The 102,221-nt window shown below is 43.6% G+C and overlaps 7 protein-coding genes and 1 non-coding gene across 8 annotated transcripts; 3 read left to right on the forward strand and 5 right to left on the reverse strand.

Moving 5' to 3' along the window:
- Positions 1-2,421: 2,421 nt before the first annotated feature.
- LOC149299291 (asc-type amino acid transporter 1-like) lies at positions 2,422-18,019 on the forward strand. The gene is made up of 11 exons (XM_089486321.1): positions 2,422-2,575; positions 10,013-10,217; positions 11,085-11,236; positions 12,051-12,176; positions 12,814-12,967; positions 13,623-13,746; positions 13,868-13,971; positions 14,830-14,926; positions 16,111-16,260; positions 17,313-17,490; positions 17,892-18,019. Exons 1-11 carry the CDS (start codon positions 2,422-2,424, stop codon positions 18,017-18,019), a joined length of 1,572 nt encoding a protein of 523 aa, XP_089342447.1.
- A 1,710-nt stretch (positions 18,020-19,729) lies between these two features.
- LOC149299292 (low-density lipoprotein receptor-related protein 3-like) lies at positions 19,730-25,859 on the reverse strand. The gene is made up of 7 exons (XM_089486322.1): positions 25,835-25,859; positions 24,621-24,668; positions 23,645-23,783; positions 23,120-23,328; positions 21,350-22,436; positions 20,734-20,866; positions 19,730-20,521 (listed from the first exon to the last, which is right to left on the reverse strand). The coding sequence occupies exons 1-7, from the start codon at positions 25,857-25,859 to the stop codon at positions 19,730-19,732; spliced, it is 2,433 nt and encodes an 810-aa protein (XP_089342448.1).
- Positions 25,860-31,792: 5,933 nt separating this feature from the next.
- TRNAT-AGU (transfer RNA threonine (anticodon AGU)) lies at positions 31,793-31,866 on the reverse strand. Its single transcript has one exon. It is a non-coding gene; the product is annotated as a tRNA-Thr (tRNA).
- A 405-nt stretch (positions 31,867-32,271) lies between these two features.
- LOC149299294 (WD repeat-containing protein 88-like) lies at positions 32,272-37,018 on the reverse strand. Its single transcript, XM_089486323.1, has 11 exons — positions 36,857-37,018; positions 35,871-35,981; positions 35,601-35,686; positions 35,203-35,266; positions 34,612-34,750; positions 33,988-34,117; positions 33,512-33,696; positions 33,333-33,415; positions 33,015-33,083; positions 32,651-32,743; positions 32,272-32,397 (listed from the first exon to the last, which is right to left on the reverse strand). Exons 1-11 carry the CDS (start codon positions 37,016-37,018, stop codon positions 32,272-32,274), a joined length of 1,248 nt encoding a protein of 415 aa, XP_089342449.1.
- A 948-nt stretch (positions 37,019-37,966) lies between these two features.
- LOC149299295 (G patch domain-containing protein 1-like) lies at positions 37,967-48,068 on the reverse strand. Its single transcript, XM_089486324.1, has 20 exons — positions 47,996-48,068; positions 47,459-47,593; positions 46,179-46,264; positions 45,313-45,473; positions 44,988-45,085; positions 44,684-44,739; positions 44,252-44,488; positions 43,573-43,717; positions 42,607-42,686; positions 42,052-42,262; positions 41,492-41,782; positions 41,211-41,389; positions 40,739-40,866; positions 40,196-40,329; positions 39,799-39,956; positions 39,474-39,660; positions 38,805-38,924; positions 38,595-38,719; positions 38,265-38,410; positions 37,967-37,994 (listed from the first exon to the last, which is right to left on the reverse strand). The coding sequence occupies exons 1-20, from the start codon at positions 48,066-48,068 to the stop codon at positions 37,967-37,969; spliced, it is 2,778 nt and encodes a 925-aa protein (XP_089342450.1).
- Positions 48,069-52,888: 4,820 nt separating this feature from the next.
- On the forward strand, positions 52,889-69,716 carry LOC149299296 (rhophilin-2-B-like). Its single transcript, XM_089486424.1, has 15 exons — positions 52,889-52,957; positions 60,234-60,346; positions 61,999-62,127; positions 63,147-63,222; positions 64,230-64,307; positions 64,667-64,791; positions 65,305-65,471; positions 66,820-67,007; positions 67,282-67,438; positions 67,591-67,710; positions 67,886-68,080; positions 68,450-68,526; positions 68,680-68,826; positions 69,089-69,244; positions 69,462-69,716. Exons 1-15 carry the CDS (start codon positions 52,889-52,891, stop codon positions 69,714-69,716), a joined length of 2,052 nt encoding a protein of 683 aa, XP_089342550.1.
- A 5,215-nt stretch (positions 69,717-74,931) lies between these two features.
- LOC149299297 (centrosomal protein of 89 kDa-like) lies at positions 74,932-97,492 on the forward strand. The gene is made up of 15 exons (XM_089486326.1): positions 74,932-75,065; positions 75,863-76,043; positions 76,724-76,826; positions 78,129-78,347; positions 79,029-79,171; positions 80,332-80,382; positions 81,311-81,394; positions 82,513-82,616; positions 83,185-83,300; positions 83,752-83,932; positions 85,744-85,911; positions 86,435-86,576; positions 88,387-88,476; positions 94,979-95,148; positions 97,285-97,492. The coding sequence occupies exons 1-15, from the start codon at positions 74,932-74,934 to the stop codon at positions 97,490-97,492; spliced, it is 2,094 nt and encodes a 697-aa protein (XP_089342452.1).
- Positions 89,710-90,411, reverse strand: LOC149299298 (E3 ubiquitin-protein ligase RNF182-like). The gene has a single exon (XM_089486563.1). The coding sequence runs from the start codon at positions 90,409-90,411 to the stop codon at positions 89,710-89,712; it is 702 nt and encodes a 233-aa protein (XP_089342689.1).
- Positions 97,493-102,221: the final 4,729 nt, after the last annotated feature.

Below are 102,221 nucleotides of genomic sequence, written 5' to 3' on the forward strand. Positions count from 1 at the left end.
GAAAGAAAGGACAAGAAATAAAACCCGGACACAGCCTCGTAATTCATGTCCATAAACAAGCTCGAAGAAAGCAGAAACAGACAATTCCTCTCCTCTTCCTTCTTCTGCTGCCTCACCCAATGAACGCAAAGTTAAAAGAGACAGAAAACTTCCGCTAACTTCCAGCAAAGTTTGGATCGATACTTTTTTTATTTTTGTGGGTTCTTTTAAGCAAACCTTTTGACTATATCCCCGCCGAACACATTTTTGGGGGATTGCGAATGTTCTTTGAAGCTGGAGACAGCTTAAAAATATGCCTCTTTGGTGGAATGTTTCAACTCATTGAGGAAAGTTTAGTAAAACAGACTTCAGAAGCTAACGGCACAAGCTTCACTTCATCCTGTGTTCAGTTGCTATGCAGCGCTTGCTCATCCGTAAGGAACGTTGCCTTTTTTTCTGCCCTCCGCCCCGTTACACCATTCAAGTTGCTCCAATATTTTTCAGAACCTCCGTCCCGGAATGACGCCCTCATTTTTGTTCGGGGGATTCTGTCCTCATTGCAGGCACACAGGGTTGCCTTATCACACACACAAAGCAATTACGGTGGCAAATGAAGAAGACTGAGGTTTTCTTCTGGCCTTACGTATTTTTGGTTAAAGCTCGTGTGCTTATCATCAAAATCTACGCTAAATTCTTACATTTTAAATAAAATTCTGACATTCCAAGGTGTGATCCTGGATGTTATTACATTTTTTTTCAAATCTGTTACAGAGTTTCTCTTTCTTCATTAAACTGTAACCATAGCTTATAAACGTGGCTTACAATAACACTTTCAGATCTACCTAATAGTAGTAGATGAGCTATGAGAAAGGTGAAAATATATGAAATGCCGAAAACATGAAGTGATTCTAGTGTCAGAACAGTAACACTTTACTTAACACTCTGGCTCATCAAGAGTTAAATGATAATGAGCTATCTCCGTAAAGAGACTGGGGGCCTCTAAGTGGATATCTGATGAGTACAATGGGGGATTCAATAAGCCAGGGTTGACCCAATAGTTTATTTCCAGGGCTTTTTCCCCAACGCAGGGGATAAGAATGCATCACCTGGTGGCGAGCTCTATCATATAACTTTAATGCAAACATTTTGTTGAGCTGATTCACAGGACATGAAAGTTATGAACAAAGCCAGATATGACATCATTACATGATCGCCATTTAGATCTTTTAAACCGTGATTTAATTGTGAAAAGCCAGAAAAAAAAAGAGAATCTATTAAGCTTTTTTTACGCTCGGCCGCCTTCCCTGGGTAAATAGTATTAGTTGGGTTAACACAGATTTCTCTACACAGAGGTGCCCAAGAAAGAACGTTAGGATACACCGTTTCCTTTAAATTAGGTTTGAAGGATATCCCTAAAATGATTTGCGCATTCAGACCCAGCGCATCCTCCACCAGGAGCACATATACGTGTTACTTACGCTATAATGAGGTCACAGCTAGAGTTCTATTTACTTACCTTTGCCCATCTCTCGCCAGAAATGCCAATATTGCCCTTTGGCCACCTGCCTGCCACCTGTTGAAATTGTTTGTAACGGAACAGGAATATACCTGCAGCTAAAATTACTACACGGCATCCAACAAATCATTTCCGTAAGAGCCCATTTCTCCTCGCAACTATACGTTTCAAGCAATTTCCAACATTTAGCAATTTGCAGTTTTACATCAAATTACCAGCCAAAAAAAGTGTCACAACTTGAAATGTATGTTTTATGGAATAAATATACAATCAGAGTGCCGCAGAATCCCTGAAATACTTAAATAAAACCTAAAACCATCGCCGTGTAGTATACTGATCAAATAAAAGATAAATATGAACTATCTGTAATGCACTCACAAACGCCATGTGATAAGGAAGCCTTTCAAAGAGCAGGTAGGGTCAGACATTCTTAGAAAAAAGTCTAATAAAACATATCAAACAAAAGTGCACACATAGTGTAGGATCATTTATATCTATGAAATAACCAACAGTTATCCGTGTGCGCTCTTTATAGCATACACAAGTCCTATTTAGACTTGTAGGCAACAGGAACTTAAAGGGTTAATGGGACTGCTGAGCTCGCCAGAGGTTACCGTGCTCTGCGGAGGGCTTTAATGATACGGAGTGGTACAGCAGAGTGTGCTGTGCCTTTAAGAGTCCGTGTAAAGGAACACTCCTCCCGCATCTTATTATGGAACGTGAGCGGTGATTGTGAAAAGCAGCGTGTAAAGTGTGCTGTGTGCGTGCGCGTGTGTGTCAGTCCGGGCTGCCCGTGCTCCAGCAGGTGCTCTAAGAACAAATTAGCCCTCCGTCCCACATACCTGGTACACAGACGGTCAAGGAAGCCAAACTGAAGCATTCAACAGGCTGGCAGGAGACTAACGTGGCCACAAGGATTCAGGGAAATGGCAGGAGAAATTCAGCTCCCGAAGTCCAGCACGAACAGTCCGGCACCCACGCATCACCAGCCCAATGCCACAGGCAGCCCCGACGGCACCACGGAGAAGGTGACTCTAAAAAAGGAAATAGGACTCGTCAGTGCATGCGCCATCATTATAGGTAAGGAGGAATGAACACGTATGATGGAAAACTACATGACAATATGACAACCAGCCAGTGGTTACAGAACGTAGTGGTTATTAGCGAGGATTTGAAGATTGGCAAAGTCAGCTGACAGGGATTCCGGAGCAAGGTGTATAGATCAAACGCGCTCCATGACCTCTCACACTGTTCCGTCAGACAGGAATTACTGTAACAATTATTGTGTATCGGCTACGTAACAAAAACATTAATGTAACATTGCATTAAAGGTAACATTTAGCTAGAGGAAAGAAAGAAAGCAGATTCACCCAGCTCAGCACAACCGATTTCTACAACACAATAGTCTGTTTAGAAAGAAGACACAATCGCTGAGTTCGAACAAAACGAATGTAGCAACAGAGAACTTAATATAGCAGAAGACCTTGACCAATGACAGAAGATGTTTTATACTTTAATTATTAGCAGATAATTAAATGGCTGTTTGATAGTTGAAGGGTTGTTTAGATCATTTGCAAAATTGTAAGGAGTCGTGAGAGTCTGGACATTGTCTGTGCTTTGACTGTTACATTATGTCGATTAATAAATGGAATAGAAGCCATAACAGCTGCTGTAAAGAGTTAATAGAACTTGTTCCTAAAGTACCAGTTTTGGCAAGTATCTTTCCATGACTCCTGCGCTCATTTAGGCAAAGATATTCAGTCTAAAAACGGAAAAAGTGATGGGATTATTGAAAAGGACGTGGCGTTTCATGGCAGATGAGGCCAATCAGGGTCACGTTAGGCTGAAAACGCTTTGCTTTGAGGGACAGGCTGGCAAAAGAAGCAAGATGTCATATGTATGGCTTCTCCAACCTTTCTAGAGATCCACGTATGTTAAAAGTACAAATCTGCTAAGCACATGGGTTGCCAACGGTGACCCGCACACATCATTACAGTATTCAGAAAGTGGCTAACTTTTATTGCTTTTATTTTTGGAAAATCATCCCTGAAAGTTTGTTGATATCACCCAGTTCCAGAACCAGGGGAGTGTGCGAGCAACTTAATGCTAGGGATCCATCTAATATTCGGATCAGGCAGCTTCATCTATGTGAAACTTTCAATCTTTGGATATGGATTAGCGTAGGGGCGTGCAACATTCTGCCTGCCGGCCCACCGGACGTCTAGGTGCAGCCTGCATGAGATCTGCAGCGGTAACCGCACTTCCAACTAGAGCCGTGCCTAGGCGGGCACACCCCGTGGCCCTCACCCAGACTCTATGACTAGGAGAGGCGCATTGGGCAGGGAGTGCAGCGCAAGGGGTGAAGTCTGTGCTGGCTGAGTCTCCCTACCTTCTATGTTGACCGCTTTCGCGTTCTTGTCTTTTTTACGCCTCTTCTTGTTCTTCTGTCTACTTTATTGGTCCGTTTCTCCCCTCGTCCTCTTTTTCCGCCCGCATCTCCGTGAACTAGGCCTCCCAGAGCTCCCCATTAGAGGAACAGCTGCTCCGGGAGGCCTGGTACACTGAGAAGAGAGACGAAGACAAACAGGAGTTGCGGGAAAGGAGACAGGTACATGGTAGCGGTTGGTGGAGAAGTTAGGGAGACATTGAGGGAGAGATTTAAAGTGTGTGAAAGGGTGTGAGAGTAAGAATGAGAGAGAGTGTCTGAGAGTGTGCATGAGAAAATGTGAGTGTGAGAGAGTGTAAGAGTGAGAGTGTAAGAGAGAGTATAAGAGAGAGTGAGTCAGTGACAAATCAAAAATGATGATAATGGGAGATGGGAGTTATACTGTAGCACAATCAATGTGTGGCTGCGTATATAGTGATGGGAGTCATGCTGTCCCACTGTCTGTGTCCTGCTCGCTATAGAATGATAGGAGTCAATCTGTATATTTTCTCTCAATGATAAATGAGTGCAGCCCACATGTACATACATTTCTGAAGAAGTGAACTTGTACACCCCTGGATTAGCGCATGTCATAATATTGCCCAATCTCTTAAAAACTCCCAAACTAAAGCTTTTTAAGAAAATCGAAGCCTAACAATATGTATAGCCCAATGTGAAAAAACACATCCATAGCCATTGTTATTTACTTTAAAAGTATTTTATGGGGGTGCTGGGGTGGGGGGGGGGCTTGCCCTATTAAGAGATCTCCTGAAATTTTTGTTTTATGGATAAAGTCAAGGCATGGAAACTTTAACATCTATATTCATTAATGTAACAAAATGGTTCCTTTGTGTTGGCAGTCATTTTCTTGGAATAAAAGGAGGAAACAGGACAAAGAGAATGAAAAAAACAGGAATAATGCCCTGTTTGAAAAAGTCTGAAGCCTTGCTCTCCCAGGTCAGGTTAATTACCTGTAAATGAATGGGAGATGACTGAATACTGAATGGGCTCTTGGTGTGAGATCTTGTTGTTTTATCAGGCTCGTTAGAAAGTCTCTGAGCCCACCGCTGGTAGTGATCAGGTACCTGCCCCTTTATTCTTCACCGGAATACTAATGCCTGCAGAATAATTGGCGGATGTACGTTTGGACACCACGTCCCGAAACGCATTCTTTTAAAGCATCCCATAAATCTGAGGCTTGTAGCTTGGCTGGGAGTCAGGGAGCCTCCTTACTCTGCTAGGATCCTAGCTATTCTGGGCTACAATGCCTTAAGATTTCTTTAGGTTCGACACAGCAGGTTGGAGGGGTGGCAGAAGATCCAGGAACAAGCCATATCACAAAGACTGGTCATGGAACATGATATTAAAACAGAAGGTTGGATATAATTGACCTAAAGATCTTGACAGCAGGGATTCTGAGGGCTGAAGCTGAGAGTCTCCTGGTGCAGACTGACGCCCTGGCTCCTTTCAGGGACAGCCTGACGAACATCAATGTCCTTCCTGTGTGCTCCTAAGCTTATGTCTGACTTTAATGACCCTTAAAATCGGGTAGCCTTCTATCTATTCTTTTAGACAATGAGTGCTGGATATAAAAAAGGAAGCCTGGTAGCATTAATAACCCCACCAGTCTTAATATAAAAAAACACTGAAACTCGTGGTTGTCTGCATATTCCAGTAAAGAATTCAAGGGTTTCTGTCCCAGAGAGATTCAGGTCATAGCCTATGGGCATATAATACTTAACAACTAAAAAGTGGGGGTCACCTCCGGCGCCCAAACTGTGTACCACATTATATAACTATACATACTCCTTCAGACTCTGCTCATTCATACATATATCATACAGCAGAAGTATCAGAGGTAAAAAGATGAACAAAAAGATCAAAATGTTGCTCCATTCCCAATTGAAAGACCGGGAGTTGAGTAAAAAAAAGTGTTATTCCTGTATTTAACGAGAAAAAAAAATTCCACAACACTGAATTATTAATACCCCTGCACTGAGTCACCAGCATGAAGATTACAAGCACAGCACATACTTCTACATTACTAATAAGGCTATACTAAACAGAAAGCATGGCTGAAAAGCAAGCAGATCTGTATGAATAACCTTGTGCAGAAGGCACATGTTGCCCCAAAAATTGTGCGTTTTTAATTATCCCACGCATGTTATTAATAATTATGCACATAAAATGCAGTAAAATCACATTTAGCACATAACCCGATTGTGTGGGCCATTCCAAGACATCACAAAGGCCACCAACATGATGCATGAGCTATGCCTCTACCTACCCCCCCAAAAAGAGATACTGCTCTGAAAGACAATATAATAACCCAATTTAAATTGTGAATTAATAATAATAATTAAGTCATGCTGTGATATTGACCCCCCCCCCCCATTGCAGTTGACAGCCACTTGGTTTCTTTTCAACAAGTGTATAATATTCCTTATAAACATGCGCCGGGACCAAGGAAAAGTTCAATGGAATAATTGGATCTTCACTGCACCCATTTAGCATCATTAAAGATCAACTTACAGTTTGTAATAAAAATTCCAATTACTGAATACAGGGGGGGGGGGGTTAAATGTCCTTAGCCGGCTTCAATCCTAACGACTGCCAATAAAAAAATTTGTGATCATGCTGTGTGACAAAAAAAGATGCATGGGGTACAGCTTTACAAAGTCAAACGGAACTCATTTTTCATTACAGATGGGTAATTATTTTAATTTACTTTGAGCAATCTTGATACAGAACACCGGATACAGGTATAGTGCTCTGCAGTTAATTAGAATGTTAATTATACACTAAGGTGGCAATTGCCCTTATTGATACCTTGGACAACCTGCTATGATTGCTTATAATATAGTTATGGATTTTCCACGTTACATGGAGTGAAATGTATGTTTATGTTTATACATAAACATCAATAAATATTATGTTTTCAATGTAAATTATGACTATGATCTTGCCAGCGCTGTCTGCCGATGCCCAAGAACCGCTAATCCGATTCACCCTGGAGTGGTCCTGTATTTGACTCTTGAACGTTTGTCTGGCCATCTTCTGCCTAGAGATTATGTACCTTGTTTTCCTGATCTGTGTGCTGTACCTGGCCTTTCTGACTACCTGTTCGGTGTACCAACCTTGGCTTAACTGACTACCTGCTTTGTGTACTGAACACTGCTTGGCTGACTATCCATTCTGTGTTCTACCTGGCATCCGGCATTACCTGCCCCAGGCTTCCACCTGCAGCATTACCGATACAGGTATCCGGCTATTCATACAGCTACCTACTGCCTACTATAGCTGCCACTACCTGAGCCTCAACGCTGTTGGGATCATCTATGTCCCTGTCTTCGTATTTTCAGGCCCAATCCCTTTCTAGGTGTTTCACTGCAAAGAACATCTGCGGTGTGCGCTCCCGGGTGACGGCAGTCGCGACACCTATTTACTGCAAGAAGAATGCGAATGAATGAGGTTTACTGACGCTGAACAATTGTCTTTATGCACAGTTATAATCTAATGTAGGACAAAGGTCATGCTGAAATTAAGCTAATCTGTCAAAGCAATTCTGAATACCTTCTGTAGCTAAATACCCCCAATTTATTGTTAATGCTAGCGAAAGTTGAAAAGAGCTGAGATGTATTCATATGAGGGGAATTGTGCGTGTTCAGTGGCGTTCTTTTGGAACAGTTAATTCTTAGAGGGAACACAAAGGGCTAAAATTAATTAATGCTCATAGGAAGGCAATTTTAAGTAATGTGGATGCCAGGCGGATCATTCGGTTTGCTGTTAGACAAGAGCTGCCCAGTATGTCTAATAGAGCTAAAATAACCAAATTCAGCTGCAGTATTCTAAAACCCAATTGGGTCATTATTGATAAGATTCACCGACAAGCTCAACAAGTTCCCTGGCACCTAAACTCGGGTCTAATGACAGGGTCCAATCGTTATGGAGCTGAGCTTGAGACCCACATCTCAGTTCTAAGTCTGTATCCCCATAAGGATTCAGATTAGAACAACCACGAAGTGCTGTGTCACGGGGCACTCGACAGATAAAACTGTTGAATAAACTCTACTGCACAATACAAGGATTTGGACAGATTCTAGTTAAAATTACAGCTGATACTAAAAGCGGATAATATACATAATAGGCATTAGACACAGTATAACGTCCTGATGCGACATTATGGAACATTGCTCTGGATCTGTGGAAAATGGGTGATGGGAACACCTATTCAGTAAACTTGCAAAGTTCTGCATTATATAATCCTCTTATTAGTTCTTAGCTCGGGAAAAGCTGCTCGGAATGCTGGATTTATGACCCACAATGATTGTTCATGTTGTTACTTGCTAAGAATTTTAATGTACGTTTCCATTTTAAAAAAAAAAAAAGAAAAAAAAACTTCCAAGGAGAGGTCAGACTTTACTGATGAAGCCCTTTCTGCGGTAATTTGTAGCACCTACCAAGTCATTTGAGGAATCACAGCGCACGCTTGGCTTAATCTTAAGGAAGTGCTGATCTCAAATATATTTCCAGCATTGTTAAAGGTTTACAGCGTAAGACTAGTAAGATTTAAACAATGAAAGGCTTTCAAAAGAAAAAAAAGATAGATATGTCAGCACAATTTTCATCCGAGTAAGAGTTGGGCTTAAAATGACTTGTTCTGGAATTACAATAAGTTTAATTTGTTGCACTCGTGACCTCGTCTTTGCTTGTTAGGTTAACGCTCTATTTTTTGTGCTCAAGGAAAAAAAAACATATGCCGAGAAGGGATACGACGAGGGATGTTTTCCTGTAGGAACACCGTCTGCTAATTAGTGGAATAAATTAAGGAATGTTTTAGAAATTTGTGGAATTCAGAAGTAATGATTTTGTGTATCAATGAATGGAGTTCCAACACCCCTGACATTGGCCCATATATATATATATATATATATATATATATATATATATATATATATATATATATATATATATATATATATATATATATATATATATATATATATATATATATATGCACAGTATATATATATATATATTTAGTTGTCGCCGTTGATGAATCCGCCTCTGATAAAAGGTCCCATCATGTCTCTCTGTTCTACTAAGTACTATTCCGGCACATTTTGTTAGACCCAAACTGCTTACCCTCCCACTCTTGCATTGTGCCTCAGTAGGAGTCACTAATTCCCTTAATTTACCCATACACTCTGCTGATTGCAAACTATGCACCCTTTCTGCCCCCCCCCACCTAAATAGTATCATACCCCTGGGGGCTCATGCAAATCACAATAGATATGTTACTTAGCAAAAAAAAAGTACACGAGCAGAGAAAGTGAATCTTTCGTCTTGGTTTGCGTTATTATTGTTATCGCTTTAAGGTTGTGTCCTTGCCCTGAAAGAGCTGCACTTCCGGGCATTAGAGGGTTAAACGTTGGTGACCGCACTCCGTGTTTTGGCTGCCTTAGTGGGAATGTCTGCCGGCAAATCTGAATGCCAAGCAGGGATAAAAGGACATCATTTCTCAGGGGTGGTTGCCTGGGGGAGAGGAAAGGATCTGAACGTGGCAGGAGTGTTTGACCTCATGCCACCGAGCTAAAAGACTTTTGCACGGGATGAGAAAGAGTTTCTGCTGAGTGAGAATAAGGTTTCCTTCAAGCAAGGGAGCTTGGAAAAGACACAACCCCGCTGCAAAAGAGAAATACCCTGACTCTGTTTAAAATCCGGCCCTTACGCTTTCAGCGGAATACATGTTGAGCCCACGTTTAAAGCTTCCTTCTAAATCTTTGCATGCAGCAAAGCAGAGCGTCTGCACCCATGCACTGTGTATTCTATTCTATTAGAAAACGTTGTTTTCCCAACAAAACAAAAAGAAAATAAATAAAAAAATGAAAGGCCCTGTCTACTCATCCAGTAATGGCAGATGCCTCGTTCTTGATCTGTTAGTTCTATATCGTGTATTTACCAGAAAGGGCAAATTTAGGTAGAATTTAGGTGTCGGACAACAATTTACATAGAAAATAACCCTCCAATAATTTGACTCGCAGTAAATATTCCTAAGTGTTTGTTTTTTTGTTCCCTTTGCTTTATTTCAGGTAATATTATAGGATCTGGTATTTTTATCTCCCCTAAAGGGGTCTTAGAACACAGTGGCTCGGTGGGACTGGCATTAATTATCTGGGTCCTCGGAGGAGGGATTTCGGCTCTAGGGTCCTTGTGTTACGCAGAGCTTGGAGTCACAATCCCAAAATCAGGAGGTGATTATTCATATGTCACTGAGATTTTTGGTGGGTTAACAGGGTAAGTATGAGAGCTCCGTGCCGTATAACTATGTTACACTCTAACAGATTTGTGAGCTTTTTTTGTTTCCTTTAGACCAATTTTTTATTTGACACACAAAAAAAGGAAGTCGTTGTCACTGTTCTAGTCCCTGTGATATTTCAAAACTGTGGTTTATTTAAGAGTGAAAACACAGCTCAATCATTTCAGTTGTTGCTGCTGGCAGATGACCTATTGAGATAATGCTTCAGAATTGTCACATATACATTTTATACATTAGAAGGCAGACTACCAGGAATGTAGGAAAACAGCGTGAATTCCGCACATAGCAGACATTCAAGGATTCACTGAAATTGGACATTTCACACTGTAAGGGCAGCCTACTGGCAACTGAGATATCTTCCTCGGAATATAGTATACAGCAGCTGCTTCCTTATCGTGTTAAGATCTGCCCTCCCCATTCCCCAGGTTTGCCCCTGCCTGTCATGCCTGTATGTGTTTAGATGGTTATGATAATCCTTAAAAAAAGAAACGGTACGCAGAGACGGGAGTCGCTATCCTTGGTCCTGGAGAGGAGGTACAACCACTGCTTAAAAACTAGTTGTGTAGCAGAACTGAGATATAAGGCATGGGCAATATTTTACTAAAACAACCAGTCCTGACCGCTAACTCTGCTGGGACTCCCAGCCCTGACCTTAAGCTTCTGTACTCCTTATATGACACCGAGTGATCCACCAGCGTTTGATTACGTGGCTGGTTAACAGAGTATATTCTTCAGATTGTATATCAATGTTAAATCAGATTTGGTTTGATAGATTACCTGTCGTAGTCATAACACTTATTATTCTTTAAGGTCTGATTAACTAGTCATGTTTCCTTTGGTTACAGGTTTTTGCTGCTCTGGAGTGCAGTTCTTATTATGTACCCGACGAGTCTGGCAGTCATCGCATTAACCTTCTCCAACTACGTCCTGCAGCCCGTGTTCCCGGAGTGCATCCCTCCTTACGACGCCACCAGAGCCCTGTCTATAGTCTGCTTGTGTAAGTCCTTCTAACCAAGAAGAGTCCCCGACACAAAGCATTTCTTAAAGTTTGGGAAGATTGCTATTACTGCTGGGTATTTAGGAAGGAGTAGCATATATTTCGCCTTCTACAAGGAAATGTTTAACTGTGTTTTGCTATCATCAGGTCTAGGACTGAGCCCAGCCATGTAAGGCCTGAATTGGGGTTCACGGCTTCCATTATCTCCCACCACACTGGGGCAGTAGAGAGCGCGTGTCTTTTTACACCTTTTCAGCGCAAGAGGAGTTGCTAAGACCTTCAGCCGAAATCATAAATCAAAAATAAAATAAAAAAGCCAAAAGGCATCTTAACATACACTACCATTCAAAAGTTTGGGGTCACTCAGAAATGTCTTTGCTTTCCACCGAAACGCTCATTAAAATAACATGAAATTGATCAGAAATCCAGCACAGACGGTGTTAATGATGTAACGTCTGATTCTTAATGGAATATCTCCATAGGCGTACAACACTCTTTATCGCTCCTGTGTTTCAATGGCATGTTGTGTACACTGATTCTAGCCTATGTTTAAAAGGCTTGTTAGAAAACCCTTTTGCAATTAGCGGTATATATTACAGCCAGAAATGTCCTTGTTTTCCATGTACACAGCTGAGTGACCCCAAACCTTTGAACAATAGAGTATGTGAACTACATTGTCTATTAGCGTCCGCTAGCTATAAATGGGTTATTTCGCTTTCCCTTCGCAAGGTGCTGAAATAACTTTTTCGTTGTATTTGTTTGAAATGATAGCCTTTTGCACTGTCTGGTCTCATGTGGTCTTTACTCCGTACAGTGTTACTGACGTGGGTGAACAGCACCAGCGTGCGGTGGGCCACGCGGATCCAGGATATTTTCACTGCCGGCAAGCTGCTAGCATTGGGACTTATTATAGTCTTGGGGTTCATGCAGATATTTAAAGGTACAGCATTACTGATTGAACCGATACTTTGACAATTGGTTTTGAGGTCTTTGTGACCTACAGACTCATCATCATGGCCTTTGAGAGGGAAAGACCGTCAGAGATGCCGTGGAATAATCTATACGTGTCAATCCATAGCTCTGCTGAGACCCTGTTTTGCGACAGTCTGAACAACGGCCAACCCCTGCCATAGGCTTTCAGAAAACACTTTTTAATTTGGCATTTGTTACTAGGAAATATAGATCGCGAGGAATAAATTACATTACATTTTTACGCACATACCATTTATCGGAACACAGTGGTATTGACTCACCTGTGTTCAAAGGAGTAGAAACATTAGATTATAGGAAACGTTACAAAGAGGGAACTGTATCGGTTAACAAACCCCAATGCTACAGTACACTTACAGCCAAAATGACAGAGTCTCATGATCACATGTGATTATATTATAATGCACCCCAGGCTACCATCAGCAAAGAGTTAAATAACCCTGGGCTGCATGCGCTAAGCACCCATAACGGCTGTAATAAAAGGTGCAGAAGCAAAGGTGGCGCACAGCATTCGTGATGCATTTATGCCTTATAGTGAATGAAAATGAACCACCGCAAGACTTAACAGACATGTTTTCCGTCCACAGGAAATTATGAAGCGCTCGTGCCTAGTAACGCATTTACATTCTGGATGACTCCTTCGGTGGGGCAGCTGGCATTGGCCTTTCTACAAGGTTCCTTTGCATTCAGCGGATGGAACTTTCTAAATTACGTCACAGAAGAACTGGTGGAACCCAGAAGGTAAGGGCTTTGCTACTACTTTTATTATTTGTATTATTAATATTATTACAACGAGCTCAGCATCCCCCACTTAGCAAAAATGCAGATTTAAAGGATTTTAATGTTTCTACCTTTGGCCTTTAAAACTCAGGTCAAAAAGAAAAGGTCCACATTCATAACAACGGTCTTTTAAGATATATATATATATATATATAACATTACGTAGTCACATGTTAACATCACAGGCAAGGAACGCCATAGATAAAAAGGGAAGGGGGGAAAAAACTTACCTGCGTGAAGCAAAACGCAAAAGCGTGATGTAGATATGCTGGATAATTCAGGTGAAATTTCCTCAATACCTTAATCTGTTAAACAAAAAAAGATTAACAAATTAGTTTAACTAATGACTCGATTACAATACAAGATTCCTACAGCTTTCTGTCTACTACTCCTCATAAACCTCTACCAAAAAAGTGGTGTCCAAATATCCATTAAAAAATAAAAAAAAACATTACATTCCGCCAAAAATTCCAAAACATAAATAGCATTCAGAATAAATTGAGTGATTTTCTGCCAATATATAAATAGAATAAATTGGGTCACGTCCGGCTCCGAGGCTTCATGTTTCACAGGACTGATATGGCTTATTTAACATCCAGTGCTTTCCCCCCCCCAGGAACCTACCTCGCGCCATATTCATCTCCATCCCCTTGGTGACATTTGTCTATACGTTTACCAACATAGCTTACTTCACCGCCATGACACCTCAGGAGCTGATGTCGTCCAACGCTGTGGCAGTTGTAAGTATAGTAGGGTCTTGCCGCTGGCGTCAGCACATGTGTGCGCTGTTTGGTTTTGCTTGTTTTTTTTACTTTATATGCGACTCCGTACATTCAGTCACTTTACCTTTTATCGCTTTAGACTTTTGGTGAAAAGCTACTGGGTTATTTTTCTTGGATCATGCCTGCATCAGTAGCGCTCTCCACATTCGGAGGGATAAACGGATACCTCTTTACCTCATCCAGGTTCGAGGAAGTATGGCTTAACACTCTAGTTTTAGCATCTAATCCTTAACACCTCTTCAACCTTTTCTAAAATCCTCTGCTAAAACTGAAGACTTATAATCTTGATGAAAAACTACTAATATACTAATATATACATTTCCAGTCAATAGACTTAGAATGCTAGGAAAAGCTTATCCGAATAGGTGTCTCGAAATACATTGCAAATATCCTGCCACGTCCAGACATCCCCTCTTAAGAAAGACGTTCCAGACGTTCAATGAATAGGAAGCAGACGATTCCTCCGGGAAGCCAGCTTTCTATAAGAAGCACCTTATACAGAGCTCTATGTAATGCGGCAGCACGCATATAACTTCGTTATATTCCTGCTTCGTCCATGAGTTTATCTTTTAATAAAGGAATTTGTCCTTTTTAGACCCATTGCTGGTTTAGTAATTACAAAAAATGGTATTAAATGAGGAGCCACCCCATCTAGGCACAGCGACCTCTTCTTTAATAAATATTACACCAGATCAACGCTTTTAAAGATGACTTATAGAAATACTTCATTTAAACCAGACCATTGCTACAGGTGTTCTATACATTTCATTTACAATACACCATATATGTATGTATGTGTACATATATATATATATATATATATATATATATATAATATGTGGTGCGGGTCTATGAAATAGTATGCAATAGTTACCAGTTCTTTCAGTGACTTGTCATCCGGATAGATATAGATATACATCCAGATAGATATTTAATATTCCTAACCCTTCATGCCTATAGGTTACACATGATTTATATATAAGAGCACCGATGCTTGCGATCACTGTCATATACTGTAATATAATATGGTTTCTATATCAGGTTATGCTTTTCTGGGGCCAGAGAAGGTCACCTGCCCAGCTTACTCGCCATGATCCACTTCAAATACTGCACACCTGTTCCAGCTCTGCTTGTCTGCGTGAGTTTATTTAATAAATCATAATAAAAACTGCACTTTTTCTAAACCCCTTGAATGACAGAGGGGTGGATAGCCGAGGGGCCTGCCACTTAAACGATAATCAGTTTTTTTTCCCATAGCTGAATTAAAATAAATAAATATATAATACCAAAAAAAAAGGGTTAAAAGTGAGCTTAACGCTTCAAAATACCTTTAAGGCATTTTATAGGAGAAATAATCAAAACAAAGGAAAAATAAATGATGGGCTAGATTTACAAAGCTCAAACCTAGCGCAAGGGTAGAAATGTGCAGCAGTTGCCATGGAAACAGATGGAACACTGCTGCTGATTGCACCACATGGAGCATTTCACCTCAGAATGACTCTTTAGAATGCATGCAACAAAATATAGGCTGAAAAATCACGTTTCCTGACGGAATTCAGGAGCTTTATATGTATATTAAGTACAGCTATGTATAAATAGGTTACATATTGTATATATTATTGTATATATCACACACAGAGACACTTATGTATAAACATATATATATGTTTATATGAAAATTCAACATGCATTATATATACATAGACCATATATATATATATATATATATATATATACATATATACAACATGCATTAGTAAACAGACATATATATATATATATATATATATATATATATATATATATATAGATGTTTGTACACATAACCTACATTAGTAAATATTTATGTGTAAATACAAATATAATACCCCCCGTGCAGTGTGTTTATAAACTGCCTTGTACTTTATTATTCTGAATGTAAACATTATTTATTGCATAATAATGACAAATCCGGGTAAACAGATACATTGAAAGCCTCACCTCCTCTGAGGTGTTTGCCGCCAGCTCAGGGGTGCAGTGAAGTCGTATTTTTTTTTTCAATAAACTTTATTGAACACATGTCTGCTGACACTCTTACCTGGCTGTTTTGCATATGAACACACACACACGCACACATAGCTGTGCTTGAACACAGGTGACTGATTCTAATTTTTTTTACCTGTGTTCAAGGTTACAATACAGGATATGCGATTTTTGCATAGACTAGATGGGCAGAATGCGTCTCACATTTCTATATATAGGGCAGTGTATTGTGTTGTTGTGTAGATGTGTAAATAAATATAACATTGTTATAACGCATTTCCCCCGGTTTGCTTATTCCAGTGTGGAGCTACTATAATCATCATGCTTGTCGGGGATACCTACACCCTGATCAATTACGTATCGTTCATTAACTACCTCTGCTACGGAGTAACAATTATGGGACTTATTGTTCTACGGTTCAAGAAGCCCAAAATGTTCCGGCCAATCAAGGTATAGTTTATGCATGTTGTTAGCTATATATATATATATATATACATGAATAACATGGAGAGCCAGTCCTCTATAGAACTAAATGTAAATAATGTCCCCGTTTTAATGGCTGCTTGCAGGGTTGGACCTCCTCTCCCACTTAATGAGAAAATGCATCAGTCAACTTCTAGAAAATCACCCCAAAATATGCCTCAGGATAGCCTAAAATTCCCCCATAAATTCCCTTCTGCACCTCTGTAGAGTCCAGGTTTGGAAATGCTGGTTCCGGGCCTTTCTCTATGGGGTTACCCGGCGCATTTCACAAACACAGGAAGGACGATAACAATTTGGACGAACACAATGGATGTAGGGAGCCCAGACCTTTACTTAGCCTCCTCTAGCCTCTGTCTATGGGTTAGGACCTGAATATAACAGCCTCCAATACCTCCCTATCTACATGGGTGCAACTCTGCAACACATATAATGGAATTTGCCCCATTGGTTATCATTACGACCCCTGGCAAGCCCCGTAGACTGCAGTGGCCTCTCAATTTGATTCTGGCCCAATGGCAAGTATAAAGCAAGGGCCACGTAAATTTCACAGTTACCCTGTGGGCAGGAGGTATGGAAACAGAATCTCTGAATGAGGTACATTGGGCTCTGAGTTTGGGGAAGACCCTTCTCTATACCAGCGTGACTGCGACCCCAGCGCACAAAGCAAGGTCCATAAAGACCTGGTTGGGTGAGTTTGGGGTGGAAGAACTTGACCGGCCGCACAGAGCCCCGACCCTAACCCCATCAAACACCTTTGGGATGAACCGGCGAGCCGGGCGTCTCGTCCAACATCGGCGCCTCACCTCACAAACGCTCTACTGGATGAATGGGTGAATATCGCACAGAATCACCCCAAAATCTTGTGGAAATCCTTCCCAGAAGAGTGGAAGCCGTTATAGCCGCAAAGGGGGGGAACGACTTCATATTAATGTCTGTGTATTTAGAATGTGATGTCATCAAAGTCGGTCGGATGTCCCAATACTTTTGTCCACGTGGATCACTTTCTGCTCTCGTTTCAGGTGAATCTGATCGTTCCGATCACCTATCTGGTATTCTGGGCATTTCTCCTGATCTTCAGTTTTTACTCCGAGCCGATGGTCTGTGGGATCGGACTAATTATTATTTTAACCGGCGTGCCCGTCTTTTTCCTGGGAGTTTACTGGAGGAAAAAACCACAGTGTATAGACAGATTTATTGGTAAGCTCCAATACCAAACACACATGCCGATACAACGTATCTATTAATTAAATGTTAAATGAAATGATGCTGCCGGATTATTTCTAGCTTAGGTATGACTTAAAAGTACTGCGTCTTAGTCTTATCCCACGCGTGTTTAAATTCCCCCATTGTATTAACCTCTACCACTTCTGCTGGGAGGCCGTTACACTTATCTACCACCCTCTTAGTAAAGTGAATGCTTCTGGGTGTTGTCAGAGTTAAAAGGACCAACAGACAGGGGTAACTCCTGACAATGATCAATAAAACCCATGAACCCAATTTATAACCAGGGCAAAGATATAGCGAAGCCATGTGACTTGTCGTTCGTCCACTTTTTTGGTATCGGTTAAAAATAACTTTTTTTCCCTTTTTTCCCCCAGAATCTGTGACTTACTGCGGACAGAAAGTGTGTTACGTTGTTTACCCTCAGCCGGCCACTCCGGACGAAGACTTGATTCCTTACGACGAGGAGTTTTGTGAAAATGAAAAGTCTCTTAAAGCCCAATGACCGATGCTGAAAGTCACGCGCAGCATTCTGTTTACATGCTGATTTTTTCGGAGAAAAATGTAAAATAATAAAAAAAAAAAACACAAAAGAACGTACTTGAACAGCTAGCTTTATAGAGAAACGTTGAAAATAATGGCTCACGGGGAGCCAATTGGAGAATTACGACAACAATATGGATACGCGTACCTGCTCATAATATATTAATTAACCCCCTCCCTGCCAGGCACACGTGCGGAATGGGATCGCCTGGCGAAGGTGATTGTCCTGCAGTATATTCCGAGGACGCCGCTGGGTTCCTGTTGGATACATTACGGTCTTTTGTTAATTAAAGCCTTGTTTTCAACCTGCCGGCGTATAGTGTGAGTGTCGTGTTTTATGTAAAAGGACCTTTTCTATTGATGTCATTGTTCGCTGCTCTTAAGGGACTTAACTGCTCAATCCAGAGCTTTGGCTAGATAGGACTGGTACATATAGCTTTAGCTATATAGGAATAACACCCATAGATTTAGCTATATGGTAATAGCACCCATAGTGGCCGGCTGAGGGTAAAGTACAGCTGGCAGTATGGAAGCTTCTTATACTGAAATGAATACAATTATGCTGAAATTAATACAATTATGCCACTCAATAAACTCCAGCGAGCAGACGTTCCAACCATCTGCCCAGCTGGAGAGCCTCCACATAGACTCTTCTTCAAGGATCATTACAGGCTTCTTATTGTTAGGAATCCCGAGCTCATTAGTAGCCAGTCCTTTAAAAACTCGTTTCTGGCAACAAACATATACACGCGTAGCAGTAAAGAAGCTCGGATCTTATTGTATCTCGCTAGATCTTATTTTAGTAGAACCCAGTTGAAATTCCACCTAACAGAATATTCATAGTTGCTGATTCTTTATCAAGAACATCCTAACTATTTAAATGCCCCAAATATACATGTGCTCTGCCCGATCCGGTTTTCTTTACAAATATCAGTCCTATGTTAAAAAAAATACATAATGATAATAATAATGACAATTAATTTAAATCTCATTGTACTTTTAACATCAAGAAAGACCATTATTTATATAAATCTAGAGGAACGTAGGAGGCCAATTTGGCCAAAACTCATAGTCGCGGACACAGAAGATACGATGGTCGGACGTTTAATGGCTTTCGCAAAGACAAAAAGAAACGTATTGCACCGGATTCATGGCAGCAGCCAAAGCTCGCCTTATTGGTTCTTTTTTCCTTAAAGTGCCATGTATTTAAATAAAGCAGCATATGTTTTTTTTCTATAAGTTCTCCATATTTGAGTTTTCTTAGCTCTTTCGAATTCGGGTTCATCATAACCATCACTATTTCCTTGGTGTGCATACGTTATATAATGATATTCGTATAGGTGATTGAGTCTCTAAAGAAAAGCTGTAGGTAAAACGTGAAACCCCCTATGTGGATCGCACACATAAATATATATTATTATTTCCGAGGTTTTTGGGGGTTTTTCTCGGCATTGTTCCGTTCTCACTAGCACAAAGAGAAATTGTTTCCCGAAGCCAGCAGAAAACCAATAATTTCTGTTTTAAATATCTACGTGCGATCTGTCTTACTGGGTCGTCTTGGGGCTGAGATTTTTAAATGGAGAAAGGTTATTGTATAAAAATAAATGCCGCGTCCCATATTACGGTCGGTTTCCAAAATTACAAAAATCTAGGGTAAGAACCACAGGTTTCATTAGCAAACCAGTAAGTATTCGTCATCACTAGTGTCCGACAAGGGGTGGGATGGCTGTAGGGTCGGCGCTTCCGTTGAATGGTGACAGGTGACATGGACACCAAGGGGTTCTTCTTGGCAGGCAGCTACACAATGGCATGTCTGCTGGTTCAACCGACTTGGGACATTCGTTGAGCTGTCTACGCGATCAGAGTTCCGCTTCCTGAATGGTAATCGAGGGGGTTCTTTTACCCGTTGATGGCTATGAGTCATATTGCTGGCCCCTAAAGTAGTTCTTTGCGATAGAGGCACCAAACATAACGTTCCCGGAGGTTCTGCATCAGAAGATGCTCCACACGTTGCACCCCTGCCCTCCAATATGGCTGGATGAAAACAGCTATCGCAACGCTCTGCCGAGTCGACCTCTTCTGTCAGCGTCTGTGTATTTGTGCAAGTAGTCTGTAAAACCTGCAAAGGCAGCTGATCGACAGCACTGGGTCCAAGGTGCAAATCGTCGGTGGCCAAGTCGGGGCTTCCTGTATCCAGGCCGTTGGTTTGCGTTTGCGTGTCGTATCTTTCTGGGGGCGTTGATGGGCTCTGCCAGTTTCCCTCATTGGCGCTGAGGTCGGTCTCGCTAAATCGTGCTTGGGAGACAAGTGATGGGGTCAGCAGCGGGATGTGTCCTCTCGCACGTGGTCGATGAAACAGTCGGTTCCAAAGGCGACCCAAGCGTCTCCTGGAAGAGGTTCTCCTCGAAGAGTGGCGTCTCATTTGTCTTCTCATAGCTGTACGAATATTCTGGAGCATGGAAACCTATCGATCAATCATAGATGTGTTAATAGCCAATATTAGTTTTTATAAGTGTTACCCCAGACCACCCCCATTGACTCTAACTACAAATTCCGTAATCCCCGAGGATCATGAGTATTGTAGTCCATGTCCTACACAGTGTGACACTGACAATGCGACCCCTGCTGAGTTTGGTGGCCCGTCAAATATGGCGTAAGGGTGTAATTTTGAATTACTTGAGAATCATTGAACGCCGGAAAGTCTTCAACAGGGGGAATCAGGCCCTGCGCGATCAGCTGCCCGTAGGACGGCGGCGCTTCGCGTCTCACAAACTCTGCCTCCAGCCGCGTCATCTGTGTTTCGAACGCCCTGAAGTAGACAAAACATTGGTGAGATAACACGAGCCACGGGCGCTTATAAGCTGGAGTCTTCCAAAGGCGGGAAAAAAAACCTACAAAGCTCATGTCTTTGCCAAATGGCTTTTCCGTTGCATGCCGGAAACCAAAAAATTCAATTTCCATTCCTTCAAGCCTTGGAGGGGTAACTTTAATTAAAGTAAGAGTTCCACTGTCCTAAGAAATTATACAGAACAGTGGTACCGTGCGCATAAATAAAATAAGTATGTAAAATGGGTTAATACAATCCGGTTTCCCCCAGAATTCTGTCGATCAATATATTTTTACACCTCGTTTCAGTGTTGATGCCTGAGGGACGGAAGTGTAAAAAAAAAAAATGTATAAATAGGCATTTTCACATATTTACATGCAGGGTAATAAGTAAAGGTATCCTTGGTGATGGAGCCACCGGTTGAGTAGGCAGGTATGCAATCTATACGATACACAACATGCTCACCTGTACTCTCTGCTCCGCAGCGAGTAGAGTTTGAAGGCGCAGCCCAGGGCTATAACTAAGAGCAGCCCGCAAACCAGGCTTCCGATCAGGGCCGCCGTGATAACTTTTCTAGGGACGATCACCAGGCAGTCCTGCTCGTCGCTCCCGTCTTGGCAGTCCTCTTGGCCGTCGCACCGCCAGGTCTCAAAGATGCACAGGTTGGTGGCGCAGTGAAAGTTCCCCGGCTGGCACGAATAACAGTTCTTCTCGTCGGAACCATCCGGACAGTTTTTTTGGTTGTTGCACCGATCCAGCGACGAGTAGCAGAGGCCGCTACCTCCCTCGCACGGATACTCGTTAGCCTGGCACAGCGGGCAGTTCTCCTCGTCCCTGCCATTGGGGCAGTGCCACCAGCCATCGCAGCGCTGGTTGTCCGAAAAACAAGCCTCTTCGTTCCCACAGGCGTGTTCCCAGGGGAGGCAAAAGCCCTTGACCTGGTAGGTGGCGTTGAAGCCATGGCCGGCGCTCTTTGACCGCGCGCGGTAAGACAAGGTGAGCTGGCCGTTCACCGACTCAACGCCGACCGTGTGTCTGTTGTTACGAACCGTTAGCGTCTGCAGGAGCCTGTCGCTCCGCTCTCCGATGCCCTCGTAGACTCTCACAAAGTCGCTGTACCCCAGCTGCAAGTCCATTTGCAGGATGACATGCCGATTATCCTGAGTGTCAACGTACCAAGTGCACTGGAGCTCCGACCGGCCGCGCTCCGAACGGAAGAAATCGGGTGACGCGAAGGAGCCGTAAAAATTGCCAAGTTTGCCACCGCATGACAGATCGGGGCAGTTTTCTTCGTCGGACCCGTCAAGGCAGTCTTTGACGGTGTTACAGCGCAGCTCATTGGACAAACATTGAGTAGAGTGATCGCCATTACATGGGAAAGTACCGGCGGGACATAAACTTGCGCGCGTCTCTGGGAAGGGGGAAGAGCAGTTCCTCTCGTCTGAATTGTCTCCGCATTCATCTAGATAATTGCACTTCCAGTTCCCGGGGATGCACTTGCCGTTTCGACAAAGGAATTCATCTGCTGGGCAGGACGTCTGGCCCATTTTTCCTAAAAATAAAAGTAGGAAAGCTACCAATCACTTATGTCATAGGTTCTTAAATTTGCTTCATCCTTAATAATTTATACACTTCTTATTCAAAAGTTTGGGGTCACTTAGACAGTTCCTTGTTTTAAATTTCGCCCATTAAATTTACATGAAATGGATCAGCGGAGGCGGGGTTAATGTTGGAAATGACTATTGTAGCTGGAAACGGCTGTTTTTTTAATGGAATATCTTCATAGGCGTGCATCGCACTTTATCACTCTCATCACTCCTGTGCGCCAATGGCCCTTTTATCACTCTCATCACTCCTGTGCTCCAATGGCCCTTTATCACTCCCATCACTCCTGTGCTCCAATGGCCCTTTATCACTCCCATCACTCCTGTGCTCCAATGGCCCTTTATCACTCCCATCACTCCTGTGCTCCAATGGCCCTTTATCACTCCCATCACTCCTGTGCTCCAATGGCCCTTTATCACTCCCATCACTCCTGTGCTCCAATGGCCCTTTATCACTCCCATCACTCCTGTGCTCCAATGGCACGTTGTGTTCGCTGATCCAAGTTTAAGTTTAAAAGGCTAATTGATGGTTAGAAACCCTTAGAAATGTCCTTGTTTTCCATGAAAACAGCTGAGTGACCCCAAACCTTTGTCCCAAAATCCAGATCATGGAATCTCTTCTGGGCCGTACCTCTGATATAGGACAGACGAAATCCCTGAGACTGCCCCGAACTAGATGCATCAGAATGGAAGAAGATCCAGACGTGGTCCCGCGCGGAGATGAAAGCCGGAGGGGTGTTAGAGCCGCAAACTTTGTACTCTTCTCTTTTGGAAGACGGACCGATCAGCAGCCAGTCAACCGAACACTTAGGGGAATCTTCCAGGTCAAAGTTCTTAAAACTACACAAAAATCAGACAAAAAACACATTTTACACAGAATGTCAGTTCTAAAAGTTTGTGGCTTATGTTTGAATGGGGCTCTAGATTCCCGAGCCTTGGCCGTGAGCCCCCCGCGTGGTCTGATCACAATAAAGCCCACCGTGGGAGTAAAAGGGGTGCCACTTTACTTATCACACCCGTTAATGAATTTCTATGACCTTCAAAGACTTGCCATCCTACGTGATCACTTGTAGAGGCGTTGAGAAGAGAATGGCGGACGGCGCGTGTTTTTGGGACGGAAAGTAAATCCGATATCTCTATTATCTTCTGGATTTACCTAATGGTGATGATGTCCCCGTGATCCCCTTGTATATACCAGCTGCAGTTCATGGTGGATGGGTAGTTTAGGGGCCACGCAGGGCTGTAAATGACCCCTCTCCTCTCTGTGTGCTGCTCCAGTTTGCCCCCACAGGCGGCTGTCACATAAAAAACACAGCGAGTATTAGAGAAGGGACTCGATACGCAAAGAATGGATTACGCGAAGATTAATCGCTTCCCTTCCACTCAATGGGCTGTTCGATGAGACGCAATTAGAGCTGAAGGCGAGAACGATACATCTGGGAATTCTCCTCTTTTTAATACGTCGTTGAACAAAAACAAAAGGATCTTAAACCCAACATCACAACGGGATCGAAACATTCGAACAACTTGCTCCATCTACTCCCTGCTTGCAAAACGTGTGGATCCTATACTTTAGGCATGATGGTGGCTAGAATGCAGATGCGACATTGAAACGTATAGCTGGGCCATGTAACTCCTTCTTGGGGGGACATCGTGGGCTCGCTGTCACATCTTCCCCATGTCTATGCATTAAGGGCATTTGTTGGGTAGTTACAGAAGAACGGACATTGAGCGGCGGTCCTGGCGCTGGTTGGAATATTATGCCGCAGACGCACCCCCTGTCCCCCGCTAAGTAACGACGTTTCTGTGACCTGCTCCATACGTTAATAAACGTCATCCCTAAACCAATGAGACGCGTCGGATCACCCGTGGCTGCGTCAACGCCAGACGAAAAGTGTCAATTTACTTCGCTTAGCAAAGAAACATCTGCTGCCCGGACGGAAAATATCCCAGAATTAGCATGCGTTGTCAGAGATAACATCTACACGGCGCTGTACGGAATGCATGCGCGGCAGCGGCCTTCAATCCTACCTCCTCGTGCTTGGATTGGGGTGGAAAAAGGGTAAACGGTTAATTAATAGCCATCTGGTCAACAAGAGGCAGAATCTAAAGCACTATACACAGTGCCTTACCTGCAAAGGGGTATGCGGGGTCCATCCACCCGAGGGACAAGACGTTTACTGATGGAGACAAAGAACAGAGCGTGTTATTTTACACAGCATCTACGGCTGCCAGAATTATTCCAAATCAGCGCATGATGACTTCAGCTCAGCGGCAAAGTTAATAATACTAAGAATGGCTTTAACGGCGTTCTTCAATATACTCAATGATCCAGACTAAAAATCAACCTGAAACGTAACAATAATAACAATAACAATAATAATAATAATAATAATAATAATAACGATAATAATAATTGTAAGCTTGCGAGCCGGGCTCTGTCTACCTAATGGATCGGTTTGTCTTCGTCTGTCAGTTCTAGTCTCGTCATTCTCCTTGATTATATGTATTGAATATAAAGACAAGATAATAATAATAATAATAAATAACAACTCTTAATAATAATAATGAATGATCTATTATTATGAATAATAATATTATATTATAATGTATTATTATTAATAATAATTATATTATATTATTATAATTTATTATTATTACTGTTATCATTTTCATAATGATTAATCATTAGTAATATTATTATTACCACAATGCTTCATGATTATCGCAATGATTTATTATTATTTTTGTTATTAGTTTGTTATTTCCGAGAATACATCACAAACAGGATAAGTGCCGCTCTTGCGTTGGATGAAGGTTGGAGATAAAAGGTTAAAGCGCACAAAAAACATTTTAACCTTAACCTCCTTGCTGCTTTGTGGTAACAGGGTAAGGGGGGGCTTTATAACTGAATGGGGTAATTATTATCAAGTGGAGCAGCTGAGCGAGATTAAGGAGACATGGAGTGAAACGTTGTCTCAATATTGACTCAAAATCGTTGCCAAATTTTTTTTAAAAGAAAACCCCAAGAAAAATGATTTTGCCCGGGGAGGGGGCTGGTTCGTTGCCCACCTGCGAGGTAGGAAGCAGCTGCACTTGGCTGTCAGGAGAAACCTTGACATATATATAAGAGACGAGACCCCCAAGGCATGAAAGAACAAGACAAGTGTGTGCAGGTGTGAACGCAGAACATCAAAACCATTCCGAAAGTGGGACTGGAGACAAAAGCCCCGCTTTTCGGTTATTCCAGGACAGGGGACAGAAAATTAACCCTTTCTGATAATGCTACCCAGAAATAAGGATCTACCGGTGCCGCTGTTATAACGGCGTTAGAGCGCACACTCACCCGCACATAAAGGCTCGGTGTCCATCGCTAAGGGTTAATTACAAGCTTTGGGAAGACTTGGAGTGAGCATTAACTTGTGATTCCAATAGATATCCGGGAAGCGGTGGATCTCCCGTCTCCAGTCTGCGTTACATTACATTCTGCTAAGTACATTTGCCTTGAGAAAAGACCCTTGGGGACGGTCTGAGAGGCAGCTGGGGATGCTCCATAATTGTCCTGCCTCCAAAGTTGTGTAAAGGGAGCCACCGCAGCTATAAGCCCCCATCTTCAAGGTGTGAAATCTGAGGGTCCACCTCACCTGCCCCCTGGGAGGTATCATTGTGTAAGCAGAGTGCGACAATACTGCGTTCTCTAATAGGAGAAACATGGCTTTCTTTAAACGTTGTATCGATATATTACAAATGCATTTAATAGAGAAGTCCAGACATCACACACACAGATGAGGTCATATCCAAATTGCATGGGGAGGACTAAGCATTAAGGGAAATGCAGATCTGCTTTCCTGGGCATTCTAGGTCAACAGCGGCAGTAAATGAGGGCAATAAGAACTGGAGTCCCAGGTAACCACAAAATGTGGGAAATCCTCTTTATATGGCACCCAAGTAACCCTGCGGAATATCGCTGTGTGTATATATCATGTACATATTATTGTTCCCATATCGGAGGACTGAGACTTGACGCCATCAGGAGGAGTTCTGTTTACTCCAATGCTTGCTGTCAGGAGAGAAGCCGCTGGTGCGTGGTGATAGTTGCAGGTTGTTGCAGAAGTGGAGATGATGTAATGAGTTCTTGCAGAGGCCATTGATAAATAAATCTTGTATATTATTGTTTTTTGTCCATACATTACCCCCAGCCTTAGGACACTGCCATCAATGGGAAAAGGCGCAGCGAGAAGCCAGCCACAAAATCCATGCAGGTCCACAAGAATTCCCTGCTTCCTGCCATCATGCATGAACACAGGTTAAACACCGCCTGACATAAATCCTCAGCAGCAATACACACACTCGGTATACTGTGTGGCCAGGAAGCCAGGGGGCAGCTAGCCCAGGCGGTTAGTGGGGGTGGTAAAAGGTCCTGGCTCTGAGTGCTAGGAGTGTGTGCACAGCTTTAACGGCATTCACGTGGTTAATTTCAAGCAATAAATGTGTATTTGTAAATTATTCGCACATATTTACTACTCACATTGCAACAATGTTACCATAATAACACAATAAAGATGGGGATATTGCCACTTCTGTCTGCACAAGCAAGGATACAGGGGTCGAGGCAGCTCTGTGCTCCCCCATCACATATAATTACCCCTGTCTGTGCTTCTGTTTTGCCCCCAAAATAGATAAAAAAAGGGCCATGAACAATAAGAGAGGCATTGCAGGGAGCATCTAGCAGATGAGGTCATAGAATTAACCCCTTTCACTGCTGGCTCTGATCTGATAGCTATTTAAAGGGCTGTGTGGCAGCAGCACAATGTGTGGGGTCCTGGGCAGGGGGGTCCTGCTCCCTTTACCATCTTCTTAACCCTGTAGGTGCTGCATCTGCCCCAGTTCACATTGCTGTATTGTCTGTGATAGATCCCGGAGTGAGCACTGAGAAGGAGAGAGGCTACTCACCGAAGCACAGGACACAGATGTGATGCAGGGGGTCCAAGCTGGCAGGGCTGAGCATGATGAGAGTGGGCCCGAGGTCCTTTGGGGAGGGCTGGAGGAGAGGCGATCCACATGAGCCGAGGCTTTGTCAGCTCCCTGCACACTCTGCACAGACATCAGCCGCGTCGGGGCAGCCTTCCTCCGAGTGCTGGGTGGGGGAGGAGAAGCATCCCTGGCTCCAGCTCATAGGCACTTCCCCACTTACACACATGGGCTACCCTGCCACCTGCTCTGCCACCTCCCCTGTCACCACCTGCTCTGCCACCCCCTGCCAGCTGTTCTGCCACCCTCTGCCACCAGATCTCCCACCCTCTGCCACTTGCTCTGCCTCCAGATCTGTCCCTCCCCTGTCACCTGCTCTGTCACCCTCTGCCACCAGATCTGGTATCCTCCTCTGCCACCAGATCTGGTATCCTCCTCTGCCACCAGATCATGTATCCTCCTCTGCCACCTCCCCTGTCACCCTCTGCCACCCCCTGTCACCTGCCCTGTCACTCTCTGCCACCTCCCCTGTCACCCTCGGCCACCAGCTCTGCCACCTCATCAGCTCAGAAGTAGAAGGGAGAGGAAGCACACTGTCTCCTATCTGCCCGTATCTCTCCTGGTCCAAAAAGAAGCCCTCCCTCTTCCAGGTAGCCTCCCCAGCCCCCACTACTACTGTGCTGTTATACACACTCTGTCACCATACCCATGCGGGATCTGATTCATTTACTACACAGTCTGAGTATTCAGCAGGAATATCATCATTCATATTATACACACATAGACTGATATTTCAGCCCTAACAGTCACCTTATACCTACATCAGATTTTATAGTGATTCCACATAAGGCCCTAGGGGTGCAGGACTGGTCTCCTGCCCTAATTTGGGGGGCTTCCTACACTGTCCCATTGGGTTGCCAGTCCTGCCCTGTGCATGATGGTCACTATAGGTTACAATGGCGGAGATGATTATGCCTCTATAGCTACACAGGAAAATGTTTATCATAGAGCATAGTCTATACAGTGCATGGAGGTTATAGTATTTTAAGTATTAGGATACTGAGATCAAACGAGTCAGGAGAGGGATGAAAGCGAAGTGAGAAGAACAGAGATGATGGAAATCTGTTTTCCATTGAATAATCTCAAACCGTGTCGATCAATACTTCTAAGTATTGCAAACGTAACGTTAGGAAGGACAGCCTGATATATAAAACACCGGGCAGAAGGACTCCCGCTGGATATAACGAGTAAATTATCTTGTGCCCTGGCCGATGCCCTCAATTACCCCCCTCCCCATAGCCGGCTGTCACCCCCTATTATTCTGCAGATGGGAAGAGAATGTAAAAAAATGGGGAGATGTTGAAAATACAGAGTTTAGTAAATGAATGGGGGATCCAAGCAATAGGATCCGACTGGATGAAAGCGGACGGGGGGTGATTTATTGCTTTAATCTTGAGTTTAGATCCACTTTTGGTCCCACCGCAAACTGCCATGCTTACTCTCCTATATTTAATGTATTGCAGGTCGAATTCCCATGGCGGGGTAAGCATTGTTGTGTGGCTGTCAGTGTTGGGCAGATGGTTTGGTTGGCACCACGGGATGATGGGACTCGTGACCCATAGTGGGATGACCTGCAGGTTGACTACTAGTAGCCAGGATCCGCTATATAAGATTAAGCGGCTGCCTAGGGTCCTCGTGGTTGAGCCAAAGTATATTTTTGATGCTTTTTTCCCATCTTTTTAATTTCCTGCAGCTTTCCGAATCAGCCTGCAGCTTTCCGAACCCTTCATTCATTCACTCCAATCAATTATTTATTTTTCCGTAAACACAGACGCCTTCTCTTGCGGACCCCACATCGGCTCTAATGGACAGACACCTTTCATTATGCCTTTGGTGTCAGCTCTTTTCCGGTTGCTTAGCAACACTTGTTCATTAAAAGAACACGTATCCACGGAGGTATACGGCATAATTATTCCTTCACCAAGCCCTCGTTGTTAAGCCATTTATTTTAAAAATATTCATCAATTTGCATCCGTATCAAGACAGACGGTCGGGCAATTATTATGACGGCCGACAGATGCGCCTCCGATAATTATGTGTTACCTGCCGACCGAATATTAATCATTATATAAATATTATATAATTTATTATTAAAATAATGATAATATATTATTATATGAATAATATTATATTATTATAACATATTATTATTATATTGTTCTTAATAATAATAAAAATATATTATTATATTGTTATTATTAATAATTAATAATAAAAATATATGATAAAGTAGCCATTGCTGTCGAGGCATTTATTCCCCTGGAGTTAGGCGGAAAAAACAGATTAGAAACTCCTAGTATTCTTCCATTGTACAACGCTATGGAATATGGTGGTGCTATATAAATCAATAAATCACCATAATGTTGATTCCAGCTATTTACTATGTGAGTCTACTCTTTAGAGCAAAAAGTCCAAGATAAATATACCGCTCCGTCTCTACGGCTAGATGATATAGATGGAAGGACTGTCCATCTGTGTTGCTAAAGCAAGGACAAGCGCACTTACACCTTTTCACCACAAGATGGCACTACAGCCATTCAAGTTGTGTAAGTTTCCCAAACTTTATATAAATAAACTAGCGGTATATACATCCCTTTAGATTGTAAGCTCACAAGCAGGGCCCTCAAAGCCAGGAACTTTGACACCCGATGTGTTTGTATGTGTTAATGTATATTAGTTATGTATGTGTTAACCACCCTATTTAAATTGTACTTATGTGGTTAATTAAAATAAAGGGTGAAAATAATAATCCCTAAAATTTTAATGGCTGAAAATGACAAAATAGTTAAAAACAAAAACCCCCCTCGCCCAAATAACGCCCCACATTTGTCACAATTAGTATCTTTATGGAAAACAGTCGGTGCAGAATTGAGATATTAAATCAGGGATCGCATTCTGTTGAAACTCTTACGACATTGTTGTAGGATTCGGACCCCCTCGGGTCCATACAAACCTTATAAACATTTCAAAAATAGGTTACAGGAATTAGCAGCTGGTCTGATTCCCAATGGCAAGCAGCATGCGCAGATTCATACTTAACCCTTCGCAGTTCACGCATTTGAATTTTTTTTTTCATCCTCTGATCGCTCAATGAAATAAAAACGTAGAAATCTAGAACGTTGGGAATGTTATGCAATTCTGAAATCTACTCTTTTTTTCCCCACTTATCGAGGTTGGCCAGTAACGGCCCCCGCACCTATACGTGCAAAATGTACATAGTTGGTGTGTGAATGTTAGATAAGGAAGCTTATAAATGGCGAAGTGTTATTGGCGGGTTATAGATATATAAAAGCATGAGGTTTTTTTGGGGAAAGTCCTAAGTCTGGCGGGACTGAAAAGCGTAATGTATGTGCACTGAATGTTTTGTGTTTGCGAGAGACGTGTTGAAAAGGTGTGTCGGCGATGTGTGTGCGAGCAGGGCTCTCTCCACTTGTATCCGTTTGTCTTAGTCTGTCAATTCTTGTCTTGTCAGACCCCTTGAATATATGGATTGTATTAAGCGCTGCGTGAATTGATGGCACTATATAAATAAAAGATAATAATAATAATAATACTAGCTATGCCTCTGCTTTTTGGGCACAGCTGGTATAACTGTGTGCTACACATCACCTCACCACTAGGTGGCTCCCTTCATTACAAAATCCATTTTATTATTATTATTGTTGCTGTTATTATTATTATAATTAATGTTGCATTTTTCAATTTTATAAAAAATGCAAATACATAAAGTAAGCCTTCCTTCGCATTTTCTACAGCAGTTTCGGTGTAATTAAATACAAAATAAAATACAAAATGATCCATAACATTTTAGGCTTTGCATATAGTACCATCCATGTTAATAATTGCTAAAATTAGGATTATAAAATAAAGATAGTATTTTCTGTGCTTTAAAAATGTATGTATTGTATTTTTAAAGTGTGTTTCCAGCCCCCCAGTATAATAATGTATACACTACATAATGAAGATGATAAAAATGTATCAATTTATCTAATTTATACTAACACATCGGTGCTCAGTAAATTCAGGAAAATGGGTGATCTATGTCTCTCATGAACTCTGTGATGACGTCATTTTCCCAGCCGAGCCCAAATCACATGATGCAAGGCAATGTACACAGTGGGTTTGGTTTTGCAGCACGATTATATGAGCAGTATAGGAGTCTGGGTGTGGATTTTTACATAGTAAGTTGATTGAAATGTTTAGAATATAAAATAAAAATGTATCAAATATAATAAAAAATAATGTAAAAATGTACATACAGGAGAAGAAGAAAAGGCACCGCTGGGATTCGAACCCAGGATCTCCTGTTTACTAGACAGGCGCTTTAACCATCTAAGCCACGGCGCCGCACGGTGTTTCTGCCTGAAAAGTGGAATCCTCATCTTACACAGCAGATGGCGAAATTTCCTCTATAACATACAGTTCGACAGTTTTCAGGCCTAACATGTAAATGTTTATTTTTATAATAAAAAACATTTTAACAAGATACATAGTTATGTATTAACAAGACTTTATACATAAATGTATACATTTATCACATAAAATTATAAAGCAGTTTGAAGCATGGAATTGCACCACGGGTCACGGTGCGACTTTACTAAATGGATTTTAAAAGTATGGAGTCATTTAAAATGTGACGTTACTAAATGATGTCATGCTGGTCCATCAGAAGTGTAGTACTGCCGAGACCGTAGAACAGATTGTATCCATGTGACTATAAAAAGACATGGCATTTTGGGCACCAGGAAAGGGTTAAAGCGCAGGGCTAGGTAGTGGAAACACGTTCTGTGCAGGCAAAGCGAGGCGGCAAAATAGGCAGGAGGTCGCTGCGGCGTCATCCCAGTGCATGATGGGAAACGGCTTGTCACACTTTTCACACTGGCATACACAGAAACAGACATTAATTACAGATGCAAAAATATACTGTCATTAACGGCAGTAAATAAATATTAGCTCAAGCGTGAATAATTTCAATAATATTTTATTATCATGATAATAAACACACTGGATCACATATTGTCTGCTGCTGTATATCCAAGCCAGTCATGTGACCAACTAACGTGCCGTTTGCCCTAATTAGCCAATAATAAATAATTATAATGATTTCAAGACCACCCAATAAACCGCTAACCTGGGCCATCCGGGAACCAATCGCTTTTCTGTTTTCCATAACAGCGGGGATCTGTTCACAATGCCGAAGATCCCACAGTCTTAGGGTGCTATCCTGTTCAGCAAACCAAATATGATTGAATTAGTATATGTATAGAATCAACAGAACGTATAGCAAAGCAGCGTTACAAGTATTGGTTAGAGTGATGTAACATTTTGTACACACATCAGAGGTTATATTTAGATCCCTGACGCATTTCACGCAGAGTGGGTGGAGCCAGTCAGTGTTGACATTAAGCCACACCCCCAGGGCGTCGTAAAGCAAAGTGCTTTAAGGAAATGAGTCACTGTTTGCAGAGTAGATGAGTACGATGTCAGAAGGAAACCTTTGAAGAGGAGAGGATCCATTGCTTGTTGGCGCTCACGGTTGCATCCAGCACCCAGTCATCGTGACCCTATAACCAGAACAATGTGTCATTATAGACAGGACTAGTCCCCGAAAAGCTAACATGAATTATATCAATTTGAAGGAAAAAAACTAGTGATACCAGTGATACGTTCATACCCGGCTAACAAAGAGGGGTATCAGTGAAAGAAAGAGGGGCAAAGAGGGACTGGGCAAAGGTGAGACGGCAACCAAAAAAAAGAAACAATCCATGTGATCGCTGGGGAAATGATAAAATCCACGTATTTTAAGAAATTACCTTTAAGACAAGTTTCTTGCGCGCTGAAGCCACATCCCAGAAAGCTATAGTCTTATCGTAGCCGGCAGACACAAGCACGGACGCTGCGGGTCAGATGCACGGCATGTTATCAGCTCGGACGTTTGGTACCATTACGATGATAGGGTTTGCTGTCTGCCGTAATGAACGTAATAACTCACCGTCTTTGGAGAATTCACAGGAACTGATGGACCCCCGGTGCACACCCTTTAGTACACTGGGCCCTCCATGACGGAATTCCCCAGTATTAACATCCCAAAGTTTCAAAGTTTTGTCCCACGATGCTGTACATAAAAGGCGTCCGTTTGCGCTGAAGCCGCAGTCGGAGATAACGTTGCCGTGTGCCCTGCCATAAAAACACACATTGCCTTCACAGTCAAAGCCAAACAAAAATTGGAGTCTACCTGTCCTTAAACACATTATTGACAGGCATCATAGACCAGTAACAAAGTTATTTATTGCACGGGGCAGAACTATTTAGCTATCCCAAACCAATGATCTATTAACCCTATAAGTGATGTTACACGACTAACAGAGGGGCAGACGTTCTTCTCTTCATTCTGGGGGATAATATAGAAACATAAAGACCCCTTAAGATAGATCACGTTTAGAATGCATGTGTCTGGTGGTTCCTTACTGGTTAATTGCGATGGTTGTACGTCGTGCTGTGATATCCCACAGCTTTATTCCTCCATCTGATGACACTGAGCACACTCTCTCTCCTACTGGGTCGAAGCAGCACCTTGTTACTGAGCTCGCATGGTGATCTAAAAGAGAGAGTGCCATAGTTTGTGGAGTGAGAAGTCTATTATTAACTACAGTACTACAGTGGGTTTAAACAGCCATTAAAACTACATGTGATCCACGAAGTAGGTGGTCTATCTGGAGACATATGGTACCAATCTTCTTCATGCTCTTCCTTCATGCTCCTATCTAATGAACGATGCCAACGGGGGCACAGATGCGCCCTCTCCCTCCTGCTAGACCCTTGATCACAGCTTGAGAACCTCACGAAGTTAAGAAGATCTGCCTTTTCAAAGCCGACGTATGTTATCTTTATGGAATAAAGCGTCTAGAAACATCAAATTGTATGTAACAGCGCCAAGGTAAATGGCTATTACTATAAATAAGTAATATTTGCCAGCATTGTTAATTTCATTTAGGTCTACATTCTCCAGGGCCATTGTGATCAGGGATTTAATTAATGGGGCTAGAATGATGTCCTCACTTAGGATGATGATGCTGATGAAGATGGACTAACCATTCAGGTGGGTAACTTCTGACGCTGTCGTGGCATCAATGATACACACAGCATTTTCCACATCCAAGCTGCACACGACACGCTTGCCATCCGCAGAGACGTTACATGAAGTCACCAGCCCGTTCAGGGCCACGGACCACTGGAAACAGAACACAGAGACAAGTCACAAGTGAAGATTTCGACAGGGTCGGTATTTGACTCGTTAAAGTTGGCAATGGCCCCCAAGTTGGGCTCAGTTGGACAAGGGCACGGGGTTCAGCTTGTGCCAACATAGACTTTAGATAATTGACCAAAACCCTGGCCTTTATCATAAAGCATAAGTTTAACTCTTCAGATGATGCTATGAATATGAACTGGGCAAGATGGCTACTTAATTACTCTATTTTCTCACTGGGTTTATGCCGGTGGACAGAATTCAAAGTACAGGCAATAGAAAAGACTATTTTAACAACTGTTACAATCTCAGCAAGTACAATAAATCCATTTTACACAGCGAGCCAAGCCGAATAAAAGATTTATTGCCCCATCAGATATAAACTCCCTGTTTATCACCCCCAAAAACACCATAACATTTTTTTAAAGACTACGTACCTGTACTTTCCCCGTCTCCACATTCCAGCTTTTTACAGTTTTGTCATATGATGATGTAATCATTCTGGAGAAAATTATGTTTAAACAAGAGATGACTAAAGCAGATAACTGGACGAAATCTCATAAATGCAAATTAACGACCCTAGAATATAAACTGATGCAGCCCGCTGTACTTTTAGGAAAGGTGGTTGTTTTATGGGTGACGGGTGTGACATGTCTTGTTAATGGTGTGCCTGGTACAAACGTATACAGATTCTATATCATAACTTTAGTGGCGGGTACACAATATGTCCTTGCTCAGTATGCTGCATGCTGTCCGGCCGTGGAACGCCAATCACGCAGATCCTCGCATCCAATGACACCCGCCTATATATTTGTATATACTTGCATTAGCTCACCTTTGATTGTCTGATGTTATATCGCACTCTGAAATAGGAGCCGTGTGTTCCTTATAGACATGGATCAGGGAACCCAAGGAGGCATCCTAGGCAGGAGGAAAGAGTTAGCGGGGGATACAAGAGACACCCTTATCCCCTCTATGTTGCAAGGACTCTTTATGGGTTCTCTGAATGACCGGTGTTATGTAGAACGCACTTGGTGGGCTCTGTTACGATGGAGATATTACCGGCTTGTATATCAGATGTAGGTTACGCTCCTGTGGAACATACCCAGAGTCGCACCGTACGGTCACGCGAACAGGACATCATTTTTGTGTCATCACAGCAGAAATGACAGCAGCTCACGGCATCTGTGTGTCCTCGGAAGACTCTAAATGGAACCTATGGATTTACAGAAAGAGATATTAGTGTTAGGGTGTGAAACCTGTTATGAGATAAATAGATAGATAGATAGATGATAGCTAGATAGATAGATAGATAGATGATAGATAGATAGATAGATAGATAGATAGATAGATAGATAGAGACAGATTGATAGACAGAAGTATCCCGGCAGTGGGATTATATTATAATTGTATTACGTGTATCAACGATATGTATTATCTATACGTTAAGTAACGGGTGCCCGCCTGCATTCATCTTACACAGGTGCTGTAAAGAAGGATTGATCTGCCATTGTATGTTCCGTGGGAAGCTGTGGCGAGTAAACAGTTAATGGGTAAATAAGCGATGTATCTCGATCTCATTTATAGAAACGCTGATGGGATCTGGGACGGCAGCCAAAACGAAGACGCAATGGTGGTGAAAGTCAGTCCATTTATCAGGGCAGAGACATAACAGGTAATGGATATTAGATCGCAGGCAGACGCGGCCGGTCACATACTTGGCTCAGGCTTTGCGTGGAATTCATTTGGACTCAGGGTTTAGTTGGGCAGACATTTAATACTCTGGGGACTTGGCGATCAATAAATACTCAACCGGCTACTGCTCCAGACGCAGGAGGTGACCCAAACTGCAGCTCCCATAATCCCCAGCCAGTGACTGTGACAGAACGGCTGAGGGAAATGAGGGTTGGGATAGTCTAACAAAAAGTGGTTTATACTGGTAGAGTGCAGGACCCGGTGTATAGGGAATGAAGTGAGTTATTGGGTTTGCCCTGGGGTGGGGAGGATATACAGAGTAACGCCGTCTGGCACTATAAGGGTTAATGCACATGGCGGACTGTACACGGCGTGGGTTAATGCGGTCCCCGTGACCTGTGATAATCTCTCGCTCTCCCACACTGGTTTCTCCTTCTCCCCGGAGCCTGCCTCCTCTTCCTCGGGCACCGGGGTCTCCCCACGGACGGCTAGCGGATCCAACATCTTCACGGAGCAGCTCCGAACAGCCACTCTACATCCGGAGTCCAGCGTCTCCATGGAAACAGCAAGGCGTACGGCGGCCGCGGAGACCCAATTAAAGCTGCAACATCTAGCGCGCGTTTTATAGCGAATGAAAGGCTATCCCATTAATCAGAGGGACAGATATGTAAGGGAGAGTTTAGGACTCTAAGCATTGATAAAGCAATCCTGGTTAAAACCAGGACGATGGGACTTTTAGCTCTATAATAAGTAGAAACAGGCTGTGATCGGTGTCCTTTGCTGCCCTAAAAGCATTAATTCTTTGCCTATTGTGTTATATTAACCCAACACCATCACATTACTGATAGGAGGTACAACACATGCTTATTGTGTGACAACATGAGCTTTCATGGACTGGCAGCAGTGGCATTTCACTTGTGCAAGTTAAAGACAATTAACATAAATTGTGTTAAAAACTAACCGAATGACCAGCTTTACAGTTTCTTGATCTAATTGAGTAGTTTTTGGAGAAAACCCATAGTATAATAATAATTTTGGATGGTCTGATGAGAACAGCAGTGATGGATTCCTTTCACAGCTCATTAGTGAATGCTAAGAGAGTAAACCTGAGGCATGTACCTGTAGCACACGCCAGACAAAAGGCTATAATTAGATATAATTTGGGGTAAATCCCTAATTACTAAGCAATGAGCTAAAATATTTCTTGAGTTTCCCCTTAAGTACTCTACACCCACATTATTCTTAATACAGAGAGCCTATAGCCAGATCCGATCTGATGTATTCTGAGCAGTTATGGATAAATACTCAGGAATTTGAATCTTTACTGAATGTGTTTTTAGATTAAAAAAAACCAAATCAAATGTTTATTTCTCAAAATATTATTCACTCTGATCTTTACTTTTTTATACATATTTACAAAATATTTTTGCTCTGATAAGTCCAATAGAGGACTTTATCGCTGATTATTCTTCATTTCAGAGATATTGCGAGTTTTTGCTTTTTCTGCTACCGAGGGATGGGAAGATTTTTCAGCCTGTAAAATACAAAAACAAATTTTTTTTTCTGTATGTAAAGCATCACCTATAATCCAACAAGCGATTTCAGAGCAGGGGGCTTTTGCAGTTTCTAAATGGGTAGCAGTTACCATGGAAACAGATTTATTTGCTGGACGTGTAGCATTTTGAGTTATTTATACATATGTAGATATTTATCATTTAAGTTAATTTTTAAGGGAGAATTCGGTTGTATTTGGCTTCGGGGGGGGGGGTAAATGTTCCATAGTTATCTCTGCTGGATCCCCAACCTCTTTAATAGTTCCCGTGGGGTGATCTCCACTGCGCCCTCCGCCTCGCTGGGACTCTCACTGCTCTCTTCTGAGTCCGAGCTGCTCCCATCCGCCGTCTTAGATCGCTGTTTAGCTTTGTGTTTCTGCTTCTTGTGTTTTTTCTTCTGCGTAGAAATACATTTGAAACATTTCTATTAGAAAATGGTGGATAATTGTAACTTGCCATAAAAGTGCTCTTAAGCTGTATCCTCACAAAGCCCAAAGTTATAGACAATAGTTGTATGTACTAAGAGGTTGTGCAGCAGCTGAAACCAATATATACAGTATATATGCTGTCAGTGTAAATACCTTTTCTTTCTTGTGTTTTCGCTCCTTTTTCACTTTGCGTTTCTCCTTGTTTCTCTTTTGTTTCTGTTTCTTAATAGGCTCGTCTATGCCCGACACCCGGATAAGATCAGACTTCCCGGAACCCCCTGAAAAGATTAAAGATATGTTGTGCCCGTTATATACACATACACTCATCTGTATACTACTTTAAAGTGGGGTGTGCTAACTCACCAGATAACACTGGAGGTGGCAGCCGGGGACCAAATTCTTCATAGGCGTCCATGCTTTCCTGCGTTTCCTTTAATTCTGTTACAACTGGTGGTGCTGGGGCTTCCGTTACTGGATTAGGATCTGCAGAAATAGTCATGTTAATGCATGGAGAGTTCATGAATACGTATTAAAACCAAGCAACCCACTGGGTCTTACAAAATTGCCCACTCCTGGAAATAAGTCCCCTCCTGGTCAGAAAGGCTATTTTATAAACAGACAGCTTTGTTTAAGACTCAATTGTTTAACTCATCCAATGGTTATTTGACACTAGTCCTCATCCAAAGAAATCAAGATTTACAAGCCACAAGAGGAACATTAACCCCTTCACAACAAAGCCTGTACATGGGTTCACAATACATTGTCATTAATGGGTTTAAGGACAAACTTTTGTCCTTAAGGGGTTAAAATTCTGGCCATCGAGAACCAGATCTACACCGGAAACAGCCAAACTATACATAAAAGTAAAAATGCATGAGCATGTTTCAAACAATATAAAACTTTTTACAATGTTTCCCAACACTGGCTGGTTTGATCTTTATAACAACGCATGTTTTAAAAACCCTTTGAGTTCTTGTAGTTAGGGAAGGTGCGGTTATTCTAAGCCCACGGGTACGCCTGAGCGTCACCCACCTTGCACGCTGGACGATGGCGTTTCGGGCTTGTTTACAGCTGAAGCAGGCTCTTCCTCCTCTTCACTTTCCTCTTCCGATGACTTTTCATCTGAAGAATCAGCAAAGATTGCTTTGAATAAATCCATGGATGGCCTCTTTTCTTCAACTTCTGGATCTTGGATCTGATCGGTTTGCTCAGCAGAAACCTGGACAGTAAAATATAACCGCACGATAAGTATAGACCGCTCATCGCATTACTTTCCACGTAGCAAACCCCATGGCAATAAATTACCCCGGTACCAGGAGTGACAGCGGGTGATGAGGGTAAATCTGATGGCTCTCACCTTCGCTGGTAGCGGTGCCGTAGACGTTATATTTGATACTGAAGTAGCAGACTGTTCCTTTTTGACATCAACTTCGCTCCGTGCACGACTCAAGAAGTCACTGACCGAGTCCTTTTGGTCTCCGGCAGATAAATCCCACCTAGACGGCTTCCTGGGTTCTAACAGCAGATGAATCGGGTTATGGAGATGCCTCAATATTCATACAGATAAATAGGCTGATTAAACAGAATTACTCTTCCTACTACCAAAATTAAGTGTCCGGGGCCAACTTGTTACTTTAGCTAGTCTACACTTTTTTGCGTTCCATCTTACCAGCGAAGTACTTAACAGATCAGAGGGGGTTAACAAAGTTATGTCAGAAGCCACTAAAACAAGCCTAACTGAGATGAAGACTTACTGCTTTGAGATGATTGCTGCGACTGTTCCGGTTTCGTAGAGGTCTCAATAGGTTTGGGGGTCTCAGAAATAGTGAGAAAATTGAACACCGAGAACTTGTCCCTTTTGACTTTTGGCAGCCCCACCATAGTTGACCTATGGAAAGAAAACGAATGCCCATGAGGACAAAAGCTTAATTATCCTGAGACCATTACTGCATGAAACGTGGTACATTCAAGAACCTGTTTGAGCTTTCGAAAGAGCATACAGAACACGTCCGTTTAATTACTGTCATTTTCTCCAAGAGGAATATGACAATAAGCCGGCAGGGAAACCTGTCACGAAGCAGAGATGGACCTTTGATGATGATTAGTACCTGTATGCAGTGTCAACACCAACATATACATGAGGCACGCGGTCTGCCCAAGCAATCTACATAACAATGGCAGTCAGGCGGCTCGGGTCACTAAGTAATTAAGGTTTGCCTTTCCGTCAGGAAGTGAAACGGGTCTGGGCATGTACGACATCTACGAGCAAACCAGCAAGAATATATATAGAAGCTTACCCCGGATAAGGATCAGGTATATTAAACCTTTTGCAAAGCAGTTTGTCTGGGTGCCACTCAAACGTATCCCTCGTCAGCTTGCCAAACATTTTCATCTTCACAGCGGATGCTTTGTCGTTCAGATCCCCCTGTGAGGGAGACATTAGCCATTAAAGTTACTATACCTGGTCTAGCCAATGCTATCGTGTCAAACATCCCATTTTACCAATTCATCCCAAAACACAAGATAAATGCCTTTCCATCAAGGTCCCAGCAGCGGTTTATACATTACGCAGGGAAAGCCGCCATACCCATTACTATACTAAAGGTATGTCAATGTATTTAGGAATGACAAAGTATTGGCGTTTAATTTGGGGGAGTTTATACATCAATGCGACGGGTGGGATTCTGTAAATTTTATTGTCTGGTCATTCTAGTCACTGAATTATGGTAAAGTGCGCAAAGTTCCACTGCTAATCAAATATCCAAGTACCTCTTCGTCCCTCGGAACCTCCACTTTATCTGAATCTTCTTCATATTTACCCCGTGTGAACCGGGAAGACAGCATGGAGTTGGTGGATTTGTATAACGTCGCCGATCGCATAAATTCATCTCGCTCCCGGCTACGCTCCCACTCGGTCATCTTGGTGTCCAGACTGCTGTCCAAAGCATCTATCAAGTCAGAAAGGGTTTACTGAATCACTGAAACATGTTTGACGCGTTTCACTGTGACCCAAACACTGCCGAGAACAAAACTGGCTTAACCCCCGGCACCTTTTTCTCCTTGGTGAAGCTTCCTGATGTAGATTTCATATCTCTGCTGTTTATCTGGATTTTTCTCAAAAGGTCGGAAGTCTCCAGCTTGTGCCGGAGGAGCCTCTCGCTCGAGTAGTCCTGCCTGCGGGGGGCTCGGGGTGTCCGGGGTAGAGACGGACTGAAAGCGGCTTTTTAGTGCTTCCTGAGCGAGGCTCTGAGCTTTAAGCTTTTGCTGCTCTGCCACCGCTTTTACTTGTCTGATCCGCTCATGGTCTTTATCCGAAAGCATCTCCAGCACAGATGTAGGACCTGCAATGAATGAAATTGAGTGAAGCACTCTCAGCTTTAAATAAACTTCTCTGCTATGTTACAAGGTAGTGACCATATAACCGGATCAGACAATAGTTCAGAACTTCTTTATTTCCTTTACCGTCCTAACTATTTCGTGCAGTTACTTATATCGTATCAAACTGATCCACTTGTATCACAGGACAAGGTGCAGGCAGTATCACAGGAGGCAGTTTGAGAAGTTGGGGAGCGCGGCATCATGGACAGTCGTAAGGTTACGGTTGACGTACCCTGCAGACGTGTCTCTCCCAACATCTCCCCCCGCTGCGAAGAGTTTAGTTGGTGTCGGCTGGGTGGCAGCTCCTTGGTAGTGTTAGGAGGTTTTTGGGATGAATCCAGCATTGCGTGAAGAGCCGAAGAGCTGCGAGTGTTTGGAGACAGGACGGGTCGGAAGTAGTGAATGGGGCGATAATCTCTGGGAAGCTCCGGGGGGGAGTAAATCTATGGGAAGTAAACAAAGAATCAGCTCTGACAAACTACCCTAATGCACACTTCTAATATACGCATCAAGTCTCTGAAAACTGCTACTTGGCTTTAATTTGGTCTGATTTTGCACAGGTGGGCTGTGTAGATTGGAACTTTGCTTTGTAAAGAGCCCATTAGAAAGTCTGCACCCTCTACCCACCTGCAAGCTTCTTCCCCTCTTTAAGCAACCCTATCAACCTTCAGAGATGGTGAACTTTATTACCAGTATCTAAGCAGTAAATGCAGTATTAGCTCAGACTTGCATGAAAAAATTATATTTACTGAATCTGAATTTCTTTGCTTCAAAAAGGAGCATTTACCTTCTTAGTGGGCGTTGGTTTGGTTGCTATGCAGAAGCCGTCCAAAACGTTATCTACATACTGAAGCTCTTTGGGCAGCCCTAAAAAAACCCAACAGATACCAGTCCGTCAAGGATAAAAACATTACCCACATGAAATCAATGACTAATGACAGAATTAGAGAAAGTTAATCCCAAAACAGTTGATATTGCAGCAGCGCTGGGGTTAAATTTTCAGGATGTGTTTCATGGAAGGTAATAAATAAGCGCTGAAGTATAAGCAAACAGATACATTGCAAGTATTGTGTGGCAGTAGCGCTGCCTAGAGCTACGCAAACAAACATCAGGGGCACACCTCTGTACATACAGAGACTTGGCACAAGGCAGAGAAAGAAAGTGTTTGTAGATGGAGGCGGAAGACAAATATACCCGATGACCAATCTGAGCCCGGCTACAGCATCGTGAAACAATGACTGCACTCCACCCAGACTCGGACTACGCTTTAATACAGACGGGCGTAAAGAATTCCGAGCCAGAATGTCACTACAACCTGAAACACGGCAGGGAGGTAACAGACTGCGGAAGGTTTCATTGGATTTGGGAAAATGCGACTTGTAAATATCTTGGACCTTGTCAAACATTGGTGACAGATGAGGGAGGTTGCTGCGTTCACACAGTTGTATGGGCTGATATATATTAAAGAACTGGTAACCAGCTTAAATGAGAGTTTTAAATTAACAGGCAAATTAACAGGGAGCTCCTTGTACCACCTTAAAGATAGATACATTTGTGACGTCAAATATGGCTCATTTTGCTACAGAGATGAATATGAGCACCATCTCAAAACTGACCGATCTCCCAAACTACAAATTATTCTTCTCCACTTTGTATGAATGAGTATATTTAGAACATTAAATAAAATGAATAAAGGTAAGTATCCCTGGCCTGAGTAGGTCATTGCCTGTACATGTCTGGTCAGAGTACTTGCCCTTTTTGCTTTTATATTCCTTTGGTGCAGTCCACCCAAATAGTCCATCTCCACTCTCGTCTCGCAAAACCGTATCGTATTTAGACATAGAATCCGTGCCGTAAATATCGTCATCCTCGTCCTCCAAGGCTCCTACCCCAAATGCCTAAAAAAAATAGCAGACCAGCTGATTAACAAACGGTCGGCAGTTCACACGGTCATTAACATATCAGCTGCCTGTGTCACGTGTTGAGGAACAGTAATTTCACGCGTTCAATGCTACTTATTTTAGATGAGTTAATCTAACTGGGGGGGTTTAAAAATGTTGTACCCTTAATGACCATGTTTACATTTCACATGAGCTCTCCATGGGAAAAAGATAGTCTTCAGAAGAGGGACCTTTGTAAAACATGGCAGAAAGGCCCCCAAAGGAACCTGCAAATCACCCAAGCTTAGCAGAAATCTACTGCCCAAGAGCACTGTGGGAAAGAAAACAGCCGACCGCTTTCAATGCTCGTTTAATATGACGTGCCAGGAATATAAATTGTTAAGTGTTAAATTACAGCTTGTATTTCTGTTTCCACTCGCCAGGATACAAACACAGGCCGGTACGTTTTTACTTCCAGATTATGTCACGTCCATTTGCTTTGTTCACATCTTTGCATGCATTTTGGTGGCTATGTTGATATTAGACACTCACCTGGCCGGATATCCCAGCTTTCCTTCCTTTAACGTGCCTTATATGCAGAACATTGCCCATTTTGTCAGCCCCATCACCAAATAAATTTAACTGCATGTCTGATCCCCCAAACAAAGCCTGGCGAGGATCGAGCCCTCGGTAGCCAAGCCCATGGACATTGTCTTTGACGGTGAAGTCTACAGGGGTCACGTCTTTGGGAGCAAATGTGACGTTCTCAGGAATGTATTCATCTTCATCCTATGATTAAAAAAAAAAGACTTGCCTTAAACCTCAGTCAACATAAATCCTGTTATACCACATAATTGGCCATTGGTTGAATGGCCGTTTGTCATACACTTGAGATCTCCAGGCTATAAGCTTTGTTGGTATGGTTCTTAGATTTTTCTCTATACTACCCCCCCTTCCAGGAGTATTTGCAGGTTATGAACATACCTCAGATTCTTCAGAGCCTGCTGGCGGTAACGCACAGCCATACATCTTCACATTACCTTTAAGGAAAAGAAAGCCGCAGTTATGCTGTGCTTAAAAACAACATGTTATGTCTGCTTCCTGTTTGGTGACAGCCATAGGCAATGGAAAACTACCTCCCCGCCGCCAAGTCAAAACCACTAAACTATTATATATTTGGGAATGTTCCGAATTATACAAATAATCTCCAGATCTCGCCCCCAAATGTGTTCAACAGCCTTTGTTTGGACAAGTCATTAAAAACATTGGAAGAACTTTGTAGTCTTACCAGGCATACGTTTCTTTGCTCTTTTCTTCGTCCTTGGCCCAATTCCTTGACCTTCTTTCCAGCCCATCTGCCGCAGCAACTGGATACCTATACTGATCCTTTCAAATGTTGGAGAAACGCGATGGAGAAAGCATTAACGCTAAATTATAAAAGCACACAATGCTTTGCATGTCTATTAGAAAACGTCTTCAAAGACAGGCTGAAGACGCAAGTCTGACATGTATTATAATAGATGTAATTAGCAAAACATTGAAGACTTCCTACAATTCTGGAAATGAATCTACCAGAACCTGTGGTCTATGGTCATATAGTTTGTATTTCTTACTTTGCTGGTGCAATTAAATCTTCAAGTATGGTGGCGCCTGGGATCGGTGCCGTTACAGACGCAAGTTCCCTGGCCTTCTCCCTAATTCTGTCTTTGGTTCTTGACGCAAATTCATCTGTAGTGAGAATTTCTTTGGGGGCTATTCCGAATTCACCAAGGTCCTGCCGAGGAATTGTATGCCATTACAGAAGACATATTATAAATACTTTTCTGGAACAAAATAAGCTATTTGTCTATAGTTCCGCTGCATAGATAGAACGTTTTTTATTTTACCATTACTCTACCATATTTTGTCTATTAATCCGATAAAGAAACATGCAAATTTTTCATTTAAAATTTAATGAACCGCATGTTAACAGCAGAAGAAAATGTAAAATATACATTAACTTACATTGTACACAACACTTATCTGTATCAATGGCATTTCTCCAATTGCCTTATTTTACTGACATAATAAAAGCTATATTTTAAATGGCACCCGAACAATTTCTCAAACTAGGTTTAATACTGGCTTTTTAGGGAGGCAGAGTGACATATGGGGTATAAGGCATTTCTGGGGGGCAGAGTGGCATATAAGGCATTTCTGGGGGGCAGATGTGCATAACTGGGGCAGAGTGGCAAATAAAAATTAAAAGCAAAGGCTTTTTTTCATAAATATTCAAACTCTGGGGGGGTCATCTTATAATTGAGCAAATATGGTAATTGGTTTCATTATCGATTGTTCTTTGATAGATTAGTTGTTGTTCTGAATACACAATCACCAGTGTGAGCTGAAAGTGCTGCCTCCATAGATGCCATTACAGACTCCTCGAAACAGACAGTAATGAAACAGACATTTAGGAGCCGTGGCAATAATATGCCATTACCTCATCATCCATAAAGTCCTCCGGCCGACTAGTTTGCTTTTCTGATCTTCCAGAACGCGACGAAACAAAGGTTGACGGGGCCCAACCTGGAATAGCATAATGTAACAAAAAACATTTTTTCCACCTGGTCTCTGAATATATTCTTGCTCAACTTGCATTACAATGAAACATACTAAGCATTTGCAAATGGGAAACCCCAAAGGAGAAACGGGGTTCAAAAAATAAACCAGTGCTAAGAAATACATACCGTTTTGGCCCAAATACAGGCCGCACCTTCCCTTTTAGGTCTTTGAAGTCAGTGTTTATCACAGGGATGCGCACATTGCGCAGTTCGTATCGCCCGACGCCCGGGACACGCAGTGCCGGGTGGGTGTTTCTCATTTATCCCTGCTGCGGGTAAGCAGCAGGGTTAGGATCCAGATCCCCCGCAGCGCTGCAGGGGACCTGGATCCTCCTCTCTGGCAGCTGTGGACATGCGTGATGCACGTAGACCTCTGTTGCCAGGGCTTCAATGGTGGAGCACAGGCGCAACATCACCTTTCCAGTGCTCCACCATAGAAGCCCTGGCAGCATAGGTTTTATATGCGCATCACATAGACATCCACCCCCCGCTAAACACCAGGGAGTCTGGGGGTGTAATGGTAAGTTGGTATCAGTGGGGCAGAGTGGCACTTCTAAGAGGGCATAAAGCATTTCAGGGGCAGGTGGGCATTTCTAGGGAGTCAGTGGCATATCTGGGGCCATAAACCATATCAGGGGTTATAAAGCATATCCAAGGGGCAGAGTGGCATATCTAAGTAAAATGCAATATGAATTAAGGGGAACCTCAAAATGGCTATTGGTGTTTCTATATAACATATGCTGACAAACTGATACTAGAAACTTTAATACATGTATTCATGTTCATTAGATAAAATATTCTTTAACCATTCCACTAGTGTGTTTTTTTCTTTAGAAATAATTTTATCTTTAAAATATGCCAAACTTTTAGGGTGCGGCTTATAATCGGGGGCGGCCTATATTCGAGCCAATACAGTAAATATGATAGTATATTCTTAAAATCAAAATGATAAAATAAAAAAACCACTGTCAACCTCTAAGTTACAAATCAAATATTCCACAAAGTGATTAGAGGAACAGAACATTCAGGTATTGATGTATTTCATGAAGAAAGCCAGAGGCTGAGTGCATTCGGGGATTTGAGGAGATCGCATTTTTCTTTGTCAATAGCGACATCTAAGACGTCAGGTAAAAGCAGAGATCATTAAAGGACGAATTACCTTCTTTAGTACCGACGGTATTAAAGTACCCAGCGGAAAATCCCCCAGTGAAGGCACCATGGAAACGCTTATAACGTCCCTTCTCATCCTTAACAGTCTGATCATGAAGCGGGACTGGTTTCTTTGGCTGTTCTCCTGAATCAAAGAAAAAAAACACTATTAAATAGATATAAGTTACAACGCATTTAGAGAATTACCGGGACCACATGGGATTTGATCTATACATTAAGCTGGTCATCTGGCTAACATGAGTAAATAAATGTCTGTCAAAACTAAGATCTGCGCAGATATGCCAACTAAATGATCTTTATTATGAGCAAAGAGGTATCACCTACAGACATTAAAATAATGAGAAAAAAATTACTGCTCACAAACTTACAATTTAAATGATGCAGATGATTAAAATCTAAAACCGCGCAAAAGTTGAAGAATCCTCAATCTACCAGTAAGCCCCTGGAAAAAACCTCAACTGTCTCAGCCCCATAACCCCTACAGCTTTATGATTTGCCCCCCAAGGTACAGGCACACAGAACTTGCCTTCCTCGTAGAGCTCCAGAGCTTTCCCATAGCTGACAAAATCCTCCTCTCCATCGCTATCCTGCGCCGCCATGTTGGTTTTCTGGCTTACGGGCGCCGCAGTGACTCAAACCTCCAGCGACTGGCTTCGCTTCCACATCCTGTGCGCTGAGGCGGGGCGCTGGCCGTTTCCGTGGCAACGGCGGGAGCTGACGGGGTGTAATGGCTGCTGCGTGCGGCAGCTCTGGCTCCACATAAAATGCTTCGTACATCAAATTAACTGAAGTTAAACAAAAACAGCGTGTTAAACGCAGCACTAAACCTTGCTTGGTAGAGATGTAAATACTTGATAGTACGTACTTTGAGTAATTTATTTAGCTTGAACATATGACATACGTCATTGGCTGTTCTCTGTAGTGTTTGTAACACATACGTAATACCTCAGGAATCGAGCGACCTATACCGAAAAATGTCAGGACAGGCCTGTGGTCAGAGCAGATAAAACATTAATTCCATTCTGTAGTACACCACTTAGCAAACAGGTCCCACCTCCTGCAGCAGCCTATCAGAGCCTGACTCTGTATCACATGACAATTAAGTCTTCCCAACAAAAGCTAGCGATAATACAAACGTTTAAATAAATAAATTGTTGGTTTTTTTTTTAAAAAAAACATTTTCAATGCTGATGTTCTAGCAAATTAAATTTAAGACTCTAAAAAAATTAGCGTTATGCCTTAATTTAAACCACCATAAAATTCCACACCACACACAGCTAAAAAAAAATAAATCCACAAACACACCAAAATTCCACCAACAGCCCACACACAAGCAACCACCACTCCTACCAAGAGGCAAATGATTGTGTGGGGCTGAAGACAGGGGCTTTAAATGATAAGCCACTCCTACTCATTACATCAGGTGGGCGTGTCTTATCATTTAAAAGCCTTGCCTTCTGCCCCTAATTCTCATTTGCACCTTGATATAGGTGGGGTGCAGGTTGGTGGTAGTGGTGGGGCTTTTTGGCTTTTTTTTGGCTTTTTTTTGGCTTTTTTTTGGCTTTATGGCTTTATATTCTGTTTAGAGAGTGTGTGGTTTTTTTTGGTTTGGTTGTAGGGGAAATCTGTGTGTTTGCTGCTTTCATATTTGTGTCTTTTTTTGTTAGAAACAGAATAAAAAGTTACTGTGTCTAAGACAATTTCCTAATCTGCCTTGTAATTATGGAATATATGTTCTAAATGTATTGCTACTCCCCTTCATGTTTTCTAACTTTTCTTTGCAGATATGTTCTATGACTTTTTCCAGTACGCCGGTATGAAAAGTGCAGAGTTCCTGTTAGGTGAGAATGTATGGTATATGGCACTTAAATTTGGGGCCAATAAACTGAATTATACATTTCTAATAAGTGTGCTGTGTTCACTACAAGCTGGTCCTGGTTGGCTAAACTCGCACATGTTTGATCCATACCAGATTTGGCCGCCATTGTGCATGTTTTGTAAATACTAAGCATGTGGCTAGTCTCTGATCTGCAATGTGCAGGTTTTAATTGCAGAAAAAATGTTTAAAGGCCCAAGTATTCAAGACTGCTGGCGCGTGTGCACAGCGCTCACTCCAAACTTTGCGGGTTTGAAAATAGAATGTTTAGTATTTTCCGGATTGAAGACCGTAAAGATTTAATTGGATGTTACAATACATGTGATTATTGTGTTGAATGTTCTTAAATGTATTTTCTATAGTGTGGGAGTTCAGTTTTATTGAATTTCACATCTGATTTCAATCATTTTATTTCAGCTTTAGGCGTTCCTGCCTGGGTTTCCTGTCCTGTTGTCATGAAACCACCAATGGGACCATGTCCAGTGAGGAGTGGATGGATAGCAAAGGATTGTTGGGACGGTAGACCATAGAAGCCAGGGTGTGAAGGTCAGCTGTGATTTGTTATGTTGGCGTTTTATGGGTTCATTGACTAGAGTTGTGGCAGTTTAGAGGAATTCAGTAAATTACCTAGAATAAAATCACAGGGTCGGAAAATGTTTACTTTTTTTGTGGGAAAACAAACCTGACATTGTACCACGCATATAGAAAAATATACAGGCCCCATATAGCCCTGCTGCAAAGGCTCAAACCTCAGTCTTGTGTTAAATTCAGGTGACATATGGCCATACCATGCATGTATAAATTCCCTCATGTTATTTAACCTCTACCACCTATGCTAGGAGGCTATTCTGCTTATCTACCTAAGTAAACGTGCACTGCTACAGTGCTTTGAACATGTACACCCCTGTCTATGATATGATGTAAACATGATGTGCGGGGTATCTGCTGATGGAACCTGCTTGAGTGAATTACGAGCTTTTGACGGATGTAGAAGCGGCTGGAGGGGCCAGGTTTGCTGCGGCTTCTCGGTAAATTAATCCATACTCGGGAATGCAGGGCCCGGCAGCGAAAGAGTTAAACTCGTAACAGCTGAGGTATGTGATGCAAAAGACAACTTTTCTGCTGGAGTAACGGATCCGCTGCGCCCTCGCCGTGTAATGAATCGCTGCGTACGGCGTAATTGTCTACGCGGATGCTAAATATCCAGCGGTAACAGATCAGGGGAGGATTACAGCCGACAAAAGGGCTTTAACATTGTACAAGTGCGTCACGAAGCTAAACGTCCAGCGCTCGTCTTAAATGTTTGTCCTCCAATGGTGAGCAATAAAAGGAAATTATATTTTCTGTAAGTCTTTCTGCATTTTCTATTTTTTTTTCTACCTGGTGCCGATTTCTGTCTATGGAGAAGTTACCGAAAAAATTCCCCCATGATTGCGTCACATTTATTAATTGTGATAAATCCGGCTCAAGTGCCGCTGCACGCATCACGCTCTGGTGACCCGCGTTGTCATTGCAGAAGGGTGTCCTTTAATCCCGCGTGTCCGTGTAACGGCTTCATTTGTCATACAAAAGAAACGCTTGTGCTTCATGCATATTTCATAGCGAAGGTGCTGTAAATACAGAGCATCTGTTACAGGGGGTGCAGCGGGACGCACCGTATGGGGGATGTGCCCTGCGGGGGCCGTGCCGGGCGACGTGTGCTAAGGGCAGGTAAAAGCAATTCTTGGGGTGCAAACATGCGGCTGGGCGCCCGATTATGTTTAGATCCACATGTGCATCAATACACGTACTTTATATGTAGTATAACATAGTAAAATATTGTCACATCTTCCTGCTTCGGTGTAACCCCAAGCTCCACGGAACACGCGTGTAGCCCAACGCTTAGACCTTTAACCCCTGTGAACTTTTACTACCCAAAGGAGTTCACATCACAGAGCCGTAATGTGTGCCGTGTCTGACGTGATGTGTTAGCGGGGAGGGCGGCTGTCCGTGTGTTTTGCGTGGATACTGGCTGTGTCGCCCAGAACCCCCCCCCCCCCCCCAGAGTGGCGGGGAGCTGTGAGGTTGCGCAGGGAGGGTTAGGGAGGCAAATGATCTCATACAGGGGCAGATAACCGGGTGCAGGGAAACTCCCTGAACATTCGCCGGCTGGCAGGGATTTAATGACACGGAGAAGACGTCAATTCTGTCTAATAACACATGGCTGAGATGAACGCCCCGCGAGACATCCAGACCCGCTGCAAGCACGAGACATCTCGTGTACCTAATGTTTATAGCAGACCATGCGCTGCCTCAGTCTATGGAGGGGGGTTATGGTATACAGAATAACGGTGGGCAATTTGGAGCCAAAACCACTCCATTGGTTGCTATGACGATGGCTTTATATACTGTAATGAGGGCTACTTGCATGGGTCATCGTTGCCTTAAGGGGTGTGCATTTTTACAAGTCCCCCTATCAGAGGCTTTGTCATTAAATAGTTAATGGGTTTCCACTTTACTGGCTTCCTGATTACTGTTTCTTTTGTGAAGTGGCAGAGAAACTCACCCAGAACCTTAGATCTGACAACGGCCCATCATGTGACTGTGATGCCCCCCTAGCGCTGGTGATTGGCAGGATAATAGCTGAGGATAATAGGAGTTATCGTTGGAGATGACAGTTTACATACAATGTCTGGTTTCCCCTGTAATTCTGTGACATCGGCTTTGATGAATTACTTGTGGTCTGATACATTGTTACCAAGGCAAGGATATACATGTTTTCAGAAGGAAGTTTAATGTTTTGCAATCTGATAATTCTGTCTAAAAAACAATATAAACGTTTACAGATATGTTGCATCCTGTCCAGGCGTTGAATGCAATTCATCCGTAAAATGCCCAGGAATAAAGAAAATAGAATTAAATTAACAGAATAAAATTTGATACAGTAATTTTAATCAATCTGCTACCCTAATGTAACAAAAAACGGTCCATTGATCAAATTGTAGTTTAAAAAATAAAATATTATGAAAATACACAAGATGTATATATTTTTTAATGTAACGCCAGGCCTGATTCAGCCTATTAAAGTGTTTATAGGTTATTTCCAATTTTGTTAGAAAAAAAATCAATTTGGGATTTAAAAGAATATAGGCTCTATTTAACTGTGTGCCAGAGACCATGCGCTCCACTAGCTGTCGCATGAATACTGTGCTATATATATATATATATATATATATATATAATGGTAGTTTGACTTGTGGGTAACCTGCGTATGTCCCTTTAAACCAACAGATTAAGTCTACTGAAGTCTAAGCTGTAAACAGTATACAGGGGTGTGTCTGACTAGGTCACCAGTGGGTGGAGCTCAGGATTTAGCTCCTCCCCACCATTGAGAAAGCCAGGCTTGGCAGGGAGCAGCTCAGAGCCGAGGCAGACGGTGCTGTGGAGAGAGCCGTGATCGCATACATAGCACCTGATCTATTTCTTTGACAGAGGCAGATACCCCACGCAGGGATTTGTAGGACTTGCCGGGGCGGTGTCACCTGCTCGAATCCACCACCAGACATGACGGACACCATACTGTCCATGGACCCCAAGGGCACGTCTCTGAGGGACCAGAGCTACTTCAGAAAGGTGAGCGACACCTTCATCCCTTCCCTTGGTGTGATCTTTGTGCTCAGTTCTTTATTAACCCTCCTTTATTTAGGGGGGGGGGTTTGTCTTGCAGTCAGAGTATTAACTAGTAGTGACCCAACTCGGTGCCCGGAAGGCTAGTTTCTGAAACCCTGGGATGCCCATTTATCAGTCTGGAAAGGTCACGATAGCCAAAACAGGGCAGTCTTATGATAAACAGAGTTCTCGGGTACATCATTCCAGTTTTGTAACGCAGGTGCAGGGTATATGGTGGGGGCTCCAGGAGTTTAAATATTTCAATATTGGGAGGAAGGGGCTCTGGGGTTCTATGTATGCAGTGTACAGGGCGCCTGCTGTCAGCGTAACGCAGGAGTTAAACCCTGTATTACACCTATTTCTGTGACTCATGTTGATACCGGTTTTCATGGTTACTTTTCAACGTGGCCACTGTTGATGTCAGCGTAACCAGAATGCTTTAGCTGGTCTGTGTAATTGGGTCTAACAGCCCTGTTTGTGTACCAATCCCATATGCACAGATCATATACAGGGGGTTAAATAGCTGTAGGGCAGACCTCGTGTATCCACCACCTTGTATCAGAATCCTGAATCCTTTTGGGCTTGTCATGGATAATACGCCAGCATAGTCAGGGTTCCGTATGGAGATCTCGATGGGATGTATACACAGGGTTGGGTGTATTATGAGATGCCACTGATTGACGACGGGGGGTATTAGTCCCACCTTCTGGTAGATCTGATATCTTTTCAGACGGCCGGTTTGCACGTATATCCATATAGCTGAGACGCAGGATCTGTAACTGCGTCAGAAGCTCTCGCAGATCCGTCGGTCTGTCTGGACAAGCTATTTTCATTGACCTCCTCGGCAGCTCTATAGCTTCTGTGACCTTCCTGCTCCCAGCCCCCCCATCGCTCTACAGGTTTCCATCTATTCAGTGGATATAGTCTCAGAACCCATGCAATCATTATCTTCCCAAACTGATTCTGCGCCTTAGCCTTTTATTTATCTCGGTTATCTTCATGCATTTTTGAAGACAAAAGGTCCCCAATTGTGATCATTAGTTGCCGTTCAGTTGTCGGGGGTAGGAAGCTTTTAACCTGATCGGCTGTTCTGAGAGCAACAAGTGCTTGTGATGTATTCATGCCTGGTGTTTGATCTGGGTTTTTCTATAGAATATCGAATACGGTTTCCAGAAATCACAATTAGCTGTACAGGGTGTAGCCTGATTGGCCAAATGATTATCCGCAGACAAATTCTACTTAAATGATCGCACAACGACCAAAGCGGCTCCTGCCCCATCTGGGCTCCTCTCTGAGCTGCCGGGAGGGCCACTGGACCAGATTTTTCAATTCTAGGGCAAAAGGGGGCTATTGGCAGGATCCTTGCTCTGGCTTCCGTGGTGATTGTTAATATGACCCACACATTTTGCAGTGTTTCAATATCCTAATTAGGTAGCCTTGACGCTGTATTTAACCCAGGTCTTGTATGATGTGGTTGGCTGATGGTTCTGGGAGTTATAGTGTACGGCACGAGTGCCTGGCATGGCTTGACACGAAGCGGTAGGTGTGTAGCTCCAAAATGGTAATGGTGGGCTACAGATTAAGACATACCGCGCATACCTTGATTCCTAGGAACCAAACCCCGGGTGAGGTGGCCCTGCGCTGTTGGGTCATCTGGAAGTCGTGAGTTTATTGCTCAGACCCTTTTTAGTTGGCTCTCCTTCCATGTTCCCCGCAAACAATGCAATTGTCCAAGTTAATTCTCCTGGAAAGATCGCAGAAGTTAGTGGGCTCATAAAAAAATGCAAACAAACCCCCATCAGTTCGCGTTCTAGAATGTGCCGCCCGCCATATCCCTGTTATCTCAGAAGTAAGGATTGGGCAGCTAAGTGAAGGTTGGATCTCCTTGGTCTTCCCCAATCAATGGACCTTTCAAGGTCACCAGCCAAGGGATGAATATTGGTGTACGTACCCAGCAGAGAGGTACCGGGGAGGAATAATTTACATGTTGGATTACATACTCAATAATGGCACCTGTTACAGAGCTAGACCCGAGACACGCAAAGTTCCAGAAACACCGGCTTTTCCCCAATCATGGTCATTGGTAATAAAACAGAACTTTCCAAGGCTTTGCTTCGGCTTTCTAGCATCAGGGTGGAAACGCCTTACTGGGGAGGGATAAGTACAACCCTGTCCCAATAAATAACACATATTTAAGGGGAGAAGCGCTTTCTACAAGTGTGTAGAGGGGAGATGTTCTGTGTCCTATACAAACACGGCCTCCAGGAATTGGCGACGGAGTCGGGTTCGGTTTATATAAGGGGAGATCTATAGTCCCTGCCAGCCATGAAAGCCCCAAGATGTATCCCATCAGCCCGATACGACCCGAGGACTGACAATTTTAACTAAAATAGGATAAAAATAGCTGAAAATTGAGTCAGTGCCCTAATAATCTTAGTCCGAGGACCTCGCATTTCAGGTTTAACAGGTCTTTTGTTCCTTCGCCGCTGTCCCGTTCTTTCACTAAGAATTTCCTTTGACTTCTCAATTACTTCTCGGAGTTTGAGATTTAACCCTTTTATATCCAGAAACTCTAGACACGATGTGGGGGGGGGGGGGGGCGCCTGTTTAGAGATTCGGAAGAGGCAGCTGGTACTCGCTGAGCATCACGGGGTTATTTCCCGATAGTTTTCCGTCGCAGATTTACCCGGCTGTGTGCTTGAATGTTAACCCTTGGATTGCCAACAAAGTGCCACGTCGCTTTCGACGAGTTGCGGGTTAATATACAAACTCCGTTCTGTTCAGTCGCAATAAACGTTTTTATAGAATTCCATGTTCTGTAAACACGTTTAAATCGATAGTTCTAGACTAGAGGCTTTTCCGTTTGCAGCGCCTGCTGCGTCCAGCCTTTAAAGAGTCGCCCGCTTGTAAAGATATTAAACGCCGAGGTCGGCACGTAAATAACACAGCCCTTCGCCAGCTTTTAAAATCCTTTTCCGTATTCTCGGGGGCAGGGTTCATCTTTATAGGGATCTCCTTTATTGCCGTAGTCGGTCTGATCTTTGTTACCCCAGAAAGAATAAAAATAGAGGATAAGACCACAAAAAAATGCTTTCTGAAGACATCTCGCCTTATTTTTGCCACGCGATTCAGGGAGATGTAAGAATGACCTCTTAGTTTTAATCACATCTTTTTTAGTGTAAGTCTGTTTGTTTCGCTTAAACATTAACACCTCGCTAAGCACCAAACAAAGGGCTTTATCTGCTACATTCAGCCCCAGTTTAACCCATTTCCCTTCCTGTTTCAAGTTCCAAACAGGGGGTCCTAAATCTTCCTCACCTCCAATTGTCTCTCTTGTCTAAAGAGCTCACAATCTGCGGGTATTGTCTATGGCTAGATAGGGCTGTTTGGATTTTAATGGTTTGTGCCGCACAGGGAGGTCACTTGACTCATGAGCTTACAGTCTAGAGATAATAGGGATTGCTCAAATGGTGCAAGTTCTTTGTGACGGTCCAGCCATATGGCGGGTCCCCAACTTGATCATTGTGGGGGGGCAGGTGATGCTGCCCCAGGTGTGCAGTGCAAATCCCAGCATGCACCTGACCTACGTCTACATGGGAGGCATCTCTGCGTTCATCAGTAAAGCCTCTTAAACACTCCACGGCTAGTTTGTGTATTTGCTCCACAAACCGGGCAACCCCAGGGGGCTTTGAGAACAATTCATAATTTGTTACTGCAACCTCATGTGGTAGATGTCTATCGCGACCTGTAAATTGACTATTAGAAACTCAGATCCTACCTAAAAGGGTTAAATAGGACATTCTGTAGGATAAGGACAAAGGGAGTCCTGCAGAGGGGATACAGATTAGAGATGGTGGACCCCCAGGACAGGTAACACAATCAATGTGATCACTAATCTGTGATCTATGGCTTACGTGCTACATGATTATTGATATCATAAACGAGGGACTATAGTCTGAGCTCCGCTGTGCAGGTAAAGCTTCCACGTTTAAAGTATTAAAATAAACTTTTTCATGTAGATTGATATTCAGCCTTGTTGAGGATAACACAAATATCTAGTTTATCTTCCATTATGCCATTTCAGTTAATGGTGACGCCTTACATGGCCGATCCAACCTGATACTGGGAATCATTGGGTTGTGCTGGACGCTCTGGTTGAGTATATGGAGACTTGGTCACATTACCAAAACAAACAGAACATGGTTGCAGTCCTGATTATAATCCTAATCTTAAATTGTCCTGATTGGGCTCAGCGGAGGGTCCTTCTCTACCTGGTCCTCCCTAAAGCCTCTGATTATTTGAGTTCTGTCTGGCGGATGTACATACGTCTCTGATCTTTCACGTTCCAGCGTAGCCAGGGTATCGCTTTTCTATAAATTGTTTAATTTTACAAGTTCATGTGACACTCGTTTGCACTCTACATCTTGTAGATTGGATTTAGGAGCGTGAAAGGTTAAAGGGGGTTCTGCTTTTTTTTGGACGGCTCAGAACCCCCGGCCCCTGTACTGCCTCCTCTAATGAACTCATGGCTGCCACGTTATAATTACATACGGAATGTATGATTTATTCTTCCGTAGCTCGTTAATCTGGCATCTAAAAGGAAAGTGACAACTCAAGTTTGCTTTTTGAATATAAATCCCTCTTACACTTTAACTTTGAGTGAGCCCTCTGTACCATAGCACTTGTAAAACCAAATGGGCCAGTATGCCTTTCCCTGTAAAGATCGCTTCTATAATCCCCGTACTCCTTCTCCTTGACGCATGTCGGATGATTTTCAGCTGAGCAGCTCCTCGGTATGTCACAAATGCTTGAGTTCGGAAGTCCGATGATCTTAACTACCCACTCGGAGGCAATGGGAAGTATAATGGAATAAACCAGGGTCGAAGCTGAAGTCTGTGGCCCTGGATTGCGTCCCATCTATGAACGTTCCGAGCACTGAAAGTGTAGCGCGTTCTAGTAATTAAACAATGTCGTAGAACGCATGGCGTGGCTGGTGGGCTATGTCAAGAATTCTGTCAACAGTCGCTGATTGACAAGCAGAGAGAGATCCTGTTGACTTGAGATCCACAATGAGAAGAAATCACAGCGGTGGATACAATGAAATGCGATAACATTTCACAGATACCGAGCGCCTCCACCTGAGAAGAATTCGGCCGGATCAGGTTTCAGATCTTTGTACTTCTCTGTAGCCGATTCTTTCCCAGATATAAACCCGATGGGAGAAAGCGGATAGTCATAAACAGATTATTTCCCCAAATCCTTCCTTTTCGTGCCCCGGTGTTATCTCTTCCATGGTAACTAACATGCCGCATGTAAGAAATACACACGTAGATAGCTGAAATACGCGGGGCGCTTTATCAGCTGGCTAGGAGAAAGTTGTAACGTTCTCGAGACATATTTATCAAGGAAAATACTGTCAAAGTAAATGTTTCCGTGCGCCAAACGGTTGCTATGGAGATTGAACGGTAATTGTTTTTGTGAAGTGTGCCATCCAGATTAAAGTATTTTTCTTAAGTATACAGAAATGCTTGAGGGTGAGGAGTGTCATGATCTGAGCATTGCCTGTAGCAAGGATCGTCAAAACTAGATCATATCTTGGGTAAAAAATGCATCCTATACACACCCGCACATGCTATACACATATATGATATACTCACACCTGTGGTATATCCACACAACGCACATATTCAATATGCTTCACAAATCCATAAGTGCCAATTGTGAGCCTTCATGCTGGACCTCTCTCTACATGGGGTATTTGTAAGTCAAGCTGGTCCTCTAATGCCCTCTCAGGACTAAAAGCCCCGTCCTTGGCTTCTTTGTGCCACTTCCTAGGGGCGTTCGGTTTACTCCTTGGAGCTTTAGGGCAAATTTATGTTCTTGACCTGATTATGTTTATGGGACAAGGTGGAGCCCGTCCGTTGACTCGGGCGGCATTCTCAGGCCAAGATGTTGAAGATCGTAATCTCTTTATCATCGTGGTCATTAGTCCGTGATCAGAGATTAGTGCTCTTATTTCACCGTAAGGCGTTCAATACCTGTACTTCTCCGCGGCACATTCCAGGCCCGTCTCCAGTATCGGGTCCTCCTGCCAGCCATTGTTTGCCATGTCAGAAAGGGCATGAGATTATTATTTTTCTAACGACAATCCCTATGTTATGAATAATAGCCGTGCTCTTATCTGGGTTGGAACAAAGGGACTCTCGGCGGGACTGGTACTTGCAATGTTTGCATGCCCCATGTTTAACGTAATGTTTCTAATCCTATCACAAAGATCCGGTTCTGGAAGGCTTGGTGTGTTGTAATGATGTAAATCGTATGGCCCAAGTTGAGCCCCTGCGGACTCTCACGCTCTATTAGAGGTGAACCTTGTGGGAATCTGGGATCCATGTATATCCATGCTAAAAGTGGTCTATAAAGAACGCGATGCGTACCAAAGTCTTTAAACATGTGAATAACCTCCCGATAACACTAAACTTGCCTTAGTCAGTAGAAAAAATACTTTACAAGACATAAAGCCTTTAAAACGTTCGAGACGCTTTAAAAATAGCTCGGCCAATTTGCCCGTTTTAGCCTCTTTGAAAACATCAATGGCTCTGCGGCTTGGCTTCCCGGATAAATCACCTTTATAGTCCCCGGTTACGGCTGGCTGGTAGGAAGATATAAGTCAGGACGCTGTCCTTCTGAAATAGATGTCGGCGGATGATGGGCTGCCTCACGCCGACGGACCATTATCCGGTGACATCAGCCCCACAAGGAGCCCTTCATCGTCTTTTAATGCCGAGTGACTCAGGTTATGAGCAGTCAGTTATGGGGACTTTAAAGCAATGTTAAAAAATAACCAGGGCAATAAAATGCATAAAAGCTGTGGTAAACAATACACAATGCAACCCATGACTGAGGCCGCGGGACACGCTAGGTGAAACTTATACAAAGAAACTTTTACGCTCACCACGCCATTTAAAAGAAAACGGCATGAAAATGGCTTCTCACTATATATATTTTGACATATTGCATGTGTCAACAGGACAAGAATATTTGAAATAGTTGTGAGGACTTCCTGAGCTCAAACACAACAGGAAGTTATGTGTGCGCCCCTTAATTGCTTCCTCCGCTCATTTTAAATGTTACAATTTTTGGGAACTGAAGTTACACGCTTATGGATGGGTTAGTGCAGCCAAAATGTCGTTGGTTTTCTGGGGATATGTATCTGACCGGCTTTTTGCTTTCTCATCCACAGGGAAAATCCGTCGCGCAGACCGGCCGCAGCAAACTCCAGAATAAGAGAGCCGGCTTGAACAACCAGATCCTGAAAGCAATGCGCATGAGAGCAGGAGCCGAAAACCTTCTGCGGTAAGTTCCCAGCGTGCCCCCCCCCCCCGGGAATGCAACAAAATAAAGCCTTTGTTCTGCCGGCCCCTGGTTCCCAGAGCAGATTCCCAGCAGATGCTGCCTAATGAACACACAGAAACAGCACTTTGATTGTGGCAACAGTTCATTCATAGGTGACCCCCCCTCCGCCGTACAACAATACCAAGTACCTCTGTGCTGGAAAAATACTAAACCCTCTGGTGAAGATGAACCAGCTTTGGTTTAAATTTTCCAGGCCTGAAGCTTAAGATGAAGCTAAAAAAAAAAGCTGTCAAATTATACAGGTAAATATAAACTCCAAAATAGGCTTTAACGAGCAGGGAAGATGTCGCCTAATTCTTGGGTTTTCGGTAATCAAAATATTGACTTAAAGATATCGTTGACCTGTTGTGATGACCTCTCCTACGGACAGGTATTAAAATACGATCCTATCCTTAGATATGCAGGCGTTTAGGTATTTGCCCGGTAAGGGACCCCCCCCCCTCGCTCTTTACCGAGGAACAATAAGCTCAAAGCTTTAAGGAAAAGCTGAAGGCTCCAAACGTTTCATTAACAACCAAGCAGCTTAATGCAGAACGCTGGGTGTCCTGTAAACATTAACCTTCCCCAAACTCAGCAGTCGCTTTCAAATGATTAGATCATATGCTAAAGATGTATAATTTGGGAAATATATATATATATATATATATATATATATATATATACACACACACAAATGTCCTGATGGAAGTCTAATAAACAGACTGACACGTTGATTAGGAAACTGCAGTTTCTGGAGTGATTATTTAAAGTCCCTGGAGTGCCGGTAACTATTTTTGGATGTTATTTATACATATACATATATATATATATATATATATATATATATATATATATATATATATATATATATATATATACATATACTTGGGGTATGTGATGGGATGAGCTGTAACTCGGCTACAGCCTCTAGATCAGAAGGTGGAAATGTTCTCGAGTCCCTGCTAGACAATTAGAATTAAATGTAAGGTAGTTGCCAAGACGTTAAATCCAACCTTATTTACATCCCACGGGAAGCCCCTGCCTTTAATCCCCCAATCCTCAGTTTATGGCTGTGCGAAGAAGCCTCCTTCCCTGCTTTCAGTAAGAGAAGCTCTTGAGATCTGAAACACGGTATCCGACGCCATAGCTTCAGGCCGTCATGTAGACGTGTCAGGGAAACAATGTCGCCCTCAAGTTCGAAACATGTTGTCCCTTTGTGAGTTTGTCATGGTTCGCCTTAGTGTGTACACGTCGTACACTGTTGGCAGGACGCGCGTTGTGATGAGACGCAGGCACCGGGATCGTAGTGTCCTCCATCCCACGTATTACTGGAAGAACACGGTGATCAAAACGACTCGCAGCGTCTGCCGGAATACTAATTTATTATTTAAATGTCTGCATAGATCAAGCAAAATCCCCACTAGTGCCAAATCCTTTCTTTTAAGAAACAGTGAGAATGAATCATTTATATTAGAATTTTTATCACTAATCATTTTTTTTTCTCCTCCTTTTGCTCAAACTTTACCATGAGAAATTGTTAGCGGACGCGGGTGAAAATTCTTGGGTGTTTTGGGTAAATATCTCAATGCCGCTTTTCCTTCCCGAATCCCCAGGGCAACGACGAACAATAAAATTCGCGAGCAGGTCCTGCTGGAGCTGAGCTTCGTGAACTCAAACCTGCAGGTCCTCAAGGAGGAGCTCGAACGTCTCAACATCTCGGTGGAGGTTTATCAACACAACGAGTACGCCTGCTTTACCACCTTTATGACTTGCTAGTTAAGGCACGGATTTCTTGACTACGCTGATAAATATTTGAAATATTTATTAGATAAGATTGGGCTTACGCTGGTGAACAGAGCCTTTAACCCCCCCCCCCCCCCCGTGCTGGTTATCATCGCATTAACACAACCACAAACTGCATATTTCTAGCCGTGCCTTTATTTACCAAAGGGCCATATCTGCGTCTACAGATAATAATTCTTAAGTCAGCGTTTCTGGCCGCCTGCCTATTTTTAAGGCAGAAGACGCCTGGCTCTAGATAATGGGGATCTAACTGCTTAACGGAGTGTCTGTCATCAGCTCCTGGTTAACCCTTGACCTTCAAGTGAGCTTTATGCCCAATGCTTTCCTTAAACCGGTTGGTCACGGTGCTATCCACCGTTGGAATTGTGTGGAATTTTTATAGTTTCAGATCGGGTACGGCCCTCGTGCCGGGTAAAAGGGTTTAGACGGAGGCCCGAAACTAGGTGTTATTTCAATAAACCTATTCTGTTTAACGTTGCGCAATTACAACGAGCACACTTGTGTTTGCCGAGTTAAGGAGGGATTAAAATGCCAAGCGTCTTTCTGAATACAGAGAGAAATAGTTTAGCGCCAGGAGCACAATCCTCTCGGCGGAGTTACGTGCTCTTCATTCTTACAGACGGGCGAGGCGTACACGTCCAACCATACAATAAGGTAAACATGCCTTTTGTGTCAGGCGTCCTGTAAATCGGGCCGAATGGCAAACGGGTGCGAAGCGTGACCTGGTTTAGTTTTCATTGCCTTTGAGTTTGTGGTTTGGAAAGCCTTTGCTTGACAGCATGACGGTAAAAATCGGCAGACCTATTGCTAGTGCAACTCCCCCCCCCCCATTTAAATGGACATGTATGTAAACTGTAGACCGTCTTACATGCGATGCTTCGTGCCCCTTCCTATTCGAGGCCGAGCCGTGCCGCTGTAAGCTGCTCTTCTTTACCTTTTTCTTCCCGTTTTCTTGTAGGCAGAACTCCAACATGCCGCTCATCCCTTTAGGGCTCAAGGAGACAAAAGATGTGGATTTCACTACGGCGTTCAAGGTAACTGCCTCGTTGTACATAAATATACGTATGACGGACATGTCTTCTAAACGGCAATCTCAAGGTAGTCTCTTGCTGTCTTGGGTAATGTATGGATTCCTCCCATCCAACCATTGTGTATGTGTGTACTTTGTTGTATACGTGCACACAATATATTTTTAAATATATATCTATACATAACAAGGATGCATTCCTTGTGTCGTGTCGCGTCAGAAGGCATCCATTTAAGTCCTTACGCAATCCCGGCCGAAACGGCACGTATATATATATATATATATACTCTATTTATAGAAAGGGAGATGCTGGCTTATCACGTCTTTCACCTTGGCGTGAAACTACTGAAGCGTCAGACGTGTTTGCATATCATGCTAATTGTCACACGCTTACAGCAACTTCCATGTCGAGCTTTGACTCACCGTTCACTACACCCTCCACTTAAAGGAAACGGAGAAACTCACGGGTGATATTTAAGAAGCCGCCGCCGTTACCGCCCAGCATTAAGTGCAGGTTTTATTGGCAGTGATTAATCCGTGAAGTATTTAGGATTCGTCCCCGATAAGCCAAGTATCTCCTGTCTATAAATAGGATTGTTTTAAATGTCGATGTAAGCGTATTCATCGGTGTACAGAGAATAATAAAAGGGCCTTTTTGGGTTAATTATCAATAGAACCGAAACGTGTTTATCAGTTAGCAGGAATTCACCATGATTTGTCACTACAAGCCCCGTGTGTTTTGGAACGGGAAGTCGGAGACAGAATCCCGATGATTACGGTGTTACTAATTGGGCTAATTGGCCGCGAGGTGGTATGAAATACGTTGTGATCTGTTTCGAGGTGGATGTGAATTCACTCATATTCGCTAAACAGAAACTTGGTGCAAGTGGAGCAAAGTTAATCAGATCAGAGCTTTGGTTCGAATGTCTGGTGTCGGGGACAGGGCCGTGGCTGTAATAGTGAAAGTAAGTTGTATGAGCAGCACGCTGACCATGTCTCTTGTACTCGTTGTAGGACTTCATCCTGGAGCATTACAGTGAAGACGGATCTGATTATGAGAACGAGTTGGCTGACCTCATGGACCTCAGACAGGTAGAGATCGCATGCGTGAAAGGATGAGTTATGGGTGAGGGGCGATGCTGAAGGTGGAGGCCATTGTGGTCACCACAGTTGGTTTGCAATTGAACTTCATCAGAGCTCCTGTTTCCACATAGTTGGTAAGATTGTTTGGGGCCGGAATTGGACGTCCTCGGGTTAATGTGGTTTACCCCCCACACCTCCCTGATCGCGAATGTGTGCACGGTGCGTGTGTTCGGTGCTGTCACCTCCTTTATGTCGAGGTGCCGTTAGGAAGCCTTCTCCAGTCTCCGAAACATCTTTTTCCCTGAAACCCCTGCCTTTCCATGGTTTGCAGACGGTTTGGGTGTTAAGCACTGATATTTCGTTCGCAGGCTTGTCGGACCCCCAGCCGGGATGAAGCCGGAGTTGAGTTACTGGTGGGCTACTTCCAGCACCTGGGGTATCTGGAGAACCGATTCTTCCCGTCCTGCAGGAACATGGGAATCCTTTTCACCTGGTAAGCCTCCGCTTTTTAAGTAGACAGACAGACAAAGGTGATGTACGAGTATAATGGTAATAAGCTGCCAAGTCCACATAGAAAAAAATATACATTTATGAAGCATTTAGCCCTCCCTTGAACTCCTCCCATTTTCTATTTTTTGCATTATTTTGTGGTCTGGTTTCTTTAAGTGACTTAAGGGTTAATGGCGCTTAAAGTGCAGCCATTGTCATGGTTGCAGCATAAACACTGTTAATGAACATTGTGTTTCTAATTCATCATCTTTAAAAAGTGAAGCAATCCAAGCGAGGTCAGTACTCAGGCCTGCAGCCACCTGTGACCATGAATACCGGGGAGGAAAAACAAAAGGCATCTCCCCTCCTCCACCCCAATCCTGTTAGAGAAACATAGGAAAAAATGTAATCTTTATTACAAAGGGTGGTTGTACCAGGCATTATACGCTTTCATACATAGACAGGCTCTGTAATGGGGGGCTTTGCCTGGCTTATAGCTCATGGCTTTCTGTTTTAGGTACGATTCATTTACGGGGGTCCCCGTCAGCCAGCCGAATATCTCCTTGGAGAAGGCAAGCACTTTATTCAACATTGCGGCCCTGTGCACGCAGATCGGGACGCGCTGTAACCGCCAGACGCAGTCCGGTTTGGAAGAGGCGATCGGCGCTTTCCGGAGAGCCGCAGGTAATGCGCGCGTGAATGCGTCTTGCGTTGGAGCGACGAAGGCCCCTGCGGACTTGTAGAAACAAAATGAGAAAAACATGTTTGCGATAAGGAATGTTTGAATAGCTGGGCATGCGCTTCACGGTGTCAACACCCTGCCTGAACCTTAAGGGTAATGATTAACGAAGTCAAGTAAACCACAAGTGAAATATAGAAGAGATCGAGCCGGAACGTTCTACCGCGGAGGAGCAGCAACGTGACCATCCGCACCCTAATGGGAACGCAGCAGGAGTAGGTCAGAGAGGCTGTGCTTGCGCCGACGTCCCTTCTATTACTAATACCCGCAGAAATGCGTGTCTGGTAACGAGACATGGTGGATCTTAGGAAAGTTTTCATTAATTTGCAGGCTTGCATTTTACAAATCAGTCTTAGCGCAAGCAAATATTTGTGTTCGTTTCTTGATTGCCTCCCCGATCCTCCTTCCAGTGGAACGCGTAAGGCGGCGACGGCTGGCACGTTTCTCTGCCGTCAGCGAGGATTCCTCGTTATTTTAGTGGGAGGAAAGCGGGGGAGCTTTTATAAAGTTAACACTTAATGGATGTTAAGGTTAATGTTGCTTCTCCAAACTGTGCCGGTCCAAACCACCCATTGCTGCCGTCTGATTACAGCGGCGGCCATTGTTGGGCTCCTTTTTTTGCTTACTTTAGTTAATGATTATCTACACATGACCTATAACACATTCTGTCCAAAGAGTTCAGCTCCTGCTACCTCTGACCTGCAAACCAGAGTAAAGCTTAAAGTGGACAGACAATTAATAAGCCAAGTGTTGAATATAGCAGGTGTTTGGGGATAGGTCTATTGGCTAAAGCCAGCGGCAGTCGGCATGTTACAGCGTGAGAACGCCAGCCTCTTGCCGTATAAACCCTGCTGGCTACTGGTCTAACCAGTTAGTGAGTATGCAGGACCTTCCGTGTCTTGTTGACAATGTTTGTTTGCCGTACCAAGCTACGCGAAGCCTTAGATTACGCGTTCCAACAAAGAATGGAATTTGGGGCAATTCAGCGACTCTCCCTGCTCGGACCGAGCGCAGCGTGCATGCCGTGATCGGGGAAGGCCAAGAGCCCGGGGCTTTAATCGGCCACCGCTGGGACCTGTTAGGGAAGGGTCAGCTTGTCCTTAGAATAATTGGGTCAGAGCCGCAGACCTATACCTGCAGCATAACTCCTATTTAATGGCGCTCCTACACGTCGGATTTCAAAAGGTGCTGAAATAGGAATTAAATAATCCGCAGTAGCCGGCGGTGCTCTGCGCTTGGCTGGATGTTTGCTCCGAAGCTCCGTCCTGTAGCCTTACGTGGTTTCTGTTGCAGGTGTCCTCGCCTACCTGAAGGAGACCTTCACCCACTGCCCCAGCTACGACATGAGTCCTGCCATGCTGGGCGCGCTCATCAAGATGCTGCTGGCGGAAGCCCACGAATGCTACTTTGAGAAAATCATCTTATCCGGGGTACAGAATGAATTTTGCACCCTGGCAAAAGTGGCTCAAGAAGCCGAAAAGGTACTTGGTGCGTTTACAATCTATAGAGTTCTGGAATTGGGTGTTCGTGGGCTGCAAGTGACGTTTGCAGGGTCTGCAGAGTACGTAAGGACTGGAAGTTGATGAGATGATGCAGGTTCTGCCACGGGCTGCCGCTGATGTCGGCTACCACAAGGCGTTGTATCTTAAATGGAACAGGAGGCCATAGGGGCCAGACTGTTTCTTCAGCATGTCATGTCGGGCAAAGTATCAAAATATTTTCCGTAGGTTAAACAGACGTTTCATTATTTTGCAGGTCAGCCAAGTTCACATGCAAGTCTTCAACGCCATGAGCCAGGCACCCATCAAGGAGAACGTCCCTTATTCATGGGCCGTCATGGTGCAAGTCAAAGCGGAACATTACAAAGCCCTGGCCCATTTCTTTGTGTCAATAATGATGATCGATCACCAGTGTAAGTCACTTAACTGTTTAATCCATGGAAATTTTTACCCGCTTTTTTCATACTTGTAACTGAGGTTGTTGAGGTTTGACGGATGACCGCTGGGAGTATAGGATGACATTTCGTAGTCATGTCACATAATGGACTATCTTGCTTGTTCCCAGTGAGTCCAAGTGACGATGAAGATAAGCAGGAGAAGTGCCTGTCCCAGCTTTACGATTCGATGCCGGAAGGACTTACTGCTCAGATGATACTGAAGGACAAGCAGCAGCGCACCGAGATAGGTAACCCGTCGCCCCTTTATACCTGTATGCATGCGCACATCTGTCCTTTGTCTGTGGGGTCATGATGTGTCTTATGGCTTGGAACGCATGAGTCCATTACATTGGGACCAAATAGTTGGGTACTTAAATAGCCAATGTAATGGGCTCATGGCATCATGCCGTTTTTGTGCTGCAGGGAAGGCACATTTGAAGAAAGCCATCGGAAGCCATGAAGAAGCCATCCGATTGTCCAACTTGTGCAGCAAACTGAGGCAGATCGACGTCCTCCAGGAGCTCCTCTCTGCCTTCCTGAAGAGGTCCCAGCTCAAGCACTCGCAACACCAGAGGCCGGACGACTTCCTCAGTATATTAGTGGCTCCGGAGCTCGTCGGTAGGCGCCGTGACACTTAATGCTTTGTCCTGCTAATTGAGAGGCAGATTCAGAGCTCGTTCCCGTACGGCTCTCAGTTGCAGGCCATAGGAAGTGTGATTGATGCATCATGTCGCAACACTTGCAGAGGGCACAAGTTGAACTGCTTAGCATTGGAATAATAAAACCTTATCGACCGAGCGATCGTTACAGTGAGAAACGTATAGCGATATCTATATATTGATACATTTGGGAGTACGGTTTGTAAGGAATCGGGGGGGGAATATAACATGAAAAGGTCCTCCACCAGTCACATGACGTTAGAAAAGGCTGTTTTTGTGAATGAATAGTTCTAGGATTTGTTACAATCTGTATATTTTTGTTTCCTAGGTAACACAGAGTTTAAAGCGGAAAGTATTCCCCCTCAGCTTTCCCGAGTAAAAGTAGTCGACCTGTTTCAGCGACTGGTACGTAGTGCTGGGATCTTCTGTCGCGGATTTTAAGGACAGATCTATAAACCCTAAACATAAGGTTTTTGACGTATAAAATGCCTTTACGATTAATATGAAGGATATAAAGTATGTTGGATTTGTATTAAACATGCATTCTCTGCTCATCAGGGGCCCATGTCGGTGTTCTCGGCCAAGCAGAGATGGACGGCCCCAAGGAAGATCCATCTGACCACTGAAGATGGAGACCTGGGATTTATCTTAAAGGGGGATTGTCCGGTGCAAGTGACCTCCCTGGACCCCCTGTGCCCCGCCGCGGTAAGTAAATGGTATAGCCGCACATGCTTTCGGAACCAATCCAGGCGGAATTAAACTAATGCCAACAAGTCCCGGCATTTTCTGATCTATGATGAGATTTACCAGCAAGATGTCTTCGTGGTCTCGATCCTGGCCTTCTGTGTATAATGCCTACGAGGTGTTACAGCTGAACAGTCCACAGCTGTGTCGAGACCCCCTCCACATGCGCGTGCACGCACGCATGCATACGCAGTAATCTGATTGGAAGCCCATTCATTTGCAGAGAGAAGGACTGAAAGAAGGAGATTACATTGTATCGGTGGGGGCTGCGGACTGTAAGTGGAAGAGTATAAATGAAGTCATGGCTTTGATGAAAGGATTAAAGGAAGAAGGTGTGGAGATTCAGGTGGTCAGCCCTCAGGAGTCCTCGTCTAGCATGGTAAGAGAGTTGGATCCAGCTGTTTGTACCCAGAATGATACTTAATTTAATATAGATGGCCGGATGCAGAATACGCCAAAACGAAGGGTTTAAAAACCCCTTTACTAAAAATCAGCCAGTTCCAAAAACAGAGGGGTTAATGCATGTGATGAGTTACAGAGGGTCACAATCATCGCGCGTGTTCGGTAATTAATACTCGTTTTGTTTTCCTTAACAGCACAATAAGAGTGCCACATACTATGCCGGGATGCAGAAGACTTACTCGCTGGTGTGTTTGGCCATGGATAACGACAAAGCCAAGACGCAAAAAGCCACCAAGAAATCATCCTTCCTCAGCTGGGGGCCGTTCCGGAGCCGGGAGAAAGCTGCAAGCACCCTGTGCCTCCCTACCGCCTCGGCGGGGAAGCTGCCATCGGACAAGCTGTTTCTCTCCCCCTACAATACGCTGGGCTGCGACAGCTCTCTGTACTGAAGGAACCGGACTGTCTGCCTGCGTTAGCAACCACTGTGATCGTGAACTCCGAGCTGCGAGAACATTTCTAACTTATAAATATATTATATGTAATAGGATGAGAAGATGCCACGGAAACCCAGCAACTGCCCCCTCTATTTAACCCTTAGAGAGTGTGACTGAATGCATTACAATTTTATATATTTAATCTTGTATTTCTTATATTTTTACCAAGTGTAAATATTTTTATTTCCCGTCTTCAAACTACTAAGCTGTAGTTCTTTTTCTGATGTGAAAATATTCCAACGAAGGGAGAAAAAACCATTTTGTGAAAGGCGCTGCCATCATGCGCAATGGAATGGCTGCATCTCACTACATAAACTTTACTAAACTACGCAAACGGGTTAGGACACCAGGGAAAGTAATCCTTCCAAGTGTTTAGGATTTGGTTAATGGCATCTCAATGGGTATTTTCTTAGGGAAACTACGTTCTAATGTAATTTGCAAATTCTTGGCCCATTACAGAAGGTTAACTCATGTAGACGAGCTCATATCTTTTATCGTCAGACTGAAGACGCGTCGATAAAACACTTATTTGCTGCTACCGATTGAAGTGCGGAATTTAGACTGGAACGTTCTCACCATCTCTGCAGAATCCGTGGTGGGTTCTAACGTTTTGGACTCGAATCCTTTGATGGCGCTTGGATCCTGCTACTTTTACTCCTCTTTATACAAAGGGCCGGCCGTTACTGATACTTGGATGTGTTGTGTCTAAGAATTAATTACAATGTGAATTTTGGGTTTTGAAAAAAGGTTCCTGACTACCGTTACTAACAATCTCACGGTCAGCTGTGACAGTGTGGAGGGTGTAGGCATAAAGGGGTTAATAGTACCATCCCTCTGGCCTTACTAACTTTACCCTTTAAGGCATAAAGTAGATCTAACTAACCCTCAAATCCTGAATCTAATCACCAAAATGACTCCATCTGACCCTCACGAGAAGGTGAAATGAGCAGCGATTACTTTAATAAGTTTGACAGGTAGTCTCAGCCGGCCCGTGGTTTAAAAGAAAAAGTGTCAGCTTCTTTGATCCGTCTGTAAATATTTAATTATAGCCTATAATGTTTCGAAATGCGTGCATCAGACTGTATATAGTAAAGTTTATTTAAATATATAATTTCCGCCTATCTGAGAAATGCGTTCAGCAAAGGATGGATGAGAGTCTCTGGGTTTGATTATTCATGTCTGCTGTTAAAACTCACCTAAATCAGACTATTTCTGTCCAACTTTAAGGAAAACAGGACTGGCTGATTAATAAAATAAAAGCCTCCGGAAGAGCAACAGGACCTGTTATTTATACAATTTTACTGTGCAATACCTAGATTTCTGTAAAAGGGATATACATTTAATGAAGTATTTTACGCAGAGCACCTCGCTGTAAGAATTTGAGTCCAATAAAGGTTTATTAGTATTTTTTCACATTTCAATAAACTTTATTATGAAAAATAATTGTATTTTAGGTCCGTCCCTGTGTTTCAGTTTGGCTCGTCTGCGTTACAAAACAGAACATTCAATCCGATTTTCTTGCAGAAACATTAACGCGTTCCCTGTCCTGCGGAATGAATGAAAACCAGATATGTTGAGATAAATGCAACCGTAAGCTCACGATCAATGTTTTTCCTCCCCGCCACCGATAACCCCTGGTCTCTTAAACTCCAGAGAGTCACGTCTGGGTGAAAAACGCGTGGATGCTGGTGGCGGTGCTTCTCCCCACTATCGCCTCCAGCTGGGAGAGGGACGCGGCGCCGAGACGTTGGATGGTGGGGAAACGCTGAAGAAGCTGCAGAGCTTTCACTTTCCCGACACCTGTTAACGCAGAGAGAGGCTTTAAACATGCGCAGGATCGGCTCCCGGAGGCCAAGGGCCGGATAATGTTTGAGGTTATTTTTTTTATTTTACCCGGAATGGTCTGCAGGATATTCCCCTCGCTCGCTCGGAACCGCCTTGCACCGCAGAAAGGATCGCTGCTCCGTTCATTGCTTCTCATGAACCTACGAAGAAGCAGAAAGAGACGCCGTTCCCAGTTCCACCACCAGAGGGAGACAGAGCATGGAAAAAAAAAAAGATTAGTAATAGTTCCCTAAATACCCCAGCCTGGAAAATTAACCCTTATCTGCCAGAATGCCTCCTCTTCACTCCACACAGAGCCCCTCCACCCGTCCGCAAAGTATAAGAAGTGTGGTATAGCGGGGGGGAAGCCTTACTTACTAAATGCGTAATGAGCTGCGCGGCTTCGCTCTGGTCCGACACGGGGAGTATCGTCATACCCAGTTCCAGCGCCACAAAGTTTTGTACGGGGGGGGGTAATACTGACCGCTGAGTCGGGTTTTCTCTATGATAATTATGCCTTTCAGGTTACAGGCCTTTAGGGGAGGAAAAAGAGAAAAAAAAAGCGCAGGCTTCCGATAAGTACAGCGTGCAGGTTCTGCTGGAGAGATGGAAATCCACCAGTCCCAAACTGTCTTCAAACACCAGGGTTATTTTACCTATGGAAAGAAAAACAGAGCGATATGATCTATACATGTTACTGGAAACTCAGAGAAACGGCGTGCGCGTGCGGAAAAAATACTCATTACCACCCTCACTGGGAGGCCAGTCGCTACTACTCCTTTGAGAGCAAACCAATGCGGTAAATGAAAGTCTTTACCCTGTAAGTGGTGAGAAAGCTCGGTTCCTCTCCATTTCTCGCTTGCGATGATGTGCCGTAGGGGACGACCGAAGCTCCAACCCTGACAGGGGTCCCCTGGGTGGCGGACATTCAGCTTTTCGGGTTCTGGGGAGTTGAACACACAAGGATTATTTGGGTTTATATAAGCGCATGCGCAGCGCGCAACATCATTAGGCGCTGAAGGGTCAGCAAACCCGTCACTGACTCGGTGTGTCTATAGGTGTAAGGGTGCGTGTGCATGCGGTGTGTGTATAGGTGTAAGGGTGCGTGTGCATGCGGTGTGTGTGTATAGGAGTAAGCGTGCGTGTGCATGCGGTGTGTGTATAGGTGTAAGGGTGCGTGTGCATGCGGTGTGTGTGTATAGGAGTAAGCGTGCGTGTGCATGCGGTGTGTGTATAGGAGTAAGCGTGCGTGTGCATGCGGTGTGTGTATAGGAGTAAGCGTGCGTGTGCATGCGGTGTGTGTATAGAAGTAAGCGTGCGTGCGCATGCGGTGTGTGTATAGGAGTAAGCGTGCGTGCGCATGCGGTGTGTGTATAGGAGTAAGCGTGCGTGTGCATGCGGTGTGTGTATAGGAGTAAGCGTGCGTGTGCATGCGGTGTGTGTATAGGAGTAAGCGTGCGTGTGCATGCGGTGTGTGTATAGGAGTAAGCGTGCGTGTGCATGCGGTGTGTGTATAGGAGTAAGCGTGCGTGCGCATGCGGTGTGTGTATAGGAGTAAGCGTGCGTGTGCATGGGGGGGTGTATAGGAGTAAGCGTGCGTGTGCATGCGGTGTGTGTATAGGAGTAAGCGTGTGTGCGCATGCGGTGTGTGTATAGGAGTAAGCGTGCGTGTGCATGGGGGGGTGTATAGGAGTAAGCGTGCGTGTGCATGCGGTGTGTGTATAGGAGTAAGCGTGCGTGTGCATGGGGGGGTGTATAGGTGTAAGCATGCGGTGTGTATAGATGAGTGTGGGTGGTGCAGTAGTTAGCATGCGGTGTAGTTGGCGTGTATCTTGCATGGGTCAAGGTAAACTGGCACTGGCGTGAAGCGCATTGGACGGTTTAATTTGTCCCCTTCCCACCCCCCCCCCCCGCATTTTGTATGTAATTAATGAATGAATAAAGTTTGTTGAAATCCAGACTGGCTGTCTCACGCACTGAGAGAGTTGTAGGGGCGACAGACAGTGCCCGCCCTGGAATACCCTCATGCTGCCCCCGGTACCCCCTCACCTCTGAAGCCGCCTCCGTGAGGCGTCTGTCACGTGTCTGCAACCCAGCCCTCCGAAGACGTACACACAAACGCTTCTTTTCCTTGACAACGACGCGTTTGGTCGCTAAGGCATCGAAGAAGGGTGGTTCTGATTGGTGAAAGCCCAAATCCGGCCAATGGGATGGGCTGTTAGTGGGAGTGCAGGCTGGAGTGAGCCGGGATGGTTGGCAGATGTAGGGCTGGTGTCTAGACTCCGAGACTTGCCCCGGGGAGAGCAGCACCATGTCTTTCCCTTTCAGGAGGAGGGAGAGGAACCAGTTTGTGAGTAGGAGACATGCTAGTGCCCTGCCATATAACCCCACTTAGCCTGCAATCGTATACTGCTGCTATGGCAACCTGCATAGCAACCTGGTGCCCCTGCTTAAGAGGGGCAGTCACTGTATACCCCGATATCCATATTCCCTCCCCTGGGGCTTGATGCCCACCCTGGTGTCCCTGCTTAGGAGGGGCAGTCACTGTATGCCCTGATGCCCCCTCTTCTCCCTGATGCCCCTCTTTCTTAGGAGCTAAGAGTATTTGCTGGGTATGAGGGCATCGCAGGGTTCTACAGCCCTAAATGTCCCAATCTGTATATTTACAATAAAAATGTTTACAAATGATCTTTTCACATTCCAAGCGTTTCTCTGCTGCCCAGAAATGTTTATATAAACGGCACAAATGTTTACATATCGGTTAAAATCCAACCACCTGGTCTTAAAGTGCTGAAGATGACAAAGCCCTAAACGATACAATGTTTACTAAAAGAACAAACAACAGCAGATGTTTCCCTAGAACAGAACTGCCCCACTTTGGCTACTTGCTAAATTAGGAAGCGTGCAATTAATGTCCCATTATCCATGGCATTGTTTTTGTCATTTTAAGGCATTTTTTAGGCAGATCTCCCGGACAGCGGATTTTTTTTTACTGATGCCAATGTGTTTCCGTTATAATGTTGTTGTTTTTCTTGCGGGGAAATATGTTTTTTAGAGCTTAACTTGTACTACTTTTTTTTGGAACTTCTCTAGAAACATATAGCACATGGCTTGATCCCGGCAGCTACCGTAGCTCCTAGATCCGCTGTGCCACGCACCCCTCCCCCACGCAGTCCAAATCCCTCCCCGGAGAGGCCCAGGTAGGCTTTGATATTTTACGTTTTTCCCCACATAAACAATACTATTGCCTAAACATGCGGTTCTATACGTCTGTTAACGTATTGACTCTTTTTTGTGTGTTATTGACTTTTTTTTATTTAGGTCTGCGCTTGCAGCAGCTATTTTGATGACTTCCTTAACAGGTCGCACCGTTGCCATACCGCAACCCCGCCAGAGATCGTATTCTGAAAACGACAGCGTTTACGTCGACGAATCCGCCGTTATCGAGCCCTATGCCACCGCGAGAGACCTGGGAGTGGAGTAAGTAAATCACAACCCAACCGCCTCTCTGTTCCAATGACTTGGGCTTTATTAACTAAACAGCAGCAGCGGTGGCTAACTTAATCTGGACTGTGGTTCGGCACTGCACAGATCTCAGATCTCGGTCCCCTGCTTCTGGAGCGATGTATGTTGGAGACCATGATGTCATCCCTTTGGTAGAACTCCGGGGGGGGGGACCCTTTAAGCATACTCTACTCTGAGATCTGCTGGAGTGACCGTAGAGCCAGTATGAAGTCCGTACTTACTTACTAATCTGGCTCTGGATCCCAACTGTGTGAATCGATGGCCATAAAACAGTGACGCTGCTCCCGACGATTAGCAGCTCAGGGACTGTTAGTGTACTCTACTGATCTCTGCCGTGTTATTGGTGCAAAGGAACACTAACTAGTTCAACTCTCAAGTTGACCGGAGATAACTTTAGTAGGTATGTGTGATCCCAGGCAAACTTCATAAGTCGTGCGTGAAGGATGAATACATGTAGCTCATTATGACTTGTGTCCCCTCTTGGCGGGAATTGAACATCAGGTGCAAAAGGTGTCCTCTTCCTTGAAGAGTTTTATTACCTGTTCTGTTCACTAGCAGTTTAGGGTTTTGTGAAGCCCCCAAGCTGCACGCGGGGCAACATTTTCTGGGGCAACATGGCGCTGTCTGCTTCTTACTCTACATCGTTCACAACGGACTTAGTCACGCGGCCTTTCCTTTCTCTCAGAACCCTCTGGATCGCCTCAATCAACCATGTTTATTTCCCTAATGATGTGAATTGCATTCTTTTTAAGACAAAACTGGAAGGTGTATGCAGACAGAAGCGTCAGCACGCCGGTCATGTCTTATGACGACGAGGACACGGAGCTGCAGATGTCTGATCTCGAGAGAGAACATGCTCCTCAAACTTCTGAAAGGATCCTCTCGAGTTCTTCCAACGAGCCAGTTTATGCCATCCCCATAAAGGAAAAAAAGGTGAGCTCGGGGACAGCTCTGGCATGCTAATTAAGCAATAAAGGTAACAATGTAAACCCCGGGTGGAAACATTGTAACGCCTGACTTCACTACTTCTTGTTGAGGACCAACCTGGGTGGGCTTCTCCTGCAAGATGGGTCCAGCTCTGCAAGATGCATAGTTAAATCAATGAGATCGCCCCTGCCAATGAAATTATGCAGGGCCAGCTTGGCCCGTTGTTAGGAGAAACAATACATTTTTGGTCCTTCATAATGAAATGGTACACAAGTGTTACTGGAAACCTCCTGTGATACATTACATTAGCCGATACGTTTAGGGGTAAGGATAGTTAGTGTCTGTAATGTTCACGGAGCGCCAGCAGGGGGAGACGTTTCTTTAAATAACGGGGCCGATAGTCGTATTAGATTTAGAATAGTTTGCTCTCCTGTTACTAGCACTTCAGGGATGTTTTTCGTTAAGTTGCCATAAAGGCAGTCCCATAGCATTGTCTCTAGTCGGGGGCCATAACGCACAAGTGGTAGTGGGGGTTCATGGCACCTCAGCCAAGGCACAGCACAAGCATCCCCAACCCAAAAGAGTTGTAAATGTATATGTTTCTGTGGCCAGTTTGTCCATGCGGGTCGTGTTATAGCTTGTCACCAGTTATACACTAAAACCTTGTTTTTTCTGTACCCACTTAGAAACAAGCCACGCTCGTCAGAGAGGCAGAGAGTGCCCCTTACGTTCCTCCCATCAAAGATGATGATGAGGCTCCAAAGACGTCTAACACAGATCATCAAGAAGGTAGGATGTGTATTTTTGTTCCGGAAGGTAAATATAAGCGGTTACGTGCAGGTGAAGAATTATTTCCGGGGGAATGTTACCGGCCGGGTGAGATTGGCTGAATGGTTCTTACTTTCTGGTTGCTACAAGTATTTAGTAACGTCAAGCGAATGCACAATTTTGACATTACAATAAACATGTAGCTTGATATCAGACACCGATTTACACTCCTCATATATATACCGTTTCCATTTAACTTAAAAAGACAGTGTCATTCTAAAGACAACAGATATTCCTTGACATATTATGTTTTCTCATCTGTAGCTATAGAATATCTCCGCCTTATATATACCAGGTTCTGGTCCTTTTAAACCTGGAGTATGTGAGCTGCCCTGTTTATGGACTAACTAAAATCTGACTAATAATGAGGATCCCATCCTAGGCTCAGTGCTTTTTACCTGCTTATTGATTTCATCTTTATTCTTTAAAAAAAAAAAAGTTGATCATGAATTTACAGAATTAAGTTCCAAAACTTTATCTTTAATTTTAGCACCCGGGTTGCAAAAAGATTGATTTAAGACCTGGTGGTAGAGAATATTCCATTTTCTTTTGCTTGTAGGTACTTTTCTATGTAATCTCTCACCAAGAGAACTGCTAGATATTAATATCATGACAGGTTTATTTTTTATGCAAATCAGCCACATTAAATAAGTATTTCCCCCCCCCCCAGAAAGTAGAGTTGATTCTCCTTTGGCGTATCCGGCCCCTCTCTCCGACAGTGAAACAAGCAGAAAATCGTCAAAAAGGAAGAAAACAACCAAAGGTATCAATTCAGTTAGGATAAAATATTAAACATTTTGGATATTTCAAATACTGGTTATGTTTGTTCGCCAAATTATTTATTTGCAAATTACATCATTGTACTAATTAAATAGTATTTATTTAAAAATGAAAACAAAAATTGCAAACTTATGTCACCAAATGCAGTTTATAATACAAACAAATGATACAATGACTCTGTAAAACATTAATTTTATTATCACTCGTTTATTGGCAGTAACATTTCATAACGCTAGTAAGAAATACTCCATCTCTACATGTCAATGAGAACTGAACTAAATAACATTTCCAAGTTCAAATCACATTATTTTTTTTATTTGAAACAGGAGACTTTTTTTTAATTTGGGGAAGTAACTACTCGCCTGTGCGGTTCCAGAAAATAGTTGTTATTACTATTATTGTTATAATTTTGTTAACCTAATGCTTTTGAAGTGGGGGTATTGTTTGTAAGAATTGCCCCGATTACGGTCATTCAATCCGTAGGTGCGATTGAGAGCCTAAGTGGCGGCCCGGCTGGTGTCGGCACAGAAGAAATGGAAAACCTTTACGCAAATAATCAGCTCCTGGCAGAAAAAAACATTGAACTGGCCAATCAGCTCGAGGAAACGAAGCAAAAAATGAAAACGATGAGGATTAAAATCAGAAACATGAAAAACGAGAGACGAGGAGCGGCTGAATCCTTGAAAAGCCAATATACAGAAGGTAAAATCTCATATGAAATGGAAGGTAAAGTCACCTTAAAGTGGGATTGTAACGGCTCGCTGAGCCGTGGTGTTCTGTATTATTAAACTGCCCCTTAGCTCCTGGGGATACGCGCCATTAGGCATCGGGGACACAGCCATACCTCCGACTGGTTGAGGGGTACTTTTCTGGCTAGTGGTGTATGTTAACGTTACGTCGGGCATCTAGATCGCTGAATGTTTATTATGGGGTATTTTAAATACCCCTGGGGTTCGTTGCATCCCTGACTACGTTGCATGGATTGCTTTACGGGAACCTTGGAGGCAAACACCCGACGTTCCTAGGGGGCATGCCTGTGACGAATATTGTATGCTTTATCAGCCTGATAGGAGATGACGATGTCAGGGAGCCTGCATTTTATCCCAAGGAGCCTGATGTTGGCCCCTAGGTATCTGGGCACTCTGTAACCCACCCATATGCCACTCCTGGGGAACATTGTAAGAAACCAGGTGGATGCCTTTAAATTTACTTACAAATAACAGCACTGGTTGACTTATTGTGTCCAACAATGTTACAAAATGAAGTCTTGACAATGATTGCATGAATTTAAATGTAAACATTGATATCCAAGAGCCGAATTATGAAAAATAAAGATATTTTATAATTTATAGCAGGTCTCATAATTTAACCTCTGATTTTTAGCTGATGCCGCCGAGCTGGAATCCTTAAGGCATCAAGCTCAGGAATTAGTTGACGAAAACGATGCTTTAAAGACGATGGTCCATCGGTTAAATGTGGAGATGAGCCGCTATCAAACCAAATATCGACCTTTGACCAAGGAAGAGGTAACGCTTTTGTGGGTTTTTTTGTGTATTTGTTCCCTTCCCATGCTATTTGTTGTTTTTTTGGATGATGTAATATACTATATGTAATACCAAATTAAGTATTTTAAGATGTGCTTGTTCATTAAAAAAAATTAGAAAAATTAAAGAAAATTAGCTTTTCTCATAAACACTTTTTGGGAGTGCTGAATGGAGGGTCGGTTGGGTGTTGGTAGGAGCCCCCAACCCCTACTGACAGCCCCTGATAACCAAAGTGTATCTGATCTTATATGTCAGGGGCGTCCAACCTGCATGAGGGCTGCAGGTTGGACGCCCCTGTTATATGTGATATGCGTTCCGTCTGCACCAAATGCTTGTTATCATTGATCTCTTGGGCCACTTTCCCCAACACTCCTTTATAGTAATAAATAATTCAAGACACCTTCACTTACAGACGCCTCACTCAGAGAGGTAACGTGACAGAGAATTACAAGCCAAACCGACGGCAGGGTTTAATGATCAGACAGAACCGCAGAAATATCCATTGGCACCCAGCAAATGACGTCATAGACTTTCAATAAACAAAATGTACAAATAAACATCACAGAAAAAGATACCTAAGATAATGTTCCCATCTAGAATCAAACGAAGCCCACCGAATCCTTCACAATCTCCTATCGGATTATTTGATGTAGGGGGATTATAGAGCAGACTGTTAGAATTTCTATAATTATTTGTAGCACGATATGCTAGCTCCGGTTATTACGGTACTTTGGTGCTGCTCGATAATAAACGGGATTCCGTTTTCACGTTGAGGGCAGAACATTTCTGATGGCGGTCCATCTTCCCGTGAAACGTTAAAGCTCACTGAACCGTGACCGAGACTTTCTAAACGGGGGGGGGGGTGGGGGGGATGTGTATCTTTCCCTGCACTGCACGGTCGCCTGCCACCTTCTGATTCCTTTTGACAGCAAATCCCACGTCGTTCCTCCCACGGGACTATGTGTCTTGTAACATCGTTTTCGTCCTGCGAGCTATAAAAACATCTTAGTGCAGATTTTCGGTATGCATATTATGTGAAAAAATATAAGTCTCTCCTTAAATGTATGTGGAAGGTGAGAGATTTGGGTAGATGCTGGAGGCCTTTTTTTAACTGGTGTTTTCCCATTTGCTCCATGTTTCAGACTCAGAAGATAGTTGGATTGCCCCACCGAGGACCCCCACCTCCCTGGTTGGTAAGTTGGAGCAAAAAGCCTCCCCCGGATCGATATGCGTCTTAGATGCCCAAGCATCATAATGGTATTAAATTAGGTAGTCCCTGACACTAGCCCAGCTGTGCCCTTAGTAACCTCTATGGTTTCGTGACAAGCATTGTGTCCCCCCTATTATTTAAGAAGCCCCATTCTGCTTTATGTCAGAGACCGGCATGCGCTATTTTTAAAAGGACAAACCTTACAACAGTATTTACCAGAAAAGAACAAGCGTTCATCACCGTAGACAGAATTCTGCCACAGTCCTCACGTTTCCCTTTGAAAACACTATCAAGCCGTACGCATTGTGCATCAGCGAGCATTTAGATCGCTTTTATCTCTTGCAGCAGACACAATGCTTTGCCCAAAAAGAGATTTTCTCATTGTGACCAGATAGCAAAGAGCAAAAGACAGTACTATAAATAATCAGAGAGCTGCCCTCGTTGTCCGTAGGCTGTGCCCGGGGTTTTTACTCTACAAATATAAATATATATATGTTTTTTGTTAGTCTGCTTCCTGGCAGAGACCCTCCTGGTGCATCTGTTACCAGCCATAATGTAGGAAAAAAAATAATAATTTTATTATTCTATGATAATGGAAATTTAATAAATAAAGCCAATTGCCAGTCGCAAAGTGTTGTTTTTTGATGAATTCATATAATTTTTCCATCCGTGTTCCAGATAAACAGCACCCACTTTACAATGAGAACCCGTGACCTTTATATTGTGGAAAGGTCGACTAAGTCAAGGTGTTGTGCCGAAGCCTGTTTTATTGATATTTACCGTCTGTGTTAGATAAAATTAGATTGTCGAAGCGATTCTGCTGGAACATTGCTCGCGCCGTTCTGTTCTCGGTGGAATGCGACCCGTTCCATAAAACAGAGATGGAGAATAAAATGTCTTTTATTTTGCAGATCGACATGAAGTATTTGTCACCTTTGTTACTCGCGTATGAAGACAGAATCGACGAGAAAGACAATTTAATTCAGTCCTTTGAGGTTTGTATGATTTTCTAAACGTCAATTAAGATTGTTTGTTTTGTTTTTTTATTATTTTCTTTTTTCTTAGGAAAAGATCCATTAGAAGTCATACCCATTGTCCCATCTCCGTCTCTCTTTCTTTTTGTCCAGTTGGTGTAATTATGGTGCAAAAAGGTTTTGCTAGCAATAGCCCCTCATAAAGCGCCATACCCCAGAATTGCTCCAATTTTAGAAACTGATGGCAGATCGGCCCTTTTCGGCCCCCGTCTAGTTTGCCCGTTTTCCCTGCTGTAGAGGCTCAAACCGTAATCAGTCGTCGGTCTGGTCATGGGTGAGAATATACAATACGGTGTTTCAGACTGTGGTTTAAGAGGCTACAAACGATGCAGAGATTGTACCCGGCGCATGAAATTACCAGTTAATAGTAACAAAGTGATTTGAACCCGAGCTGCTTAAGCACCCTGGAGCTGGGGATTGTGTGATAAGAATACGCGCTTTGCAATGATTATTTTCACGGTGAGTCACCGCCAAGTGGTCTTTACATAAACGATCTCTGATTTAAGTACTAAGCAATGTCCACCGTGGATAATTTGCTGGCCTCAGATTGTTTTTTTTTTTTTTTAAGGAGTAGTCATTTCAAAATGTAATCACTTAAGGGTTTTTTGTTAGCTACAAATAGACTCCATAATCTATCTATAGTCGTTAGGGGGAAGTTATTTCCTCGTTTTTTTTTGTTGTTGTTGTTGTTGCATTACGCAATGATCGTTATGTGAACTTGATGTTGTAATTAGAATCACGTACCAAGCTAATTTAAGAACAGTAAGGAAGCACACACATTTTACATCATGGTGCATATTATTTAAAAGAAAAAAATATTATAAGGCATATCAAGGCCAGCTCTGTATTCCTGAGAAAATGTCCCATCTTCAAATGTTTCTGGGGAAGCCACATCGCTGAGTATTCCAGGTGCCTGTGAGGTCCAAACTTTTTTTAGACCCATATATTTCCATCAGACATGTCCCTTGCTCTGGGTGTCACCTATTCCAATGTCTAGATCCTTACTCAGTATGGAAGATTAGTTACACATTCAATGACGAATATGAGGCACAAGGTTTCCTTCTCTTCTCTTGCTACAGGAGGAAATGAATAATATGAAGGCACGCGTTCAAAAAGTCATTGAAGAAAATGAACAGTTGCACCAGCAGTTGGATCAGAACCGGCCGGTCACGCCGAAGGAATGGTAATGAGATACTAAACACTGAGGCCAGTAAAGGCGATGGTAATGTATTCCAAAGGAGGACAAATCCCAGTACCAGAGGCAATCATTTGAAATAAGACTTTCCACTTAGCCGTAATGTAAGAAAGTATTACTTCAATGAGATGCTAGTTGATAAATGGTAGACGTAAACCCATTATGACCGAAGACTAAGCCAAGGCCAAGTAAGAGTTTGAGGCTTTCTTTGGTAGAAACATTTGGATAAGCTTGACAGACAGGCACTAATCTCCCATCCAGTTCCATGCTTTCAAGTAAAGCTACAGCTGGAGGAACCTGCTGTACTTAATGAATCTGTCAAGTGTAATGGGCAAGCCCAGCACAAGATGTTACTTTCTGATGGGGTTTAATGGATTTCAGGCTTCATCTGTCCTGCGTGCCGTACATCTGTCCTGCGTGCCGTGATTTAGGGAATTGGCAGACTGTTCTATGCATTGCTGGCTTGTTTAGAAGGACTTGACAAGGACATCAGTTTTTAGAAAAGGAATTTCCTACCAGTATCCATGCGAAATACAGTTTTGTTTTGTCCTCCTAGGGATCTGATGCAAACTCAGACCAAGCTGGCCTTGGAGGAAAACCAGGTGCTGATGGAACAACTTGAGGTTCAGAGAACCAAAGAAAGAGAAACTCAGAGCCAGCACATCCAAGAAGGTATAAATCTAGTACTAACGGCACGTCATCGGTTCAATATTTTTTACTTGGAGCATCCTGATATGACACAGATAAGTCATTGCTACATTTAATGTGATAGTATCCCCGTGTTATAATGTAGCAATCTGATTCTTTGCATAGTGCGCGTATAACCCAACAGACAGTGTCTGCTTATTTGTGATCAGTCTATGTTCCCCCTTTTATCAGAAGTGCTGATCCTTAATGGATTGACTCTAGTCGTTTCAGCTCTGAAGTAAGAGATGGAGCCATGTACAAAGTGAAACATCTCATTGTTTCTCATATTCATTTTCTGCACGTTGCAGCTCCTCGAAATGAAATATTTATGATGGCGTTTGCATCGCTCTTGATTTTGACTTTGTCAGATGCGTGACATTATAAAATGACCCTGTTGGGTTTGACAAATGAACATAAATATTCTCGTCGCCCTTAGTTTCCAGCTTAACAAAGCAGATAATGGTCTTAGAAGCAGAAAAGAAGAGCCAAGCGGATGAACTGTTAGAACTCCAGAAACAGCAGGACGTTTTACGCTCAAAATACCGGGAGCTGAAAGCCAACATGGAAGGCATGATCGAGGGTGAGGAACATGCCGCTACGGTGAAGGAATTAAAAAGGTATATGCACCGACATCTTGCATGTTAATAGGTAACATCTCAACCAGCGCCTAACCCTTATTTCTTTAGCCTGGAAGATCTATCGCTGGTTCTAGTTTCATTGTCCGAGTGCGACCATACTAACACTTATTGGTGATCCAGCTCAACATATGAGCATGTGTTCACTTTATTCACGGGACGTGTTTATCAAGGCAAACGGCAGCTGTCCTCAGTGTAACTATTGATCCAGATATGGCACTTGGCTAGAATTACTCTGTCTAATATTGGCCGATCACCGCAGAATGTATATGTGTGTGTGTGTGTGTATATATATATATATATATATATATATCTGTTCTTCCCTTCTGCTGTGACTCATTTTGATAATATCGATAGAACGCCCTGAACCACGGAGGATATTTTCTGTGTTTGTATCTGGATATTTGCAGTGATTCATTTTGCTCAAGGACAGCGCGCACTTTCATTTATGTTTTCTTGCCTTCTCGGAAGGAACTTATACATGAATCTTTGAAGCACAGAATACATTTTTTTTACAAGCAAAGCTTCCGACGTGTCTTATTAAGCCATTAATTGGCTCATTTTGGCCAACGTTTCCTAGAATTGGCGTTTTTAGTATTTATTTTTTTATTTTTCCTTTTTTTTTTTTTTTTTTTTAATTCAAATCTCTGTGTGATGCCGTCCAATACTTTCCAGGAGATGTTCATAACATAAACAGATGGATCTAACGCCATTAAGAAAAGTGAAACATATGTGGTTCAAACCATGGTTCTGGGGGGTCTACTGGGGCTCTGGAATTCACATAAATTAATGTTCTAATTAGACAGGCTTCTGCTAGAATTTAGATGAACCAATCTAAAGACCCCCAATTGGACGTCCTTGTACCAGAATTAAATTAAGTTGAGAACTTCCACTTGGAAATGCTGTCCCTGTAACATTTTAATATAATTATGGTTGTGGTTGCATCCCTTGAAATGAAACTCCGTTGTAATTCTTTTTCTAATGTCTTCTTCCTCCTCACGTCATTATTGACCTCTTTGGCCCAAACAAGTGATCAGAATCCCAATGGCTCTTTGTCGAGATTTGTTTGACAGACGACACATTCTTCTTTTCTTCTTCACGCTAAGACCACAACCTTGTCTCGCATACGTTTTAATACAACGTTCCTTTATGACATGTCAGGCTCTCGACTGTGTTCTGGACAGCTGCCTGTCCTCCTCATTTACGTTCTGCTGAACACACCGCTCGCTTTTACAGCCGTAGAGCGCCGTGAAGTTGGCGGTCTCAAGGCAATGGTTTTCAATCAGACCCCTGAGTGGTTTTTGAATTTCCTAGAAATGTACTTCTCAAAATCATTTTATTCTCCCCGGTTCTTGAGGCAGAAGCCGATACTCTAGATAAATTAATGGAAGGGAATCCTTTAAAGTTTAATCTTTTTGTAACAACGACCAAAACATCCCGATATAGACGTTCCCTTTGTTCACTATTTTAGATTAAAAGTTTTAACTTTGAGCATCAAACCATAACCCTTTTGTCAAATATTCTTCTTCAAGTGTTGAGACCCTGACATTTTTTGGGGGGTTTAGCCAAATTCTTAGTGCCATGGATATGTTTTCAACACTAAAAAAACTATCATGTTAATGCTGCCGAAGTCGGTGTTTTAGTCTGTTGGCTCTTTATTGTATTAGAGGAATGACTATGGCCCGGACCTGTTGAGAGTAACATTTATATACAATATGTCGTTGGGAAACCACAATATAATGAATTTTTGGAGTGAATCACACTTTGTTCTTTGATGTGCTTGTCTTTCGCAGTCAACTTCAGAGAGAGCGGGAGAAAAACAAAGCAGGGGTCGAAGATCTGATGGACAAGATCTCTGCTCTACAAGCAAGAAGCAAAAGTCTTCTCCTGGAAAGAAATGACCTCGTAGCCGACAACAAGACACTTGAGGCTGAAACGGAAGCCGTGAAGAAAACAAATAGGTTTGTTTTGGTGCGGATGCTTTGTTAACATTGTATCATTGGGATGATCGTGATAAGAAAGTGCTTCTGCTATGTGTTCTTCAGGCTGCGTACAAGGAACGGTGTTTCTTGTACAGAAAATGCCTTTAACAAAGATTTCATTATCTCTAAATGCATTTTTATTATTCAATATTGTGCGTTGGGAGGATTTGGTATCTTACCACATTACCCATGTTCTTTGTCCCTGACGTGGTTATTATATCATACAGAGAGGACATCACCTGCTACTTTTGTGGGACCACCATAGACACTACCATGATCTCCATGTCCAGCTCCACTTCCAGGAGTTACTATTGGGTTACCCTAAACTTATTATTGAGCTGGTCTCACCTCAGCAGTTTGATTCTAATAAGAGTCTGATTTCTTGGTTAAAGAGGTTGCATATCTATCTATCTATCTATCTATCTATCTATCTATCTAGATATATATAGAGATGTGTGTGTAATTAGTTTTGAAGATGTTTTATTTTATGTTTTCTCCCTAGAAAATTGCAAAGGAAGGTTGGCATGTTGAAAACTCACTTGGAAGACGCAATGGACAAAGAGGTGGCAGCCCACCAGTATTTAGCCAATCTCATCACTCTGGCCGAGACTATAGCTGGGGAGCGAGATGAGCTCGTCCACGTGGTAAGAGTGCACTCTTCATACAAAAAAAAACATGCCAAGAAATGAAGCGTGTTGCAAAGGGGGCTTCTACCGCATGGGTTCATGGATCATTCCGCTGATAGAATGGGTAACTGGTACAGTGGCGCGCGTGGGTCATCGTCATTGACACGTTAAGCAGACATTGAGGCAGATCAAGGTCGTGAAGCAGTCTACACCCGGACACAGCATTGTCAGTTCTTTGCGCCGCCTCTATAGGAAGAGACTAAAACCATATTGTGAGGCGCAGTGATGGTAAACGTTTTCGACACTTTTCTTGCACATAAGCTGTACATCCAGAATCGCACAGACAATGTGTAAAGTATTTCTTCTTCCCAGCCACTTTCTTTTGGAGCATTGAAATTCCCATTGAATTCCCTTGTAAGGATGGGGGGGGTTACAGGTTTGTCCTCAACGAACTGAATGCTGTTGCGGTTATAAAGCAGTAACTCTTCACGCAGGCGAGCTGATTTGCACTGATGTTTAGACTTTGACTTCCATCGTAAGAATTCCTAGCAGCCCATAAAATGCTCTGCAGAAAAGCCCCCTGCGCAGGACAGCCACCGAACGAAGCATCTCGATTGTGCTAATGGGGAAAAGCAGCGTCTTAATAATAAATAGTAACAAACTGACTTAAACCGCAGCGCCTTGTGCAAAAAAAACAATTACTTTCAACATCCATGGTGTCCGTTTCACTGTTCTTCTGGGAATCCGCTGCACTGATCTTAACACGGTAATGCAGTCCTGTAAGCGTATATCCCCCCTTTCTTGTATCTGTAGGTCTGCCCACTCTCTACTACTACTTAGACTGCAAGCTCTGTGGTACAGAGGCCTCCTTTCCTAATGTACTCGTACCTGTTGTGGTCCAATTAATTGGTCGGTTTTACTAATATACTTATTATACATCTATACTTATTCTACATTCTACATCCCCTTTATTATACTGCGAAGACCCTATGAAGACCCCATGACATGCTTTACCAGATGTGCCTATACCTTATTTTGCTAATTTCTGTTATGATGCATAATAGAGAAATCCTAAAATAATTATTATGACATCATAGGCTTGCAGAACGTGCCTCTTCCTCTTGCCTTTGGGGTTATTCTCGTTTAAGCTGCGTGCCGACAATCTCCTCCTTAAGATATTTTCAAATTAAATATCCGCAAATTATTTATTTACTTTCCGTTAGACTTCAAAATCCCACCGGCCTTTAGACCCGCGCATCAAAAAGCAAGCTTTCCCTTTGAATATGGCGGCACAGAGGGCGGCTTGCACTGAACCGTCCGCGTTTAATCAGAATGTTCTGTAGCCGAGTGATTATCTCAAAGAAGTAAGGTCTGCTGACGATCCACACGGGTGTAAATATTTATACCTGTTAGGAAATAGGCACCTTATAGTGCAAATAAACTCCTATTTAGCGTCTGTGTAAAGGAATTTGTGCTTTTAATGTATGTTTGCAGCGCATTTAGAATGGACCAGGTGCAGCCGTTCTTTAGTTATTGTTCTTCTGTCTCTTAGCTCCTCCCCCAGCTGTCTCTGCTGAAAGCACGGAGCATACTTTGGTATGCTTGTCGCACATGCTCAGTGGAACGGAAGCAGCTGCCAATCGCATGCTAGCATACATGTTTTCTAAGTAGACTGTCCCATTTAACATGGAAATCGGGCCGGAGTGCTCTTTCCAAAGGTAACACGGAGATGGACCCCTAGGTATGCATGTTACGCTCCCTTGATAATGCAAGTTTATCATGAGATGAACTCCTTTGTAATATATGTATGATATTTTGTTTATTTTAGGCCCGTGGTCTAGAAACAGAAAAGCACGGCGCCTTAAATCAGATGGTGGAAGGGAGCATCCGTTTAGGAAAACTAGAAGAGATGGTTAAGGTAAGACGCGTTTGAGAAATGGTAATGACCGTAAATATTAAATATGTTTTTGTCTTGAATGGCAGCGCAGAGGTTAAACCAGCCGAGCTCTGCTCAAACTCCCGCAAGGTTTGCCGTCTGCCGCTCCGCTCTTAAATTAGATAAATTGTGTTATTGGTTCTGTTATAAGGCTTCTAAAAATAGGACATGGCATGGGGTGGTACGGAGACACAGATGCATGTCCGCAGGCGCGTTCCTCGTGTGTTGCCGCGTGTGATACGTCGAGTAACGCTCACATCACCTTATTTCACCTTCTGGATAATCATCTCATAGCAAAACACAGACGCTTTATCTCTAAGACCCGTCCAAAAAGCTTTATAAATAAATAAATCATTGCCTGTGATACGAGGCATAGAACTCCCATTTCTGGTGTTATCGTCAGAAGAAGACAGACTTGCCTCCTCCTGGCATTTCGATCTGCTTCTGAAATGTTGCCATCGTGTTCTAGAAGGCCATCGCCTTCTGATTCATTTGTTTGATTTGCTTAGTAACCTCTTTAAATGCACATATTTGTTCTTTTTGTTTATTTGTTTTATTTCTGTTTCCCAAAATGTACATCATACAGTAAAGTATACCCGAAGAGATCTAGTGCTTTCCGGGTTAAAATAATCAGTATTCCACCTTCTCCGTCATCCTAATTACCGGTCACAGGGCTTACGTGGTTACTCCGTCACATTAAGTTGCCCAATCTATCTGACAAACATTCGAAGGGTGTGAGTTTCAACTGGGAAGGGATTTGGCACGTACTACCATTGGCCTCGGCCGTGGAGAGGTCAAATATTATTATTATTATTATTATTATTGTTTTATATAGCGCCATCAAATTCCAAAGCGCTGTACAATGGTATAAACTCCGACATTTCAACCGAAAACCTCTAGAATCATAAAAGTGTTTGAAAAACCAAAAAAATACAAGCTCTACGTGGTCTTAGTTGACACATTTAATGTTGCCTAAAGCTGTGTAGGCGACGGAATCCGTTCCGGCAGAATTCGGTAGGGTAAGAAGACAGACGTGTGTTAGGACAGACATGTATTATCTGGGTGGAAATGTGCATGTTACATGGTTTTGTTCTGGAATACTCTTACTTACAATGCTTTGGAAGTATCTCCCGTTAAAAGCGGCATTCGGAAATGTGTAACTAGGCAAAGGAAATATCCAACGCTTGGCTAATTGTTTGAATCGAGCAGCACTTGTCAACTTGAAGAGCAGTCGCACATTCCTTGGCAGAGACACTGGCAGAATCCGTACACGAGACACACGGTTAAACTAGAGGGCACGAGGCTGACGCACACGATCCCGAGGGTGACCCTCTGGATCACCAGCAAATAGATTCCCAGAGGAAGAGAACCAAAGTAGAAAAAGCCAAGAAGCCAAACCAGGATCCTCGGGACGTGGTTACAAAGTTTGGAGAAAAGGTCGTGGTCTATCTGCCCGTGCGAGCTCACCGAAGCCGAGTCAACGCTGTGCTCCGTGTAGTAGTCGGACAGGGTGTTCTGACTGGGCGTCCTACCGGGTTCCCTCTGTACCTCCATTATCGTGATAACCAAACAGTTTGAGGAACCGTGAGAAGGACTAGAAGAAAAGTTCTTCGGGGTCAAGACCACCTCGGTGCAGTCCGGGTTAGAAGGCGCTTTATCCTTCTCAGTAAGTTTGGACATGATGTTGGTGTCATCTGGCAGCCCGCTGATCGCGTCCTCCTGCAGTTCGGTGTCATGGCGGCAAAAGGGGCAACTGACGGAGGGAGAGCCTCCTCCGATGAGTAGTATCTTTGTTAGGCACCTGGCGCACATGCGATGAAGGCAGTCCAGAATCTTGGGTTTACGGCCATGAGTATTGAATTTCTGGTAACAAATCTTACATTCCAATTCGTCGACCGTCAGCTTCTCGTTGCTCATCTTTAATGCGGGTGCTCTAGGGGGAAAAACACCAAAATAATTAAATATTCACAAAGTTTAGATATTAAACTTGGCTCATTGTTGTTTTTTTCTGATTTTCAGCACATTAAAGTAACACACACACATTTTGAGAAGCTTCCCCTGTTTTCTAAGGCAACGACCTATCAGCGCCTGCTTTTGTATCACACAAAGAATTAGAAAAGATTAAGGAAGAATTATTTACGAGGAAAGATATTTCTAATGTAAATGCGGAACCGCGCCTCAATCCTACCGTCGTGAACTGACGCTTATTTTGGAAACACTGTTTTTCACCGGGGAGCTAGAATCAGGGAGGAATGATAGACGGGGAGCTAGAATCAGGGAGGAATGATAGACGGGGAGCTAGAATCAGGGAGGAATGATAGACGGGGAGCTAGAATCAGGGAGGAATGATAGACGGGGAGCTAGAATCAGGGAGGAATGATAGACGGGGAGCTAGAATCAGGGAGGAATGATAGACGGGGAGCTAGAATCAGGGAGGAATGATAGACGGGGAGCTAGAATCAGGGAGGAATGATAGACGGGGAGCTAGAATCAGGGAGGAATGATAGACGGGGAGCTAGAATCAGGGAGGAATGATAGACGGGGAGCTAGAATCAGGGAGGAATGATAGACGGGGAGCTAGAATCAGGGAGGAATGATAGACGGGGAGCTAGAATCAGGGAGGAATGATAGACGGGGAGCTAGAATCAGGGAGGAATTATAGACGGGGAGCTAGAATCAGGGAGGAATGATAGACGGGGAGCTAGAATCAGGGAGGAATGGTAGACGGGGAGCTAGAATCAGGGAGGAATGGTAGACTGGGAGCTAGAATCAGGGAGGAATTATAGACGGGGAGCTAGAATCAGGGAGGAATGATAGACGGGGAGCTAGAATCAGGGAGGAATGATAGACGGGGAGCTAGAATCAGGGAGGAATGATAGACGGGGAGCTAGAATCAGGGAGGAATGATAGACGGGGAGCTAGAATCAGGGAGGAATGATAGACGGGGAGCTAGAATCAGGGAGGCATGATAGACGGGGAGCTAGAATCAGGGAGGAATGATAGATGGGGAGCTAGAATCAGGGAGGAATGATAGACGGGGAGCTAGAATCAGGGAGGAATGATAGATGGGGAGCTAGAATCAGCAATATGTTTAGTTTGGACATTAAAACCTTTAAATTCTGATGTTTTCGCCTCTCGAATCTATCACTTTTGTAGATTAATGGAAATGTGTGCAAGACAGCATCTATATTCTGGAAAAGGCAACAACCCTGTTGAAGAACTAAGGGCAGGAGGGCGCTCTCTGGCTGTCATCTCCAATTCCTGAGACTGTCACAATAATGACACGCTGCCGGCGATGGCCTTCCTTCCTACACTGCGGGATTTCACAGTCACTGAATAATGCATGGAGCCGGCGGATCAGGGCTTACATTCCACACGCAGCCTTCTCCAGACAGAAATCCATGTCAACCGCGTCGCCGGGTATCTTTACACATAAGTAGGGCTGCAGTCCTCCCCGCCATCATCTGGGTAATCGGTGTCTGTCATCGTGACTGTCGTGTATGCAAATACCACGAGTACCTCCTACTGCTCAAGTTGGTTAGAGATTGCAAGCTCTGTGGAACAGTCGTTGCCATCCGTGCACATCACACGAGTTTATTCTGTTTCCTCCGCCCCTAATGCCTCTCTAGATACGGTTTGGATCTCGTCAGCCATAATAACCTCTTTAAATCTTTTGTTTTGTGGATTGAATTAAAGTCCCTCTGTAACCCTGCTGGTTCCAAGACGACAAAACTGTAGGGGGGGGGGACGACAAGGACAGGTTGAGAGGCTGGGGATGACAATGACAACCAGCAGGTAAGAAGAGGAGGTATTGAGCATCAATAAAGACACCTAGATAGATATATGGAGAGATAGCTTTGGTTGGGTTCCTTATACTTTGACCTTCGGTGACTGTCTTTGATCTCCTCTTCTGTGCCGTGGTGGAGGGGTTTCTGGCACGGCTGCAGAAATCCACGCGATGGTCTAAGAGCAAAGCCTTTTATTACAGACCCCCCAGCTAAATGGCGTCCACGGCTCGGCTTTGGAAAAGACACCCTGGGTTGCCTTAGCTGGGGGGGGGGGATAACAGCTTGAATCCTGCTCAGAAGGTCAATGAAGCAATCTAAGAGCTTTCTCTAACAATGCATGCGCAGTAATCTAGAATGGTAATCATAGTAATGGCGCTGCAAACGGATACATTAATAAACAAGGAAGGGTGCAGAAGGTTCAATCACTTCTTCATTAACAGTTTCCAAAAAAAAAGACCTTTTTAAGATATCCAAAAGAGCTATCTTATTTTATAATATATATGTTTATATATATATGTTTATATATTTTTAGACCGCATGTCTGTAAAGTATGTATATCCGTATAAGCGTGTGTATGTGGATGGTGGGGACTGTGGACGTTTTAAGTTGGGTAAATGGGACCGGACACAATTGAGGTACGTCGGGTGTCTGGAAAGAAGGCCGAATCTGTATGTTATCCTCTGTCGAGGAATTTCTCGTGGGGGAATGCGTTGCGCTCCAGCGTGGGACACGTATTGCTTTTAAAACCCATGCTATACAGGCGAGGCGTCGGTAATGTTTCCCTTGAAGCGTCACTTTTAAAAATAGACCACTACAGCGTTGTGCTAGGAAAAAAGAGATTCCGTGCAGGCTGCGCGTGTCCTGCAGTTTTATTGAAATGTTGTAAGGGTTAATCTTCCCCAGAGTCAACATTAAACAGATCCTCGACTACGTGGGTAAGTGTGGCATAAGCCCTATCCCGTTTCTGAAAAGCTGCACGATTAAACGAGAAGTAACTTTCTTTGACGCGGCTGTCGCTCTTCAACATTCAAAAATATAAGGTTGCTCATTTTAAAACGTTCGATTTTTTAAAATTAAACTACAAACGGGCAAAACTCCCTCACGACACATCGTGCTAATCCTACAAGGCGTGTTAAGAAAAGGGGTAAAAAATGTCCCCCCCCCCCCCCCCGGGTTTCTCCATGATTACAACTTACATCTCCTCCGAGCCAGTCTTTAAAACATTGTGTCCCTAGAAGGGGGGGGTAGACCAGTTTGGGCGCGTGGGGGCTGCATAGAGCTGTATGTGCCCCCCATGATGGGGGGGGTGAATAAGCTGTTAAAGAAGCAGCCCCTTTACTTAATGGTGTCAGTGGTCCGTAATTAAAAATGCCGTCGGCTTCTCTGCCGGTGAAACCTCCAGCCATTAAAAGAAATGCGCTTTGCCTCTAATTACAGGCTTCACGTGTGGCACTTACTGTCTCCTCGCCGCTTAGGCGTCTTCTCTCTCTTTTGTCTCGATATCGTGTAATTGGGAAAGAAAATAAAGAGGTCCTTCTATTAGCCGGGGGCAATTATACGAATTATTCCTGATTTCGGAGGCACTAGCGTTATTCTGCATGAGCTTTCTTAATTCTCTCAATAGCAGAAGGTTAAATTATACATCAGTAAAGCAATCGCCCATCTGTTACTCTGAGAACCGTTTAATAGTAACATTGTATCTGGTAACGTGTCGGTTCCCGCAGCATTTAGTGTCCCCCCCCCCCAAAAAAAAAGCCACAAAGCCACGGTTAACCCCTGCAGCATTCCCTGGCACGCACACTCTGTAGCAATCCCTGGGTCTCAGCAGAAGTTTCATTATATACAAGTCCCGACGAGGTGTTAGTATGGATCCCCAAAAACCACCCGACCCCCTGCAACGTCCCCGAGAAATGCACTGCGGGACCCCCAGGGTCAAATGGGTCGGCAACTCTTATCAGACAGGAGAAAGTCTGTGTATGAGTTATCCGAAGCAATTAGATGAGAAAAGATGGGGAAAGTGACGCATGCGCCGTCCGGCGCCATACAATTAACCGGCTCATTAGCGGTAGGCCGCCTCTGTTTTATACCGTGACATAGACCATTCATTTAGCGTCGGACATCCCAACCCCGGGACGTCTCCTTAGAAACTGCTCTGGCGTCAAGGAACGCCTAGCAGGGATCCAAAAGCTGTCGGCGTTAGTGCTCCGCTTTAACACGTTCCCTCCCAGTGGAAACATCAGACTAGATCCATTTAAAGTTCTGCGGCATCCCCCCAATGGGAGGCGAGGGGTTAAACCATCGTAGAGACGCGCCGAGCCTTCCATACTAAAGAAATACTGAAGGATACTTTTGGAATTGTTACTGTTACTGCATTGGTTTCTTGTCGTGGGGGGGGGGGGGGTGATGCTTCCAATGAGTGATAAATAGTATGAACCGATCTATATGCTCACAGAAGGAGAGGTTCTGCTGCTAGATCTTTTTAAACGTACCGAGTATTGGGGGTATTAGAAGGAGCGGAGACCGCTTGCTGTCGTATTGCAAGCAGCAGTGTTCGCAAGCAAACGAGTGAAGACAGCGATAAAGCGGACCTACCTTATTGAATGTTTTCAGGATCACATTACCGAGTGTGAGCGAAGCGCCGGGAGCCCTGGGGACGCGGGTCTTCTAATCACCCCTGCCATATCTCTTTCTCGCAGGTGTATAGGAGGAAGACAGCCGGGAAGCTGGAAGGCATCGTTCACAAACTGACAGAGCAGGAGGAAGATTACGCAGGCAAGACGAGCCAGCACCGGCGTGAGATGAGACACCTCCAGCGGCTGCTGCAGGATCGTCAGGAAGCTCTCGACGAGGTCTTGCAGCAGAAAAGGTAAGACAAAAAAAACAAAACAACCAAACCGTCTCGGCTGGGAGATGGGGGGCAGCAGCACAGCTGGTGGGCATTGGCTTTGCTGCTGCTGGAGCTCTTCTTCTTCCTCTCCCTCATCCAACTACTTACAAGCCTAATGGCTCTCACCACCCTCCTTGAAAAGAAGCAATCCCACCTCACAAAGAACCACGACAAAAACCTTTCGTTACGTCAGGCTGGCTGCATTTCAAAGGGACTTCTTGCAGTTAGCGTGTTGGTCCCATCTGCGATCCCGAGACACTCTGGTCCAGGGGGCCAAGCTGCTCGCTAATACCCGTTTACAACAGAAGCAAACCAGCTCCCCCCTGGTAATTGACGAGGTGTCGGTGTGTAATTGTGTGTGTTAATGAAGCGACAGAAAGGGCAGCATCTCTGGTACAGCGGAAGAGAGCAGCGAAGCGCTTCATCAATGCCCACCCACAGTAAAGCCATCCCCTCCCTGCGTGGATCCCTCTGCTCGTAAGTGTTATTATTAATCATTTCTTTGCGGTGGGCAGCGAGACGGATATGTAACGGGGCATCCGCCGCTGCCCAGGATACCCCAGAAATATATTTTAATAACTACCAATAAATTACTGTACTGTGAAGCCATTGTTATACTGACTCCAGAGCGGTTTATTGACCCCAGCCGGACAGGATGCCCCCCTTTTGTCTTCCAGCTTAGACATACTTGTGTTTGGAGCCCAGTAATTCGAGGCCATGCTTATTGAAAGCAACGATAAATGTCTCCATATAAATTCAATCAAGGTTGTTCCAAAAAATTATGCATGGGTGATCACGTGTTAAAATGTTTGCAGGGTGCCCATGTTGCCCATTTGGTCTGTCGTCTGCAAAGCGCCGTATCCCTGTCCGTAAACATACGTGTTTGGCGCTCACAGGATTATAAGGATGGGACGTGATGTTAAGATTTTGGATCTGAGTGCCAGGTGGGCACCAAAGGGGTTCTGCGATCCGTTACATCGTAGCCCAGAGTAGGCGATGACCCCCTTTGGGTATTGAGATTGGCCGCTGTAACCAAAATCGTACTGCAAGGCTAAATGAAATTTGTTAATTTAAGGGTACATTTCAGCGAGATAATGGGATCAGCTAGTTCAAGGCAGGGACTGTGCAATCAGCGTCGAGCTGACACATAATTAAGCAGCCCAGTGGTGTCTGTGTGGAGGAGCAGACCGGCGCTGCTAATGATAATGGGCTTGGTGGAGCCAGCCGCCGACCGGAGGGCGACACTTTATCACACGAACGTCCTGCGCTTCCGCTCATTCCGTCGGCTAATCGGGCAGATTTCAGACAAGGTCATTTTTATTTTAGAAGTTACGTCGATTTCTGGAGGAGGGAAAGCAGGGAATCCAAACGTTGGCCCTGAATGTGGGGCATGTCTGTTATCGGACTCTGATGGATCCCATCGGATTGTTTCTTGCCCGGCTTTCCCGATGCGCTCCTGTGTTCTAGAATAAGATCAGTAGACGTTATGCTGTTCGTTCTCACCTGGCCACCACCCTGTAACGGGGCCACTAGTCATCTACTGATGAAGCAGTGTGGTTTTAAGCCGGTGGGATTGGTAGATGCCCTACAAAGTCCCATGATTGCCTAATCACAATGGGGTATACTGTGGCGTATTTATCAATCACCAGAAAATCAATAATATTAATTAAAAAAAAAAACACACCCAGGGTCTTTGCCAATAACTCAGGACTTGAGTCCATAAATACGTTCCAGATAGACCCAGATCGTCTTATCCCAGGATGAAGATTTACTGAAATCATGGACTTTTTGGGTAATTTTTTAATTCCCTTCTCGTTACACTGGAGTTTTTTTTTTTTTACGCTCTACATATGAGATGTAAATGCTCTTTAGACGTCGGTTACTTGAATGGATATATGCTCCGTGTCGCGGAATATGGAATCGTCACGCGGCGCGCTGGTAAGCAGACTCGCCACTCTGTAACAGATAAACGCAAATGATGTTTCCAAGACCTCGGGAGACGTCTTTGAGCGGCTTAAAATAGCGACAGTCGGAAGGAACCTGATTGGAATTTCTCCATCTGACTTTCCGAGACGTTCAGCTGTAACTTCTCTCTCTCTTTTTTCTTTCTCTCAGGCAAGTTGAAGGAGAACTTGAGGTCATTTGGGAATCAACGTCGCATGAAAACAAACAGTTAAAGGAATTTCTGCATAAGGCCCTCAAACAGAGTCAATTGGCCAACAGCCACGGCCCGCAAGGATTTCAGGCGACCTCCGTCAATGAATACAGCTTCAGCTATTGTGATGTCAATTCCTCGACCCACGGAGAAGAACCGCTCAAATAAACACTCCTTACGCACCTCTAAGTGTTTTTGAAGGTGACGTATCAATGACGTTGCGGGAAATATTCCCAAAAAAACATTATATTATATTATATTAAACTAGAATTTCTATTACCAACCCAAAAAAAACCCTAAAATTAATTCCGGCCTCATCGCTCCCCTCGTCTGGATGCGCGTCGGCCAAACCCACCAACCACAAGCTGTTGTTCAAATATAAACTATATATATATAAAATATAATTTTTTGTGACTGCTCAGACATTCTATTTGGAATTTTGTAAAGCTTTAAAAACATGGAATTCCGCGCAAAAAAAACGATCATTATAATTGATCAATAAGTTACATAGTAGGTCAGAATTAGTTTAATTTCATTAATATCCAGCCGGGATTCCTTTTTGTCACTAATTTTTAACATTTCCTTTTGGGTTATTAGGCAATTATAGTGTGTGTTAATTATTAATATTTTTGATAACTTGTAAATACATAGAAATATATTTTGATTGGCGTGACGTACGTTTATTAGCAGGAATGAACTAAAAGCCAGGCCGTACGTGAAGCGAATCACGCAGAATTCAGATTTAAATCCAGTGAGCGGGCGCCGCTTTCTGGAAAGTTGTTTCAATTGAGAGGTTTCTAGGGGTCTCCTTAATTCCTTGGCAGCCTTAAATGTGCATTTTTGTTAATAAGGATAATAGCATTCTTTAACACCGCTTGCTAAAGCGAAGGAATGAAGTTTGCTCAATGAATTATTTGTAAGTTATTTTTTCACCGATTGTAAAAGCTTATTTTTGCGGAATATTAAAGAAAGCATCCTTTCTAAGCTTCTTCTTCACTCGCTTTTAACTTTTATGTGGCTGATTTGTGTTTCGAGTGTACGTTTATTGTAACCTGTGGCGGGTAACATGTTACTTTCGGTGGACGTGCGCAGAATCTTCTCCCACTCAGGAGTGAGCATGAAAAAAAAGAAAGCGGCGGGTACAGACAAGCTGGAAGAGTGGGCTTCGGAGGTCCGTGCGAGGATCCCCCGGGTGCCGGACAAGTGAGCAACGCATTGCTATTAAAATGGCAAAAAAAAGTTATATCCGTGAAGCCCGATTGTTGGCATAATGTCTGTTTCCAAGCAACCGATTCACTCGATAATTAGACCCCGGAATGTTTATGGCTCTGTGTGTATGATTCCAGCTGTTTGAGAATATCTCTTTTCAGCGTCGTTGCACAAAACAAACAGGGTATGTATTAAGTATTCCAGCGACGGTGAAACTTGCAGTCCCTCGCCTCATATTGCAGGTCATCGCGACCGCGTAACACAATTTCCTTTCATATTTCATACACACAGAAGGTTTCGAGTTCTATTCAGGAACCGAGTTGCACGAATACGTTCTTGAAATGAAATTTGAACCGTGCTGTAACAAGAAGGCCATTGTCTCGGCCCGTTCGCCGACCAGAATGTAGTCATCTCCTGAAACGCTTGTTGTTTCCCGAATTCCAGCGGCTCGGTAAGTCTGCCATTGACTTTTCACTCCAGGGAAATAAGAACTTTAACAGACCGGACTGTTTTATCTGTTACATGCTTATAACAAACGTGTGGATCCTTGAGCCAACGCGTGAAACCACCGTGCTGGCTTTTTGGAGTCAGTCTTGATGATGTAGCACGTCGGCAGGAATCGGTGGCCACGGTGGGTTTCGTGTATTCATGAGCACGGGAGATGGAATCAAAGGACAAAAAGAGAAAAATTTGTACATAATGCATCGTTCTTTCCATGATTATAGGTAGCTAGGGATGACTTTATATTCGGAATGCAGGTGAATGACTGTAGACTTTTGGTGGGTTTCGGTGAAGGGCATTGATGAGATTAGCACAGGAGATGGAATCAAAGACCAGGATGAGACTCCAAGCAAATACTCAAAAGAAATTTACATAGCCTTGTTTAGGTAGTGTATAGTTTCATTGTTTGGGAAAAACACCTAAAAAATAACAGAGTTGCGTTGAGTGATGCAGAGGAAAAAAAAGAATATCGGGGAGGGGGGGGGGGAAATGAGATTAAAGAGTAAAATTTAAAGACCAGATCAGAAGCCGTATCAATAGAGCTCAAAGACCCGAGTCTGTGGATCCGGGACATCGGCCAGGAGGTACGGTACGGCCGGGCAGCTTAAATACTCATAAATAGTAATTATAGATATATATAGATATCTAGGAAATGTGTTGTCATTAAATGGGGGTGTATTTGTGGATATCGTTTAACTGAATCTTTACCTAATAAGATAAAAGCAATAATTTCTGCGAGTCTGATTTTTTTCTTTTTTTGCACAAAGCGGTCTGTTTGTGTGGTAGTACGGACAGGGAACAACGCAGCCAACCCACAAGGTGCGTGGATCCAGGTATGTGCTAAGAACGCATTCATAGGGTTTTTATATGATATGATTGGGTTTCGAGGTTATCGCAGCCAGGTCCACTGGCTGTTCGTGGTTCTTCATGGCACGTCATAGTCTGTGGGGGCCCGTTCCTTAACATTTCAGCTCACCGATACCCCCCAATACATGATCCAGGCGGGGAATCGCCCCGCGTGGTACGTGTCACGGCTGCAGCGTGTCCGTGTGTCCGCGTACACGCTTCTGGCATGGCGCAGCTGCCCGCTCGCTCTTTCCAAGACACTAATATATAACCCTCTTGGCTTTTACATGTGATAACAGGCAATGTAAGCGATGGGCACGACATACCAGATGGTTTATCTGTAACCAGTAAACGCGACCTGTCAAAGTCTACGGGAAATTATAAAGCTGCTCCCGCTGATTACAAGTTCAAGCGAATCATTTATTGTCTATTTATTACCAGAAGTATGCATGGGTCGTAAACATTATGACGATCCGCTCCGAAAATGACCTTCCATAAATATTTACGCAGATAACATGCAATCAAGTTACGGTTTTCTAACTGATGTCGAATTTTATGTGCATTACCCCCTGTCCAGATCTTCCCGGTTTCATCGAAATCCAATTATTGAGTGAAAACGTTGGATTGCGTAGGATTTGTGAGTTGATGGTATAGAAAGAGGGTAGTGGATACATGGACTAGCGTTCCAGTGGAGGTAGTACGGAAAGTTTGCGAAGAATAAACAGAGAAAAAAGTTGTTTAAAAAAGGCCTGAGTGGATAGGTGGCTTTCTGCTATGTCGACGCTTATGGCGGTGACTGAACCCTGGGTCCTTCACCCTGAGGTCACAATGAAGGGTTAACCGTTTGCACTAACAGGTTTGCACTGCCTGGGAAAGGAGCCGAATGATTAACAGAGCAGCGGTAAGCAATTTACTAACCCAGGGGCCCGAGTTATTAAAGGACTGCGTCTCGGACTGCGGCCCCCCCGGCTATTTACTCGCTAGGTGTTGTCACCTTAATCAACGTCAAAACATCAAAAGTAACATTGTGAATGCTAAAGTGACATCATACCTTTGGAATATGTTGTAACTGATAGTTAAGGACATCATTTAATGGTTTTATCATAATGAGTAACTGTCGGGGTTAGAGACCCTTTATAAGAAGTCAGGACCCCGGGAGAGAGCGACGCCATAAGGGTTGTATGATGTCATAACATTATATTGTAATAATACTAATTATGATAGCGTGTTGTGCATTAGTCCCTGTCTCTCCATATGCACGCTATAAACCCCATTATGTGTCACCCGTGTTATATGGACCTCTTAGACCTTCTTCTTATTTGATGATATGTAACAAGCTTTAAAAAGCTGACAATTTGTTACGATGATGTCAAAATTCCGCTGACGGAACATTGCGGTAATTAGATGAAAAGGATCTAGGCGTTTAGTGTCTTTGCCGCTCGGAGACGTTTGATTCTGTGCGTGGGAAGGTGTTTCTAGGACCTTTTCGGAGGGCTTTCATAACTAACTGTTCCTTTCCCGGAGTAACGGATGCCTCGAACGTTCTCTTCTTGGCTGTTTACTTCTCGCCGGGAAGGTGAATCCAGGAAAAGCTTTGCGTTTCCTAATAATACAGGGTATGGTACGAGCTGTCGTGTTCATGGCGTGCGATGACAGTCTGTCGCCGTAACGAGCTCCAAAGTTCTCGTGTGTGGGCTTCGGCGAACAACGGCGCTTTGTGCGAGCCATCAGGAAGGACGACGTCTCGCACATAGCATGTCAGCAACGGCATACCGTCATCTCTGGGCATCCCGGCACCCCGACAAAGTGTTACAAAGTGTCACTTTTACTGTCACGCAGTAATTAGCAGCGCGTTTAATAATTACTACGAATGACCTCTGATCTGCGCTCTCTCCAACCCTTTCTAGGCTGGCGAAGCTTCCCAGGGAACGTTATCTCCGTGGTATAAGACCAGAGGAGTTCGACGCTCCTTCGAGGATCGGGATCTGACCCTTCTTTGATTCGGAACTTCTAACAGGTAACTTCCCGGGAGATAGGAGTATTAAAGCAGATGTACTGGATTCTTGGTCTTCTGGTGACCACGGATGATGACTGGGTTGAAGTGGATCTCTGGAGGACCCAAGAGTCCTTGATGCGTTCTGCATCTCATAACCACCACCTTTCCCGTCTTTCCGCTGTTGTTGGATATCGTATATTAAATTCTGCCCCTAACAATTTGAATTTAGAAATGTCTATGTTATTACGTTGTCGTGACTGCCCGTCCTCTTCTTTCTCAGTTGGCTGCTGTTTCGATGCTATTCATGTTTGTTTTTATAACTGGCGCAGGAATCAGGGGGTAGTG

Source organism: Sceloporus occidentalis, unplaced genomic scaffold (assembly GCF_023333645.1).
Source record: "Sceloporus occidentalis isolate IW3139 unplaced genomic scaffold, rSceOcc1.0.p SCAF_29, whole genome shotgun sequence".
Classification (NCBI taxonomy): Eukaryota; Metazoa; Chordata; class Lepidosauria; order Squamata; family Phrynosomatidae; genus Sceloporus; species Sceloporus occidentalis.

Excerpts from the sequence above, each read along its gene's own strand:
- LOC149299294 (XM_089486323.1), bottom strand. The coding sequence starts at position 37,018 with ATGGAGACGCTGGACTCCGGATGTAGAGTGGCTGTTCGGAGCTGCTCC. Across the intron at positions 35,687-35,870 it reads ACCGTACGGTGCGACTCTGG|GATGCCTCCTTGGGTTCCCT; the intron begins GTATGTTCCACA and ends CCTCCTGCCTAG. Across the intron at positions 32,744-33,014 it reads GGATCCTCTCCTCTTCAAAG|GATAGCACCCTAAGACTGTG; the intron begins GTTTCCTTCTGA and ends TTTGCTGAACAG.
- LOC149299291 (XM_089486321.1), top strand. The coding sequence starts at position 2,422 with ATGGCAGGAGAAATTCAGCTCCCGAAGTCCAGCACGAACAGTCCGGCA. Across the intron at positions 12,968-13,622 it reads GAACTGGTGGAACCCAGAAG|GAACCTACCTCGCGCCATAT; the intron begins GTAAGGGCTTTG and ends TCCCCCCCCCAG. Across the intron at positions 13,972-14,829 it reads TACCTCTTTACCTCATCCAG|GTTATGCTTTTCTGGGGCCA; the intron begins GTTCGAGGAAGT and ends TTTCTATATCAG.
- LOC149299296 (XM_089486424.1), top strand. The coding sequence starts at position 52,889 with ATGACGGACACCATACTGTCCATGGACCCCAAGGGCACGTCTCTGAGG. Across the intron at positions 52,958-60,233 it reads ACCAGAGCTACTTCAGAAAG|GGAAAATCCGTCGCGCAGAC; the intron begins GTGAGCGACACC and ends TCTCATCCACAG. Across the intron at positions 69,245-69,461 it reads AGGAGTCCTCGTCTAGCATG|CACAATAAGAGTGCCACATA; the intron begins GTAAGAGAGTTG and ends TTTCCTTAACAG.
- LOC149299292 (XM_089486322.1), bottom strand. The coding sequence starts at position 25,859 with ATGGACACCGAGCCTTTATGTGCGG. Across the intron at positions 22,437-23,119 it reads TCGTCTGTCCTATATCAGAG|GAAAAATGGGCCAGACGTCC; the intron begins GTACGGCCCAGA and ends TTTTATTTTTAG. Across the intron at positions 20,522-20,733 it reads CGGCGTTCAATGATTCTCAA|GTTTCCATGCTCCAGAATAT; the intron begins GTAATTCAAAAT and ends ATTGATCGATAG.
- LOC149299298 (XM_089486563.1), bottom strand. The coding sequence starts at position 90,411 with ATGAGCAACGAGAAGCTGACGGTCGACGAATTGGAATGTAAGATTTGT.
- LOC149299295 (XM_089486324.1), bottom strand. The coding sequence starts at position 48,068 with ATGGCGGCGCAGGATAGCGATGGAGAGGAGGATTTTGTCAGCTATGGG. Across the intron at positions 45,474-46,178 it reads AGGACTTTATGGATGATGAG|GACCTTGGTGAATTCGGAAT; the intron begins GTAATGGCATAT and ends ATTCCTCGGCAG. Across the intron at positions 40,330-40,738 it reads ATACCTGATCCTTATCCGGG|GTCAACTATGGTGGGGCTGC; the intron begins GTAAGCTTCTAT and ends TTCTTTCCATAG.
- LOC149299297 (XM_089486326.1), top strand. The coding sequence starts at position 74,932 with ATGACTTCCTTAACAGGTCGCACCGTTGCCATACCGCAACCCCGCCAG. Across the intron at positions 76,827-78,128 it reads TAACACAGATCATCAAGAAG|GTGCGATTGAGAGCCTAAGT; the intron begins GTAGGATGTGTA and ends TTCAATCCGTAG. Across the intron at positions 79,172-80,331 it reads GACCTTTGACCAAGGAAGAG|ACTCAGAAGATAGTTGGATT; the intron begins GTAACGCTTTTG and ends TCCATGTTTCAG.